Below are 144,179 nucleotides of genomic sequence, written 5' to 3'. Positions count from 1 at the left end.
AGTAAAGATAAGTGCCTATACTGTATAAAATCCAGTAATACATTGTCTCACCTTGCTTTGCACGTGGTTGGTTGCTCTCCATTATTGGCATTTTGCTGAAAATCAAAGCCACTAGAGGCCAATCTGCTGACAGCTTAAAGATTTACTGCTTTTCAGGGGTTCTGGGCTATAGCAAAATGGCAGCCTCCAGCAAGAACAAACAGGAGTAATAATGGAGGCAATTTATGGCACACACTCATTTTGATAGTATATCTATTAATGTGGAATATATGTTCCTTGCTAAAGAAAATTATGTTTATAAAGTTGTTGTGGGTAAAGTTCCACTCAAAGTTTTACCTATCAAACACATTTGCCACTGTTACCCTAAAATAATCAGTCAGTTGTCAGCGTCCAAGGGTTTTAATTCACCCAATTCTTAATTTGCATAATCCTTGGTGGCCTAAATGTTATATGTGTAGGGACCATGTCCTATGCTGTTGTGTCTCTAGTTACATTTAGTGTGTGTTATTGCTAAGTTGTAATCATGTTATTTGCATTTTCATTGCCCTTCAGGTTTTTCCTAAGCTCAAAGGGTGTTGATTGGTTTTCACTTGTTGCTGGAAGGAAACTCCAAAAAGCGGTGCAGGATGGTCAGCTCCTTGGGTTATACATATTTAGCTGGACCAGCCAATCCCCGATCGGCTTTATTTAGAGGTGTGGCTTAGGTAGATGATAAATGTTTTAGATCACCTTTCCAAAACTCTCCTTCCTCTGGGGTTTTTCCCTGGGAGGATGATTGTACAAGGGGTTGCTATATAAGCCTTGTTCCAGCCAGGGGCAATTTATGAAAGCTCAAGGACTAAGGCTGGGTGGGGAAAGAGATCATGTTAAAGCGGGGTTCCACCCTAAAGTGGAACCTCCGCTGATAGGATCCCTCCCCCCCTCCAGTGTCACAATTGGCACCATTCAGGGGGGAGGGGGGTGGAGATACCTGTCAAAGACAGGTATTTACACCCACTTCCGGGCATAGACTCCCGTGGGATTCTACGCCATTTCCTGTCCTGCCGCGCTGTCTGCTGGGACACACACGGGTCTCAGAGACAGCGCAGAGAATTCCTATTGCGCTGCGCGACTTGCGCATGCGCAGTAGGAAACCGGGAAGTGAAGCCGATTCGCTTCACTTCCTGATTCCCTCACCTAGAATGGTGGCGGCAGCAGCTGAGGGCCGATCGATCGCTGGAACCCGGGACAGGTGAGTGTCCATTTATTAAAAGTCAGCAGCTGTAGTATTTATAGTTGCTGGCTTTTAATATTTTTTTTGGTGGAATCCCTCTTTAAATAGTGTCACAGAATAACTAGGTAGAAGCTGCTGTCTGGACAAGAGGAGTCATTACCCATAGACTCAGGTATCTTTGACTGCCTCCAGAAACAAAACAAAAAAGTTCAAAGTCCACTGCAACTAAAGAATGGCTTTGGCTACCTTACAGGCTCATAGATCTAGATAGTTGTTTGCCTATTTCCATCATTTACCAGGAGGCTGCCCTCAAAGTGTCTTTTGCTAGCTTAAAATATCTGTCCTCCATTCCGTTCTTTTTTTGGGGGGGGGGGGGGTGGTTTTTCTGCACCCCTTAACCACTTCAATACCAGGCACTTTTACCCCTTCCTGTCCAGGACAATTTTGAGCTTTCAGTGCTGTCGCACTTTGAATGACAATTGCGCGTTCATACAACACTGTACCTAAACTAAATTTTTATCATTTTCTTCCAATAGAACTTTCTTTTTCTTATTTGATCACCTTTTGTTAAACAAACTAAAAAAGACCGTAATTTTTTGAAAAAAATACGTTTTCTTTGTTCCTGTTATAAAATGTTGTTTTCTCCTTCACTGACAGGCACTGATGAGTCGGCACTGATGGGAACTGATGAGTTGGCACTGATAAGGTGGCACTGATGGGCACTGATGAGAAGGAACTGATGTAGAATTGATTGGCACTGATAGGTGGCACTGATATGCAGCACTGATGGGCACCAATAGGTGGCACTGATATGCAGCACTGATGAGCACTGACAGGCGGCACTGATGGGCACTGACAGGCGGCACTGATGGGCACTGACAGGTGGCACTGATGGGCACTGACAGGTGGCACTGATGGGTACTGACAGGTGGCACTGATGGGCACTGACCGACAGCACTGATTGACACTGCTATGCGGCAATGATTGGCACTGACAGGTGGCATTGATGGACACTAATAGATGGCACTGATGGGCAGCACTGATTGGGCAGGTACTAACAGGTATTAATGCTGGACATTGATTGGCACTGTGATGGACACTGATTGGCACTGTGGTTGGCTCTGATTGGCACTGTGATGGGCACTGATTGGCACTGTAGTGGGCACTGGCAGACTTTATTATTGGGGCACTACTGGGCATTTATTGGCACATTTGATGGGGCTGTGCTGATAATCAATGTGCTGATTGTCAGCACAGACCCCCCTCTCTGACAGGGAGAGCCACCGATCGGCTCTCCCTGTCAGCGCAAACCGAGGAATGACGATTACCGGCACTTCCTGGTTCTCACGATGATCAGCTGTGATTGGTCACAGCTGATCACGTGGTAAGAAGCCTCTGTCAAATACCTCTGAGCCCAAAGTAGAGCTGTAAAACCCTGGAAAGGGATCACCCAGGAGAAGGGAGAGACACCTCGGTTTATGCCGGTGGAACGGAGGGTCCGGAGGGTAAGTGTTTTGGAGGGGACCTGAGTCTTCAGGAGATGGAAGGAACCCCAGGAGGGATGGTTGAATCCCTGGAAGTTGAAAGTCATGGTACTACAATACCCAGCAGTGAATCAGCAAAAATCAGCAAAGGACTTGTGGTGAATCCAGAGACAGCCTCTACTGGGCAGGTGCCGTATGTTAACCTTTTGTATGGTGATGTTAATAATGAACTAAGTGCATCTCAATCAGAGTTAATAGTGGATCGGGACTTAAGAGAACATTTGAAAGCACTTCCTACAAAAAAAAACTTTCAATTACTTATAACCACTGTTGAATCATCCTGCAAACAGGCTGTGGAGGGGTTAAGGGAGGAAATAGGATTGGAAAGAACACACTGCTGACAAGAGCAAGAAGGGTGCTGCTCACCCCTATAAATCAGAAAAATAAAACAAATTCCCCCACCAACGGGATTTTTAGGCAGCAATAAACAATAAGCGTAGCATACTATATAAAAAAGATTATTTTATTGTATGGTAAAAACATGAGCTTCACCCAGGTATTTAAAATAAAAAATATAGATAGAACCAAGCTTGTATATACAAAAATTACAATGACATCAATGGGCATACACTAAGCAGACCTAACTATAAATATACTGTATAAAATTAGTAACAGCAAAAGTAAATTTTTTATAGTTCTAACGCGTTTCAACCACTAGGGTCTTCTTCAGAGATAGTCTGTTGATAGAGAGACAAGATACAACTTAATAAATCTATTGAATAGTATTAGTATTAAACATATTCTAAGTTTGTTAGTGTAGTTACCCAGTATAGTATTGCCGAGAGGTTCATATAAATTATAGTGCTTAATGGTGGAGTTTACCCAGGTTCATGCTTAGACGTCCCTCACAAGTTAAGGAAGGTATATGGTCCATACATCTCGCCACAGAATCCAGCAGTGGGGTGAGGGTCGGAAGCCCAGAGGCGCGGCTCACGAGCGGTCACACGACAAAAACCCTATGCCCCACAAAGGTTGTAGGAAGTAGGTGCAAACGTAGGCAGCCTGCCTGTATGGTAAGTCACGCCTGTGATGGAAATCCCAGCATAATCGGAATTAGACATATATATTTTTATATTTGTTTTTTATATTCTATATTTTATATATAGGCCCACATGTGTGGTATGAAGATATCATATATATGATTTGTGTGCATATAAAGGGAATATCCCCAGATATCTGTATTCACATCCAAAAAAAAAAAAAAAAAGGGGGGAAAGGGGAAGGGAAGGGGGGGAAAGAAAAACAAAACTCAAAAACCAAACACACACTAAAAAGGAGGAACAAAACAACAAACGTAACTCAAGTCAAAAGAAGACAAGCGTGAAATGACATGTGGTAGAGATAGTGTGTGTGATGACAACCCGATATTGGGTGACTAGAGTGAGTGAGTGAGTGAATGGTGTGCAGGGGAAGTGAGTAGTGAGGTGAAAGGTGTGAGTGTTGGTGTGATGAAAAGAATTTAAGGGATAACATATTAGGAAATCAGGGTGACAATGGGAAGAGTGCATTGGGGTGCTGGTGACGGATAAAAATAAAAATGAAATTGCATGGAATGCTAATGTTGGACTAGTGAGAGGTGACAAAAAAAAAAAAAAAAAGATTACAATAACTATTCAGATGTGGTAAACCATGTTTATACTGAGAGTAATAACAGTTACCTGGATAGCTAGGCTGGACAAAAGATTCCCAAAGTGGAAAAGGAGAGACAGTAGCTGGGAAACTATCCCGGGAAAAGTGCCAGATACGGTCAATGACTCCTAGTCCATAGGGGCACCCCCATCTAAAAATGAATAGAATGATAAGGCGAGCTAGCTGTTAAAAAAGCTAGTTTGAGAAAATTATTTAAATAAAATGGGGGCATGTCAGCCAGGTTAGCAAATAGTCAAACTTACCAACCAGGGATTCAGAGATACGAGAGTCCTTGTTTGTGTACAGGAACTGATGTTTACTGCCAAGTGTGCTGTGTTATATAGTGCCCCGGGATTGCATCACAGGCAATGGCCGCCCACCCATTGGCTGGTACTGCCTATTATTGCTTGGCCGCCTAAACAGGTCGACCACGTGTGACCGCCCCGGCGTCCCGGAAGGTCGTAAAGCGACCCCGAAACGACGTCACTTCCGACGCAAATGCACGACGCGATTGCGTCACGTCCGTCCGTACGAAGGGTCAGACGAACGTGAGGCACGTCCGGAAGTGTTCAGGGACGCCGCCGACAAGGAAATACGTGTCTCCAATGGCTGGGTGGGACCAGCCCGCACCAGTCATATAGGGAGACATCTGTGGAGAGAGCCCTGCATGTGCACAGACAGGGGTCCCTCCTGCCCTTGTCGGGGAGTCGCTCAAAAGAGGCAAACAACCCCCCACACACCACCTCCTCCACATAAAAGCGGAAGGGCATTGGAGGCAATGTGCAGAGGGACCGTAAATGTGGGGGACAAGCATAGACATGTCAATGTGGGGATATGCCGCTACTGTCCAATACTTCCCCTAACCCCCAGAGCAGGGATGGGGTAAGGGTGTGTGGGTAAAAGACGGGAGGGGAAAAAAATAAAAAAAAAAAAAAAAAAAAGGGGAGAAAAAGGGGGGGGGGGGGAAGGGACAGGCGACCGATCCCAACACACCATTAGCTAAAAAAGCCATTTGCTTAACCAAAGAGAAGAATAAAATAAAATCTTTTTCAGATTATTACATATACACATATAGCATGCATGTCCCGATGTGCAAACGCACGTCTTTATTCAAGGACAGACAAAGTAAATATATAGCTAAGTGAATGTATAAAAACAGCAAAAATGAAGTGATAACATAATTATACAATCAATCACAGAAGAATATGGTGTTCTGTTGCGAACACTATACCATGGTACCCTGTTTAGTTGTAATCATAGTAATTAGAGACTATCAACAATTTATAAGAGGGGCATGGTCAGGGGATGTTCCTAGACACTTACTAAAGAGTTAGAGAAGAGAAAAAGAGGGAGCATAAAGGAGAACGGGCTCACAGGATAAGGGGGCAGGTACACCCGGTCTCTACTGTGTCCTCCCTGAGGAGAACCCCTTTAGGAAGGGAGCAAAAGGGAGGAAATAGGGGCACTGGGACACAGAGTAGAGGAAATGGAAATGGGCCAGGATGATATTAGACAAGGAGTGGCTGATCTCCAAGATATGACAAAACATCATGAGGAAGTTACATAGTTACATAGTTAGTCAGGTTGAAAAAAGACACAAGTCCATCCAGTTCAACCACAAAAAAAAAAAAAAATTAATAATATCATACAATCCCATATACCAAATTCTATACCCACAGTTGATCCAGAGGAAGGCAAAAAACCCCAGCAGAGCATGATCCAATTTGCTAAAGCAGGGGAAAAATTCCTTCCTGATCCCCCAAGAGGCAATCGGATTTTCCCCGGATCAACTTTATCTATAAATGTTAGTACCCAGTTATATTATGTACACTTAGGAAATAGTCCAGGCTCTTCTTAAAGCAATCCACTGAGCTGGCCAGAACCACCTCTGCAGGGAGTCTATTCCACATTTTCACAGCTCTTACTGTGAAGAAACCTTTCCGTATTTGGAGATGAAATCTCTTTTCCTCTAGACGTAAAGAGCACCCCCTTGTCCTCTTTGTTGACTGTAAAGTGAATAACTCGACACCAAGTTCACTATATGGACCCCTTATATGTTGATCATATCCCCCCTTAATCTCCTCTTATCAAGAGTGAATACATTCAGTTCCTCTAATCTTTCCTCATAGCTGAGTTCCTCCATGCCTCTTATCAGTTTGGTTGCCCTTTTCTGCACTTTCTCCAGTTCCCCGATATTCTTTTTGAGAAGTGGTGCCCAAAACTGAACTGCATATTCCAGATGAGGTCTTACTAATGATTTGAACAGGGGCAAAATGATATATCTCTCTCTGGAGTCCATACCTCTCTTAATACAGGAAAGGACTTTGCTTGCTTTGGAAACCGCAGCTTGGCATTGCATGATATTATTGAGCTTATGATCTACCAAAACCCCCAGATCTTTCTCCACTATGGATTCCCCCAGTTGTACTCCCCCTAGCATGTATGATGCATGCATATTCTTAGCCCCCAAGTGCATAACTTTACATTTCTCAACATTAAACCTCATCTGCCACATAGTCGCCCATCTAGACAGAGCATTGAGGTTGGCTTGTAAATTGGAGACATCCTGTAAGGACGTTATTCCACTGCATAGCTTGGTGTCATCTGCAAAGACGGAAATGTTACTTTTGATCCCAGACCCAATATAATTTATAAAGATATTAAAAAGTAAGGGTCCCAGCACTGAACCTTGGGGTACACCACTGACCTTAGACCATTCACAGTAAGAATCATTAACCACAACTCTCTGAATTCTGTTGAAGAAGTGTTGAATTCTCTGTTAGATCAAATGGATAATCAAGAAAATAGAGATCGTAGGCAAACTGCAGTATACGTATAAGGGGCCTGCTTCTGATAAAACAACATTTTTAATAATTGCTTCCAAAGGTGACCAGTCTGTTCCAGTTCATTCTGGTACCATCTCCATTGGATAAGATTGAAAAAGACAGAGTCCATCGTGCCCTCGCCCCTACCCCCCCAAATGCAGAAAAATCTAGAGATGTCATTTGTAAACTACATATCCAGATATCCAGATGACTTGCAACACTTCACAGAGGTGCTGCCCCCTGGTGTACTTTCCGGATTGGAACTTGAATAACCACAAACCATCACTACAACAGCCAGAACAATGGCAACAAGTGCCAGTTAAAGGTCGATGGACAATTGATGTGGATGTGGATAAGACAGGACTATAATCCGGTCATAGAAAGATATGCCTGAGTAGGGGTGTAAAGTGAAAAAGGAAGAGGAAAGAAGCAGATTGCCAAGAGTTGACTTGGGGCTCGATGTTTTGGGTGGGGGAGAGAGGATGTTTTTTTCCCTCTGTTCTTTCTTAATCCCCCACCACCCTCCCCCTTTTTTATCCCTTTTATTTCCCCCTTCTTTTTTTGGGGGGGCGATGTTGTTTTTCCCTAAGTTCTCTCTTAGTCCCCCACCACCCTCCCCTATTTTTTTTACCCCCTCCCCTCTTTTTTCTACCTCTCCCCTTCCCCTCAAAATAATTTTTTGTTTTCTCCCCTTTGGTGGGCATTTTTGAGGCAAAACGCTGAAATACCGCAAAAAAAAAAAAGTTATATAAGAAAATGAATGGAAGCCCGGGGTTCACAAGGTACTCAATTTTTTATTTATCTTTTCCCCAATAGGTCGGTCCCAAGACAAGGGACTTTATTTTCTGCCAAAAGGTGGAAGGGGGGGCTCTGGGCACAGGTGGTGCACCTCTCACTCTTGCTTTAGGGGGATGGGCCACAGATAGTGGCATAGTTATAGTTTTTCAGAAAAATAATTACTTGGGGTACCCCCCAAATATCCATACCAGACCCTTCAGGTCTGGTATGGATATTAAGGGGAACTCCACGCCCAATTAAAAAAAAAATGGTGTGGAGTTCCCCCCAAAAATCTATACCAGACCCTTTATACGAGCACGCAGGCCGCAGGAAAAGAGGGGGGAGGAGAGAGCGCCCCCCCTCCGGAACCATACCAGGCCACATGCCCTCAATATTGGGAGGATGCTTTGGGGGTCTGTGACCCCTCAAAGCACCATGTCCCCATGTTGATGGGGGCAAGGGCCTCATCCCCACAACTCTGGCCGGTGGTTGTCGGGGTCTGCTGGCGGGGGGCTTATCAGAATCTGGAAGCCCCCTTTAACAAGGGGACCCCCAGATCCCAGCCCCCCCTGTTTTAAATGGTAAGGGGGTAAAAAAAGTACCCCTACCATTTCACAAAGAAAGTGTAAAAAATTGTTAAAAAACACACACACACACACCATTGGGAAAAGTCCTTTATTAAAAAAATAAATAAAAACAAGTGGAGAAGTCATACTCTGGCATGGTTTGGCAGGGTAAGCGTGCTTAAAATTTGTGTAATTCCCAGGCTTATTTACATTTTACATACTGTACCCATAACACTCCCACAGATATTCTAAAAACAAATACGAAGGGCTTTTATGACATGCCCCCTGGATTCCGGTCTCTTATAGGGGCTTGTCGGAATATGCATCACCATTGACGAAGACCACACTATCTATTTGGGATAGAATGAACAGTACTGAAAAGTTTGCCTCCCCAGTATGCCCTATAACACCATTGGAAGGATTTCCCTGGTTTTCCCCAGGGGAAGAGAAAGGTAGTTTAGATCGCTTGGAAATGGACAGGAAGGGTAATTGCACTGGCGTTGCTTCCATTGGTGGATTTGGTTTGAATACTGGAGGAAGTACCAATGACTGTATGGAAATACCGTCAACTGACAGACTTGTTCAATAAGTGGAAGCACCAGATAGGGCCAGTGAACCGGCTTACTATTTTTGAGGAATGATGTGTTAACTTATCGGGTCATATGTTGTCTCAAATGTATAGGCTGGTTCTGAGAGCACAAAATATGACAACTCCCTATTTCTTTCGAGAATGGGAAAGAGAACTGGGCTATAATTTTACATCAGAGCAAATTAAAAAGCTGATGGGAGCGACACACCATACTTCAATAAGTTCCCATATACAGGAGATATCTTACAAGTTCCTGACAAGATGGTATCATACACTGGCTCGTTTGGCTCAGATATATCCATCGGCGGATGTTAACTGCTGGAGTGGATGTAACCAAAGGGGTACATTTCTGCATTTATGGTGGCATTGCCCAAATATTAAAGTTTTCTGGGAGGAGATAGTCCTTTGGATTAAGAAAATGACTGTCAGGAAAGGCTGGCTGGGGACAGTGATCCGTCACCTGTCTGTGCGCGCCTGCGGGTGCCTGGTGCGTCTGCGCGCGCCTGCGGGTGCCTGGTGCGCACGTTCGCGGTCGCACTGGTGCGCGAGTTCACGTGCGCACACGCGCACGGTTACTGGCGCCAGGTGGGCTATTTAAACCCAGTTCTCCCTTCAGATCTTGCTGCTTGATCTACAGCGTTCCTGAGACTATTACCTGAATCTGATCTGTTTGTGTATTGACCCGGCCTGACCTGTGACCTTCCCTGCCTTCTGCCTGCCTCTGACCTCCAGCTTGTCTACGACTCTGCTCCTGTCTCATCCTCTGGTCCATCCGCACTCATCCGTTACCGACCTGGCCTGTTCCACGTTCCTGCCTCTGCCTGCTGCATCTGTTCCTGTACTGACTGTCTGGTTTGACCCGGCTTGCCCGACTCTTCTGCGTGCCTGCCCCTGAGTGATCCACCTGTTCCTGTTGGTCTCCTGCTGTCTACTGGTTCCTGTCCGCTGCCACTGGGGCCGCTTGTCCAGCTACAGTTCCTGAAGTCAGCCTGATCCATCCTCCGGCTTTTGATCCTGCCAGGCATTCGTGCTACCTTTGACTCCCGTGCCTCCTGTCACCACCATCAGGGGCCGCGAGTCGGGACGCAAGAGAGGTCTCCTTCTGCATTCCGGGCTCACCACTAGGTATGTGACAATGACACTTAGACCTATAGAATTCTCTCCATTACATTTTCTTTTTCATGGAATGCCATCATCTGTTAGGTTTTATAAGAGAAGCGTTACCCACATTTGCTAAAGGCAGCCAAATATCGATACCTAGATTTTGGAAACAATCTGGATAATGGATTGGAAAAGGGAGGTAGAAAAAATAATGGAAGCAGAGAGATGGATACATACAGTTAAAGACCAACAGAATACATTTAAAGATACATGAGTAGGATGGCTGTATTACTCCTCAGAAATAGGGGCAGACTAAACCCTTTTGGAGGCAATGCTGCGTTATGGATCGGATAGTCTGTGGGAAGCATCTGGTGGGGTGAAATTAGGAGGCGGGTTTTTTTTTTTGTGTAGTTTCTTTTTCCTCCTCTGGGAGGCACAGTGGAGAGATGATTGATGTAATTAAATGAAGAGAATACGTTATAATAGTAAATTATGCATGGGACAGGCAACATGCAATGGAATCATATAAAGATGGGTAGATTGAAATGAAAGGTCGAGAGATATAAAAATAAAATAGTAGAGTGAGATTATATTGAATTAAAACACTAAACATAATAGGACACGAAAATAGTAATTCGAAAATATACACTTTTTTTTAAATGTATTTATTTATTTTTATTGTCTTAAGTATACTTTAAATAATGTTTTGCACAAATTGAGTTTTGGGTATGGGTAGGTAAGTGGGTGGGCCTTTTCTTTTTCTGTCTCTTTCTTTTCTCTTTTCTGAAGAGGACATGATCAAGGACCTGGTGTGTTTTCATGGGGTGGGGGGGGGGGGGGGTTAGTGGGGTGTATGTTAATGAAAAGATTTATATAGATATATTGTGCAATGTGTGTTTTTATGTTATATGTTGGAATTCGTCTTAATAAAGAATAAATGATTATTAAAAAAAAAACAGTACCTCAATATATGCGTCCAGACTGGTAAGAAAGGTTTATAACTCATATCAATGATAAATGAATTACTTTAATAAACAAATATCCACTTACATAGTAGACTGTGTCTATACATTCCTTGAAGCCATTTAAGCCAGTGGTGGAGTATAGCCCTTCCTCTCACTATGGCCAGCAGTAGGGATGGATAGAGAAGCATGCTTTAGGGAAGCATAGGCTGGGAGAGCTGAGCTGAATAACCACCAACCATAATACTTTGCAGTATGGATTCCAGTTTAGGTATGGCATCAGGTGGTCTTCAAGGCAATACATTGTAAGGGACTGCCTCCTTTTCAAGATATGAACAATAATCCTTTCATCAAAACGTGTTGCTGTGGCACCCACAAAATACTTGCATAATCTGGAAGTCTATACTTATGTTTTTCCTACACCGAGGAGTAGATGGAGACCCAAAATGCCAGTCATCTGCTCAGGGGTAAGGAGTTATACATATGTTTTTTTTTCTCCTAATGCAATAAAAAATGGGATTGTTATATACAGCTTACCTGTAAAATCCTTTTCTTGAGAGTACATCACGGGACACAGGAGCTTCATTACATAGTGGGTTATATAGGCACCTCTGGTGATTGGACACTGTTTGACCCCAATTAAGGAGAATTTCTCCCCTATATAACCCCTCCCATATGGGAGGCACCTCAGTTTTGTAGCAAAGCAATAAGAAACCACGTAAAACCCAAGAGGGGCGGGAGCCCTGTGTCCCGTGATGTAATCTCAAGAAAATGATTTTACAGGTAAGCTGTATATAAAAATCCCATTTTCTTGATCATCCATCACGGGACACAGGAGCTTCATTACATAGTGGGATGTCCCAAAGCAATGCTCAGATTAAGGGGAGGGAGACACAGATCATAATTATAGACCGCCAGGGACCGGAGGACCTAAACTGCAGCCTGCAGTACACTGCACCCGAAGGCGATATCCTCTTGCCCTCTGACATCCATCTGATAGAATCTGGTGAATGTGTGGACTGATGACCAAGTTGCAGCCTTACAGATCTGAGCCAGGGAGGCCTGGTGATGCACTGCCCAAGAAGCACTTACAGCCCTCATTGAGTGCGCTTTCACTTGAAAAGGAGGAATCTTCCCCTTTACACTATAGGCCTGAGAAATAACCTGTCTAATCCACCTTGAGAGAGTGGATATTGACACCGCCTGGCCCTTCCTAGGGCCTTCTGGCAAAATAAACAAGCAATCAGTTTTCCTTATCTGAGCAGTTGCTTGAAGATATATACTGATTGCTCTAACCACATACAAAATGTGCAAAGATTCTTCTTCTGCGGACTGTGGGTCCGGGAAAAAAGGATGGTAGGATTACGTCTTCATTCAAATGGAATCCCAAAACCACCTTAGGTAAAAAGGACCTGTTGGGACGCATGACCACCCGGTCCTTATGAATAATTAGATACGGCTCCTTGCTGGAGAGAGCTGCTAGCTCTGATACTCTTTTAGCCATGGATATGGCTACCAAGAATACAAATGTTTTAGTCAGGAGAACTAATGAAGCCAGATGCAAAGGTTCAAATGGTTGCCCCTGCAAAGCCGAGAGAACCAAATTCAGAACCCATGGGTATACCGGAGGTTTGATTGGCGGTCTTAACCGCATGGCCCCCTGGATGAAAGCCCGCACCAGGGAATGCGATGCAACTGGCTTCTGAAAAAACACTGACAAAGCCGAAATCTGCACCTTGATAGTGCTTATGGCCAAATTCATTTCTAGGCCTGACTGGAGAAAGGCCAAGATCCTGCTAATGACATACTTTCTAGGATGCCATTTCCTGAGTTCACACCAGGAAACATATGCCCTCCAGATTTTGTAATAAATAAGCCTGGAGGCCGGCTTTCTGGCATTTTCCAGAGTAGAAAGGACTGGCCCCGAAAGGCCACGGTCTCTCAGAATGTGGGTCTCAGCAGCCAAACCGTCAAATTCAGACTGTGTAAAGCAGGATGGTAAATTGGACCCTGTGAGAGCAGATCTGGCCGGAGAGGGAGGATCCATGGCCTACCTACTGCCAACTTCATGATCTCTGCGTACCACGGTCGCCTGGGCCAAGCCGGGGGCCACCAAAAGGACCGATTCTTTCTCCCTCTTGACTCTTCCCAGGAACCGCGACAGAAGCGGGCTCGGGGGGAAGGCATAGATCAGATTGTACTGACCCCAGGGAACTGTCAGAGCATCTGACCCCTGAGCAAGTGCATCTCTTGTCCTTGACACAAAATTGTCCAGTTTCCTGTTGAACCTGGATGCAAACAGATCTACGTCTGGAGTACCCCCCCTGTGACATATGTTCCGAAACACGTCGGGGTGCAGAGCCCATTCTCCTGGGCACAACTGCTAGCGGCTCAGAAAATCTGCCTGCCAATTTTCCACTCCTGGAATGAAGACTGCAGAAAGACATGAAAGATGCTTTTCTGCCCAGACAAGTATGCGATTCACCTCTTTTTGGGCCACCAGACTCCTGGTACCGCCCTGGTGATTGATATAAGCCACTTCTGTAGCATTGTCGGACTGAACCCGAACAGGGAGACCTCGTAGTCTGTAAGACCACTTTATGAGAGCCATATAAACTGCCCGGATCTCCAAGACATTTATGGACAATAGCCTCTCAATCGCAGACCATTTTCCCTGCGAGCACGTCTCCTCCAACACTGCTCCCCAGCCCTTCAGCAAATTCTTAGTTTCTAACCACCAGATGAGACTCTTGCGTGTCCCTGGGGATAGACACATAGGAAGATCCAAGGATTGAGGCTTCCTGTTCCAAGCCGCAAGGATGCATCTTTGCAGAGGCCTTGAGTGGAACTGGGCAAATGGGACGGCCTCGAAGGAGGCGACCATTTTCCCTAACAGTCTCATGCATAATCGAATGGGGGATGATCTCCTGCCCAGAATTAGGCGCACCAGATCCCCAATGGCCAAGGCTTTTGGCCTTGGAAGAAACACCTTGCCCTGAGCGGTGTCGATGACCATACCCAGGTATTCCAACCTGGTGGCAGACTTTTCTAGGTTTATAATCCAACCTAGGCGTTCCAGGTGTTCTAGCGTTCTGGTAACGCTGTGGTTCAGGAACGCTACTGTTTTCTCCATGAGAAGTAAATCATCTAGATAAGCCATGACAGCTATACCCCGAGCTCTTAGGTTTGCCAAGAGAGGGTCCAGAATCTTCGTGAAGACTTGAGGGGCCGTAGCAAGCCCAAGCGGCAAGGCCACAAATTGAAAATGGCGCCGCACTACCGCGAACCTTAGAAATGTTTGGTGTGCGGGAAAAATTGGCACATGAAGATATGCATCATTGATGTCTATTGATGCTATAAACTCTCCCCCTTGCAGGGAGGAGACTACAGTGCGGATTGACTGCATTCGGAAGGACCGGAAGCGTAAAAACCGGTTCAGATCCTTCAGATCTAGGATAGGTCTGACACTTCCATTTGGCTTCGGAACGATGAAGAGATTCGAGTAAAATCCTGAACCCTGTTCTTTTGGGTCCACTTCTACTATCACCCCCTGGGATAGTAAGTGATCCAAGGCCAGAAATAGCATTTTTTGCTTTACTGGATCCCTGGGGATCCTTGTCCTTAGGAAACGAGAAGGTGGAATCTCCTGAAACTCTAGCCTGTAGCCCAGAGATACCGAAGAGATCACCCACTTGTCCCGGATCTCTTCCCGTCAGGCTCCTGCAAACTGCAGGAGCCTTCCCCCTACTCGGCCGAGCAGGGGCGCCCCTTCACAATGAAGCTTTTGGGCTCTGCTTGGCAGGCTTTCGCCCCCAAGTCTTTTTCTGCCCCTGTGCTCGGCCCTGAGCCTTTCCTGTAGAGGAGAGCTGAGAAGGCCGTCGCCACTGCTTAGAGCTAGATGCTCCGGGAGAGAGAGCACGCCTAAATGAAGGACGCTTGCTCCTTTTGACTGGAAGGAGAGTAGATTTACCTCCTGAGATTTTTTGGACGAATTTGTCTAATTCTTCTCCAAACAAACGTTCCCCATTAAACGGGAACCCAATCAAATGCTTCTTGCATGACAGCTCAGCTGCCCAATTCTTTAGCCATAGGGGCCTTCGCATGTGTACCAACATGAGAGACAAACGTGATGCTTGTTGGACAGAATCCAAAATCGCATCAATCATGAAACACAGAATATGAGGCAATTATGCATAATTTTCTACTTCCTCACTGGGAAGGAGCCCAAGCATCTGCTTAACCTGTTCCTTGAGGAACTGACACAACCCCACGGCTGCGACTGTAGGTTGCACTGCAGCGCTAGCCATGGAAAAGGAGGCTTTTAATAAGGTTTCCAGATTTTTATCAGTTGGATCTTTAAATACCTGAGCATTATCCAAGGGACAAGTCAGGTTTTTATTCACCCAAGAAACAGCCGCATCAACAGATGGGACCCCCCACTTCTTGGTGAAACTTTCCTCCAGATGATAATGCATAGAAAACCTTTTAGGAGGAGCAAACAGTTTATCGGGATGTCCCCAATCCTCATACAACAATTCTTCCATTAAAGGATGAATTGGGAAGGAATAGGCAGTCTGTGGGGCTTTCCTGACTCCCAGGGAAGAAACAGAGGATGTAGCGACTTCAGCAGCAGGCATTCTGAATGTGGTACGCACCAATTCAGTATAATACTGCACCTGTTTTCTGAGTGCCTGGGAGGAGGGGACTCTCTCCTCTTCCTCTGATTCATCCGACTGCTCAAGATCCCTGTCCCAAGGGATCTCTCCTCATTTTCAGAAGAATCATCTGAGAGAGGAATTTCAGCAGAGGGAGGGGATCTACCCCTTTTCCTGCTATCTTTCAGGGAAGCAGAAATAAAATTCATTATTCTCCCTTCAAAACCCTCCAATGTAGCCCTAAGTGAGTCCTCAGTGACATAAACCGGGGCTGGGACATTAGGAGAGGCTGCGAAACCTGACAGGGGCACTGACTCGTCTTGAGAGGCTGGCTCCAGTCTTGCAGGGGGGGATGGTAACTTACAGGCACTTTTAGAACCTCTGAACCTAGGCAGTGATTTACCAGTGCCTTTGCTACCTCCCCCTGAGACCCTCTTACGAGGAGACATAGTCCTAAGCTACAAAGCAGAGGTACTAGTACAAGTGCAATCACTGTTGTGCTTAAAGTCTCACAATAAATATATATGCTTAAACTGCACAACCTGATGCTGAGTAGGTGTCTAAGGTTTGCCTGGATCCAATCCCCAGGGATGCTTACTGCCCACAGCTCCTGTGTCTCCAATTATAGCCCCCTGACGCTCTGGGCTTTTTAAATCTGCTGCCTGGCGCCTGCGCAGTACAGGCACTTTTAGAACCCCTGGACCTAGGCGGTGATTTACCAGTGCCTTTGCTACCTCCCCCTGAGACACTCTTATGAGGAGACATAGTCCTAAGCTACAAAGCAGAGGTACTAGTACAAGTACAATCACTGTTGTGCTTAAAGTCTCACAATAAATATATATGCTTAAACTGCACAACCTGATGCTGAGTAGGTGTCTAAGGTTTGCCTGGATCCAATCCCCACAGATGCTTACTGCCCACAGCTCCTGTGTCTCCAATTACAGCCCCCTGACGCTCTGGGCTTTTTAAATCTGCTGCCTGGCACCTGCGCAGTACAGCGCCGTGCACACTGACATGCACGGCTCACAACCACACTCCTCCCTCCTCCATTAGGTTGGGAACGCGCCCGGCGCGTGCGTACGCGCACGCGCGTGTGCATGAGGACCGCGGGATCCAGGGGGGAAAGGAGAACTCCACCAGAGCTGCGTGGGACCCCCAGACTACGTGGGACCCCTGTGTTACCTTGTTGTGGCAGGGACTGCAGTGGAGACGTGAGACAGCTGGAGAACCAGGCTTCACTGAGCGTGTGTACTGAAAGGCATGTAAGTATGCATCAGGCTGCTCTTACTCCCTCTAGTGGTGGAAACCAGGTAAGACATACCACTACACAAAATGAAGAAATCCATCATATAATTATATATATATGATTAACTTCCCTACCTGTCCTCGCCGCAGGAATTGCTGAAACAAACAAATTCCAGCCTTCACCCATCCCGGCGGGCAGTGTTAGCCAACCTTTAGGTTTATCTGGGGCTCTTTCTCGGAAGAGCCTCCTACCTGGACCATGTAAAAGACTCTGCCAGAAACTTTTGTGCACTCTGTGTAAACAGTACACCAAGTCTGGTTTTCCCAGAGCCCAGTCTTCCAATAGGAGAGGACTTACAGGCCAAACCTCGTTTCTTCGGTTGACGAGGCCCGGGTACCATACCATCTTGGGAGTCAAATATTGGCCCGAGGTATGGATCTGGTTTGTTGTAGCCCTTAGGCCCCCGCAGGTACCTGCACAGAGCTAAAGTTTTACGTGACCAACCACCATAGACACTGGTGAAAAAACTGAGGTGCCTCCTATATGGGAGGGGTTATATAGGGGAGGAATTCTCCTTAATTGGGGTCAACCAGTGTCCAATTACCAGAGGTGCCTATATAACCCACTATGTAATGACGCTCCTGTGTCCCGTGATGTATGATCAGGAAAGGTAGATTTAGTATTGAAATTCTGCAAATAACCAGAAACGCAATGGAAATTAAAATTAAGAAGTGTAGTTTTCCTTTAAAATATTCAGTACCATATTGTGAAATCAAGAGATACACATGAGCAATTATATACAAAGTTTGGCCCTGCCTCTACAAACCTCAATTGCTCCTTTGATGTGATAAGTGGGTGTGGCTCCACTGACCAAAAAAAAAAGGAGCACAAACTGGCTTGACTAATAAAAAAAAGTCAGGATTTGCAGGGGCAACCATTTGAACCTTTGCATCTGGCTTCATTAGTTCTCCTGACTAAAACATTTGTATTCTTGGTAGCCATATCCATGGCTAGAAGAGTATCAGAGCTAGCAGCTCTCTCCAGCAAGGAGCCGTATCTAATTATTCATAAGGACCGGGTGGTCATGCGTCCCAACAGGTCCTTTTTACCTAAGGTGGTTTCGGGATTCCATTTGAATGAAGACGTAATCCTACCATCCTTTTTTCCCGGACCCACAGTCCGCAGAAGAAGAATCTTTGCACATTTTGGATGTGGTTAGAGCAATCAGTATATATCTTCAAGCAACTGCTCAGATAAGGAAAACTGATTGCTTGTTTATTTTGCCAGAAGGCCCTAGGAAGGGCCAGGCGGTGTCAATATCCACTCTCTCAAGGTGGATTAGACAGGTTATTTCTCAGGCCTATAGTGTAAAGGGGAAGATTCCTCCTTTTCAAGTGAAAGCGCACTCAACGAGGGCTGTAAGTGCTTCTTGGGCAGTGCATCACCAGGCCTCCCTGGCTCAGATCTGTAAGGCTGCAACTTGGTCATCAGTCCACACATTCACCAGATTCTATCAGATGGATGTCAGAGGGCAAGAGGATATCGCCTTCGAGTGCAGTGTACTGCAGGCTGCAGTTTAGGTCCTCTGGTCCCTGGCGGTCTATAATTATGATCTGTGTCTCCCTCCCCTTAATCTGAGCATTGCTTTGGGACATCCCACTATGTAATGAAGCTCCTGTGTCCCGTGATGGATGATCAAGAATTTTTTTTTTTATATACAGCTTACCTGTAAAATCATTTTCTTGAGAGTACATCACAGGACACAGGGCTCCCGCCCCTCTTGGGTTTTACGTGGTTTCTTATTGCTTTGCTACAAAACTGAGGTGCCTCCCATATGGGAGGGGTTATATAGGAGAGGAATTCTCCTTAATTGGGGTCAACCAGTGTCCAATTACCAGAGGTGCCTATATAACCCACTATGTAATGACGCTCCTGTGTCCCGTGATGTATGATCAAGAAAGGTAGATTTAGTATTGAAATTCTGCAAATAACCAGAAACGCAATGGAAATTAAAATTAAGAAGTGTAGTTTTCCTTTAAAATATTCAGTACCATATTGTGAAATCAAGAGATACACATGAGCAATTATATACAAAGTTTGGCCCTGCCTCTACAAACCTCAATTGATCCTTTGATGTGATAAGTGGGTATGGCTCCACTGACCAAAAAAAAAGGAGCACAAACTGGCTTGACTAATAAAAAAAAGTCAGGATTTGCTTATAACTTTTGCTGTTGAATCCCCCAACTGTTTTAACTGTTTTTCATTGACGAAAATGTCTACTTATGCACTTTTTATCAAAGGTTTAGTTCAAATGGCCCATATTTCTGAAAGGCTTTCTTTAAAACTAATATTTATGAGTCTTTTTTTTTTATTTCCTACTGCAGTTTATGCATGCAATTGTAGCTTTTAGCAGATTTTTTTTCCTAGAAATATTCTTTCTTGTTTGTGGACTTAAATATCAAATGATCTCCAGGCAAGCATCTCTCGGAAACATTTCATTTCTCGCGTATTATGGAATTTTTTTAAATGCTAACTACAAACTGAATGAGCGAGTTTTCCATTCAAGAAGCCACTACTTTGAAAATTCAAGGTGTAGTTACAGATAAGGATTCTAAATGGGAAAAGAGAGGCAGATGTGACTCCCAGATCTGACTATTTCACTTCTTGAAAACTGACTTATCAGAAATATTTTTTCCCTAGTAATTGGAGTGACGGTAGAAGAGCTTGCGTACCATGTAGAACCTAATAAAGTAAATCTATTCTCATTACATTTTATATTCAATTCTTTCTTTCTTTTGTTTTGATAAAATGTACACTTTTTTTTACAACCAAATATACAATTTTGGCCTTAGAAACGATAATAAACAGGATTGCATTCATTAAAACAGAACTCCAGTTAAAAAGTAGCCAAGTAGTATTAAAAATAAAAACATATTTTGCTGCAATACTTACAGTGATTGTAAACCCTTACATGCTGTATATCTAATGGAGTGGCTGACCTCAGGTGTTATACAGAGATGAAACAAATCCTACTACATAACTTGTACATGTTTATCTGCAGTCTCCTCTTCTTTACATCCATTCAAAGTGTTGAATTATAAAGCTTGTCTGAGAGTTCAGAAAAAAGGGAGCAAAGAGCTGAAATTATACACTGCAGAGCTTAGTGAGGATAACTCTGAGAGCTTATTGGAGAGAAGGGACACACCCATTCACACAGCAAACAGAAATAGAGCTGAAGCTGTCAAACAGCTAAAGGTCCCTCGCCTGTCACACTTTTTCTCTTGGCGTCAGGAAACCTTGTCAGAAGTGACTAAGGATGAGCCAAACACCCCCCGGTTCGGTTCGTACTAGAACTGCGAACAGACCTAAACTTTGTGTGAACTTTAGAACCCTATTAATGTCTATGGGACTCGAACGTTCAAAATCAAAAATGCTAATTTTAAAGGCTTATATGCAAGTTATTGTCCTAAAAGGTGTTTGCGGACCTGGGTCCTGCCCCAGGGGACATGGGACATGTATGAATGCAAAAAAAAGTTCTTAGTATTTATTTTTATTGTATTACTGGTTGTTTGACACTTAATAGGGCGCTGTAAAGCCCCCTTCTTAACCACTTAACAACCGGCCCATAAACGATTGACGGCTACAGGGCAGTTGTTTAACTCTGAGAAGCCGTCATATGATGTCCTCCCAGAATTCTGCTCTCGCGCGCCCCCTGAGGCATGCACTCGAGAGCATCCATGACTGCCGGGTCCATAGGACCCGGCGCATCACGGATCATGGTAAACGGCCACTAATTGGGGCCGTTTACCACATGATCACTCCGTCAAATGATGGAGCGATCCCTTGTAAACAAACCAGCATCATGTTATGACGCTGGTTCCTCCCTCCCCTCTCTGTACCGATCGGTACAGCAGAGGGGGAAGAGATCAGTGTCAGCAGCGCTGTGGGCTGGATCTGCAGTGCCCACTGTTCTGCTCACCGAAAATTAACCCCTCAATTCCCTGCCAATACTCTGCAATACCCTGCAATACTCTGCAATACCAAGCAATACTCTGCAATACCCAATACCCTGCCAATACTCTGCAATCACCTGCAATATTCTGCAATACCAAATACCCTGCCAATACTCTGCAATACCCAGAAATCCTCTGCAATACCCAATACTCTGCAATACCCTGCAATACTCTGCAATACCCTGCCAATACTCTGCAATACCCTGCCAATACTCTGCAATACCCTGCAATACTCTGCAATACCCTGCCAATACTCTGCAATACCCAATACCTTGCCAATACTCTGCAATACCCTGCAATACTCTGTAATACCCAATACCCTGCCAATACTCTGCAATACTCTGCAATACCCAATACCCTGCCAATACTCTGCAGTACCCTGCAATACTCTGAAATACCCAATACCCTGCCAATACTCTGCAATACCCTGCCAATACTCTGCAATACCCTGCCAATACTCTGCAATACCCAATACCTTGCCAATACTCTGCAATACCCTGCAATACTCTGCAATACCCAGCAATAATCTGCAATACTCTGCAATACCCAGCCAATACTCTGCCATTTTTATTTTTTTATTTCAGGCTTCCCAGCCTAGAGGTGAGATGTGGGGTCTTATTGACCCCATATCTCACTGTAAAGAGGACCTTTCATGCCATATTCCTATTACAAGGGATGTTTACATTCCTTGTAATAGGAATAAAAGTGATCAAAAAATGTATTTTTGGGGAAAAAAATGTCAAACTAAAATAAATAAAGTAAAATGAACAATAAAAATAAAAATTGAAAGCGCCCTGGTCCCCATGTGCTCGCATGCAGAAGCGAACACATACGTAAGTCCCCGCTCACATATGAAACCGGTGTTCAAACCACACATGTGAGGTATTGCTGCGAACGTTAGTGAGAGCAATAATTTTGGCCCTAGACCTCGTCTTTAACTCAAAACATGTAACCAGTAAAAAAATTTAAAGCGTCGCCTATGGGGATTTTTAAGTAGCGACGTTTGGCGCCATTCCACAAGCGTGTGCAATTTTTAAGAGTGACATGTTAGCTATCTGTTTACTCAGCGTAACTTCATCTTTCACATTATGCAAAAACATTGGGCTAACTTTACTATTTTTTTTTTTTTTTTTTTTAAGCACAAAACTTTCTTTCCAAAAAAACGTTCAAAAAATTGCAGTGCAAATACTGTGCGTGATAAAAAGTTGCAACAACCACCATTGTATTCTCCAGAGTCTTTGCTAAAAAAAATATAATGTTTTGGGGTTCTATGTAATTTTCTAGCAAATAAATGATGATTTTTACATGTAGGAGAGAAATGTCAGATGGTGCTCCCTGCATGTTGGGCCTCTGTATGTGGCCACGCTGTGTAAAAGTCTCACACATGTGGTATCGCCATACTCGGCAGTAATAGCAGAATGTGTTTTAGGGTGTAATTTGTGGTATGCATATGCTGTGTGTGAAAAATAACCTGATAATATGACAAGTTTGTGAAAAAAAAGGAAAAAAAATCTTGATTTGCAAAGAATTATAGGAAAAAATTACAACTTCAAAAAACTCATCATGCCTCTTACTAAATACCTTGGAATGTCTTTTTCCAAAAAGGGGTCATTTGGGGGGGGGGGGGGGGTATTTGTACTTTTATGGCATGTTAGGGTCTCAAGAAATGAGATAGGCCATCAGTCCTTCAGGTGTGATCAATTTTCAGATATTGGCACCATAGCTTGTGGACTCTATAACTTTCACAAAGACCAAATCATTTATTATAATTTTTACCAAAGATATGTAGTGGTATACATTTTGGCCAAAATTTATGAAGAAAAATTACTAATCTGCTAAATTTTATAACGGAAACGAAGAAAAATTCATTTTCCTGGTGCCTCCATGGCAGCATACCTGTGACAAGCTCCGCCTTGGCTCCTCCCTCAGGACTAGTGAATATTATAAAAGAAAAGGTTAGTACAGCCCCCACATTCTCCTTTTTTTCCTCATACCTCATGGCAGTGAATCCTGGTCGGCGTCCTTACCTTCTGCATTCGGCAGCTTCCGTCCGGGTTCAAGCCTCTCCCGGACGCAGTTCCTTCTCTTGGGCAGCTAAATGCGCTTATAAGGTTGGAAGTCCCTTCTGTAGGATCTTTTGGGACAAGCAGTTTGTCTCTTAAGTAAGAGCTTTATCTGCAGTTTGGGCGTTCAGGCTTTAGCTCACGGCAGCAGAGGTGGCAGCTTTTTTTTTCTCTTCTTTTTTTCTCCTTTCTGTCTTTTCCTTCCCTTCTGTCCTCCTTTTTCTTTCCTTTTCTCTTTATCTGAGGCTTGTAATTCATCTCTTGCCCCTCCTTTCTTCTTCCCTCTCTCTTTTCCTCCTCCCCAGCTCTCTGGTCGCGTTCCCCTGGCTCCCATACTTCTTAGAGACCCCCCTCCCTTTCCCCCTCGCTTCTGTCATCTCTTAGGCTTACTAGGGGCCGCGCACGGCGAGCGCCGGGTTTCTTATCCTCTGTCGGCGTTCCCCGCCGTCTTCTGCGCATGCGCCGGCGGGTCGTATGCCTCGTCGGTTCGTTCCACCGCTCTGCGCATGCGCGGTGGTTTCGGAGGCTCCGGCGGCCATTTTACTGAGGGCGAAGTGTCCACTTTGCCCTAAGAGCGTCAGGGGTGGGGCACAGGCGTGCCTCCACTCCTCCTCCTCCTATTTATTTCCCTAGTAGCCTCAGTGGGATGCCTGTGGCTGTCAGGAGAACTGCGCTCTGGAGTTCCAGGCTATACCCATTTCTTCCAAAGGTAGGCAAATGACTTAATGCTTGTAGGTGCATGTGTCTATGTATGTGTATGTATATGTGTGTGTATATGGGTATATATATATATATATATATATATATATATATATATATATATATATATATATATATATATAATCTATCGTACTAAATAATGTAGATGGATAATTTATATGTTAATAAATGTAAAATAATACATTTAATTGATCATTTGTGGTTCCAAAAAAAAAAAAAAAAAAAAAACAGCAGCAGTAAGAGGGGAGAAAGTTGTTATTTATGCAGGTAAACTCCCCTTTTTTTTCCTCGTAAGTTAGGGCACGACCAGTTGACTCTTCTCCTCTGACTCTTTCCTAGCCGTTACCTCTGCTAAGCCACCTAACATGAGTCTTTCGCCACCCGCTCAAGATCCTACTCTACTCCCAAGGTAAGGACCTACGTCCAGGTAAGTTTAAAAAAAAAAAAGAGTGCACTGAGGATGGTACTTTTTGTATTTCAGTCCTGTACGCCAGAAGATGCCTAAGAGGACCTCAAGGCGATATGAAGATGACGACAACTCTAGTCCCAGCAGAGACAGGTCGCAGAGACATGGGAATTACAGAAGTGGCAGGAAAGCTTCGGCCAAGAAACGCCGTCATTCGCGCTCCCCGAGACCTAGACCCACTAGATGTCAGGCCTGCGGAGGCACCCCACTTCCGGACAAACTGATTTGTCGAAATTGCCTTAGAGACTATGCAGCGGACAGAGAGTCTGAGGGCCTGCAAGTGGCGGATCTCCTTAAAAAGGCAGTAAAGGACTCCCTGGCGGAATTGGTTGCCACAATGCCGACGCAACAACCAGCATCCCCTCCTCAGGAGACGATGGCTGAGGCCTCCATTCCCGGGCCATCCACAAGTGGAATTTTTCATCCATTGCCTGCTTCTTCCTCTAAGCATCAAGATGAGATGGCCATTTCAGAGGAATCTTCTGATGACCTAGATGCCTCTGGCTTTGCCTTCGCCATGGTCCAGCCTTATGTACAAGCGGTTAAACAAGCGATCGGCTGGGAAGAGTCCAATACGGAGGTTAAGAAGTCGAAATCATACTTCCCCTTTCTCAAGCGCCAGATCTCCTTCTTCCCTCTTATGGAAGAAATCAAGGAAGTGATCGAGGAAGAATGGGGGAGGACAGAAAAGAGATTTTCCACCAATCGCTTGGGAAAATTATATCCTCTCTCTGAGGCGGATTCCACAATGCTGGAGGGCTCTCCAGTAGTTGATGCCGCAGTGGTAAGGCTGGCAAAGAATGTCACTTTGCCCCTGGAAGATTCAACTTCCTTCAAGGACCCTCTGGACAGAAGGATGGACCTTGACCTTAAGAAGGCTTATCAGATGGCAGGCAATGCCTGTAAACCTGCAATAGCCCTGACATCAGTGTCTAACGCATTACGCGTCTGGACGGATAATATAGAGTCGGAAATCCAACAGGACATCCCAAAGGAAGATATAATCAAGGCCTTAGATGAGCTGAAGCTCTCAGCAGACTTCATTGGGGAAGCCGCCATTGACTCAATTCGTTGCTCCGCAAGGGCAATGCTTCATTCAGTAATGGCCAAACGGGCCCTGTGGCTAAAACCGTGGGCAGCGGACATTGCCTCGAAGCAGTACTGGTGCAAGATACCTTTTGACGGTAAAGCCTTGTTTGGGGAAAGCTGGACAAGGCCACCTCTCGGGTCACTGGCTGAAAATCAGGCCTACTTCCCCAAGACAGGCGATCCAGACATTTCAGGTCATTTGCACCCAGGTTCCAATACTCCAAAAATAAGGACTACCAACAGTCCAGGCAAGGGAAAGGCTTCAGGCACAATTGGAAGAGTACACAGTCTACGTTTCTCAAGACCCGGAGACAGAGGCCAGTGCCTACCCCACAGGATTCAACGAAATCCTTTTGACGCCAGGCCAGCCCAAGTGATCCCTGTAGGGGCCAGGTTAAAACAGTTCTCAAAGATTTGGGAACAAAAGTGCAGGGATCCTTGGGTAGTTGCCACGGTCAAACACGATCATTTCTGGTCTTTTCTAGACAAACCTCCCAAGGACTTTTTCTCCCCGACAAGGGTATCAAGGTCCCCTCAAAAAGCGGAAGCGTTAAAGCGATTTCTTCTCTCCCTGCAGGAGCAATGAGCAGTAGTTCCAGCGCCTCCATCCGAGAGATTTTCGGGTTTGTACTCCACCCTGTTTCTAGTCCCCAAGAGAAACAGAGGGTGGAGACCCGTGATAGACCTAAAGAGACTAAATCGCTATATTTTTCTAGAAAAATTCAGACGATTATTCGTGTAGTCCAACCAGGGGACTGGATGTTGTCAATAGACCTGCAGGATGCTTACCTGCATATACCCATACTCCCTCCATTCCAGAAGCATCTGAGATTCACGGTGGGGCAGGTACATCTCCAATTTCAGAGCCTTCCATTTGGCCTCTGCACGTCACCAAGAGTCTTCACAAAGACCCTGATTGCCATCATAGCCCCTCTGAGAGAATTGGGGCATCGGGTATATCACTACCTGGATGACCTTCTACTCCTGGCGAAGGACCCAGCCCAGTTAGTGGAGCACAGGAGCATCCTATTGACAACACTAACGGAATTCGGATGGAAGATAAACCAGGAGAAAAGTCACCTTTCTCCAACCCAGGAGATGGTCTATTTGGGAGCTCTGTTCAACACAAGGAACGGAACAGTGTCTCTCCCACCGCAGAAGGCATCTTCCATTATTCAACAAATGAAGAAAGTGAGCACGAGATCCTACCTGACAGCCTCAAACTGCTTGAGCCTGATAGGTCGGATGTCGTCATGTATCCCTATGGTCCCCTGGGCCCACTGGCATTTGAGACATTTTCAGCTGGAGTTCCTAAGACTGTGGAACAGATGATATCTATCCCAACCCATACACCTGACGACCCTGATGCTCAGGAGTCTACATTGGTGGATGAAGAAACAGACGCTTCTTAAATCTCGCCCGCTAGGGCATGTCGACTGGATCATAATTACTACCGATGCCAGTGCAGCTGATTGGGGAGCACATTCCAACCAGATCTCAGTACAAGGAAGATGGTCCTTCCATGCAGCAGGCATGGTGTCGAATGTCCTGGAGCTCAGAGCAGCCTACCTTGCACTACTAGCCCTAGAGTTCGAGATTTCGGGGAAACCAGTTCTCCTCAGGATGGACAACAGGGCCGCGTTATCCTATGTGCACCGACAAGGGGGGACGCGTAGCAGGTCCCTCCTGAACGAGGTGGAACCCATATTCCTCTGGGCGGAAAGGAATTTGAAGGACCTAAGGGCAGTCTATCTGCCCGGTCATCTCAATTTGAGGGCAGACAGCCTTTCCCGCAGGTTCGCAGATACCAACGAGTGGTCCCTACACCCGGAAATCTTCAACTGGATAGTGAACCAGTGGGGTCCCTTCGAGCTAGACCTCTTTGTGACAGCATTCAACACCAAACTTCCAAGTTTTATCTTGAGGTTTCCGCACCCCCAGGCGGAGGCAAGAGATGCCCTCTTAGGCCCTTGGGCATGCAATCGGGCCTATGCCTTCCCTCCGCGGCCCCTCATTCAGATATTCCTGTCAAGACTTGCGAGGGAAACATCAACGGTGATAGCGGTCCTACCATATTGGCCAAGAAGGCCTTGGTTCCCCACGGCAATGGATCTGAGCACCCGACCTCCAGTCAAGGTTCCAATAATACCTCTCCCCCTGTCGCAAGGATGTCACACCCATCCAGATCCCCGCAGGCTGGACCTTCACATCTGGCAGCTGAAAGGAAGAGGTTCCAATCCCTACGGTGCTCCGACAAAGTGATCGCAACCCTGCTCAAAGCAAGAAAACCATCCACGAACGACATATACGATAAAGTGTGGAACAAGTTCAGGGCCTTCATGCTTGACAGAAGCTGTGATCCAGGTTCCCCATCCTCCTCTCAAATTCTTGAGTTCTTGCAGACAGGCCTGGACCTAGGTCTTGCATTAGGTACATTAAAGGTGCAGGTTTCAGCGATCTCAGCAGCAACCAGTAGAAGATGGACAGAGGATCCATTGTTAATCCAGTTCTTCAAAGCTGTCAGAAAGATCCGACCACCAACCAAACAATCTTTTCCCACGTGGGACCTTGCCGTCATCCTGGATTCCTTGGCCAATCCACCCTTTGCCCCTTTGGACTCGGCATCGCTCTGGAATCTAACCTTCAAGTTAGCCTTCCTGATAGCTATAACCTCTGGCAGACGAGTTTCGGAGCTCCAAGCTTTAGGGGCAGAGCACGATCACATTATATTTTACCCAGACAGAGTGGAACTCAGAACAGTACGAGGGTTTATTCCCAAGGTCGCATCATCCTTGAACATGTCGGAACCTTGGGCACTCCCAACATTTTCAGAACAGGACTCCGGTTCTCTTCATGAGCTAGACATCGCCTCCACTTTGAAATGCTATCTGCAGGCCACAGCTTCATTACGGGCTTCCATCAGACTGTTCATAATTCCCTGTGGTAAAAACAAAGGAAAGGAGGCATCAGCTAGAACGATTGCCTCATGGATCGTTAAACTCATCCACAAGGTGTACAGGACGAAGGGATTGGAGCCCCCTTCGGCAGTCAGGGCGCACTCCACCAGAGCGGTTTCTGCTTCTTGGGCGGCAAGAGCGAATGTGTCGATCAAAACTATTTGTCGGGCAGCGACTTGGTCGTCCCAACATACATTTCTGAAACATTACAGGGTGGACCCAGGAGCTCTCTCTTCGGTGGAGTTTGGCAGACAGGCAGTCACTTTGGCCTTCGCTTCTTCTAAATAATAATTTCTTTAAAATAAACCTCTAAGCATCATCCCACCCTTCTCAGCTAGTTATTTGTCACAGGTATGCTGCCATGGAGGCACCAGGAAAACAGAAAATTGTACCATACTTACCGTAATTTTCTTTTCCTGGTGCCTATCCATGGCAGCATACAATCCCACCCTCGGTATTCTATATTACGGAGAATGTGGGGGCTGTACTAACCTTTTCTTTTATCATATTCACTAGTCCTGAGGGAGGAGCCAAGGCGGAGCTTGTCACAGGTATGCTGCCATGGATAGGCACCAGGAAAAGAAAATTACGGTAAGTATGGTACAATTTTCTTTTTTTTTTACTGAATTTTCGGACTTTTTTCTTTTATAGCACAAAAAATAAAAAACCCAGTGGTGATTAAATACCACCAAAAGAAAGCTCTATTTGTGTGAAAAAAAAGGACAAAAATGTCATATGGGTACAGTGTTGCATGACTGAGTAAGGCCGCGTACACACGCGGGGACTGTCTGCCGAAACTAAGTTCGTCAAACAGTCCGCTCAAACTTTTGAATGAACGAACACGCCCACACACGGCACTTTTTGAGCGGACAAATACGGCAAACTTTGTTCGTCGTACTAAGTCCGCGCAACTTTTGAAATGAACGGACTCGCCCACACACGAGGCAACAGTCCGCTCATTTCGAGCACATGTGCAGGTAGGCGGGGCCCGCGACGGAGACGTCGCGGGCTCCGCCGCCTGGAATGTACTTAAAGGGGAACCCCAACGCCGAAAAAAATCGGCGTGGGGGTCCCCCCAAAGTCCACAACAGACCCTTGTCCGAGCACGCTACCCGGCCGGCCAGGAAAGGGGGGCGAGCGAGCGCGCCCCCCCTCCCGAGCCGTACCAGGCCGCGTGCCCTCAACATGGGGGGTGCCTTGGGGAAGGGGGGGCCGCGCGGCCCCCCCACCCCAAAGCACCTTGTCCCCATGTTGATGAGGACAAGGGCCTCTTCCCGACAACCCTGGTCGTTGGTTGTCGGGGTCTGCGGGTGGGGGGCTTATCGGAATCCGGGAGCCCCCTTTAATAAGGGGGCCCCCGGATACCGGCCCCCCACCCTATGTGAATGAGTATGGGGTACAATGTACCCCTACCCATTCACCTGTAAAATAAAAGTACCCAAAAAAAAAACACAACACACGAGATAAAATATTTTATTGCACAGCTCCGGGGGTCTTCCGTCTTCGGGGGTCTTCTCGACGGACTCCTCCGCTATCTTCTTGTAGCTCTTTTGCTAGCGGAGGAGTCCGGCTTTCTTCCTCCCTGCCGCCGGCCTCTTCTCCCGACTTCGGGGGTCTTGTCCCCCTCTTCGGTTCTTCTGCCGGGCCACCGCGCCTTCTTATAGCTCTTTTGCAGGCGGTGGCCCGGTCTTCTGTCGCCGCCGCCTTCCGTTCTTCTGCCGGGCCACCGCGCCTTCTTATAGCTCTTTTAGAGGCGGTGGCCCGGTCTTCTGTCACCGCTGTCGCCTTCCGGTCGCCTTCCGGTCGCCTTCCGTTCTTCTTCTTGTTCTTCTTGTTCTTCTTCTTCTTCTCCAGGAGATGTTGACACGTCGCTCTCTCCGGCCGGAATGCCAGAGCCGCGCTGTGCGGCCACTTATATAGTGACAATGGGGCGGTCACATGGTATATGTCACATGGGTTAGTCACATGGTGACCCCGCCCCCTTACGATGTCATAGTCCCCATGTGACATCAACCCATGTGACCAACCCATGTGACATATACCATGTGACACCGCCCCATTGTCACTATATAAGTGGCCGCACAGCGCGGCTCTGGCATTCTGGCCGGAGAGAGCGACGTGTCAACATCTCCTGGAGAAGAAGAAGAAGAACAAGAAGAAGAACGGAAGGCGACCGGAAGGCGACAGCGGCGACAGAAGACCGGGCCACCGCCTCTAAAAGAGCTATAAGAAGGCGCAGTGGCCCGGCAGAAGAACGGAAGGCGGCGGCGACAGAAGACCGGGCCACCGCCTGCAAAAGAGCTATAAGAAGGCGCGGTGGCCCGGCAGAAGAACCGAAGAGGGGGACAAGACCCCCGAAGTCGGGAGAAGAGGCCGGCGGCGCGGAGGAAGAAAGCCGGACTCCTCCGCTAGCAAAAGAGCTACAAGAAGATAGCGGAGGAGTCCGTCGAGAAGACCCCCGAAGACGGAAGACCCCCGGAGCTGTGCAATAAAATATTTTATCTCGTGTGTTGTTTTTTTTTTGGGTACTTTTATTTTACAGGTGAATGGGTAGGGGTACATTGTACCCCATACTCATTCACATAGGGTGGGGGGCCGGTATCCGGGGGCCCCCTTATTAAAGGGGGCTCCCGGATTCCGATAAGCCCCCCGCCCGCAGACCCCGACAACCAACGGCCAGGGTTGTCGGGAAGAGGCCCTTGTCCTCATCAACATGGGGACAAGGTGCTTTGGGGTGGGGGGGCCGCGCGGCCCCCCCTTCCCCAAGGCACCCCCCATGTTGAGGGCACGCGGCCTGGTACGGCTCGGGAGGGGGGGCGCGCTCGCTCGCCCCCCTTTCCTGGCCGGCCGGGTAGTGTGCTCGGACAAGGGTCTGTTGTGGACTTTGGGGGGACCCCCACGCCGATTTTTTTCGGCGTTGGGGTTCCCCTTTAAGTCCATACCAGGCGGCGGGGCCCGCGACGTCTCCCTCGCGGGCCCCGCCTACCTGCACATGCGCTCGAAATGAGCAGACTTTCCTCCGAGCGGGAACAGTTTGCTCATTTCGAAAGTGGCCTACACACGGGCGGACTGTCCGCTCAAACCAAGTTTCAGCGGACAGTTTTTCGGAATTTCCGAAAAACTTTGTTCGTCAAACTGTCCGCTGAAACTGTCCGCTGAAGCCCCACACACGAGCGGACTGTCCGCTGAAACACTGTTCAGCGGACAAAGTTGAGCGAACAGTCCGCCCGTGTGTACGCGGCCTAATTCTCATTCAAAATGTGAGACCCCAAAAGCTGAAAATTGCTCTGGTTATTAAGGGTGTTTAAGTGCCCAGTGGTCAAGTGGTTAATTATACTTTGAAAAATGTTTTGCACAAATTGAGTTTTGGGTATGGGTAGGTAAGTGGGTGGGCTTTTTCTTTTTCTGTCTCTTTTTTTTCTCTCTTCTAAAGAGTACTTGATCAAGGACTTGGTGTGTTTTCATGGAGTGGGGGGGGGGGGGGGTTAGTGGGTTGTATGTTAATGAAGATTTATATAGATATATTGTGCAATGTGTATTTTTATGATTTTATGGAGAAAGCCTGGCTTCCCCAGTGATGTACGGGTGACCCTGCCCCCCTCTGATGTAACGCAGGTCTCCGTTACATTAGAGGGGGTGGGGTCACCCGCACGTCATTGGGGAAGCCCGGCTTTCCCCTTGTGTCAGAGGGAGGCGGGGTCAGGTAACGGGTGGCCCCCTCCTCCTCAGCTAAGACATGTCAGGCTGCCGGGATTCCCGAAGTGTCTTCGGTGGAGACAGGATGGATGCGCTGGACCATCGGGAGAGATCACTCATCACTGGACCCTGGAGAAGAGATCAGATCACCCATTGCTGGACCCCAGAGAAGAGATCACCCATCGCTGGATAGCAAGAGTGGATTACCACTGCTGGAATCTTTTTTTTATTTTTTATTTTTTTTTAATAAAGGACTTTTCCCAACGGTGTGTGTGTGTGTTTTAACAATTTTTTACACTTTCTTTGTGAAATGGTAGGGGTACTTTTGTATCCCCTTACCATTTCAAAGAGGGGGCGGGATCTGGGGTCCCCTTGTTAAAGGGGGCTTCCAGATTATGATAAGCCCCCGCCTGCAGACCCCCACAACCACCTGCCAGGCTTTTGGGGATGAGGCCCTTGTCCCCATCAACATGGGGACATGGTGCTTTGAGGGGTCACAGACCCCCAAAGCATCCTCCCAATGTTGAGGGCATGTGACCAGGTATGGTTCAAGAGGGGGGAGCGCTCTCTCGTCCCCCTCTCTTTTCCTGTGGCCTGCCAGGTTGCGTGCTTGGAGAAAGGGTCTGGTATGGATTTTTGGGGGGAACTCCATGCCATTTTTTTGTTTAAATTTGGCGTGGGGTTCCCCTTAAAATCCATTTGGGGGGAACCCCACATCATTTTTTTTTAAATTTGACGTGAGGTTCCCCTTAATATCAATACCAGACCTGAAGGGCCTGGTAATTGAATTTGGGGGGAACCCCACGCTTTTTTTTTTTATCAATGACTTTCAATGACTGTTCTCTGTATTGCGGGGAGCCAACAATTCATTATTGTGTGCTTTTAAATGACTTTTTTTCCTGCAGAAATTATCCCTAATTATTATCCCTATTAGATGCCATAATTCCACAAAATGCATAGAAGCGATGGGCTTCGCTAAAAGAGTAGAGTAAGAAGTTATAGAAGTAGATATTTGCGGCCCGTGAGTTTGATCACTGGTACGGTCCTACAATGTGGACATGACAGAATTGAAGTCTCCGCCTACCAAGTGAAGAGCCCCAGGGGCAGTCAGTAACCATGTCAAAATGTCTTGAAAAAAGAAATCAGGAGAGTTAGGAGTGTATATGTTAGTGATAGCTATGTCTTTAGTGGCTAAAGCCATATGCAGTGTCATTTTGAGGCCAGTCGAATCAGTCTGTATATCTTGAATAGTATGTCTCAGACTTTTTTGGAGCAATATAGCCACTCCAGGCTTTTGCTGGTGAGCCGTATAGATCACCAACCCATAGTTTGCAAAGACGGGTTAAATCATCAGGTTAAATTGCCTGCAGACAGGTGTGTTTCTTGCATAAGCGCCACATCTGCCCAGAGACAAAGAGTCTAAGCCCTTGTACACACGGTCGGAGAATCTGTCGGAATGAGTCTTATCGAACCGTGTCGTCAGATAATCCGACTGTGTGTGGTATGCATCGGACTGATTCCGTCCGAATCTCCGTCCGACCCAATTTTCCAACATGTTGGAAATATTTCCCGACCAACTGGGCCGGACGGACCTAATCCGATCATGTGTAGAGCATTTTCATCGGACCAAGTGCCACGCATGCTCAGATCAAATTCCTACATCAAAGCTATTAGCTACTAGCCTGAATGTAGTCCCATCGTAACTAAATTACGTCATCACGTTCTGAAAGATCGGATTTTTCACCAACTTGGCCCGACCGTGTGTATGCAACAGTTTCGGACACAATCCGTCGGACTAAATCCGACGGGCAAAATCCGACGGATTTGGTTGGCAAAATCTCCGACCGTGTGTACGTGGGCTTAGGATTAACATGCGCTTACTTGGAGAGCAAAGCCCTTTAATTTTCCAGGAAACAATCTTTAGGTGATTCCCATCCATTTAAGAAGCCATGTCTGGTGTAAAAGAAAGTAGAGGGTTGGAGGCTTAGAATAAAGCTTCCCTTCGGACATTGCACCTTCCATCTGAGAGTCACCAAAGCATCGTATGTCCCCTGAGGCCAAAGGTACAAAACAGGTAGATATGATCATCAAATAATCAGAACTTAAACAGCAAAAGAACAAAAAAAAATTATGTGAAGAAGCCACCCAACATACAGTGTGAACTTCTCCTGCAACTCCTGATGGTTGCTTGCTTCTCTCCTAGGGGTGAAGAGTGAGCTTGGGGGGGGGGGGGTGGTAAGGAGTATAGAGGAGGGATAGGGAGAGGGGTAGGGAGCAGGAAGTGACCCGTTTAAAGTGGGGTGAAGGAATAGGCTCATGAGAGGGAGAATGTGGCTCAGGGATCAACCATAGAGGAAGCAAGGAGCTGGCTAACTGCATTAATCTGTAAGGTAACCATGCATATGTTTAGCATTTTGCATTAGTGGTAAAATAAACATTCAACTAGCAGCCATAAACAAATAGTGCAATGGTTTAGCCCATAAAATGCAACAGAGAGAAAGAGATAATACTACCCATCTCCTGTGTGATTCCATTTATAGAAATTTGCAGGGGTCGTTCAGCAATTTCCGTAGCAGTCATCCTGGTGAGTAACGCGACTACATTTGTATGGAGGCTTATTTGGACTGCTTTGTTGTTTAGGTAGAGCGGAGGAAGCATTAGCGGATTTTGAAGAAGAGCCATCAGCAGAGTTGGTGTGTTCCATTTCCGTGCCAGAGGTATTGTTGATGTAACGTTCTGCATCTTCTGGGAAGGTAAAAGTAGGCTGTTCTCCTGCGTGTGATTGAATATGTAAGACTTCCGGATAGGCTAGGGTGAATTTAACTTGATTGTTGTATAGTGTCAAGCAGACTGGAGAGAATGTCTTACGTTTTCATCACTTTCATTGAATAGTCTATGAAGAGCAGTAGTTTTGTGCTATCAATGGACAGACAACCTGAACTGAGAAATTTCTAATGGCATTTTTGTCAGCATAATTGAGATATCTGACAATGACATGTCGAGGTTTGGTGTTATATTCTGTATACTGACAAATGTGATGAGCACGTTCGATGGAGGAAATGTGAAGACCCAGTTGCTCAGGGATCATTTTTGCACAGAGATTCATGAGCTGGGCATTGGAGACTGATTCTGGCAATCCCATTATGAGCAGATTCTTCCTTCTTGAATGATTTTCCAAATCATCCAGTTTATCCCATATGTCCCCATTAGAAGTAGAGATGCTTGCTAGCATAGCAGAGTTAGCCATGGTCTCATCTTCCAGTGAAGAAATCCGTTCTTCCACAAGTGAGAGCCTCTGAGCCTGTGCCTGGAGCTCAATGTGAAGCTGCTCCAGTCCCCTTTGCACTGCAGCATCCACTGTGGTGGTTAGAATAGGGACAAGGAGGGTGACTACTGCCTGTGCCATGCCTGCAGAAGAGGCAGGATCTGTGTCCGTTGTTCTTGGCATCGTAGGAGACTGCAGTGTCTCTGGTGCACAGGGAGTGGCCACCATTTTGGCTGCGTCTGCGGCTGTGTCTACCACAGGTTGTAGCATGGAGGATACAGAGCGGGAGGACGATCACTCCACAAAGTGGTCCATGGGGTCCCACTAGGTAGCAGAGATAGAGGGGGGTCATCCTGAAGCGGCAGCAGGCTTTATGTGACGGTTATGTGAGGAGTGCAGTGGAAGCTGTTTCTGCTCACCACCTCCCCATGTAGCGCCGGAACCAGAAGTTCCAGTTACTTTTTAATTTCACTATTGTTTGTGCCATAATTACCTAATGAAAGTCAAGAACACTATCCTAGACTTCTTCACTAAGAGCCTGATGCCCCCATTCCTCTGTGCAGTCCTTGGGATAAAGGATTTTTTTACCAACTCGTTATATTAGTCTTGATTATTTAAATAAAACTAGTATAAATATTTAACCATTTTAACAACATGTTATTTAGTTGTCATATGTTTTTCTCAAACATAATACTGTTTTTATATATTTCACTGTACATAGCAGTAGGCTGATTTACTAAAACTGGAGAGTGCAAAATCTAGTGCAGCTGTGCATGGTAGCTGTGATAAACCCAACTAGCACAGAGTCTTTTGGAGGGGACTAGGGACAAGCCTTCTGTCCACTGATTATGGCCCATGGAGGAGATCTGAGATTTTGTCTGATTCTCACAATCAGAGTGTGGAAAAGAGCTCAGTTCATCGTCTGAGAGCAGATCATTCTCTAATGATGGACAATGCGATGAATGCTGAGAGCAGGGCTTGGATTAATTCTCTGAATAAAACAATAAAGCTTCCCTTCTGGAGTGGATGGGAAGGTGTAGTAATCATCTTTTATAGGGTAATGGTCAGAGGAAATATGGTGGCCCTCCTGCAGACTAGGTTGGAGAAGCTCCTCCACTTGGGACAGAACTATTTATCAACAATATCTTTTAAGAAATCTAGGAAGATAAATTAATTCTACTTTTTCAGACTGCTGGAACATTGTATGAGTTTTGATTTTTGATGACTTTTGTAGTGGACAGATTACTCAAGTGAAAGCCAATCACCTGACAGACACCATGTGTAATCTACTTTGTGTATCTGTGGGCTCACTGCTGGATTGTCTGGTGTGGACATTCCCAAATGAATCAAAGTTTGGTTGCCTGGCCTTTGATTTGGTTACTGTTAATTAGATCACTGTTAGCTGTCAGTTGCTAGCTGTTGATTAGCTTACTGTTTATGTTTATGTTAGCTGTTCATTAGCTGTACTGATATTACTGTATAAAGTTTACATTGTTTAGGAGAATATGATCAAGCTCTTATCTGATTTTGTGTGGTATAAATTCTGTGTGAACTTACAATAAAGAGTTCCAGTTTGCACCTAAGCTAGTGTTGTCTAGTTCTTGAGTGCAGTTCTCAACTATAATACCTGGTTCCAGAATGGAGGAAGCTGTATCTTGGCAGATGCACCCGGGCATTTAGCCAATTAGCTTCTAACTTCACCTTGTTCAATTAGACTTTGACCAAAAAAACAAAAACGGAAGCGGATTGGCTACCATTCACAGCTGCACAATATTTTGCAGTTTTCCTTTTCAAATTAATTTATTGTTTTGAATAAAATAAAGGAGAACAATCTGAATTTTACAAAGGTTGTGGTTCATATTCAAAGGGTAACAAACTAATTACTTCAATTGGAAAGGGAAAAATTAAAATTCAAACGCAATATCACACTATATAAGCATCAAAAGTTAAATGTCAAAAATGTAATATAATTGAAAAGAAAGAAAAAAGGTACATTATTGACTGTAAGTCTGGTTAAAAATAAGGTGATTGTCAGACTAGCACTTACCTGGTGAGTCCGCTTGGGCAGAGGGTGGTCTCCCGTACGTGTCTGACTTACAACCCCTGATAGAGCAGACAGGTGGCTGAGTGCGGAGTGGTAAGAGAGCCTGTGGTATGGCTCCAGGAGCAGGAACTTGCAGGAAACTTCCAGCAGCAGGTGCGTAGGTAGGACACAGGCAAACTGGGTACGGAGCAGGAGCTGAGCAGGCAGGTCCGGGTTCAGGCAGGGTTTGGCAACAGGCGGGCAGCAGAGGTACAGAAGGAGCAGGCAGGAGAGAGGTCAAACAGGCCGAGGTCAGGTGCAGGCAGAGGTCAGAGGTGTCCAAGGAGAGCCGGGTCGTCAGGAGATCTGGAAACAGGAACGCAGAATACGGACAACGGAACAGGAACCAATGAGCTGTTGATCAGGCAGCACCTGAATGGTCTAAGCAGCAGGCCTAAATAGGGCGATTGGTGGCAAGCGCCGCGCACGTGCGCGCATGTGCGTGCACCTGGGCGCCAGCAGACACACCAGCGCCGCCCACAACAGCGCGCACCGGCGCGCGCACCGGCGCGCGCCGACGCGCACCGACACCAGCAGGGGCACACACCGACGCGCACCAGCACCCACAGGAGCGCGCAACACCGCGCACACAGGAACACGCACCCCAGCACGCACCGCAGGACATCGGCGCACACCAACACGGGCAGCACCGTGACCATCCAGGTAACGACCCTGACAGTGCCCTCTCCTTCAGGGCAGACTCCGGCTGCCCAGGTAAGCCGATCTGGAAACCTGGCGGTTCTTGAAGGCCCGCAAAAGTTCTTGAGCATGTAGATTGCCCTCAGACTCCCAGGAGTTGTCTTCAGGGCCATACCCCTTCCATTTGATGAGGTACTGGGTTACATTACCCTTCTTCCTACAATCAAGGATTGCTTCGACCTCAAACTCTTCTTAATTGTCCACTATAACAGGTTCGGGTAGGCCAGTAGTGCGGTCAGCAAAGGGATTTGGAGTAACGGGTTTCAGTAAGGTCACGTGAAAGACCGGGTGCACTCTAAAAGAGTCAGGTAGGTTAAGTTCATAGGCAACTTCATTTATCTTCCTCTTTACTGTGAAAGGGCCCATGAATTTAGGGCCTAACTTCCTGGAGGGACAGGCCATCTTTAGGTTAGCTGTGGCTAACCATACTTGGTTGCCGGGCGCCAGAACAAGTTCTCCACGTCTCTTCTTGTCAAACGCCCGTTTATAGCATTCCTGGGACCGGGCCATAGTCTCCTTTAGGAGTTTGTTGTTATTAGAGAAGAAGTCCAATGTCTCGGAAACTGCCGGAACAGAGCATTCTGGGACTGAGCTGGGTAAAAAAGCTGGGTGGAAGCCGCAATTGGCAAAGAACGGTGTTTGGTTGATGGCGGAATGCAAGGAGTTGTTATATGCGAACTCCGCCATAGGTAGTAACGAGACCCAGTCATCTTGCGAGAAAGAAGAAAAACAGCGGATGTACTGCTCCAGGGACTGATTGGTTCTTTCCGTTTGTCCATTTGTCTGGGGTGATAAGCGGAAGAAAAGGCCAATTCAATTTCAAGAGACCCGCAGAGCGCTTTCCAAAACCTTGAAGTGAATTGGACACCTCGATCAGAAACAATACTTGCCGGGACCCCATGCAGCCTTACAATTTCTTTGACAAAGATCTTGGCCGTCTCCATTGCTGAGGGGGTGCCCTTCATCAGGAGGAAGTGGGCCATTTTGGACAGCCTATCTACAACAACAAAGATAGTAGAGAACCCCTCGGATAGGGGAAGTTCCATCAGCAGCAGGTGCGTAGGTAGGACACAGGCAAACTGGGTACGGAGCAGGAGCTGAGCAGGCAGGTCCGGGTTCAGGCAGGGTTTGGCAACAGGCGGGCAGCAGAGGTACAGAAGGAGCAGGCAGGAGAGAGGTCAAACAGGCCGAAGTCAGGTGCAGGCAGAGGTCAGAGGTGTCCAAGGAGAGCCGGGTCGTCAGGAGATCTGGAAACAGGAACGCAGAATACGGACAACGGAACAGGAACCGAGGAGCTGTTGATCAGGCAGCACCTGAATGGTCTAAGCAGCAGGCCTAAATAGACCGATTGGCGCATAGGCGCGCGCACCCGGGCGCCAGCAGACACACCAGTGCCACCCGAAGTGCCCACAACAGCGCGCACCGGCACGCGCCAGCGCGCACCGGCACCAGCAGGGGCACGCAAGGGCACACACCGACGCACACCAGCGCCCACAGGAGCATGCAACACCGCGCGCACAGAAACACGCACCCCAGCACGCACCGCAGGACATCGGCGCACACCAACACGGGCAGCACCGCGACCATCCAGGTAATGACCCTGACAGTGATTAACCCCAGCCAACGCCCTCCTCAATGCAAGTCTACCCAAGACTTCTAAAAACAACCGCAAAAAAATCCACTTAATTTTACTGGGAGCCAAGCTGACTATAGCCAAAGCCTGGAAACAACCCACGGTTTCCATTGCAGCCCCTAAACGTAAAATATCTTGGATCATGTCCCAAGAGAAGCTAACTGGCATCCTCCTAAACACCACGGCTCAGTTTGAAGCAATGTGGGAACCCTGGGCTCGACATATGGGTATCTCCCTCATACCAGGAGTACAACCATAAATATTATCGGCCAGCTCTAGGCCTTCAAATCTTCTCTGGTTGTTAGGATCTTTCTGCTTTTCCCCCCACTTCTCCCCTCTAATCTTCTTCTACGCTCCTCCTCTCCCCTCCCCAATATGGCCCTCAATGACAGCCAGAGTGACCCTCCGACTTAAGCGCTATTTGACCTATTTATCAGAGGACACACCCAGTGGAGTTATCTAGCTAAGCTCCCGAAGTCTTAAACTTTGTGTTTGACTCCAGGCTAGAATATTGAGAATTAGGGATGAGCTCGGTGTTCGAGTCAAATGCATGGCAAAGCCAGAACTTTGTGGGCCATTTGCGCCATATTCGTGGTGCTCACGCCCCACAACGGCATTGCAGTGCATTGCTGGCTGATGATTGGCCAAGCATGCACTGTGACCCGCATGCTTGGCCAATCACAGCGCTGGCAGCGAGGAGAGCCATAATTGGCCACAGGCAGGATGCTTCCCTTCAAGACTGCCTATGCTGATGCTGAGTGGCTATCCTGTTATGCTAATTTGTTGATAAAAAAATCAAAACAAGTCCTCTGATATGTGGGACATAATTCCATATATGCTCAAAATACAACATCTGGGAAAACTGAGTGCCTTATTATAGGTATAGTTGGAATTCGTTTTTAATCTGTACAGAACAGAATAATTCAGATTGGGGAAGTCATACGTTTCACATAGAGCAGGAAAGAAGATGCGGATACAAATTTATATAAATTAAATAGATTAACTGCATTCCACGCCTTAAAGGAATTAGGGGAAATCCAAGCAGGGTAAAAGGCAGGGTTTTTATTTAAAAAAATAAGTGGTATATTGGCCGATTGAAGGCCAAGAGTGGTTTTGAAACTATCCCAGATGGATACAGAGTGTTTCGAGGTAGGATTATTGATAGAGGTACGATCAACTGGACGTAACCATAACATATTGGCTACTGAGGCTCACAGTCGACAGACTCAATTGCTACTAGACATGTGCAATTTCGTTTTTTAATGAATTTTGACAAATTCGTTAATTCCGAATTTCCAAATTTTTTGATTTCAGAAATTTCAGAATTTCAAAATTTCAAAATTTGCGAAATTATGAATTTACGAAATTTCCAAAATTACTAATTTCAGAATTTGGAATTTTTGGATTTTCGAATTTTCCGAATTTCCGAATTTTCGAATTTCGGATTTTCGGAATTCCGAATTTTCGGAATTCCGAATTTTCGGAAAATTCAGAAATTCAAAAATTTGAAAATCAGAAAAAAAGAAAGAAAATCTGTTTAATTATAAATAATAACTAACTATTAAATTATAGGTATTGGAATTCCCTTTCAAATGTGTCTGTTAGTGAACGTAACGAGTATGAATTTATCCGAAGTTACGAATTATCTGAAATAACGAATACCACATCTAACCAAATGGAACGTAGTGATCTAATAATAATAATAAAACCTTTTTATTATTATTAATTATTATTATTAATAATGTATTATTAATTGGCTCCATTCCATTTGTTTAGATGCGGCATTCGTTATTTCAGATAATTTGTAACTTAGGATAAATTTGTACTCGTTAATTTAATAGTTAATTATTAATTAAACTGATTTTCTTTCTTTTTTTCAGATGTTCTAATTTTTGGACTTTGAATTCCCATATTCCAAAAATTCTGAAATATGGAGTTCCAAAAATCCGAAAATTTGGAATTCCAAAAATCCACCCACCCACACCCACCCACAGGAGCGCGCAACACCGCGCACACAGGAACACGCACCCCAGCACGCACCGCAGGACATCGGCGCACACCAACACGGGCAGCACCGTGACCATCCAGGTAACGACCCTGACAGTGCCCTCTCCTTCAGGGCAGACTCCGGCTGCCCAGGTAAGCCGATCTGGAAACCTGGCGGTTCTTGAAGGCCCGCAAAAGTTCTTGAGCATGTAGATTGCCCTCAGACTCCCAGGAGTTGTCTTCAGGGCCATACCCCTTCCATTTGATGAGGTACTGGGTTACATTACCCTTCTTCCTACAATCAAGGATTGCTTCGACCTCAAACTCTTCTTAATTGTCCACTATAACAGGTTCGGGTAGGCCAGTAGTGCGGTCAGCAAAGGGATTTGGAGTAACGGGTTTCAGTAAGGTCACGTGAAAGACCGGGTGCACTCTAAAAGAGTCAGGTAGGTTAAGTTCATAGGCAACTTCATTTATCTTCCTCTTTACTGTGAAAGGGCCCATGAATTTAGGGCCTAACTTCCTGGAGGGACAGGCCATCTTTAGGTTAGCTGTGGCTAACCATACTTGGTTGCCGGGCGCCAGAACAAGTTCTCCACGTCTCTTCTTGTCAAACGCCCGTTTATAGCATTCCTGGGACCGGGCCATAGTCTCCTTTAGGAGTTTGTTGTTATTAGAGAAGAAGTCCAATGTCTCGGAAACTGCCGGAACAGAGCATTCTGGGACTGAGCTGGGTAAAAAAGCTGGGTGGAAGCCGCAATTGGCAAAGAACGGTGTTTGGTTGATGGCGGAATGCAAGGAGTTGTTATATGCGAACTCCGCCATAGGTAGTAACGAGACCCAGTCATCTTGCGAGAAAGAAGAAAAACAGCGGATGTACTGCTCCAGGGACTGATTGGTTCTTTCCGTTTGTCCATTTGTCTGGGGTGATAAGCGGAAGAAAAGGCCAATTCAATTTCAAGAGACCCGCAGAGCGCTTTCCAAAACCTTGAAGTGAATTGGACACCTCGATCAGAAACAATACTTGCCGGGACCCCATGCAGCCTTACAATTTCTTTGACAAAGATCTTGGCCGTCTCCATTGCTGAGGGGGTGCCCTTCATCAGGAGGAAGTGGGCCATTTTGGACAGCCTATCTACAACAACAAAGATAGTAGAGAACCCCTCGGATAGGGGAAGTTCCATCAGCAGCAGGTGCGTAGGTAGGACACAGGCAAACTGGGTACGGAGCAGGAGCTGAGCAGGCAGGTCCGGGTTCAGGCAGGGTTTGGCAACAGGCGGGCAGCAGAGGTACAGAAGGAGCAGGCAGGAGAGAGGTCAAACAGGCCGAAGTCAGGTGCAGGCAGAGGTCAGAGGTGTCCAAGGAGAGCCGGGTCGTCAGGAGATCTGGAAACAGGAACGCAGAATACGGACAACGGAACAGGAACCGAGGAGCTGTTGATCAGGCAGCACCTGAATGGTCTAAGCAGCAGGCCTAAATAGACCGATTGGCGCATAGGCGCGCGCACCCGGGCGCCAGCAGACACACCAGTGCCACCCGAAGTGCCCACAACAGCGCGCACCGGCACGCGCCAGCGCGCACCGGCACCAGCAGGGGCACGCAAGGGCACACACCGACGCACACCAGCGCCCACAGGAGCATGCAACACCGCGCGCACAGAAACACGCACCCCAGCACGCACCGCAGGACATCGGCGCACACCAACACGGGCAGCACCGCGACCATCCAGGTAATGACCCTGACAGTGATTAACCCCAGCCAACGCCCTCCTCAATGCAAGTCTACCCAAGACTTCTAAAAACAACCGCAAAAAAATCCACTTAATTTTACTGGGAGCCAAGCTGACTATAGCCAAAGCCTGGAAACAACCCACGGTTTCCATTGCAGCCCCTAAACGTAAAATATCTTGGATCATGTCCCAAGAGAAGCTAACTGGCATCCTCCTAAACACCACGGCTCAGTTTGAAGCAATGTGGGAACCCTGGGCTCGACATATGGGTATCTCCCTCATACCAGGAGTACAACCATAAATATTATCGGCCAGCTCTAGGCCTTCAAATCTTCTCTGGTTGTTAGGATCTTTCTGCTTTTCCCCCCACTTCTCCCCTCTAATCTTCTTCTACGCTCCTCCTCTCCCCTCCCCAATATGGCCCTCAATGACAGCCAGAGTGACCCTCCGACTTAAGCGCTATTTGACCTATTTATCAGAGGACACACCCAGTGGAGTTATCTAGCTAAGCTCCCGAAGTCTTAAACTTTGTGTTTGACTCCAGGCTAGAATATTGAGAATTAGGGATGAGCTCGGTGTTCGAGTCAAATGCATGGCAAAGCCAGAACTTTGTGGGCCATTTGCGCCATATTCGTGGTGCTCACGCCCCACAACGGCATTGCAGTGCATTGCTGGCTGATGATTGGCCAAGCATGCACTGTGACCCGCATGCTTGGCCAATCACAGCGCTGGCAGCGAGGAGAGCCATAATTGGCCACAGGCAGGATGCTTCCCTTCAAGACTGCCTATGCTGATGCTGAGTGGCTATCCTGTTATGCTGACTGACTATCCTCTTCCTCCTCAATGATCTTGCTGATAGCTTGGAAGAACATTTTTGGTTCTGGGCGCCTCCACCAGTGGTTAAGGCCCAATTTTTCAACCCCTGTTTAACAGGGGTGTGTAATTAAAATTTTTGATGAAATACTTTGCAGCAAGGCTCATTCCTGCACTCCACCTAGCGTATCTGTGAGGGGTTGCAGTGTCGTGGTACCAGCACCAGTGCCTAAGGCCCAATTTTTCAGCCCATGTTTAACGGGGCATGTAATTACAATTTTTGATGCAATACTTTGCAGCAGGGCTCATTCCTGCTCTCAAACTAGAGTTTATGTGAGGTGTTGCAGTGTTGTGGCACCAGTGCCTAAGGCCCAATTTTTCAGCCCCTGTTTAACAGGTGCATGTAATTACAATTCTTGATATAATATTTCACAGCAGGGACCATTCCAGCACCCACCAAAAGTAACTATGAGGACTTACAGTGTTGTGGCACCAGCACCACAAGCACCAAAGGCCCAATTTGTCTACCACTGTTCAACAATGGCATGTAATTACAATTGTTGATATTATAGCCCACAGCAGGGCATTCCAGAGCCCACCAAGAGTCACTTTGAGGGCTTACAGTGTTGTGGCAACACCAACACCTTAGGCCCAAATTTCTGCAGAGCATATAGGGCAGGCCCCTTCTTTCAAACATCCAACTTACAAACGTCTTCTACTTGCAAACGGAAGGAGACAACAGGAAGTAAGATGAAAAAAGACGGATGGCCAAAAAAATTATACAGGGGTGATAACCCTTCCCTATGTTTTCCAAAAAGCTTCAAAATAGATTTTTTGACCGGAGCTACACTTTAAAAATGTACCAGTTCAAAATTACACACAGATTATACTTAACACAACAAACCTACACAGTCCCTGTCTTGTTTGCACCGCCTGTATACTGCTGTTCTGAGTATATAGGGCCTGGGGACCCCATGCCTTTCCTTTTTTTAATTTGGGTACAGGGTTCCCCTTAATATCCGTACAAGACCCAAAGGGTCTGGTAATGGGCAGGGGGGGCTACCCATGCCATTTTTCTCAATGATTTTCATCCGTATTGCCAGAACCAGACATTACATTAAAACCGCAAGCAGTTTTAAATGACATTTTTCCAGTAGAAATGTCATTTTGTGCAGGGACTGTTCTAAACATGGGAAACACGTGCCACTTCACAGGCATACTATAGAAACCCCCAGGCACAATATTTAAAGGAATTTTTCACTTTTTTTCACTTTAAGCATCATTAAAATCAGTGCTCCCGAAAAAACAGCTGTTTTTAAAACCTTTTTTTTGCATTGATACATGTCCCCTGGGGCAGGAGCCGGGTCCCCAAACCCCTTTTAGGACAATAACTTGCATATTATCCTTTAAAATGAGCACTTTTGATTTTGAATGTTCGAGTCCCATAGACTTTAATGCGGTTCTAAAATACATAAGAATTTTCTGTCCGTTTGCAAGTTTCTGGGGCGAACTGAACCAGGAGGTGTTCGGCTCATCCCTATTGAGAATGTACAGTTATAGGAGCTTGGGGAGGAACCACCAAGCAGAGTATGTTCCCTTTAGGGGTGCCAGAGGAGGCTCCCAGGGTCCCTGGATTACTGTGAAAAAGTGCTGACACAGAAGCTAATTTCTCTGCCTTACTGAAACAGTTATTGTTCTATAATGTTTTTGGGTTTTGCTACATCTCTAAAGCCGCGTACACACGGGCGGACTGTCTGGCCAACTAAGTCCGTCAGACAATCCGACAGACAGTCCGTCCTACTTTTGAATGAACGGACTTGACCACACACGATGAACAGACAGTCCGCTGAAAGCTTGCGCGATGACGTGTACAGCACGTACGACGGGACTAGAAATACGACGTCCAATACACTGCAATGCAACCTTCGGCCGTGTAAATCCTTTCTGAGCATGCGCCATACTTAGTCCGTCCAACTTGCCTACTCACGAGCGGACTGTCCACTGAAACCAAAGTTGGACGGACAATATTACGGAAATTCCGAAAGACTTAGTCCGCCAGACTGTCCGCTGAAAAAGTCCGCTGAAGCCCACACACGAGCGGACTGTCCGCTGAAATGTGTTTCAGCGGACTAAGTTGGATGGACAGTCCTCTCGTGTGTACGCGGCCTTACATGTACTAATAAAATAAAATATTTTTGAAAGGAAAAAACAAAACAAAAACAAAACAAAAAAAAGTGATTAACAACCCTGTGAGTACCACATAATAACTGATAAAAGGGAAAGGGTCATGAAAAAAAAGACAATACAAGAAGTAAATAAAAGAGAAAAAATACAGGGGGAATAAAGGGTAAATTTGATAGAGGTAGTGTGTTTTCAACTGACATGGCAGTAAAGTGTCAGGAGGTAAAAAATGTTTAACCCAAGGTAACCAATTTTTTTCAAATTTGCAGATCCGATCACTCTCAGTTGCTTCCATTTTAGCATGAACAAGGGCTCTGTTGGTTCTGTGAATGATTTCGGCTACAATCAGTTTGAATTTTCCAAGCCTTAGCTATGTTTTGTTTTGGGGCTGTTATGAGCTGTAAAAGAAGGTAAAATTGATTCTGTGTAATTCTGTCTGGTTTTAGATTCAAAAGAGCGCTAGGAGGATTAAGTTGTATAGAAGTTTTGAACACTTTCGAAGCTTAATCAAAAACTGCCTTCCAAATTTTTTGAGCTATTGGACAATCCCACCATATATGGAGTTGGATGTCAGGATCTGAACAGCTGCACAAAACAAGCTGCAGGGTAATCAGGAGCATATATCCCTATCCTAGCTGGAACTAAATACCAACAAGAAAGCACCTTATATTTTGTTTCCACAGCAACAATATTAGAGGAAGCAGATTTAGTGGCTAACCATATATTGGACCATTAAGTATCATGGAAGGAGCGATTTAGATCTTGTTACCATTTAAAAAGACAGGAAGAGGGGGCTAGTATCAAAACTAGCTAATTTGTTGATAAAAAAATCAAAACAAGTCCTCTGATATGTGGGACATAATTCCATATATGCTCAAAATACAACATCTGGGAAAACTGAGTGCCTTATTATAGGTATAGTTGGAATTCGTTTTTAATCTGTACAGAACAGAATAATTCAGATTGGGGAAGTCATACGTTTCACATAGAGCAGGAAAGAAGATGCGGATACAAATTTATATAAATTAAATAGATTAACTGCATTCCACGCCTTAAAGGAATTAGGGGAAATCCAAGCAGGGTAAAAGGCAGGGTTTTTATTTAAAAAAATAAGTGGTATATTGGCCGATTGAAGGCCAAGAGTGGTTTTGAAACTATCCCAGATGGATACAGAGTGTTTCGAGGTAGGATTATTGATAGAGGTACGATCAACTGGACGTAACCATAACATATTGGCTACTGAGGCTCACAGTCGACAGACTCAATTGCTACTAGACATGTGCAATTTCGTTTTTTAATGAATTTTGACAAATTCGTTAATTCCGAATTTCCAAATTTTTTGATTTCAGAAATTTCAGAATTTCAAAATTTCAAAATTTGCGAAATTATGAATTTACGAAATTTCCAAAATTACTAATTTCAGAATTTGGAATTTTTGGATTTTCGAATTTTCCGAATTTCCGAATTTTCGAATTTCGGATTTTCGGAATTCCGAATTTTCGGAATTCCGAATTTTCGGAAAATTCAGAAATTCAAAAATTTGAAAATCAGAAAAAAAGAAAGAAAATCTGTTTAATTATAAATAATAACTAACTATTAAATTATAGGTATTGGAATTCCCTTTCAAATGTGTCTGTTAGTGAACGTAACGAGTATGAATTTATCCGAAGTTACGAATTATCTGAAATAACGAATACCACATCTAACCAAATGGAACGTAGTGATCTAATAATAATAATAAAACCTTTTTATTATTATTAATTATTATTATTAATAATGTATTATTAATTGGCTCCATTCCATTTGTTTAGATGCGGCATTCGTTATTTCAGATAATTTGTAACTTAGGATAAATTTGTACTCGTTAATTTAATAGTTAATTATTAATTAAACTGATTTTCTTTCTTTTTTTCAGATGTTCTAATTTTTGGACTTTGAATTCCCATATTCCAAAAATTCTGAAATATGGAGTTCCAAAAATCCGAAAATTTGGAATTCCAAAAATCCAAAAATTTGGAATTCCAAAAATCCAAAAATTTGGAATTCCAATAATCGGAAAATTCGAAATTTGTAAATCTATAAATTTCAGAAATCCGAAAATTTGAAAATTTGGAATTTCGGAAATTCAGAAATATGAAAATTGGAAATTCGTAAATTCAAAAATTTGACAATTCGGAATTCGGAAATCGGAAATTCGGAAATCTGAAAATTGGAAATTCGGAAATTCAAAAATTCGGAAATTCGGAAATCCAAAAAATCGCAATGTGAATATTACCGAAATTTCCAAATTCCGAATTTTTGAATTTTTGAATTTCCAATTTTCAGATTTCCGAATTTCCGAAAAAAGCAAATAAAGAATGAAACAAAAACGAAAATGAACTACATTTTTGTCAGTGCACGTCTAATTGCTACCCATTGCAGAACTTCCTTACTGCATGGTATTTAGGTAAATGTGCAAGGTGAGCTGCATGATAATAGGCAGAAAAATTGGGGAGACCTAAGCCTCCATGTTGTTGTGGAAGACAAAGAGTGGATTTAGAGGTACGAGGTTTATCTGTGCCCCAGATAAAGGAGATAATTCTATGCTGAATAAGTTATTAGAAGTGGGATGGTACTGAAATGGGCAGGACTCTAAGAAGGTATAAGAATTTGGGTAAAATAGCCATCTTGATTGCATTAATTTTGCCTATTAAAGATAAGGAGATAGAGGACCATTGTGTTAACAATTTGGTAACCTGTTTCAGTAACGGAGGGAAATTAGCTGAATATAAATTGGTTATTTTAGCAGTAAGTTGTATTCCTAGATATGGCAGTCAATGTGGTATCCATGCAAAGGGGAGCAAGTTTTTAGCAAGCTGAAGTTCATGAGGCGATAGAGAGATGTTGAGTGCAGTGGATTTTTCGTAATTAACTGTCAGAACTGAAATGTGTGAAACATGGTCTAAGATAGAAAGGAGATTAGGTCCTGTGATATGGAGAATGGGGAGAGGTCATAAAGAGTAAGATATCATTAGCAAAAATGCAGACTTTATGAAGATATCTGACTAATTTAATACCTTTAATGTTTGGGTCCGATCTAATTAATTGGGCAAGCAGCTCAATGATGAGAGCAAAAAAAAAACGGGGAAAGAGGGCATCCTTTGCGGGTGCCACTTCCAATAAGGAAAAGGTCACATTTAAAACCAGCATATTTGATATATGCTTTGGTTTATCCTATAGGGAAGAAATCCACTTCAAGAAATGGTGTCCAAAGCCCCATTTTTGAAGTGGGAACTGAAGATAGGACCATGAGACTGTGTCAAAAGCCTTTCTAATATCGAGGGAAAGAAAACATGCTGGTAAACATCTAGATTTGGCTGCATGAGCAAGTAATGAAGCTCTGCGAACATTGTCACTTACTTGGCATAGGGGGATAAACCCAACTTGATCACGATGAATAAGTTCACCTATCACCTGATTTAAATGAGTTGCTAGTATTTTAAGTTTTATGTCAAGATTAAGGAATGAAATAGGATGATATTTTGTCCAGATTTAGATTTAGGTAACATAAAGATTAAAGCGATTAAAGATTCTGAATGAAAAGAGTGTCCCTTTAGAAACAAATTAAAGGCTTCAGTCAGGACAGAAGATAACATATCAGAAAACTTCTTGTAATAAGAAGCTGAAAACCCATCGTGGCCAGGATTCTTATTAGGTTTTAAAGCTTTGATAGCCATACTAACTTCCGCTGCAGAAATTGGGCACTCAAGTCTTTCACAATGAGTATGGGAAAGTGTTGGAAGTGTGATATGGGAAAAAAGGGAATCAGCAGCAGCTGTGTAATCAAAGTTATAGTTTGAAGAGTATAATATAGCAAGCTTTGAGTGAAAGGTGTGTCAAATTTTGACAGGATTACTTGTATAATTATCTTGATTTAGCTTAAGTCGCACTGATGTTGTGAGTTTATGCAGTAAACGCAAGGTTCATGTTAATAGGGTATCAGGTTTATTTGCCATGAGATAATAGAGGTGTTGCGAGTCAGTAAGAAACAAGTCAAACTCTATATAGACCCTATCAAGTTTAGCTTTAGTGAAGGGGAAGGGAGAGTTTTGAAATCAGTTTCTAATTTTTGGTGGAGCAGTTTGCGCTCATGTTTGAGAAATTATGTCAGATAAGGGCACCCCGGATTACAGGTTTATGGGCTTTACAAAGAGTGAGTAAAAAAAATATCTGCAGAAGTGTTATTAGTGAGATAGTCAGTGAGAGTGAGCTTGATCTCTAATGAGTGCAAGGGGTGAGTTAAAATTAAATCATTTATACACCAGGATGTATCTTGTGCTTTTTAGACAGGGGAAGAGATGATACTGTATTACAAACTGAACTATGATCAGACCAGGTAAAGGGTATAATGACTGAGGAAAAGACTGCTGGTGTCATACCTATATTTAGAAAAATATGATCAATCCTAGAGAATAATTTATGTGGATGAGAGAGAGAGGCTTGGAGCGCTGCCCCTCCTCCCTAGTTCCCCCTTATGGCTCTTGCTATTCGGATTTGCTAGCACACCATCATGGGTTTGCTCCGCCCATGTAGACTTTCCAGTTCTAGAGGTCCTATGGGGTTCCTAGCATTGTTAGAAAGAGGGCGGTGTGATGATGCATGGATGTCTCTCCCACACTGATTGGTCTCTCTTTTCTTAGTGTCAGCAGAGCATGTCAGGTCTCTTCTTTCTTAGTGTCAGCAGAGTATGTCAGTGTTTAGAAATTGGATAGCCTGTATTGGATGGGCTTTGCCGCCACAACAGCTGATATGTGTTTTGATGTAATTGTATTAAAGAGCAATATATATATATATATATATATATATATATATATATATATATATATATCATGGAGTCTTGACAGCAGGTTTATGTCCCAGTTGATGCACTATGGTTATGGGTACATAGCCTGTCTGCCAGATATACCACATTTTTTTTATCAATTATTCTGCCTATGCATAATTTCTCTTGATGGCTTGTACCTTCATGAATTATGTTTTTTTATAATTTAACATTTCTAATAACATTTTTTGTACTGGAGTGATCTACTCTATGTGGAGGCATTTTTTTCTATTTTTTCTCAAGGCTTTACATTTAATTTGCTAATTTGTTCATTTTGCCATTTTTACAAGATCATCCTGTGATGTGTCATTATCTTGCTGAGGTTTATTATTCTGCTTTATTTGTTTCATTGGCTAGAATTGAATACATGCGCAAACAGTGCCAAGGCCACAGACATTAAAATATTTCCTTTTTGAAATTCTTAATTTCCTTCATTGATTTGGTTATGTTAAATTTTCTTGAAAAAAATTATAAATATTTTTTTATAGTTAAAGTGTATCTTTTTGGGGGATGTATTTGGGTCAGTTTGGTTTATTGCATTTAGTGTTCTTTGTATCTCCATTTGTATTCCTTTTTTATATATTTGATAATTTTTGTGCAGTCGCTTAAAATATTTTATTTTAATTATTGTTTATTTTTACGCTGGCTGTTCTTTTGCTTTCTGCAAAAAACACAAACAAAAAGGTTAATGGGGGACTTTTTTTCCACAAAATCATGTCCAGGATAGCTGGAAGTAGCTTTGTCTCACGACGGGAGACACTTAAAGCCTATTGTACTCTTAAATCCACCAAACACCACCTAACCTTTACCTACCCCATTGACTTCAGTACATTGTGCCAAAATGGTGAAATTTTGCTGAGATTTTTGCTCAGGCTTCTGGAAAATTAAAACTTATGATTTTGCCCATCTTTACTGCTCAAGACTATAAAAATGCTTTGGCAAGTTTACCAAAGCATCTTAATATAAACCTGAGTCTTGTTTTAAACCTGGCTCAGGATGGACTACTATTAATAACCACTATTATTAATATCATTGGTGTAGAAATCTTCCTTAGCTTTATTTTATTATATCTCATGGCTAATGAAAGCTCTTTTGCAGATACAACTGCTCAGTGGGTAAAATGAAGATTATCTATTGCAAGGAACAGCAGATTCAATCACCGAATACAGTGCTGAAACATGCCTTGCTTATTAACAAAATATATTCTGCAAGGAGGTTGTTTCTCTAAAACCTTTGCCCCATGCACATAAAAAAATATTTATTTTGCTCTGCCATGCCTTGTAAGTGTAGGTAACTGAATAAAGAAACTTTGAAATTACCTTAGCCTTGGGATAATGTGTACCTGGTATAAATCTTTAGAATTGCAAGCTGTTTCTATATTCCATTTTCCATGCTACTGGGTATATAATATTACACATTTCCTATGCTTGCCCATCCACATTTAATTTTCTTCAGCTGATTAAGGTAATAAGTAAAATAACTATGCTGTAACTGCTAATTATATTTAAAATGTGTTCATTCTTTAAAAACGATACAGTTTCAACAGCTTCCAGCTTGACATAAGTTCCCTTAATGTTTGTGTGCATTTGGATTTTGAAACATCTTAGAACGGGCACTCTGTTGTCAGAAGAACATTTTTGAACTGCATCCCGGAACATTTGCCTCCCACTGAAAATAAAGGGGTTGATTTACTATAGGCAAATAGGCTGTTCACTTTGCAAGTACAGTTGCATCTTTTTTACTTTCCTTGCATGTGATTGGGTATTATTTCCAAAGTGAAGCTTCAACATGATACTAAGCTCTGGGGAAAATTCCCTCGCAGAGTGCAACTTCACTTGCAAGGTGAACATTGCCTTTAGTAAATCAACTCCAAAACATCCCCTTCTTCACCATCAGTGCCTCAATGCACCACAAAGCAATGTTAATCTTAAAGGAGCTATTTTTTTTTAATGAAGAATAGCCTCCCCTTCTCTAAATACAAAGGTGGGAGAGGTCTTTAAAATATTTGTCCCACAGAAGGTCATCTTACTCAAAAGCCTAGATTTAAATTTGAAGAAGCAATAAATCAGAACTTCCAACTGTGGTTGGGCAAAAATAACATTCTAAAACTCCTTTGGATTGATAGGACTTTGAGTTTATAAACACCAAGCTAGCGTATTGGGAGAGGGGGGGATTTGTTGGACCCTTTTGAAACACATGTTCAGTACCAAAAGAAAAATAGGCTGGGTAGAGTATTAATTTCTTCTTGTAAATGCAGATCACAAGAATCCAAATAAGAACAGCTGTATCTCAAGCAACAGTTTGGCCTCTTGCACATGGGATCCATGATGCCTGGGATTACTGATCTAAATGCAGCCCATTGTTTTTAATGGGCTTGTACTGGTCTTTTACTGGTATTTTTATGTACATATGTGCAAATACATACAAATATGCCTGTATACCAGACTCCCTTAATTAAACAAACTAGGGAAGTTATTATGTGTGTGCACGAGTAGGAATATACAGCTTATTCTCCCTTTTTTCTGCCAGGAATATCAAATTTTTATACATCACTACTGTGTGCAAGTATCCCTAGGCCCCATTCACACGGGCGGAATCCGGCCAAGCGAATACACCTGCTCAGCAGGGCATCTCTCCACTGATCCCTGCTGAGCAGGCGAAAGACAGGTCCATGTCCGCTCTGCTATTGCAGAGCAGAAACAGACACAGCCCGCTGTTCACTATGGGGCAGTCCATTTCCATGTGATTGTCATCTACTCCGATCCCCTGGATTGATGGCTAACATATACCCATTCATCTGGTTTTAGCAGACCGGATCAGATTGAATGCAGGTGGGTGACAGCAGACACATGTCCGCTGACATCTGCCGCCCCATAGAGAACAATGGGTGGTCCGATCGGTTCAAAAACAGACAGACGGGCCCGATAGGTCCACTGGTGTCAAAGGACTGGTACAGCTGTGCATGCTAGCCAATCAGCTTCTAACTTCAGTTTGTTCAATTAAGCTTTGACAAAAAAAAATCTGGAAGCTGATTCTGTGCAGAGCAGCACCAAATTTAGCACGCCTCGATTTAAGTAAATCAACCCCTTAGTATTAAAGGAAAACGTAAAGCTTTCTAGCATTCTGTGTCACTTTAATTTTGTTTTGTTTTTTGTGTTTATTTTTTGTAAGTTTATATGTATTTACCCTTTTTTTTGTTTTTTCACACACATTAAATCCACATTTGTGGCTTGAAAATCATTTAAAACCCCCGTAATATTATATATTTTCCAAAAGGAGGGGCCTTGTAGAATAGAAAGATGGAAATTGCATTTTTATATTTATTTTTTTATCAGTTTTGAAATGGGTATAAAGTAACAACATCGATGCTGACAAAGACATGCACCTATGTTGTACATATTCAGCCAAAGGAATAGATAAGACAAGGTCTCTGCAATTTAACATACACAGAAGGAATGCATTAAATAGACAATTGACAAATTATCAAGCTGATGAAGACAAATGAAATGAGAGACCTAATCAGAGACTGTTCACAGGAATAAGTGAAAAATATTTAGTAAAGCCCAAATAATTTGAGTATAATTGGTTGAGAAACTATGAAAATCTATCTAAACCAAAAGTGTTATGTGCCATTTCTAATAAAGGTATATCTGGAACTTAGCAGTACCTGTAGACATAACAGATTGCAGATGAGTATATGGCACTGAAGTCAGAGTACATCATGCCTAAACACATAAGAACCACTGCTCAACGTCAAGTAGGAGAAGTGTCAGCAAATAGAGATTCCACCTGCCACTTATCACAATTGGTTTTCTTCTTTTTTTTTTAGTTTTTTACTTATAAAGATAGTGATGAGCTGAACATAACTGGGTTCGGTCTGAGCCAGGATCGGCAAACATTACTAAAGTTTGGCTGTCAAAACATTTTCCCTATTTTCTCAGGTAATAAGCATTTTAACCACTTGCCGACTGTGCTATAGCTGATTGATGGCTACAGCACAGCTGGCTAAATCTGGGAGGCTGTCAGATGATGGCCTCCTATGCTCATGCTTCTCACAAGCCCCCTGAGGTGTCCATGATTGCTGGGTCCTCAGGACCCTGCACATCATGGATTGGGGTAAAGAGCCAATCACAGCAGCCCTTAACTGTGTGATTGCTTCCTCCAATGATGGAGCAATCACTTTAACAACAAACCAGGATTGTGCCTGGTTTCCCTATGCTGCAGTGTTTCACTTTCCTCTTCTCACATGCCATATGAGTGTGCTCATCAGTGCCACTACAGTTCCGTCATGTACCTGGGTGTATTTGAACGGGGATGTTCCTGGTCCCACAGCTGCAGTCTTACTTGTTGTGCCACAGAAGAGCTCTGGAGTTATTGCTATGTTCTCTCAGTTTGATGCACTACCTTGGACTCACTAGCCCCACCTGCTGCCAGCTGTGGACAATCTACAATCAAAGCAGCCCATAAATAGCAGCACTTCCTATATCTCAGTGCCTGTTTGTGTGGACTAGCTCCCTGGGTGTTGTAACTGCTTTGTGACTCTGAATATCGTATATAAACTTCTGCCTGAATTCCTGACTACTGTAGCCTGCTGATTTTGTACTTCACCGCTAGCTCGTGTATGACCTTTGCCTGCCTGACCATTCTCTGGATTTCAATTGTGTACCGCTTTGCCTGATCTGTTTCCAACCTGATCTGCCTAACTAAGTTTTCGCCTGAATCCTCAGTACACAAGCTCCACTTCGGAAACTACTTATCACTAGACATGTGCATTCGTTTTCGTCCGAATGCATTTTCGTCCGAATTTCAGCTATTTTCGTTTTCGTTTTGACAAACGATAACGAAAGCACAAAATCCGAAAAACGAAAGATCCGACATAAATAAATGCTTTATTTTCGTTCGTTTTCATTGTTACAACAGTTCGATATAGAATAGGAGATTGGGTCCTGCCCCAGGGGACATGTATCAATGCAAAAAAAAGTTTTAAAAACGGCCGTTTTTTCGGGAGCAGTGATTTTAATAATGATTAAAGTGAAACAATAAAAGTGTAATATTCCTTTAAATTTCGTAGGGGGGGGTTGTCTATAGTATGCCTGTGAAGGGGCGCATGTTTCCCGTGCTTAGAATTGTCCCTGCACAAAGTGTCATTTATGCAGGAAAAAAAGTCCTTTAAAATCACTCGCAGCTATAATGACCCGCACCCCTCTGATGTAACACAGGCAGGTTTCCGTTACATCAGAGGGGGGGTGGGGTCACCCATACGTCACGGGGAACCCCGGGTTTCCCCTTGCGTCAGAGGGGGGCGGGGTCAGGTGACGGGTGGCCCCGCCCTCCGTATATAAGAAACGTCTGCCGCCGGAATGCCTGTAGTGTCTCCGTGGAGGAGACAGAAGAAGGATGGATCGCTGCGCTGGATGAGATGAGACATCGCTGGAGAGATGACCGTCCGTCGCTGGATAGCAAGAGTGGATTACCGCCGCTGGAATCTTTTTTTTATTTTTTTATTTTTAATAAAGGAATTTTTCAAAAGTGTGTTTGTTTTATTTAACCATTTTTTACATTTTCTTTGTGAAATGGTAGGGGTACTTTTGTACCCCCTTACCATTTCAAACAGGGGGGGGCCGGGATCTGGGGGTCCCCTTGTTAAAGGGGGCTTCCAGATTCTGATAAGCCCCCCGCCCGCAGACCTCCACAACCACCGGCCAGGGTTGTGGGGATGAGGCCCTTGTCCTCATCAACATGGGGACAAGGTGCTTTGAGGGGTCACAGACCCCCAAAGCATCCTCCCAATGTTGAGGGTATGTGGCCTGGTACGGTTCAGGAGGGAGGGGGGCCGCTCTCTCGTCCCCCCCTCTTTTCCTGCGGCCTGCCAGGTTGCGTGCTCGGATAAAGGGTCTGGTATGGATTTTTAGGGGGAACCCCACGTCAATTTTTTTTTTAATTTGACGCGGGGTTCCCCTTAATATCCATACCAGACCTGAAGGGTCTGGTTATGGATATTTAGGGGGAACCCCACGTCAAATTTTTTCTTAAATTTGAGGCAGGGTTCCCCTTAATATCCATACCAGACCTGAAGGGCCTGGTAATTGAATTTGGGGGACCCCCACGCTTTTTTATTTATTTATTTTTTTTTTTTTTTTATCAATGACTTTCAATGAGTGTTCTCTGTATTACGGAGCCGACAATTCATTATAGCTGCGAGTGATTTTAAAGGACTTTTTTTCCTGCATAAATTACACTTTGTGCAGGGACAATTCTAAGCATGGGAAACATGCGCCCCTTCACAGGCATACTATAGACAACCCCCCCCCCCCCCCCCACGAAATTTAAAGGAATATTACACTTTTATTGTTTCACTTTAATCATTATTAAAATCACTGCTCCCGAAAAAACGGCCGTTTTTAAAACTTTTTTTTGCATTGATACATGTCCCCTGGGGCAGGACCCGGGTCCCCAAACACTTTTTAGGACAGTAACTTGCAAATTAGCCTTTAAAATTAGCACTTTAGATTTTGAACGTTGGAGTCCCATAGACTTTAATAGGGTTCTGAAGTATGCTATATAGTTAGCTCCGTCAAATCTTCTTTATACATTGACAGACACCATAAGCCTTCCAAGACAGATTCGAACGTAATTCATGTGGATTTTCGGACGAATGCAATTTTTTAACGAAAAACAAAATAAATAAAAACGACTTTCGGGAGTAACTAAATAAATTAAGTTTTCGGACGAAAACGAAATTCCGAAACGAAATACCGTATTTTACTCTGCACATGTCTACTTATCACATGTACCTTACAAGTTCCTTATTAGTGCTCATCAGTGCCCAATAGTGCACATAAGTGCCCATCAGTGAGGCTCATCAGTGCCATCCTATCAGTGGATCCTCATCAACGCTCGTCAGTATTGTAAAAATGTGTAAGAAATGCATAAAATATGCGCTTTTAATTTTCTTTCCACATTTTCCAAAAACTTCTGAAAAAAATACATGTTCAAAAGACCCATAATGCCTCATTCAATATACGTAGGGGTGTTTTCTTTCCAAAATTGGGTCATTTTGTTGGTGTTTCCATTGTCCTGGTACTCCAGGACCTTCGAAAGTGTAATAGATAGTTAGGAAATTAGATGTGTAATTCACAGTGCCTTGAAAAAGCCCCTTGAAATTTTCCACATTATGTCATGTTACAATCAAAAACATGTTTGTGATAGACCAACACAAAGTGGCACATAATTATGATGTGGAAGGAAATGATAAATGGTGAGTTCCATGCGCGGAGCCTAACCGAGCCAACATTAAGGATTACAGCTCCGCTCCAGGGACGAACACACCGGAGAACCAAGAGCAGCATCGGCTCCTTGAATGATGCCTATGATGATGAAGTCTATAGTCCCCCAGAACCCTCCACTACCACAGCCATGGTCCTAGGGGGTTTCAAAGCCAAGTACAATGCTGGAAACATCAGGGATGCTCTCTGCCAAGATGGTGCCACCAGCCTCCTCACAGCCCTGCACACCGCGATCTGCCAGACCACAGCCACTCAGCCTGAAGACACAAGCAATCACCGGTGAGTCTGATTCTGACACTGCCAGCTCTCAATCAGTGATACAGTGCAGCATGTTTAAGCAGTTTGAACAAATTTTACAAAAAGCACTTAAACCGACATCAGACCATATCACTGACAAACTGACGCACAAGATCAGAGAGCTGGGATAGAGAACTGCTGAGCTGGAGGTGAGAGTGGATGAGTTGGAGAACCATACACAGATTTACACTACTGAGCTGGAAAATATTAAGGAGGAGAACTTAGTGTTACAGTCTTGCTTAGAAGACCAAGAGAATAGGGACCACCATTCTAACCTGCGAATTAGGGGGATCACTGAGACAATCCTGGATGTGCAGGCCATCCTGATAGCCTTGTTTCAGGAACTACAACCTGCCATCCCAGTGAAGAGATTGGAGATGGAAAAGGTACAGAGCCCTAGTCCCACACAAACCCAATGGCTCACACCGGGACATTATATGTATACACTATATATATATATATATATATATACACTATATATATTGGAAGTGCAGTCACTCTAAATCTAAGGGGTAGACCTGAAATGAGTGGAAGTCCTGCCTATTTTTATCATCCAATCTAAAATGCTGTTTTTTTATTTCCCTTGCATATCCCCTCGGATCTACAGCGACTGCACTTTCAAGTGCACTTGCAGTGCAAAGTGGATTTTCCTTTAGTAAACAACCCCCATTGTTTTGCCTGATTTACTAAGCTCAGTAGGCATTTACTTTGCAAAGTTTGCACTTCTTTAGTAAATCAATCCCATTAAATTATATTAAAAATTAAATTAAACAATGTTCTACAGTATGATGTAAATATATCTATATTACTTTTTTTTTTCATTTCTAAAGTAAAAAGCCAATATGGAAAATGCAGGTGAGAAAGGTGATAATGAGAGTGGCACAAAGGTCATGCCCTATAAATTCCGTTATCCTAGCCATTTGTTACCACTGAGAACTATGGCATTTACTTAATTAAATTTTCCTGCAATATAAGATGTATTCTTGTAGCTTCTCTTGAGGATGTCATTTCTGAAGGTAGTTTAGGGGAAGAAGAATGCTTAACCTTCATGATTCAGTTTTAAATAGCAGCAGGATTTTCAAGAGCATAATGTCTGCTTGAGCTGGGAATTTGCACTGTCACAGCCACAATTTAATACACTCTATGGTGTCCTCTTATTAAAATGTGAAATAGTACATCACCAGTGTATCACAGCTCAAACTGCACGTTTTTACAAAACATTTTAAAGTTAAACTAACAAGCTGTTGACATTATAAGAAAAAAAGTAAAAAAAAAAAAACTGTTATTTGAAGTATATACTTCAAATGCTTTAGACCAATCCATTCTTGAGCATTGAATGAAAGCATGTGTGTTGCATAATGGCAGCCAATTTATTTTGAATGGGCTGCCAGTGCACAAGATTGGACCAAAGGATAGACAGGCAGCTTTTTCCTGATGCACTACACAACAATGTATGGTTTTACATTTACATGCATTGGGGTGCTCTGCAATGCATGCGCTTGCCTTAGTGCTTTGGTTGCCATTCAACGAACCCCAATGCCTGAGTCACTAAATCACAAATAAGTTTTGCAATCCTAAAGGACCACTAAACCTTTAAGTGATTGTAAAGTCTTGTTTTTTTTTTCTATTAAAATAACAAACAAGTTATACTTACCTACTTTGTGTAGTCCAGATCCTCCTCCTCTCTGGTCCCTGGCTGGAGCTCCTGGCGCCTCCCTCCTGTTGAGTGTCCCCACAGCAAGCAGCTTGCTATGGGTGTACCCAAGCTGAGCTGCAGCTCCGTGTATCCATTCAGACACGGAGCTGCGGTTTCGCCCCACCCTCTCTCTCGCCTGATTGGCTAACTGATTTTGATTGACAGCAGCGAAAAAATGGATGGGTTACTGCCAGGAGAGCCCAGTTGATAAGATGAAATGGAACCATACACCGGTGGACACCAGAGATTGTATATACAGAAAATAACCTGTATAAAGATGCAGCAAAATGCATATGTAAATCAACAGTTTAACAACAACTATAATCAGGATTCCGTCTGGTGGACTCTTACCGGTCATAGCAGGGACTGTCAGTATTCCTCCGGGTCCCATCGGTCTGGTTAGGGGAGGGAAAACCCGCCATAAGTACCCCCCAACCCCGCCCGCCGACCCAACCCAACCCATCCATTATTTCATCTTTTGAGATGGTTTTTTAAACTGCCTGCCTCCGGGTCATCTAAAAACTAAATTTTTCATATTTTATGAGTCCTTCTCATGGGGATTGGGTAATTATGTTTACCTTGGTGGTAATAGGGTTCACCTCACAGTTCACTAGCCATCACTGTTTGTTTGGTCAATGGCTAAACATTGTTTGTTTAGCCTCCCACACCTGGATGGAACCTATTTTCTGTGGTTTTTGTTTACACAAGTGGCACTGTTTGTACACATTTTTCAGGTGCAATCCCTTGGTGTTTGGGCAATCACTTTAGTCAATTTTTACCTCTACTCACATCTACTTCCCTGTCTTTTTGCCCCTTTTTCTCCCCCCACACCCTCATTATTTATTTACTTTTTTCCTCCCCCTTTCGCCCTCCCTCTCCTCTTTTTCCTCCCCCTCCCTGTCATTATTCTTCTTTTTTTCTCTCTCCTTTTTCTTCTCCATCCCTTTTTACTTTCTCTTTTTTCTCTAGGTTCTTTCCTTTTCCTGTTTATTCCCCATCCACCACTAACCTTTATTCCCCCTCTTCTCTTTCTTTTTTTGTTTTTTGGCTTCTTTTTATTTTTATTTTCAATTGTGGGTTTATCCTGACACATCACTATTTATTACTGTGTTCTTGTCACTTTGCCAGTCTGGTCTGGACTTAACACCTCACTTTCACCTTTTCTTCCCCTGACCACATGAGGCAAGTTTTTACACTGTTTAACTCCCTACATCCTTATACAGATATCGGTCGATTTGTTGTTGGGGGTTTTAAGTGCCCCCCCCCAGTCGCCGGGGGAGGCTTCTTCCAGTGGGCTAGTGCGCCCTGTGGTTTAGGTGTCGGGGTAAGAGTCTAATATGTAATTATTGGTTTTGTAATTTTGTGTTTTTTCCTCCTTTCTGGTTTTTGTACTAATATTATGGTCTATATACATTTTTATTTGTGATATATATTTCCTAGATGTATTTCCTGAAGAAGCTGAAAAGTGAAACTAGTTGAAATACTTCATATCCCACATCAATCCTTGATTGTGAATTGATTTTATGTTTCAATAAAGTTTGTATGTTTTTTATAACATATGTTTTTTTGTTATTCTTTTCTATACTTTTTATGTGTATCGTGGTAGTCCCATAGCTCACTCCGTTCTCTGGTATATCTGGTTGGGGATCAGACCATCCAAACTTTTCTTCATTTTATATTTGATGTTGTCCAAGCTAAACAAGGTCATGTATGCAGTATTAACATATGTATTATGCATGTCTTTTTGGTAAGCAAAATTAAAACATTTTAAAGTGTACTTACTTACTTACTTACATTTTAAAGTGTACTTACTTTTTAAACTTTAAAATGTATTTAACTTTTTTTCAACTGTAGATTGTTAGACTTCATTGGCAGGTAATGGAGGAACTGTCTTATCTATTTTCAACAAAGACCAGAAATCTCTCTCCAGGAACACGTTAAAAAACATCTGCCACTTTAAGAACCAGTGGATGGAATTTTGCTAGCTTTAGCTCTCAGCTGTCACTGACAATCAGGGGAAAATCAGATTGTTTTCCATGTGAAATCTACTGTCACCTCTGAATTAGTGATCACATGCATCCTGGAGACTTTATTGATAAGAATGAAAGCTGTCAGCCTGCAGATGAATACTGCCACCTTCAGACTGTGGTATTATTCTGCAGTGCCATCTATTTAATAGAGCAACTGTCAGATATAGCTGCACTATTAAAAACAAAAATAGAAAAAAATGTAATGCTTCTCAATATTTTATGTATGTATCAGCCCATACAAAACAGGGCAGGGTATTTTTTTAAAATAAAAATTGTACCAAATAAAAGCTTTATATGTTCTTAAAGTGGGGTACCCCCTACAAAAATACTGCAGCTGCTGACTTTTAATAATCGGACACTTACCTGTCCCAGGGTCCAGCGATGCGGGGGAACGAAGCCCCCCCTCGTTCCCGCTCCACTCGCGGCGCCCGTCATGCGTACTGTGGGCACCCGGTTGTGGCTTCTCAGCCACACACGGCTGTGGCTTCACAGCCGGGCACCCACTATGCATGCACGAGCGGCACAGGGCGCGGTGATATGCCGTACAGTCTCCTGGGACACGTGACAGGGGAAGTGATGTCACCAGCCCGGGCAAGGAAGAAGGCAGACTACGAGGGACCCCCTAGCAACAGGTATTTAGAGGTGAGTAAAACATTTTTTTTTTTCCAATTTTTAAAAAAAAATTTAAAGAATTTTAAACAACTTTTTATTTTTTGGTGGCAACATCACTTTAACCACTTCAGGCCCAGTAAGTTTTACCCCCTTAATGACCAGGCCATTTTTTCCAATACGACACTGCTTAATTTAACTGACAATTGCGCAGTTGTGCGTCGTTGTACCAAAATAAAATGTATGTCCTTTTTTTCTCACAAATAGAGCTTTCTTTTGGTGGAATTTGATCACCTCTATGGTTTTTATTTTTTGTGCTCCAAACAAAAAAAGAGTGACAATTTTGAATTAAAAAAAATATATATTTTGTACTTTCTGCTATAAAACATGCTCAATAATTTTTTTTTTTTAAATCTAATTTCTTCATCAATTTAGGCCAATGTGTATTCTGCTACATATTTTTGGTAAAAAAAATCCCAATAAATGTATATTCATTGGTTTGCGCAAAAGTTATTGCGTCTTTATTATTTTTTTCACTAGTAATGGTGGTGATTAGCGATTTTTAGTGGGACTGCAACATTCCGGTTGACAAATTGCACACCTAACTGACACTTTCAACACTTTTTTGGGAACAGGTGACATTATTACAGTGATCGGTGCTATAAATATGCACTGTCACCTTACTAATGACACTGACAGGGAATGGGTTAACACCAGGGGCGATCAAAGGGTTAAGTGTGTCCCTAGGGGGTGCTTGCTAACTGTGTGGGGGTTGCTCTGACTAAATGAAAACAGAGATCGGTGTTCCTGCTTAGCAGGAACACTGATCTCTATCTTTTTCTCTGTCAGAATGGCCATCTGCCTTGTTTATATAGGTAGATCGCCGTTCTACCTCTCTGGGAAATGATCGCGTGTGGCCAACAGGCATTGGGTCCACCGGACCAGCTAATTGTCATCCCCTGTGTTTAATCAGCGCACTATTATACCTCTGGTGATGCACGCACGCCCCCAGTGTCTACCGCCCTAAATAACGTACAGGTGCGTTGTTTCGTGCAATAGAGCCTTCTGGAGTACATCTGTGGTAGGTGGTATCATTGATCCCTGGTCATGAAAGAGTCAATCAGAGCACCAATGTTTGCTTTTTTTGTTTTGAGTAGCCTCATTACTAACAAAAGGGAGTGGGGTGGATTGTTGTACTACAGCTATATCTAGAGGAGTGCTGGAAAAGCTGGCTGTATCCCCGTATGCACTTCAATTTTTGTTTTTCAGTTTTGACTGGAGAATACCTGAAAATACTGGCACCAATATTGACACTATGCGTGGAAGTAAAAATGTTATATTACATTTACAGTTTCATAGAGACAAGTGGTAGACTATAGTTTTGATTTTTTACATTTTATACACGCAAATGAATGTATTTTTATGGCTGCCTGCATTCATCAGCAGTATTACTGTTCATATTTATGCTTCTACACAGGCTTGGCCTGGGATGGTTTTCTAGAGAGGTTTATCAAGCAGTGGATTGTTAAGTTATTATCACATCTGCGGAATAATGATACACTTGATTGATTGCCTCGTTTGTGAAATAGTTTATATACTGACACATCAGTGCAAGCTGCAGCTCATTGACCGCTAAGAGAATTTAAAATATGGTTTATGGAAAAAAATGGGCATAAGCTATTTCATATTTCATCCCTCATTGACTCTTGGAGGTCAAAAACAGCAAGACCTATGGCGGGTCTAATGCAGGTAATGTTTGCGGGCTTCTGCTACAAATGCAGAACGCTGCACTATGGAAACTCGCAGAGCTGACTTTATACTATATTGACACCAGGTCTGAATGCAGTAGCCCACAGATTGTAAATCTATGCCATAATAAGAGCAATTCACTATAGTAAATATATAAATGAGAAAGTTCAAGCTTAGTAAAAACCTTTATTTAGTCCATTAACATATTCAGTGAACCAAGGCTGCATTTACTGTATTTTTAAAATTAACCTGTCATGAGAGAATCAAGGGCTAGGTCGTTGCTGCCCTTATTCTGAAAATTCAGCTTTTTAGGCTGATGCTTAGAGACTTGAATATTTTTTGTTTCTACATCCCATGAAATACCACACTGGCCTTAATGGGCTCATTTGACAGATGGTGCCTCATGTCAGACTGTGCTGCAGCATGTGTCCAGCTCTGTCTGGCTGCAATAGTAGAATTTAGGAGCAGCTTAACCACCTGTTTTTATCATTATTTATTTATTTCAGGTACTTATTAGGGACGAGCGCGATGTTCGACTCGAACGTAAGTTCGAGCTGAACATCAGGTGTTCGCCTGTTCGCCGAACAGTGAAAATTATGCGGTATTCGCGGCAAATTCAAAAGCCTCAGAACACTGTTAAAGGCTTATATGCAATTTATTGTCATAAAAAGTATTTGGGGACCCGGGTCCTGTCCCAGGGGACATGTATCAAGGCAAAAAAAAAGTTTTAAAAATTGCCATTTTTTCAGGAGCAGTGATTTTAACAATGCTTAAAGTGAAACAATAAAAATGATATATTCCTTTATATATCATGCCTGGGGGGTGTCTATAGTATGTCTGTAAAGTGGCGCAGTTTTCCCCTGTTTAGAACAGTGCCACAGAAAAGTTACATTTCTAAAGGAAAAAAGTAATTTAAAACTGATCGTGGCTGTAATGAATTGTCGGGTCCCGTCAATATAGATAAAGTTTATTGAGCTGAAATGGCATGGGTCCCCCCCCCCCAGTCCATTACCAGGCTCTTTGGGTCTGGTATGAATATTAAGGGGAACCCTGAACCAAAAATTTAAAAAAACTGCATGGGGTCCCCCCAAAATCTATACCAGGCCCTTCGGGTCTTGTATAAATATTAAGGGGAACCCTGCGGCAAATTTATTTTAAAAAATGGCGTAGGGCCCCCCAAAATACACACCAAACCCTTCAGATCTGGTATGGATTTTAAGGGGAAACCTGTGCCAAAATAAAAAAAGTGGTGTAGGGATCCCCCCAAAATCAATACCAAACCCTTATCCGAGCACGCAACCTGGCAGGCCGCAGGAAAAGAGGGGGGACAAGAGAGTCTTTACATGTTCGTCCAAATTTTTTGCCTGTTCTTTTGCATGCTCTTGCGTGAACCAAACCGGGAGATGTTCGGCTTATCTTTCATACCCATATATCCCCATCAATTTTCGCAGCGCTTTACATATTTATTATGCAGTCACATCAGTCCCTGCCCTCAAGGAGCTTACAATCTAAGGATATGCATATGTAATGTATCTAAGCATATGCATGGTGTCTTTTAAATAGGAGGGGAGGGATTCAATGTGATCTTAGGTAGTCATCCACTAGAGACTTTGCATTCTGAGTCAAACAATAACCAATTCATATATACAATAAATAATTCATATACACAATGAATAACATAATACAAGAAACACATTAATAAAAAATGATATGCAAACATAAAGTCCAAATTCAAATTAGATGTGATTAAAGTGCTCCGTGGTCATTAACTTCGATAGAAAGTGCTCCAGTGCAAAAAAAGTCCTCCTAAAAGCGTTTGTTAACACAAAAAAATGAAATAAAGATCCTGTTCCTTTAAAGCATGTTATAAAGCACAGTGCTTTTGCTGTGTCATTTGGCCACGTGTATCACCTGAAATACCTGGCTGATCCTGCCATTTTCTACCCTCCCCTCTGTGTACTGACCACGATATATCAGGGCTACTGAGCCCTGACACTGTTGTCAGTGTACGTGCCTCCATCATAAGCTGCTATCTGCAGCTCTCCTGTGTCTCCTCCTCCCCCTGCCCTCCCTGTCATCTCTCACTATCGCTGATCTCCTCCTCTCCCCACTGCTTAAAAATTAACTGTTCCATGTATTATCCCCTCTGTCACATAACAAAACGGTGTCCTAGTGCCTGTGCTTTATTAAAAAATATATATTTCTACCTGTTTTAACATTGTCTTCCATTGATAATATGACTGCAGGTTGTCTGCTCCTCTCCTCTCTGGCTGACATCAGCAGGAGAATCTCGGCCCTGCCCACTGGAGATATCACACAGGGAGAGCTGAGAGCCTGGAGTCATCTTATCACTGAAAGATACTGTTAAAACAGGTAGAATTATTATTTTTTTAATAAAGCACAGGCACTAGGATGCAGCTTTTTATCTGACAGAGGGGATGATATAAAGATGAGATAGTGGTTTAACAATCATTTTAAGCTAATAAGGCCTATAATCAAACAGGAATGATCTTGAATCACAGAGATCAAAAGGGCTTGTTTAACCTCTTCCCGACCAGCCGCCGTCATAGCTGTACGTCTGGTCTTCAAGACGCTGTAGCAGGCACGTGCTCAGCTCGTCCCTGGAGCCGATGCGCATGCCCGGCAGGTGCAATGACCTCTGGGCATCCACAATCACTCGTGACAGAGCGAGAACCGGGTCTGTGTGTGTAAACACACAAATCTTGGTTCTGTCAGGGGAGAGGAAACAGATCGTGTGTTCCTAGTATATAGGAACAACGATCTCTTTTCTCCTCTAGTCAGCCACATTCCCCCCAAAATTAGAACATATCCATCTAGGGAACACATTTAACCCCTTGATCACCCCTCTAGTGTTAACCCCTTCCATGCCAGTGACATTTATACAGTAATCAGTGGCTATTTTTAGCTCTAATCGCTGTATAAATGTCACTGGCCCCAAAAAAGTGTGAAAAGTGTCTGATGTGTCTATCGCAATGTTGCAGTCCTGATAAAAATCGCAGATCACTGCCATTACTGTGCCGTATAGCAAAAAATGGTCTGGTCGAGAAGTGGGTAAATTCTTCCATGCCTGAAGTGGTTAATCCAAGATCGAGAGTAACACTGCTAAACCCTTGGATGGTTAAATCATCTCCTCTGTGGAGAATACCGGTATATTCTTCGAGTGGGGCAATGACTGTCACTACCTCCATGCCAAATGCCTCTCACCAACATATGTGGGAAGCACAAATAGAAAGAAGCCTCATGGTGTAGTATATGAAAAACCATCTTTATAGATGGCATTTACATGTAAACAGATGATTTCACACCATAAAACAGTAAAAAACGCTGAGCCGCGGTGATCAGCCAATACGCAGCTGTGTGATGAAGTCACGTTCTAACTCTGCCCGACACATTTCCCCACTACTGGCTTCCACTTGGATTGGAGATGAATGACTGTGTTTCAATCTACATATGAAATTTATGATCATTAGTATTTGCTTGGTATAATTAGTTAATCATACACTTGATTCTAATCCTACAAAATCTCCTTCTTTGTGCAAGTGCACAAAATGTACAAGTGTAAGAACTGATACAGGTTTGAAGCCAAAGGGTTGATTAATACCAACTATTAACACCAAATATTGATTTTTTTCAGATTTTTTTTTCTGTTGGCTCAATTTGTGTTTTTGTAAATTGATAAACATAAACAATTTATATATATATATATATATATATATATATATATATATATATATATATATATATATATATATATATATATATATATATTGTAAGCATTCTTACGTTAGAGGTTTTCTTCACACCTGCCTAAAACTTTTGATTTAAGGCTGTATAAATTTATTTACAAAAAAAAGCATCACTCACATTTATATTGCCTGTGTCCAGTTTGAAGTGCAAGATAATTTCTGTAAACAAAGAACCAAGGACCCTGTAGGGACATGCACTAGATGTTGATAAGCCTCGCAAGCAATAGCTCTAGTCTAGACCCGCTTGTTGGACCTCCCAGCCAGAGTCCTCTATGCCTGCACTTTACACACTACAGAGACAGGGCATATCATTACAGGGAGGGGTGGGCAGTGACATGTTTCAAGGGCTCTGCCCATTTTCTCAAGCCAGATTAAGGGAAATAGTCTTCTAGAGATTTGTTACCAGACATGTATGCCCATTGTTTGATTTTCCCACTACTGCTGCTCTGGTGATTTTCCCTCACTTGACAGTGACAGTGGTCATCAGAAAAATAGAGAACAAGTCCCCATCTCTAGATTTTCCTTAACTTGACAGTGACACTGGTCATCAGACATATAGAGAACAAGTCCCCCCTATGAGGACACAAACAGCAATAAAAAAACGACAGAGGTTCTAACCTTTCTTTACTCTACACATAAGAAAAAAGGTTTTTGGTTTAAGTTGTTCTTTATTGCCCAGATTGTTTTGCAATATCCCTTGAACTAATGGTGCTTCTTTTTTAGGCTGACAAATATAAAAACAATAGCAGGTAACAAGCAATACCAAGTTAGTCAAACAGGGATATATGCCTCTGAATGCACTTTTCCATGAAAATTACTTTGGAACTTCGTGGTTGATAATTGAAAATGAGTGTCAAAAATTACATTCAGATCTCTATATCTCCCATGACAGCAAAAATTACACCTTGAGCCCTTTAAAGACACCTAATTTCCTCCATCGCACAACAAAAGGTAACCCAACTCTGGAATGCCTTAAGATTCATCTGGTAAAAAAAAAAAAAAACTGTTTGGAAAATAATCCAACAATTTTCTATATCTCTTGGGAACTCTGTAGATGAGTTCCCTGTGTTTGAGTTAGAAGGTCTGCCCACCTGTTGTGGCCACTATGAGGGGTACTACTCTAACAGCTAAAGTTTTAATTTTTATTTTCATATTATTGAGATTTTCAAACACACCGAGGCAAGCTGGGACACTTAAAAATCCCAGATGGGCAGAAATAGAGTTTAAAATGATATCATGGAAATTGGAAGCAGGAAGACAATGGGTTAATTTACTGAAATTAGAGAGTGCAAAATCTAGCGCAGCTGAGAATTGTAGCCAATCTTCTAGTTCTAGCGATAGTAAATCATGGACTTTCAAAAAAAAATAATCCCCTGCAAGGCAAATGCATAATGTGCTGTTCATGAAATACTTACATCAGAATGAAGCCCTGCAGTGGTGCGCTGTCACTGCTAACAGAGCTGCCATCTTGTCCAGGTCTCCCTTCCAGGCTCGCTGACTCCCATCCCAGTCATGTGAATACCTAATGACGTGACTTCAGCACATGTGCATGGGAGTCATGGTCTGCGGCAGAGAGCTCTGAAGGGACAGCGCGGATATGCAGTCTTTTCAGAGTATATGCGTCGGTGACATCCCCGGCTGCATCCAGTGTAAATAACTCCTAAACACAAGATGAGGAAATATTCACTGTACCTACAGGTATGACTTTTATAGGCTTACCTGTAGGTACAAGTTCAAAAGAAGAGTCTACTACCGCTGTAAGCATTGACAAAAAATAAATAAAAAATACCTGGAAGCTGACTAGTTTCTGTGCAGCTCCAGCTTTTGCACTCTCCAGTATTAGTAAATCATCCCCAATCAGTTGCATCAGGTTTTATTTTTATTTTTTTGGGTGGATGTTCATTTATTGCTGATGAAAGCAATGGGATCAAACTGAACTACAATGTAGCTTGTAACTACTATATACATATTTCCATAAAACTTCATCCAGCATCATTTTAGCCATCAAACCTTATATTTAGCTCTTAACTGTTTTTGGTTTTTGGAATGCTAACATTGCCCATGTAATTGTAGCCCAAAGGTATAGACACTTTTAATACTTATTATGAAAGTACTATTTTATTCACCATCTTCAGCTGTAGAGCAATCCAACATTTTCTCATATTAATCACAAATGGCCTTACAAGCAGAAGCAAACAAGACTAGTATTTAATAAGAATTACTGAACAACATTATCCAATAAAAGGCTGTTCCCCTGACAATGGAGTGGTATAGTTATCCCTTCTCAGAAAAGATATTTAATGTAAGCTTTTACAGCTGAGTTTGCTGTGGCTTGTTACATGAGCATTTTCTTCCCTGGTAGTGCTGTAGGGATTTTAGGATGATTTGACAATTATAAATGAGATAAAACCGAAAGGCCCTTTAGCAGGATTGTTAGCATATCATTACAGCTCTAAACAAGCCTGCCAAAGGGGAAAAAGAGTATTATAGTCTGCACAAATAATACACAGGAACAAATTGCATTTCAGATATATGTATGAATTATTTCCTACGCATAGTACAGCGTGGCATTGACACCGCAATAATTGTAGTAAATGGACACGTCACCATATTTCTCTATGCAGTATCTATGTTTATTAAAACACGTTTTTGCCTGACAAAATAAAATATGTACTTTACGTCTATCAAAAGCCACATTGGTTGTTTGTTTGTTTTTTTGGATAGAGTAGGAAAGGGCTGACTCCACTGACAGTTTTTTTATGTCTCATTGAAGGGATTTCCCTTTAACACCTGTTCTGCAGACTCAGTGAGGGGATAGCTTTTTTAATGTGAGGAAAATCCCCTCTTAGCCCTTGTACACACGGTCAGACATTCCGACTGAAAATGTCCGATCGGACCGTGTTTTCGGATACTCTGACCGTGTGTGGGCTCCATCTGACTGTTTCCGTCTGAATATCCGTCTGACAACGTTTTAGAGCTGGGCTATAAAATTTTCCGACAACATGGTCTGATGGGCCTTAGTCCTATCATTTGTAGAGAATTCCGATCGTACAAAGTGCCACGCATGCTCAGATCAAATTCCTACACCAAAGCTATAGACTTCTAGCCTGAACGTAGTCCCGTCGTAACGAAATAACGTTACCACGTTCTGAACGATCGGATTTTCCGACAACTTTGTCCGACCGTTTGTATGCAACACAAGTTTCGGACAAAATCCGTCGGACAAAATCCGTCAGATTTTGTTGTCGGAATGTCCTTGTGTGTACAAGGGCTTAGATAGTTTTTAAGGGAATACATGTACCCAATAGAAGATTTCCCATCTTTTCCTGTTTTGGTGGCAAATTATTTTTGCATTTACCCTAACAGGCATTCTCAGTAGCATTGGTGACAAATCCATTTAGGGAGAGTGACATTCCCATAACAGGGACATATTTAAAACCTTAGTGGATCTGGACAATAAGAGAATCCCTCTAATGGGGGTGCAGTAAAACCCTGACAGGTAATGCCTCATCAATCTATCCAAATCTAAAAAAAAAAGTATTTCCTTAATTTATATCTAAAGTTTTAGCTTGTAAAATAGCTTATGAAGGGCTAGACCCACTGCCATGATTGCACTGCTTTTTTTTGGCGACAACTCAAGACATTAGCCATCACCATTTGTCCTGGTGACCATTGTCACATAGACTTAAAGTGATGGGAAATCCAAAATGTTAGTGCTGTGACTGGAACAGGAAACAAGGGGGACTCTTTTGAAGAGAACATCTTTTTGTTGAGAACTGTCTAAGTAGTCACATTTACCTACAATTGTTCTATTTATTGAACATATTTGCCACTTATTTAAGATGCATCCTTAGTTCAGAACTTAGAAGCTACTTGGATAACTGGTGGAACATCTGAAAAGCTTTTTTAAAAGTGGCTTCCAGATTCCAAAAAGCTCCCTGCTTGCAAACCTCTACATCCACGGCACAATGACCCTTGTCCTCATGCTACTTGGCATGGTAACCTCCATGTTAAGGGAATGTGGCCTAGTATGTCCCAAAAAGGGGATGCCCACTCACCCCTCCTTTTCTGGCCTGCCACGTTGCATGCTCAGATTGGGGTCTAGTATGGATTTTGGGAGGACTTCACCCTTTTTTTGTGAAGGTTTTGCCCTTAAAATTCATACCAAATTCAAATGGTCTTGTATGAAATTTGGGAGCACCCCATAAAAAACAACTTGTGGTCCCCTGTACATTTCTTCAAGGATAAGGGTCTGGTATGTATTTTTAAGCAAAGACCGACACTACTGTCTTTCTTTTGTGTGTGGTGTTTCCCAATAATATCTATATCAGACCCTCATCAAGGATAAGCGTCTGGTATAAATGAAGGGAAGCTCCTGTCAATGTGTTTACAAACAGAAATAAGAAGACATGTGCAGTTCCTTTCATTCCAAATTGAAATTCGGATGCATTTTTCATTTTCAGAAATTCGGATGTATCTGAATTTCCGAATTACAATAGTACCAAATTTAAACAAATCCGAACTAACGAAAAAAAATCAGACGAAATGCAAATTTGAATTAATTTGAATTGTATTAGAATCAATTTCAAATAGTTTATGTATTCAAAATTCAAATTTATTCTATTTGAAATTAAAATTTCAGAAAATGGTTGAATTTGTTCTATTTTATTCTATTCTTTTTTTATTCTGTTTTATTATATTCTATCCTATTCATTTATATTCTAATCTATTATATTCTGCTCTTTTATTTTCAATTTTGTTTATTTTTCTATTATATTCTATTCTTTTAATTTCTGTTATATTCTTTTCTATTATATATTTTTTTCTATTCCATTCCTTTATTTTCTATTTTATTCTGTTTGGAAATTAGAAAATAAATTGAAAAGTTTTCAAATTCGAAAAGTTTTTGAATTTTGAAAGCTATTCAAATTCAAAAACTATTTCAAATGTATTCAAAAAAAAGTTTGTACTAGAATTTGGAAAATTTAAATCGATTTGAATATGAATAATACAAAACAAATTCTAAAAACAAATTAAATGGAATAAAGTGATTGTAAATCTTTGTGTTTTACTTTTTAAAATAACAAACATGTCATTCTTGCCTTCACTTTGCAGATCGTTTTACACAGAGTGCCCCAATCCTCCTCTTCTGAGGTCCCTCAGTGGCTTTTGTGGCTCCTCCTCGCATAAGATAACCCGCTAGGAGAAGCGCTCTCCCAGGGGGTTACTGTGCAGGCGCACTCCAGAGTCCAGTATTTGGATCCATAGACACGAATGCCAGACTCTGCCCTGCCCCTCTGCGCCCACGTCATTGGATTTGATTGACAGCAGGGGGCGTCAATGGCTGCGCTGCTATAAATCTATCCAATCAAGAGCCAGGACTCTGTGCAGAGAGGAAGAGTGCAGAGAGGGAGAAGGAATGAAGGGGCTCAGTTGCATAGAGTGCATTAAGGTGACTGTGCTAAGGATTATGTGTGTTTGTTAGACCCTTTCATGTGGCACAGTATATTAAAACATATTTTGTGGGTACAAGGACTGTGGCATATGTTAGTATGTACACAGTAAGTAGGTTCCAGATTTAATCCTTTCCCATTGTGCAATTTCCCAATCGTCCGAATTTCCGAAATTGATTCGCATTTCCGAAATTCAAATTGAAATTCAAATCAAATTTTACATCAAATTCCATTCGAATTCGAACTGTAAACATAGTTCTGAAATCAAAGACAGTGTGTTATTAGAGTCCATTTTGAAAAGTAAATTTTTGAGGGTAAAAAAAGATATATCATCTGTATGTTGTGGTCATTGAGTTACCTATCTAATAGTACCTATCTAATAGTTTTTTTAAACTATTGACGCTCCCTGCTGATACCACTGCTTATGGAAGAGAAGTCCACATCCTTACCGCTCTGACAGTAAAGAACCCTCTATGGAGTTTATGGTTAAACTTTAGTGTCCAACTTTAGTGTCTTTTTAACCTCCTCGTGCCCGCCCTATAGCTGAATGACGGCCATAGAGCAGGCGCTTTCGTCCAGGAGGCCATCCCTGGACGTCCTGATGTTTACTTCCGCAATGCGCGCCGCCGCAGGCACGCATCAGGGAAGTTCTGTGTTTGCTGTGTCCCCCGGAGACAGGCAAACACAGATCGCTGTAAACGGCCAATCACAGCGGCCGTTTACAGCACGATTGGCGTGTCCAATGTGAGATGATCTCATATGTAAACATATGAGATCATCTCGCAGCGCTGCTCTCCCTCCTCACACAGACAGCGTGTGAGGAGGGAGAGATGAACGGCTGCAGCGGCCGTAAGTGTGAAAAAAATATAAAAAATGTAAAAAGTGCCATCCGCCCCAGTGCCATCCTCCCCCAGTGCCATGCTCCCCCAGTGCCCTGCTCCCCCAGTGCCATCCACCCCAGTGCCATCCTGCCCCAGTGCCATCCGCCCCAGTGTCATCCACCCCAGTGCCATCCACCCCAGTGCCACCTGTTAGTGCTATCTGTCCCCAGTGCCACCTGTTAGTGCTATCTGTCCCCAGTGCCACCTGTTGTCAGTGCCATCTGTCATCAGTGCCACGTATAAGTGCCACCTGTCATCAGTGCCACGTGTCATCAGTGCCACATAGTGCCATCTGTCATCAGTGCCACATATCAGTGCCATCTGTCATCAGTGCCACATATCAGTGCCATTTGTCATCAGTGCCACCTGTCAGTGTCTCAAATGCCATCTGTTGTCAGTGCCACGTGTCATCAATGCCACTTATCAGTGCCATCTGTCATCAGTGTCACGCGTCATCGGTGCCACCTATTAGTGCCATCTGTCATCGGTGCCATGTATTAGTGCCACGTATTAGTGCCATCTGTCATCAGTGCCACATATTAGTGCCATCTGTCATCAGTGCCACGTATTAGTGCCATGTGACATCAGTGCCACGTATAAGTGCCACGTGTCATCAGTGCCACGTATAAGTGCCATCTGTCATCAGTGCCACATATTAGTGTCATCTGTCATCAGTGCCACGTGTCATCAGTGCCACGTGTCATCAGTGCCACGTATAAGTGTCATTATTGCCACGTATCAGTGCCATCTGTCATCAGTGCCACGTGTCATTGTCCTGGTGCTCCAGGGCCTTCAAAAGTGTAATAGGTAGTCAACAAGTTAGATGTGTAATTTATGCTTCTAGAATATGTGATGGCGCTCCCTGCATGTTGGGCCTCTCTATGTGGCCAGGCTGTGAAAAAGTCCCACACATGTGGTATTGTAATACTCTGGAGGAGTAGCAGAATTTTTTGGGGGTGTCATTTGTGGTATACACATGCCACGTGAGAGAAATAACCTATTACAATGACAATTTTGTGGAAAAAAATAAAAAAAATGAAAAATCTTAATTTTGCAAAGAATTGTGGGAAAAAAATGACAACATTAAAAAGCTCACCATGCCTCTTAATAAATACCTTGGAAAGTCTACTTTCCAAAAAGGGGTCATTTGGGAGGTATTTGTACTTTCCTGGCTTGTTCGGGTCACAAGAAGTGAGATAGGCCACCGGTACATCAGATGTGATCAATTTTGTGCGATTCGCACCACAGCTTGTAGACTCTCTAACTTTCACAAAGACCAAATAATATCCACTAATTTGGGTTATTTTTACCAAAGATATATAGCAGTATAAATTGTGGCCAAAATGTATGAAGAAAAATTAATAATTTGCATACTTTTGTCACAGAAACAAAGAAATATGCGTTTTTTTTTCAAAAATGTTGGTCTTTTTTCATTTAAAGCGCAAAAAATAAAAACCCCAGAGGTGATCAAATACCACCAAAAGAAAGCTCTATTTGTGGGAAAAAAAAGGACAAAAAATTCATTTGGGTACAGTGTCGCATGACTGAATAATTGTCATTCAAAGTGTGAGAGCACTGAAAGCTTAAAATTGGTCTGGGCAGGAAGGGTGTTTAAGTGCCCAGTAAGCAAGTGGTTAAATTCCCTTCACAAATTAATTTTTTCCATGCTAGGGTCACCAGTGCGGTAATTGATAACATATCCTCTCTCAAGTGTCTCCTCTCCAGAGAGAATAAGTTCAGTGCGTGTAGTCTTTCCTCATAGTTGAAATACTCCAAGATTAGCTTTGTTGTCCTTCTCTGGACTCTCTCCAATTCCAGCACATCCTTCCTCAGGACAGGAACTCATACTGGAAACTTACTGCAGGTGCGGCCAGACCAGAGTCCTATAGAGTGGGAGAATTATCATGTTATCTCTGGAGTGAACCCCCTTTTTAATGCATGCCAAAATTCTGTTGTTCTACCCGGTAACTTGCGTTCATATTTTTTGCATCCAAATGCATTACTTTACATTTTTCAACATTAAACCTCATTTTCCATGTAGTTGCCCACTCCATTATTTTGTTTAGGTCCTCTTGCAAGTTTTCCACATCATGCATAGAAGTTATTGCCCCGCTTAGCTTTGTATCATCAGCAAATACAGAGATTGAGCTGTTTATCCCATCCTCCAAATCATTTATGAATACATTAAATAGGATTGGTCCCATTTATCACCACTCTTTAGACTCACCCCTGTAGCCCGTTTTCAATGCAGGTACGCAACCTATGGTCCATACCGACAAACCTCAGTTTGTACAGTAAATGCTTGTGGGGAACTGTATCAAATGCCTTTACAAAATCTAGATACAGATTGTTAAGCCAAAGATGATTTAAAAAGTTTATTGTAATAATTTGATGTAGATTTTTATTTTTGTTTGTTCACTTTCCGCATTGGAATTGAAAAAAAAACAAAATTTTTGATTTTAAAATTTATCGTTTTCAACGTTTCAAATTGAAAAGAAAATCTGTAAATTCGAATTTTTTTTGAAAAAGGCATAAAAAGAATTCCGAATATGAATACCGACCAAATTTAATTCAACTAAATAACTAACTTACTGAATGAAATGAAACTATATTTTTTTGTCCTGCACATGTCTAATACAGGAACTATATGCCCCCCCCCCCCCCAAGTCCATGCAGTTCAAACTGCTTTGGGCTTGGCTCCTGTGCCGTTTGGGCCAATAGTAGAGACCACTGACTGTGGTGGCTACATCACTGCACCCCCCCCATCCCATAGTGCTGAGAGCTACAATGGGGTGTTAAAAATTATAGTTGGCTGCATCAGAAAATGAGAGACTCTGTGTTGCACAGCCGGAGGTGTCCACAGAGCTATTTCCAAAGGACAATATACACAGTTGCCCTGCATGTCCAACATGGAGTTGTAATGTAGAAAAAGAAATGGAGTCAGAACCCCATATTAGTAAACATCTAAAAAAAAACATCTAAACTGGAGTTCTGCTTTAATATTGTTAACTTCAGTTCAGCAATGTTTTTCTTTCCCCTAGCTGATGACAATCTTTCATTCTCGTTTATTTCATTTTGGGTCCCTGTGTTTTGCTGTTAGGCACAGGCTGCAAATACTGTACAGTTTGTGTTCATTTATCAAAATCTCTTTATCAGAAAAAATGACTTCGAGGGAGTGTGTTGACTTTAGTGATCACTGCCTGGGGACATAATACGCTGACCATATTAATTTGAGGCTTGTTCCGGGCAAGGTCATAGATAGAAAGATAAAAACAGAAAACACAGTAGGCCGGGAACTGAAGTGCTTTTCTCAGAGAAGCAAAGTTTACATTTAAAAGAGTTTATAAATGTAGATGAAATGCTCTTTTTCAACATTAATTCTTCTGACTAATAATTTATAGAACAGATAAATGGAAACTATAGTGTATTTTAAATAACTGAGCCTTTTATGTGTGATTTAAAGTGTTATTAATCCCCAAAAAATTTATTATATCACAGCTTACTAATTATTAGATACGATGGCTTCATTCATTTTCTTATTTACAGCTTTCTTTCTTTTATTTTCTCCTGGTGATCTGACCAATAAGTCTCTTATTTTTTCAACAGAACAAGTTGTCTTGCAAATGTATCAGTTAAGAGTGTTGAGACAATCCATTTACTACTGCTTACAATAATCAGTTTGTATTTATTTATGTGAAATCTTTATCCCAAAAGAAAAAAACTGTTGCTTTAACTGCTTGTATAACTGCAGTTGGCTTCAATTTGTTAGTGTATCTCAATCTCCTAGTAGGTCTAACACTTCCCTCTCCCAGAATGATAGTGCTGCTGTCCAAAGGTGCCCCTGTGCTCCTTCATGCAGAGTGGAAGTATGCCAATACAGGGGGAGTATTACTGCCCAGATGATTGACCACAGAGGAAAAAAAAGCCTAAAAAAAATGCAAATGCAGTCGCTATATCTAATGATTAATTTAAAAAGGAGGTATTCCTGCGCCAAAAGGAAGATTCCTAACTAATATACAGCTGCACACACTGAAGGGAAATATCTGAACCCACAGTAGCAAATTATAAAACAGGATAGTGGTGCGCTGAGCTAAACGTACAAATAGTAGCTGCAATAATGTGCAAAAAAAATCTTAAACAGAACAATAAGGTATAACAATATATAGAAGCAAGCAAGGCTAATTTCGATGTATAGATAGTCAGTGAAGTGTGAAAACTGGTTGGCAAATAAACCAGAAAGGAGAATTCCAAAAAAAGAAGAAAAAAAATATTTTTAGGCCTGCGTGCTGGAAAATTTCTAATTATATAAAGTGAAAATCACAAAGTGTCAACAGTGCATAAGTAGAGTGAATACACATTAAAATAAATAGTCAATAGTAAATTCATAAAGTTAATTCAATATTCAAAAGCAGCATAGAACATATTCAAAGTGCAACGTGCATTTATAAATAAGTGTCCAATATCCAAAAGTGCTTGGTGTCTGTAAACGTTGATCAGCAGAGGGCGCTATGGGTGATGGGTGTCCCATGCAATACTACGTGGTAAGTATATATTGAGGAAGCTAATGATGTAGCAGGGTGGAGGGGGAAGCTGTAACATTCTCTTAGCAGGCAACAGACTTTAGACGTGCAGGGGTCTTTGCAATTGGTTTGAGCGAGAAGACTGAGCTCTGCTGGGATACTTGCATAAAGCAATTTATAGAGTCATCATTAATATAAAGTAGCTCCCTATATGAAGGGTAGCCTCACTGAAGCACAGCCATTTACATTTATATAATTAAAAAAAGGCCTTGTCAGCCAAAGTCACATTTGGATATCTTATTGTACTTTTTCGACTATTGGGTGATTAGAATCGGGACATTCCACCTGTTGTGAGCTACATATTCTAATACAAAAACAAGTGCTGCTTCAGGAGTCAAACAAGCTGTAAAAAGTATATATTTCCAAAGGGATGGTCCATGGGATGGCTTTAGGGATCTGACACCATACCCTTATGGGTGAAGGCCCTCTCTCTTGGTTATATCATGTGGTCCAACGATCATAAAAGGTAAAACACCTCCACATAGTGTAAAACCACCAACAAGAAATGTTACTAAAAGTACAGAACACTTACATCAAGTATGAAGTTACAGAGCTCATCAAATCCTCCCACACATATGGTCACAGAAGCAATATTATTATTATTATTATTATACATGATTTATTTAGCGCCAACAGTTTACGCAGCACATTACAATGTAGCGGGGGGACAGCACAATCACAGTACAGTTTAATACATAAGGGATAGGAGGGCCCTGCTCGTAGAGCTTACATTCTAAAGGGAGGGGGTGGTGGTACAAAAGGTAATAGATGAGGGGAATGATTTGATGGGGGTGGCAATATGGTACACAGCAGCTAGCTGCCATAACCTTGGTATCCTCTTCTTCAGGGAGTGGTCCACTTTCAGATAAAAGTGGTCTCTGCAGCGGATTCGCCGCAAGATAACTTTTATCGCCGGCGGTAGAGGGGCCCTCCGCCACTTACCGGAGCCATCGGCAGTGGCGGAGGCGATTGGGTCCTGCGTCCTGTTAGATATGGAGATGAGTGAGGGGAAGATGGCCCCCACCCATCCATACCATTGCTGGGCGGAGGCGCCTATAGCTCTTAAAGAGGCTTTTTTTTTAACAACATTTTTTTTTATTGGATTTTAGTGTAAATATGAGATCTGAGGTCTTCTTGACCCCCAAATCTCATATTCAAGAAGTCCTGTCATGCTTTTTTTCTATTACAAGGGATGTTTACATTCCCTGTAATAGGAATAAAAATGACACAATTTTTATAAATAAAAAAATAAAAGGTAAAATATATAACAATTTTTTTTTTTAAATGCGCCCTGTCCTGCCGAGCTCTCATGCAGAAGTGAACACATATGTGAGCAGCGTCCACATATGAAAACAGTGTTCAAACCACACATGTGAGGTATCACCGCAATCATTCTAGCCCTGGAACTCCCCTGTAACTCTAAACATGCAACCTGTAGAATTTTTTAAACATCGCCTATGGAGATTTTTAAGGGTAAAAGTTTGTCGCCATTCCATAAGCGGGTGCAATTTTGAAGCGTGATATGTTGGGTATCAATTTACTCAGTGTAACATTATCTTTCATAATATAAAAAAAATGAGCTAACTTTACTGTTGTCTTATTTTTTTTATTCAAAAATTTTTATTTTTCCCCAAAAAAGTACGCTTGTAAGACCGCTGCACAAATATGGTGTGGCATAAAGTATTGCAACGACCGCCATTTTATTCTCTAGGGTGTTAGAAAAAAAATATATATACAAATTTTTGGGGGTTCTAAATCATCTTCTAGCAAAAAAAAAAAAAATGTTTTTAACTTGTACAGACCAAATTTCAGAAATAGGCTTGGTTCTTAAGTGGTTAAAGGCAGTCTTGATCCCTCTGCTGGCTTGTATAAGTTTTTGTTGGACAATTTTTAAGCATTATGCCAAGGCACCCCTGAAGCAACCTGAAGGCACCCAGGGTGCCTAAGAACCCCGGTTGAAAAAGGCTGAAGTAAATATTATAGTCTAAAAAATACATCAGTAAGAATATTGTTCAGTTCCCACCAGTCTATTCAGTAAGATCCTTGAACTAAGTGAAAATTGTGTTTGTTATAACGAAGGGTGAACAAGGTATATGGCAAGCCATAGGGACACCTTTATTTGCTAGTTGAGTACAAATTACATTATTTGGCACTGAACTGGAGTGCATACCAGATTTCATATTAGTCTTTAATGTTGTAATAATTGGTCATGATTTTTGACTTTTTGATATGGTTTTGTACTAATAAAACTTTTTTTTTAAATCTATGGTTTTATAATATTCTATGTTATCATCATTGTAGGATCTGGAAAGTCCAGATAAAAGCTTTTCATGTGTTGCTGTGCCTATTGATTTAGTTAATGATGACTTTTCAGATTCCCTGATGAAGTCGATTAAGATGAAACCCAGATAGGGATAGGCAGTTTGGTTGGCTGGTGATATTAGTCAGTACAGAGGTCATATTTCTGTGTCGTTACAGCACACATTGGCTGGATAAGCTGGTACCTGTGGTTCGCAAACTAGCAAAGTGTCATAACTTCTCTTCATCTTACAAGCATTTTTATTTGTACCATCTAAACTGTATTTGTACATCTATTTGGAGTTTCTATTTTTAAGTAGCAGCTAAGCATTCTTTATGCGGAACATTAGAACCTGTTTGGTTATAATACGGAAAGTGTGCATGTGGTTTCTTTCAAGCTGTGCTGCATCTGTTCTGTGCTGCGGTGATCAAACATCTCTGTGAGCATCTGCAAGCACAGAGGTGTGAAATAATATTCATTGCCAATCTAAAGAGAGCTACTATTGAGGTCATCAATAACATACTGAGTGACAACGACAGTTCTTTTGCTGACATGTCTTACTGAGGTTCAATGAGTTATTAGAATATTAAAAGACATACAGTTTTTTTTTTTTCTGTTTACATGTTACATTGCATGTAATAATGAATACCGACTTTATGAACGGTCCCTAAAACTTCCTATAAATTATATTTGAATGAAGGGCCTTTTCTACCATCAGGAATTTGCTTCTTCTGCGGGTCGAATGCACTTGTGAAATTGTCAAATCAGACACACCCGTATTCTCAGTAAGCTCCACCCATTGATGCAGTAAGCCTATCCAATCTATTCAGAATTTTAAAGGCTAAGTTCACCTTATCCGGAAAATAGTCTATGTAGTCAAGGGGCCCCGGTAGGCATTAAATTGTTCAGCTTTGTAAAATGTTCGTTTATTTTATTGTCATACCTGTAGGCCATTTAGGACCCCCCCGGAAGGCCCCCTAAAAATTCACAATTAGCAACCCCCACATCCTGCCTTGTTTATAGGATGTGAAAACCATTGGATGCTCATACCCAGCATTACTGGAGCAAAAGCCAACAATTGTTTTTCTCCTAGCAATAAGACAGAATGTGGAGGTTGCTAAATGGGAGTTTTTTGCAGCCAGGCTTCCAGGCATGACAATAAAATCAATGGACATTTTGGGGCCCCTTGACTGCATAGGCTATTTTCTGGTGAATCTAGCCCTTACATCTGTTACTCAAAAGCCTTCAAAACTATGGGGTCAATTTATTAAAGACAAATCCACTCTGCACTGCAAGTGCAGTCGCTGTAGATCTGAGGGGGAGATCTGAAATGAGGGAAAACTCTGCTGATTTCTATCATCCAATCATGTGCAAGCAAAAATGCTTTTTTGTTATTTAGTTTTTTCTATTTTCCTAGCATGTCCCTCTCAGATCTACAGCGACTGCACTTCCAAGTGCACTTGTAGTGAACAGTGGATTTGGCTTTAGTAAATAAACTCCTGCAGTGTCTCATGATACTGTTAATCCACAAATGTACCTGAAACTTTACACAGGTATGTCACTCTGTACCTATCAGTGTTTGCCATCCAGTGTCTAAATTGTCAGGGGGTACCTATTTTTAGGCACAGATGAGTACTTATTTTTGACAGATACCCACTCTCATTGCTGTTTTGCTTGTCTAAGCAAAATCGACACCACAGGAGGATGCGGGACCACCCTGCAAGAACATTATGTCTTGCACATGTCCTGTGACAACCGGCTTCCTATATCCAAGATAGCGGTGCAAGGGATCCAAAGACAGAAGAAGAACCAGCCTGGGTGAGGGTAGTGCTGGATCTCTGGACTGGTAAGTGCCTGCTTATTAAAAGTCAGCAGCTACAGTATTTGCAGCTGTGGATATAATTTTTTTTTAAATACAATGTTCTCAGAAGTTCCTCTTTAACCGCTTGCCGATTGCCCGCCATAATTTAACGGCAGCAGAATGGCTCCACTGCGCAAATCGGCATAGCTGTACGGTGGGTGCTTTAAGGGATATAGGGGGAGTGCGTACGCCTCCGCGTAACTTAGGAGCCGATGTGCAACCTGGGGGCCACGATGTCCAGCGTGAGGAGACAGATTTGTTGTTCCTAATGCTTAGGAACAATGATCGGTCTCCTCCCCCAGTCAGTCCTATCTCTCCATAGTTAGAGCACACACTGAGGGAACACATTTAACCCCTTGATCGCCCCTAGTATTAACCCTTTCCTACCAGTGAGATGTATACAGTAATTAGTGGCTATTTTTAGCTCTGATCTCTGCATGAATGTCACTGGTCCCAAAATAGTGTCAAAAGTGTCTGATCTGTCCGCCACAATGTCGCAGTCCCGAAAAAAATCACTGATTGTCACCATTACTAGTAAAAAAAAAATAATAATAATAAAAATGCCATAAATCTATCCCCTATTTTGTAGACGCTATAACTTTTAAGCAAACCAATCAATATACTCTTATTGTGATATCTTTTACCAAAAATATGTAGAAGAATACATATTGTTCTAAACCATGGGTCTTCAAACTATGGCCCTCCAGTTGTTCAGGAACTACAATTCCCATCATGCCTAGTCATGTCTGTGAATGTCAGAGTTTTACAATGCCTCATGGGATGTGTAGTTTCACAACAGCTGGAGGGCCGTAGTTTGAGGATCTCTGTTCTAAACTGATAAAGATGTTTTTTTTTTTATTTGGGAAATTTATTATAGCAAATAAAATAAATAAAATAAAATATATATATATATATTTTTTTTTTTTTCAAAATTGACACTCCTCTTTTGTTTATAGCACAAAAAATAAAAACCACAGAGGTGATCAAATACCACCAAAAGAAAGCTCTATTTGTGGGGGAAAAAGGACATACATTTTGTTTGTTAAAGCGACGCAGTGCTGTATCGCAATAAATGGCCTTGTCAGGAAGGGGGTAGATTCTTGTGGGGCTGAAGTGGTTAAGGGTACTTACACACTGTATTGGTGTATGAACATCAGACATATAGTTATATAGTTACATAGTAGGTGAGGTTGAAAAAAGACACAAGTCCATCAAGTCCAACCTTTAGGGAAAAGTTTTATCCCTATTGTGGGGTCACCAGTATGGTATTTGTATAATGAAATCATTATCCCTCTCAAGCGTCTCTTCTCCAGAGAGAATAAGTTCAGTGCTCACAACCTTTCTTCATAACTAATATCCTCCAGAGCCTTTATTGGCTTTGTTGCTATTCTTTGTGCTCGCTCCATTTTCAGTACATCCTTCCTGAGGACTGGTGCCCAGAACTGGACAGCATACTGCAGGTGCATCTTGTAGAGCGGGAGTCCGGCAGACATTCCTAGCAGAAAAACATGAGGATGGGCTGTATAACGTCTGCGTGTATTTGCACGCATACGTATAAAACTTCTTCTAGATTTATTTTAAGAGAGTATGCGCATATGTGTGCAACAATACTGAACGGCAATGTCAATTTCTGTATTTTTTTCATTGATCCATAGGAAGGGCCTGTGTGGACAGTCACATTAAAAACAATGGGCTGCATTTATATCAGTACAAACAAAATGCCTGTATGCATAAAAACACTGGTAAATATTAATGAATCGGATGCATTCCAGATATCCACAAGCAGACAGGAAGTAAAGTATATTCCTGGATAGGTTTTAAGAGGTTACTGGTTAGTGATAGTCAGTACAACTAAATTTGTGCTTTTAGGGAATAGTGTTATGCTTGGACGATGTAATTCAGAGTAAAACCAACACAGTTCTAGATTAGGTTGGATTTACAAACACTCAAACTGCAAATGTCCTTGTCTACAAAATCAAGTTTTTCTTTAGTGGTTCACAAAATGCAGTTGTATGCAAGTCAGTAGATGTCAACATAACTGTAACTGCTATAGTATAAAAGTATTACTAAGTGTTACATAATTAAAGTGATAAATGTGTACTCTAGCTAAAAATAATTGTTTGCAGGTGTATTTTTTTTTTTTTTTTTTTTATCAAAGACCATGCCAAGCACTTCACAGTTTGGCACAGACACCTCTGTCTAAATGTTCAACCTGTAATCATCCTCATCTGTCAAGACTGATAGCTCCTATTAAAATTGATTGCTACTGTTCTGGAAAACAATTTCTTTTCTTGTTTTCTTTCTTTTTTTTTAAGTTGCAGCATATTGTGAAATGTATAAATAAGTTACATGCATTTTTCACACTGAAGGCCTTTCTATAAATGTTGATCATGTAAAATTTAAAAGCAATAAGCAATGAAAAGTATGATTAATTGTATAAGTAAGTGACCAACCAGGTAGAGAAGCCACAGAGGTAATGGACTGGGGGGGGGGGGGGGGGGCATGCTCCTTTTTTCAATGAGTTTTATCTATATTGCCAAGACCTGACAATACATTACAGCAGTGATCAGTTTTAAATGAAAATTTTTCCTTTAGAAATGTCATTTTGCTGTGGTACTGTTCCAGACATGGGAAAAATGTGCAACTTTACAGGCATACTATAGACACTCCCCAGTCATGATATCTAAAGGAATATTTCATTTTTATTGTTTCACTTTAAGAATTAAAAAAAGCACTGCTCCCCAAAAAAGTCGGTTTAACCACTTTCCGCCCACCATATAGCAAAATGACGGTGGTAAAGTTTTCTGCAGCTGTCTTTTATCAGTGTAGGGACTGAGGGACAGTCTTCAAATCACTAGCTACTAGATCCACAAAGGTCCTTTTAAGCACTGGTATAGGTGTACAATATATAGGGTTGTGGTGCACTGCTGCTGACTGCTGTGCTGCTGATTGCTGCCCGATTCTGCAGCTGTCTCTTATCAGTGTAGGGACTGTGGGACAGTCTGCAAATCACTAGCTACTAGGTCCACAAAGGTCCTTTTAAGGACTGGTATAGGTGTACAGTATATAGGGTTGTACACGTATAATATACTTTCTTCCAAATATAGAAAGAATATTATACTTGACTGCTGCCCGATTCTGCAGCTGTCTTTTATCAGTGTAGGGACTCAGGGACAGTCGGCAAATCACTAGCTATTAGGTCCACAAAGGTCCTTTTAAGGACTAGTATAGGTGTACAATATATAGGGTTGTGGTGCACTGCTGCTGACTGCTGTGCTGCTGATTGCTGCCCGATTCTGCAGCTGTCTTTTATCAGTGTAGGGACTGAGGGACAGTCTGCAAATCACTAGCTACTAGGTCCACAAAGGTCCTTTTAAGGACTGATATAGGTGTACAATATATAGGGTTGTGGTGCACTGCTGCTGATTGCTGTGCTGCTGATTGCTGCCTGATTCTGCAGCTGTCTTTTATCAGTGTAGGGACTGAGGGACAGTCTGCAAATCACTAGCTACTAAGTCCACAAAGGTCCTTTTAAGGACTGGTATAGGTGTACAGTATATTGTACAGGAACTGTTGGCTTGCCCCTCATCCAGTGTCCTGTCCAAAAGGACGTTTAGCACAGCAGGGGGGATCGTGCCTGATAAGTGCACTCGCCTAGCTCACAACAGTGTTGACTACCTGACATTTATAAAAATGAATGAGGCATGGATCTCAGAGGAATTTAACACATGTGACCAGTAGACCATGTATATGCATAACTCTATAAACAATTTATTTAATCGAGCACACGGACATTTTTTCTACCTTTGGCTCACTTCCTTGTACAAAAAAAGCACACCTTACTATATGCCCGTACCCTCCTATTTGATGAGGTTGAGCGATGTCATATTTTTGGGTCCCACAGCGAGTTGCTGGTATCAGTGCTGCTGTCAGTGCTCTCTATCTCTGTGCTGGTGTCAGTGCTCTCTCTCTATCTTGGTGCTGGTGTGGTGTCAGTGCTCTCTATGACGGTGCTGGTGTCAGTGCTCTCTATCTCGGTGCTGGTGTCAGTGCTCTCTATCACGGTGCTGCCATGGTGTTAGTGCTCTCTATTTCAGTGCTGGTGTGGTCTCAGTGCTCTCTATCTCGGTGCTGGTGTGGTCTCAGTGCTCTCCATCTTGGTATTGGTGTGGTCCCAGTGCTCTCTATCACGGTGCTGGTGTCAGTGCTCTCTATCACGGTGCTGGTGTCGGTGCTCTCTATCACTGTGCTGGTGTGGTCTCAGTGCTCTCTATCACATTGCTGATGTGGTGTCAGTGCTCTCTATCTCGTTGCTGGTGTGGTCTCAGTGCTCTCTATCTCAGTGCTGGTGTGGTCTCAGTGCTCTCTATCATGGTGCTGGTGTCAGTGCTCTCTATCACGGTACTGGTGTGGTGTCAGTGCTCTCTATCTCGGTGCTGGTCTCAGTGCTCTCTATCACGGTGCTGGTGTGGTGTCAGTGCTCTCTAACTCGGTGCTGGTGTCAGTGCTCTCTATCATAGTGCTGGTGTGGTGTCAGTGTTCTCTATCTCGGTGCTGGTGTCAGTGCTCTCTATCACGGTGCTGGTGTCAGTGCTCTCTATCACGGTGCTGGTGTCAGTGCTCTCTATCATGGTGCTGGTGTCAGTGTTCTCTATCACGGTGCTGGTGTCAGTGCTCTCTATCACGGTGCTTGTGTGGTATCAGTGCTCTCTATCTCGCTGCTGGTGTCAGTGCTCTCTATCTCGCTGCTGGTGTCAGTGCTCTCTATATCGATGCTGGTGTCAGTGCTCTCTATCATGGTGCTGGTGTCAGTGCTCTCTATCACGGTGCTGGTGTCAGTGCTCTCTATCATGGTGTTGCTGTGGTCTCAGTGCTCTCTATCACGGTGCTGGTGTGGTGTCAGTGCTCTCTATCCCGGTGCTGGTGTCAGTGCTCTCTATCACGGTGCTGGTGTCAGTGCTCTCTATCACGGTGCTGGTGATCATCTCCTGCACCCTCTTCATAGCCTGCGCCCTAACCTTTCCTCTCCTCCATGGCCTTCATGTGCTCCTGAATTGTCAAAATTTCACAGATAAAAAAAGAATGCTTGTCATTGTCGATCCCAGATTCACTTAATACTTTTGTTATGTCAGTGTCCATGTGGTGGGACTATGTGTGCACAGCTAGTAAGTATTTTATGCCTGAAAATATGACCTGTAGGTTTTTAAGGTTCGCCTGCCATTAAAGTCAATAGGGCCCGCCGCTAACTTTGCGGTTCGTGGACTTTTGGCCGCGTTCGCGGTTCGTGTTCACGAAACGTCCCATCGGAAGTTCGTCCATCACTACCCAACAGTGCTCACTGGAATATTCAGAAGTTTAGAAATACTTCTATTACCAATGCCATCAGTTTGTTTTGCAACAATAAGCTCTTTGCTTTTACCCATCATGAGATGTTTCTTGTGTGACACCTTGGTAACGAGACACCTTTTTATAGGCCATCAGTTGAAACTGAACCAGCTGAGATTAATTTGCACTTTCCTTTCTAATTACTGATAGATTTCATCTGGTGTCTTGGCTCTCCATGCTTTTTTGCACCTCCCTTTCTTCATGTGTTCAATACTCGTCCGTGTGTCATTCCATTTTATTACATATAACTTCATTTCTGAACTTATTTGTTTTGGTTTCTTTCTATGTATAGATTGCATGGGTTGTTACCCCGACATGCAGTGAACAATTCATATCAATGGCACCTTTAGAAATATATTTACCTAGACAAAAGGTGACGTGTTCAATAGTTATTTTACCTGCTGTATGTATATATATATATATATATATATATATATATATATATATATATATATATATATATATATATATATATAGCACTGACCCCTGAAGGAGCTGCTGGTTTTATTTGGGCTTACCGTTACCTCACCTGCTTGCTTCTCCGTCTTGGGGTTCCAGTGGTAGATGGGCCAAAGAATGTGGAAACTGACACTGAATCCCCTTTTGGGTTATTTATTTAGAGCAAAAAAAAGTCTCTTAACCCCCCTGACGGTCTTCCCGAGTCTGGCTCGGGGTGGAATTTTTGTACCATTAGATGTAACCCCGAGCCAGACTCGGGACAGCATCACTGGATCCAGGAGGAGGTTTACTTACCTTCTCCCTCTGATCCAGCGTTGTCTCCCTGCTGTACGAGCGAGCTGTGCCTCACTCGATCTATCACGGAGCCGATCTCCGTGCCCTGCGAGCGTTGCGACGCACGGGGACGGAGAACGGCGCCAAATTCAAAAAGTGAAACAGACAGTATACATACAGTATAATGTAATCTTACAGATTACATTGCTGTATGTAAATATTTCACATCCCCTTTGTCCCTAGTGGTCTGTCCAGTGCCCTGCATGCAGTTTTATATAATAAAAACTAGGTATATAGATTAATAAGAATGCGGCGCTACCTAAAAGTGCTAACACTTATAAATAAATAATAATCCCAAAATCAATATAAATCAAATAATATCAATTAAATGAAACATGGATATAATAAGAAATGAATCAATGTAAATCATCCAAATTAAGATACGCGTGCACGCAATAAATGTGCAACAATTAGTGAATAAAAGTCCGTGAAAAATTATCAATCCAGTGATTAAATAGAAATAATTTGCATAGATAATCCAAATGTAAACAAGCATATAAAAAATATATATATATATATATAAAAAATATATAAAAATATATAAAGTGAAAATCCGTGAAAAAAACAAATGTAGTGACTATTTAAATAATCAATATACACACGTGTTTGTCCATAAATAAAGTGCACTGATGACTGGTAAAATTGCAAAAAATATATAAATAAAGTTCATGCAAAAAAGTGTGAAGAATCAATTCCCAAGAGTGGCAAATCACTGCAAACTTCAGTGCTTAATGGGTGCACCAACTATTTTCCCCAGCCTCTCACCTCCAATAGCTGGTAAACAGGCACTGTGTAAAAGGGTAACTGCTGGCTTCTTAATCATTCAGTCACACTGCTCCACCGCTGTTTGTATTTCACTGTAAGGTTATATATTATATGCCCTCCCAATAGCTCCAGGATATCCAAGCCATATAAAATGGAAAAACACAGAGGGCTTTCATGTGTAGTATCTTCGCTATTTTATTGAAATAAAATAGCGAAGATACTACACATGAAAGCCCTCTGTGTTTTTCCATTTTATATGGCTTGGATATCCTGGAGCTATTGGGAGGGCATATAATATATAACCTTACAGTGAAATACAAACAGCGGTGGAGCAGTGTGACTAAATGATTAAGAAGCCAGCAGTTACCCTTTTACACAGTGCCTGTTTACCAGCTATTGGAGGTGAGAGGCTGGGGAAAATAGTTGGTGCACCCATTAAGCACTGAAGTTTGCAGTGATTTGCCACTCTTGGGAATTGATTCTTCACACTTTTTTGCATGAACTTTATTTATATATTTTTTGCAATTTTACCAGTCATCAGTGCACTTTATTTATGGACAAACACGTGTGTATATTGATTATTTAAATAGTCACTACATTTGTTTTTTTCACGGATTTTCACTTTATATATTTTTATATATTTTTTATATATATATATATATATTTTTTTTTTATATGCTTGTTTACATTTGGATTATCTATGCAAATTATTTCTATTTAATCACTGGATTGATAATTTTTCACGGACTTTTATTCACTAATTGTTGCACATTTATTGCGTGCACGCGTATCTTAATTTGGATGATTTACATTGATTCATTTCTTATTATATCCATGTTTCATTTAATTGATATTATTTGATTTATATTGATTTTGGGATTATTATTTATTTATAAGTTTTAGCACTTTTAGGTAGCGCCGCATTCTTATTAATCTATATACCTATTTTTTAGTGCAGAGATCACTGTTTTTATGCTGGCTGCTTCCTATGCGCATCAATTTTGAATTTTTTATGACATATTAGGTGGAGCGCACTAGTTTACTCCTTACACATATAATAAAAACTGTTCTTTATGCCTGGAAACTGGAGATTGTCCATAGCAACCAAACTGTCATTTTACATCAAAAATGGTTTTAGACCAGCTAGAAAACAGCGATAATAAATTGTAATCACTTGCAGAATTGAGCGATAGTGATTTGTGGGGAGATCCGTCATCAAGTACTGAAAAGTAATGACAGTGACAATCCTACAACTGAGCAAATTTCAGTGTTTTTGATTTGATTACATTATTGAATAATTTTTATTATTGTTATATTATTATTTGGTACAATTATTTATAGTTATTTATTATATTATAATTTATGATTTCATTTTTCAAACTTTATCATACCCGGGATGTCTGCTAGACTCTGGTTTGGACAGATTTAAGAGAGTTATTCCTAAGAATTAAAGGACTACAATATAAAACGCCAAATTTTCATGCAAAATAATGGTACCACTTTTAGCACCTAAAATCCGAAATAATCGTACCGCCAGGGAGGTTAATAGAGGGTTGAGGGTTAGGAGTGAGTTCAGGCACTTAGATTGCAAGATGGAAGCCTTGAGAGAAAATCCGGAGAATAAAAACTGTTTCACAACTGGATTTAACAACCCCCGGATAGACCTCTCTCACTAGGCCTAGCAGCCTGTGGGGTGCTCAAAAAAGTCTCTGCCACAGACTTGTGAGATACACTTGAGCGTTACTGAGGGATGTGGATAAATTTAAAGAACTGACATACGGTACCAGTTTCTCTCAGCCGATCCGACGATACCATATGAGTGTTGATCCAGGTTACATCCTTCAACTAAGCCTCCAGGTTCCTTCAGAGAAACCAGCCCTGCGCACGGTCTTCTCCTGAAAGAGTCGTCCCCTGGGGTTCTTCAGTTGCTGGGCCTCTCCCTTCAGATGAGACGACACTGGACCATCCTTGGATCAGTAGGCCCCAAAATTTGCTCGGGCGTGTCCCTGCATTTGCGTCGCTTTGGGCCAGCCGGCCCCGAGACTCAGGATGCATAGTTCCGCACCCCAGGGCAGGAGGGCCATGGGGCTGGGTCAGGAGGACCACCAAAACCAAACAGGCAGAAGATCATTCCCCACCAACGTGGTGTCGGTACCTTAAATACCACCCCCCAGAATGCACAGCAGGAAAACACTCCCACTGGGCTGGTTCCGAGAGATAAGTGGCATTCAATGCACCCAGCTAGACTGCGTTTCTACTCTTGCCGGCTGTGACAGCGACACTTGCGGTCAAGGAGAACCCAGTGCAACCCAGCTGGACTGGTACTGAAACCAGAAATTTTGAGAAATAGTCCCGAAGCCCAACTGTGACTTCAGGCAACTTAACTTTTCAAAAACAACAGCACCTGCTCGTCAGGAGTCAGCACTACATATATAGTTATATATTTATATATATATTATATATTATATACACACACAGTATCTCACAAAAATCAGTATATCCCTCACATTTTTGTAAATATTTTATTATATCTTTTCATGTGACAACACTGAAGAAATTACACTTTGCAAACTGGTTATGGGCTTTCTTGTGCATCATCTTTAGAAGAGGCTTCCTTCTGGTAGACATGGGCGCCGTCAATAAATTAGTTTCGTTCTGTTCCATTACGGTTCATATTAAAATGAATTCGTATTTTGTATTTCGTGTCCGAAATTCCGCTTTAATTCGTACGAAATACAAATTGTCGTTAGGTTCGTTAACTTGTACGAACGTTCGTTACAATGAATTTAAAGACCAAAATATACCTCAATATGACAGTCGATGCTGATGGAAGTTTGGTTTTTATCCGAAATACGAAATTCCGTTGAAGAATTTCCTATCCGAAATACGAATTTTCGTTAGATGAGGGGCTCCCACCATCCCTGTGCTGTGCTGACTTCCTCCTGGGGATTCGTAAACAAAAGTTCGTATTTCGTACAAAATTCGGACGCATGGCAATTCATATTTCGGATCCTCCCAAACATGTAAGTTTAGGGAAATTCGTACGAATTTGAGATTCGTACGAAACGAATTGCACATGTCTACCTTCTGGGACAATAGCCATGCAGACAACCTTGATGCTGTCAGAAACCATGAATCAGACTGAGACAGAAGTACAATTAAAGTCCCCTGAGGACCAAATACCTGCAGAGGGTCAACAAATCACCCGTGCCGCTAAGGACAAAACGAATCAAATGTCGGCAGCGGCAAAATTGGAGCGCTATGCCCATTCTGGCCCAGCCTCACCCAGCAATTCAAGCTCTCAGCAGGGAAATTTACATAATAAAGACATCAAAAACTCTTCTACTGATAGAAGGAGTCAAGGCCAGTGTCTAGCCAACCCCATTTTACCAGCTGCTAAACCGGGGGGCAGTAGGGGAGGGGGAGGAGGAAAACTTCCAATAGCAACAATAAATTTGGAAACAACGCTAAGTAGCTCCCATGCATTGATCCCGAGCAATGTGGATGAGGAACCCACATTAAGAGACATCTTGAACGCAATTAAGGAATGTAAAAACTCGATATCCAACTTTGATGAACAGCTAAGATATATAAAGGAGGAACTATTGTCCATGAGACAGGAATTGAATAGGACTATACTAAGAACTACCGAGCTCGAGGAACGCATGGGTGCGATGGAGGATGAGTTGAGGCCTATGAGGCTGGAAATTGATTCATTTAAAAAAGCAGCTATTATACAAGCGGATAAACTTGACGAGATGGAGAATAGGAATTGACGAAACAATATCAGGGTGCTAGGTCTCCCTGAACACTGTGAGGGGACTAATTTGATAGGTTTTCTTGAGGGGTGGTTCCAAGAACTCTTCGGGGAGGCAACATTTACCCCGATATTCGCAATAGAACGGGCACATCGTACCCCGGGAAAAACCCGCCATATGGGGGAGCGCCCTAGGCCTATAATGCTCAAGATTCTTAATTACCAGGATAAAGTGTCCCTACTGCGAGAGGCCAGAATGAGGGGAGACATTAGGTTTAAGGGAGTTAGGGTTTCTTTGTATCCTGATTTTTCTCCTGATCTTCAGAAAAGAAGAGCTGAATTTATACCAGTCAAAAGAGAAATGGTTAAATATAAGTTAGAATATGCACTCCTCTATCCAGCCCGCTTAAGGGTGATTGCACTAGGAAAGACGTTCTTTTTCAACACGCCAAAGGAAGCATCCCAATGGTTAGATGAAAGTAAAAAAGACTTATAAATACACGTTACAGGGCAGTTAGATGGTTTTCAAGGGATTCGGGGGTATATATTTTTTTTGGGGGGGGGGGGGTGGATAGGAATAAGGGGTAAATTTGTTGAAAAATGTTTCTTTTTTTTACATTGGTATTATGCACAATATGGGTGGGGGGCAGGGGTTGAGTAGTAAGGGTGTGTGGAGTACAAGTGGATATTTGTAGTGGGGGACAAAGGGTTCCTATGAGTGGGCAAAGATTGGGGGTGAGAGCACCCAGTAGGATTGGCATGAGTGAGTGGTGGGAGTGTTGTAAGAAGGCCACAAATGTACCCCTGGGGGTAGCCCTAAGAGGCGAGGGGGGTGGGAGAGGGAGTTGGGCAAAAGGGGAGGTGGGAGAATTGAGGTGGGAAGGAGGGGAAAGGGAATAATAACAAAAACAACACAAGGACACATAAATTTGGGTGGGAGAATTGGGAAGGGAGGGTGGGGTAAGGGAATGACAATAAAAGTAATACAAGGATACACAAATTTGGGTAAGGGAATGATAACAAAAATAATACAAAGATACACAAATTTGGAGATGCACTACTTAGAAGGGGATGGGAGAAAATATTATGCACTATATAGAGTACATGTATGTAAAGTTAAGGGAAAAAAAGGGGAAGGCTTTTTTTTTTTTGTTACAAATATATTTATACACTTTCTTCACCGTTTTTACTGTCCTTTCCAAAACTGCCCAATTTATAGGTTGTTAAGCAGTGATGCAGGGGAAAAGAATTAGGATAGTATCGTGGAATGTGCGGGGCCTGGGAGATCCGACCAAAAGAAAAGTGGTCTTGTCAGCTTTAGAGGGTAAAGTACCCGGATTATTATGCCTCCAGGAGACTCACTTAACGGGTGATACGATTCGGTGTCTACAAGGTCGGAAATTCCAGACCCAGTTTCATTCCATATTCTCAACCTATGCAAGAGGGGTTAGCATCCTTGTTGATAGGGCGGTTCGGTTCTCTTGCTATAATAGCTGTATAGATGTAGAGGGTAGGTACATTTTTTTATATTGTCAAATTGAAAACAATCCCTACGTGATAGCCAACATATATGTCCCTCCTCCATCTAAATTGGAGATCTTATACGAGCTATTAGCCTTTGTAATAGATAAACCTGATATCCCTGTGATAGCAGTAGGGGACTTTAACGAAGTCTTGGATAAATCCTTGGACAGGTTCCCAACTGGAAATACATCAACGGTGAAAGATGCAACGAGGTTAGCTCGTTTCCTACATGAAGCTGGCCTATGCGATGCATGGCGCACTCGGTACCCGGGGGGGGCGACGATATTCTTGTTACTCCGCAACATTCTCCACACTATCAAGACTTGACATGGCTCTGGTGAATAGTAGTGCGATGTTACGAGTGGACGAGGTAGAATATGGCCCGAGAGGAGTCTCGGACCATTCCCCCCTAATATTGACACTCTGTGTAGGTAAGAAACAACATTCTGACCAATGGAAAATGGACCCCGTATGGTTGGAACTAATGAAGGATACGGATCGGGTGACAACCATGTTAAAAGAGTTCATTAATGTTAATATGGGCACAGCATCAATGGGGGCCATTTGGGACTCTTTAAAGGCCTTTTTAAGAGGTCTTTTTATTCAACAAATCGCTAGAAGCAGGGCCGAGATGAAAAAACAGGAAGAGGAAGCCACCAAGGCGGTATTAGAGACAGAAAGACAGTATATTACAAATCCGAATCCTATTACACAGAAGGTTTGGCTTGATAAACAGCAAGAATTTAAGACACTCATTAGGCATAAGACGGACAATAGACGTATATTGCAGAAACAAGCAAATTTTGGGGAGGGAGAGAGAGTGGGGCGAATGCTGTCATTTCTGGTTAAAGTAAATACGGCCCCCTCAGCGATAATATCAATTAGAACCCTAGAGGGAGAGACTACTTCTGAACCATCCATTATCAATAACACATTTTATCATTACTATAGCTCATTATATAAATCCCAAGGGGGGAGTGAAGGGGGAGCTATGGCGGCCTTTCTGGGGAATCTGAATATGCCAACAGTAACAGCAGAAGACTTAGCAGAATTGGAGGCCCCAATTACTATCGAGGAATTCCAAAGAGCGGTGGCAGAGATGCCTAACTTAAAAGCACCAGGACCCGATGGATTACCAATCGAGGTCTATAAGAGATATGGGGAGGTCCTGTTGCCACAATTATTGGAGACACTGAAGCAGTCCTTGCAGAGTGGAGCCTTGCCTTCCTCGATGTTGGAAGCCACAATAGTGGTTATCCCTAAAGAGGATAAGGACCCTATGGACCCGGCCTCATATCGCCCGATCTCGCTTTTGGGATCAGATATTAAAATATTAGCAAAGGTGCTCGCAACACGCCTAAAAAGAAGTGTCCATAAGCTCATTCACCCCGACCGGGTTTTATCCCGAATAGATCTACTAGTATCAATATCCGTAGACTGTTTCTGAATACCCAGATCCCGGTAGATAATGGAAGCTCCAGAGCAGTTTTGACTCTGGATGCAGCCAAAGCATTTGACAGCCTCGAATGGGAATATCTATTTAAAGTGCTTATCAGATTTGGGTTTGGACCAAACTTTCTTAAATGGATAAAATTGCTTTATACAGACCCAAGAGCGAAAATTAAAATTAATAATGAGCTCTCTGAGACTTTCCTATTGGAACGAGGCACGAGGCAGGGGTGCCCCCTCTCCCCCTTATTGTTTGTTTTGGCGGTGGAGCCATTGGCCATCGCTATTAGGGCTAGCCCTGATATACAGGGATTTAGGAGAGGACAGGTAGAGGAAAAAATTGCATTATTTGCCGATGACATTTTGCTTTTCCTGGGGGATGCTCAAGCCTCATTGAAAGTGGCAATGAAGATGATTAGAGAATTTGGTCTCATATCAGGATTAACCATTAATTGGGATAAATCCGCTCTGTTGCCACTGGAATGGGGGTTTATTTGCGCTCCCCAGGATATTCTGAATTTGAAACAGGTTGAGAAGTTTAAATATTTAGGGGTGTGGATTACTAGGGACGTAAATTCTTACCTGGAAGACAATCTATCTCCTCTCCTAGTAAAACTAAAACAAAAGGCCGATATTTGGAGTTGCCTCCCCCTCTCGATGGCAGGCCGCTGCAATTTGGTTAAGATGGTATGGCTCCCTCAAATTCTGTACTTCCTTCATAACTCACCAGTATGGATTGGGGAAGGATGGTTTAAGAAAATAGAATCCTTATTTAGACTTCTTATATGGAAAAAGGGTCCATCGAGGATTAGCTTACGGACTTTGCAGCTGCCGTTGGAAGAAGGGGGGTTGGCGATCCCATATCCTAGACTTTATTACTTAGCGGCCCAGCTGCAGCATTTAGCTGGAGCAATAGCAATAAATGAAGCTAATCCCTGCCACAAGCTATTAATGCTAGGATGTCCACACAATACGCTTGTGGAGGCGTTAGAGGCAAATTCATTCAATGTGCATTGCCCAACAACTACTCAGGTTACTAAACTCTGGAAAACAGTTAAGGCCCTACTGGGATATCAGAAGATATCCGTGTTGGCTCCCCTATGGGATAATAGAAACTTAGATGAGCTATTTAAAGTTGAAAGATGTAAGGAATGGGAAACTCAAGGGATACATAAGGTAGCGCAAATTGTTCAGGGTGCAGCTATTAGGTCATTTGCTGACTTAAGATCTGAATTCTCTTTATCAAACCGCTCATTTTACAAATATCTCCAGGTCAGACACGCAATTCAGGCCCAATTTAGATTGCAGGAGATACAGTTGATCCAGATCCCGGTGATATCTCAAATCATGTCTCGAGATACGCTTAAAGGCTTGATTACATTCATCTATACTAGGTTGGGGGATAAATTGTTAGATCGAAGCGGTATGATTAAAAGTAAAAGGAAATGGGAGAGGGACGTGGGACCGATGTCCGCACCCGACTGGGAGTGGATAATGGATCAGGGAACCAAGGTTTCTATTTCTCCGGCACAGAAAGCCTGCCAACTTTTCTTTCTTCACCGGGTATATCATACACCTAGGAAAATGTTTAAAATGGGGTGGAGAGACAATGATCAGTGTCCTAGATGTGGTCGGGTTGGAGACTTCATCCATATGTTCTGGAGGTGCCCGAAGCTTTTTAGATACTGGACACGGGTAATAGAGCATGTGAATGAGATCTTTAGCTTGACACTTGATGCAACAGCGAGGACCTGCTTGTTAGCTATACCGGAGGGATATAAAATCCCTAAAAACTTATTTACACCAGTTACTAGATGCCTTTTTCAGGCAAGGAGGCTAATTGCTCAAAATTGGCAGTCACATTCTAGTCCATTACCTGAAACATGGCTGACGAATATAAGGAAGATAATTAGTAATGAAAGGGTTTTTTTACACTAAACAGGGTAATAGTAAGAAGTTTGAAAGGATATGGAGCTATGGATTGATGAAATTAGGGATCCCCTTATAGGTAGTCGAGAAAAATCGTGTGTCTCGCAGTCTGTATATTCCTTTTTTCCTTTTTTTTTCTTTTTTTTCTCCACCATGTTGTTTAGTGTGTTTTTTTTTCTATATGCGATGAGGGGTGGGGGTGGGTTTGAGAGGAGGGGGGGTGGGGTAGGGGAGAAGCGGGTAGATTAAAACACCTAGGTGTAGAACAAGAGAAATAACCATGTGGTTAGACTAAGAAGAGCCGTAGGCAGAGAGACTCGATATCTTGGCTGTTTACTTGTGAATCAATTTTATTTAATAGAACACATTTGAATAAATAAGCCACAATGATGTGTAATGTGGGAGGAGACATAGATGAACCTAAAAGTGAATCGAGTCTCCCGAATAAACTCACTGAGGTGGCAAAAAAAAAAAAAAAAAAAAAAAAGAAGTACAATTAAATCACACTTGTTTATTAATAAAAATAAAAAGGTAAATAGAAAAAGCGTAGTCAAGCATAGCCAGAGTCCAGTAACCAGATCGGGTAGTCAGCCAGGCCAGAATCCAAGTAGAGCAACAGCAAGCAGGATAAGGAGCCAGAAGGGATGTCAGAAAGCCAGTCTTTAAACAAATCTTAGGAGATGGTTTTCCTAGTGATGTGACCAAGGTGAAGGCAGAGGTGAATTGAACTGGAAGGCTTTAAGTAGGCAGGTCAGACGAGCATCATCAGGAACAGCTGGTAACTGTGGAGAGAGAAGAGAGCTGGCTATTAGCCGACAGCTGAGCGGCCAGACCAGAGAAGGAAGGGCTAAGCCAGGCCTGACAGATGCAGTGTGCGGTGTATGGTTTGAGCACTGACAGGCTGACCCCCCCACCTCTTCAACCTCTGCATCAATGCTGGTAGCACTCATAAGTCTATTTCCAAAAGACAACATCTGGATATGATGCTGAGCATTTGCACTCAACCTCTTTGGTCGACCATTGCGAGGCCTGTTCTGAGTGGAACCTGTCCTGTTAAAGTGGTTGCAAAAAAAGAAATAAACCTGCAAGACAAAGGCATAATGAGTTAGTATGCATAGCATACTAGCTCATTATGAATTACTAACCTGAGATCAAAGCCCCTGCAGCCGTCATCGTACACTGCTCTGACGGCCAACATCGCTTCCGGAGTTGCTTCCAGGTACAGTGGGCTCCGGCGCAGTGATTGGCCGGAGCCACAATGACGTCACTCCCGTGCATGCGTGTGGGAGCAGCCGGTAATGGCACACTCACTGAAACAAGTACGTGCCATTGCTTCAGTTTGCTTCAGTGAGCATTTGCCAATGACGTAGACACATGCAAATACAGGGGATATCTCCTAAACTGTTCAGGTTTAGGAGATATCCAGGGTAGCTACAGGAAAGCCTTATTATAGGCTTACTTGTAGCAAAAAGGTGTTGTAAGGGTTAACAGTCACTTTAAACTGCAGTATGGTCTTGGCCACCGTGCTGCAGCTCAGTTTCAAGTTCTTGGCAATCTTCTTATAGCCTAGGCCATCTTTATGTAGAGCAATACATTTTTCAGATCCTCAGAGTTCTTTGCCATGAGGTGCCATTTTGAACTTCCAGTGACCAGTATGAGAGAGTGAGAGCGATAACACCAAATATAACACACCCGCTCCCCATTCACACCTGAGACTTTGTAAAACGAATGAGTCACATAACACTGGTGAGGGAAAATGGCTAATTGGGCCCAATTTGGACATTTTCACTTAGGGATGTACTCACTTTTGTTGCCAGCGGTTTAGACATTAATGGCTGTGTGTTGAGTTATTTTGAGGGGACAACAAATTTACACTTTTATACAAGCTGTACACTCACTACTTTACATTGTAGAAAAGTGTCATTTCTTCAGTGTTGTCACAAAAGATATAATACAATATTTACAATATGTGAGGGGTGTACTCACTTGTGTGAGATACTGTATATACTGTATACACACTACACTACTGAGTAAAAGTTTTAGGCAGGTGTGAAAAAAATCATGTAAATTAAGAATGCTTTCAGAAATAGGAGTGTTAATAGTTTATTTTAATCAATTAACAAAATGGAAAGTAAATGGACAGAGGAGAAATTCAAATCAAATCAATATTTGGTGTGACCACCCTTTGCCTTCAAAACAGAATCATTTCTTCTAGATACACTTGCACACAGTCTTTGAAGGAACTCGGCAGGTAGGTTGTTGCAAACATCTTGGAGAACTAACCACTCATTTTCTGTAGATGTAGGCTCTCTTAAAATGTTCTGTCTCTTTATGTAATCCAAGACAGACTTAGTGATGTTGGGATCATGGCTCTGTGGGGGCCAAACCATCACTTCCAGGACTTCTTGTTCTTCTTTATGTTAAAGATCATTCTAAATGACATTGCCTGTATGTTTGAGGTTGTTGTCCTGCTTCAGAATAAATTTGCAGCTGATCACATCTCCCTGATGGTAAGGCATTGATGGATAAGTACCTGCTTGTATTTCTCAGCACTGAAGACAACAGTTATCCTGACTAAATCTCCAACTCCATTTTCATAAATGCAGCACCAAACTTGCAATGAACTTCCACCATGATTCACTGTTGCCTGCAGACAGCCATTATTGTCCCTCTCTCCAGCCCTTCAGTGAACAAACAGCCTCCTACTAAAGCCAAATATTTAAAAGTTTGACAGAGCACCTGGCATTTTTCTGAACCCCTTTTCCTATGTTTTTGTGGATAGCTTAGCCTTGTTTCCATGTTGAAGGTAGGGCTATTTGGCTGCAATTCTTCCATGAAAACAACTTCTGGTCAGATTTCTCCAGACAGTAGATAGTTGTACATGGGTACCACTGGTTTCCACCAGTGCTGATGGTACTGCTGGACATCTTGCAATGTTGAAGTAAGGTAGCCATGTTACATCTGCTGCATTAAGTTCCCTTGGCCAACCACTGCATCTACAGTCCTTAATGCTGCCTGTTTTTTTATGCTTCTTCAAAAGAGTTCAACAGCACATCTTGAAAACTCCAATCTGCTTTTAAAACTTTTACCTGGGGGAGACCTTGCTGATGCAGTATAACTACCCTGTGTCTTGTTGTCGTGCTCATTCTTAACATGGTATATGACCTGTGACATGACACTGTCTTCCTCAACCTCCCCTGCATATCAGAGTTTGTCTGTTCCTCACCCAGTTTTAAGTCTAGTACACAGCTGTCTCTGTTTCAGTCAATGATTCTGTTTTTAACTAGTCTGTTTTAGCACCTACTTGGATACATAAAAGCTTCTAACACTATAAGAATTTCACTAAACAAGTACAATAAACTATCTTCTAATGTCCTGTACACATGACCGGACTTTCCGGCAGAAAAGGTCAGACGGAATCATTCTGTTGGACATTCTGATCGTGTGTGGGCTTCATCTGACTTTTTCTTTCTAAAATTCTGACGGACCTAGAAATAGAACATGTTTCAAATCTTTCTTCCGGAACCAGTTCCTATCGAGAAAACCGCTCGTCTGTATACTGTTCCGACGGACCAAAAATGACGCAAGGGCAGCTATTAGCTACTGGCTATTGAACTTCCTTTTTTTAGTCCCATCGTACGTCATTGCGTTCTAAATGATCGAACTTTGGTGTGATCGTGTGTATGCAAGTCCATTTTCGTGTGTACGTGGCATTCGATTTATAGAAGATTACATTGTATTTTGATTTAACCTTTGTTACAGTATTATGCTAAAAAGAATGTAATGATCGTTGCATGTACTTTCTTGGATAAAAAGTTGTCTTATTATCAAGTTGTTTATTATTATTCCTATGAAGTTTAAAGCGGGGTTCCACCCTAAAGTGGAACTTCCGCTGATCGGAACCCTCCCCCCCTCCGGTGTCACAATTGGCACCTTTCAGGGGGGTGCAGATACCTGTCAAAGACAGGTATTTACACCCACTTCCGGGCATAGACTCCCACGGGAGTCTATGCCTCTTCCTGTCCCTGTGCGCTGTCTGCTGGGACACACACGGGTCCCAGAGACAGCGTGGACAATTCCTATTGTGCTGCGCGACTCGCGCATGCGCAGTAGGGAACCGGGAAGTGAAGCCTCAATGCTTCACTTCCTGATTCCCTCACCTAGAATGGTGACTGCAGCAGCCAAGAGCCGAGCGATCGATCGGCCTCGGCTGCCGGCATCGCTGGACCCCGGGACAGGTGAGTGTCCATTTATTAAAAGTCAGCAGCTGCAGTATTTGTAGCTGCTGGCTTTTAATATTTTTTTCCCCAGTGCAATCCCGCTTTAAGTGATCAATGTAGTACCCAATTGGAAATGGATCAGTGTACATGAGGTGAGTCACGTGCTTCTGGAAATGCATAGATACTGGTTATCTTTTTTCAGCTTCTGACTCTAAATAGAATGAGGATTTGGGTGGGGGTTGGTTGATTGAGCAAAACATATCTATATCTAATATTTATATGAGATTGTGGGGCTCTGGAGTGTTGTGTCAGAACATGGAAGACTGGGATTTCTTTTGTTCTATGGGTTTTGTAATCTCTTATCAGGATCCGGAGTCTGAAGGCTTCAAAGAGTCTTGGGTGGGATGAAGCCTTCAGATCTTGCTCTAAGCCTTCAGATCTTGTTTGAAACCTGCAGATTGTGTGAGTGTGCAGGTGTGCACACTCAGTATAAGAAAGGCCTGACTATAGATCAGGGCTCCCATTGGGAGACAAGTGTGTGTGCCATCCAGGTGACAGGCATACTCCCATTAGGTGACAGGTGCAGGCTCCCGTTAGAAGTGCTCCACTGAAGAGACAGCACTCCATAAGAGATTCCATGTCTATCAGACTGAGAGGATCAAAGCAGCTAAACAAGTCTGGAAAACTGGGAGAGCTGGAATGACTAAGTGAGTCCAGGAGACTGAGAAATCTGGAAGTCTGAGAAAGCCTGGAGTGCCAGGAGATCCCCTATTGAGAAGCCAAGAGTGGGCCCATATTTCAGGGTGCTGTAACTACATGCTGAGTGAGCCAGGAGTACCCATATTGTCAGGGGAGCTGGGTGAGTGACCAGTGGAAAGAGCAGCTTCTGTAGAGGGAGGCAGGTGGCTCAGGATTTCATGTTATCTGTTTTGCTGGCAAAAATCCATTGCTTGAGAAACTGTTTCAAACGTTTCTATAATTTTTTTAATAGAAGTGGGCTGGCATGCCTTAAAACCACTGAGCTGCTTCTACCACTGAGCTGACTTCCCCAAAATCACAAAGGATAAAAAGATTATCAACATCTTATCATCATTATCATCATCTTCTGCTGAATACATTCGACTAGTTCATTTTTCCTTTCTTACATTTGTCACATTTTATCCTTTTCAAGGTTTACAATTCTTGAGACTTTGTGATAAATTGACATGGAAATTTACTTATTTGAAATCTCAGTTCATGTGGTGCAATTTGCAAATTAACAACATCATTTTTAAAGATCTCCTTCAGGTCTTTCTACGTGCTGATATTTTACTTTCCATGGTTAGAAGCCCTGCAGAAATGTAAACATTTGTGCCAAATGAAAAGTTCCCTGTAATGTTGTCCATAAAGAAAAGCAAAATAAAATAAAAAAGAAATAGCTACTAGGAGTGTACTTAGCTTTTTTGTGAATAAACTTTAGTCACTTCATACCTTATCCTGTCTTTATTTAAACGTAGATGTTTATTGGCTACCATGCACAGCTGCACCAGATTTTGCACTATCCAGTTTTAGTAAATCAACCCCTAAGTTCAGCTTGTTCAATTAAGCTTTGATAAAAAAAAAAAAAAAAAACTGGAAGCTGATTAGTTTCTATGCAGAGCCGCAGATTTTGTACTCTCCAGTTTTAGGCTGGCTGTTAATGTAGGAAGACACCAAATGAGCTACAGAATCCATAGTATCACCTTGCCCCCAGCCCGCAAATTGCTGCAAATGAGATGCCAAAAACTACATTTTGGAATGCAGAACTGCAAGCCTTACCATATTGCAAGGTATACAAACTAATACAAGCCTTTTTTCTTTTTCCATTTAAGATCACAAAACTGTGAACCAATATGTTTAAACAATTTATTAGAGATCCACATTAGGGAGTTATGGAAGATGCAGGGCTCAAATCATCACATTTTACAGGAAAAGTGGTGATTTAAATATAAATCCAGCTGCCAATACATACATATATACATATATATATATACACACACACAGTATCTCATAAAAGGGAGTACACGTCTCACATTTTTTGTAAATATTTTATAATATCTTTTCATATGACAACACTGAAAAAATTATACTTTGCTACAATTTAAAGTAGTTAGTGTACAGCTTGTATAACAGTGTAAATTTTCTCTCCCCTCAAAATAACTAAACACACAGCCATTATTGTCTAAGCCGTTGGCAACAAAAGTGAGTACACCCCTAAGTGAAAATATGGTATGGTTGGGGATATGCCTAAATAGGACATAGAGGAGGATACCCATTGAAATGGAATTTTGGATTGTAGTTCTTTTTTTATGGGAAACGCATGTTTATAAAACATTGGATTTTGACTTGTTAACTTTGTAAAAGGAGCATGCGTTAAATTTGTTAAGAATGCTGCACACCGCTGGAAGGGAAGAAGCCGGTTCCCTGAGAGTAAGGATGATATCATTCGTAAATAGGGTGATCTTATGATTTTGATCTGCTACCTGTATGCCTTGAATTGATATGTTATTACAAATTGTTTGGGCCAGAGGTTCCATCATGAGTGTGATTATTATAGGGGAGAAAGGACACCCTTGCCTAGTAGCTTTGGTGATTTTAAAGGGTTTAGAGAGGATACCATCTGTGAATACTCGGGCTGAGGGAGACGAGTACAGGGCTAGTATGGCTTTTAATATGTTGCCTTGAAATCATATTTAGTTAGCGTTTTTGTTAGTTAGGCCCAATGTATCCGGTCGAATGCCTTTTCAGCATCTAACGCTACAAAGATCACCGGAGATTTAGTAGAATTAGAAAGGTGTATAAAATTTATAATTTTTCGAGTGGCATCGGGTGCCTGTCTGCCCAAAGTGAAGCCTACCTGATCTGGGTGGATAATGTTTGGCAAAAGTGGTACTAGACTCTGGGCCACCAATTTATCTTGAGATTGGTGTTTAGTGATGAAATTGAGCGAAAGTTTTGTAGTGACACCAGCTTCTTCCCTGGTTTAGATAGCATAATTATATTAGCTGATAACATTTCGGAGGGAAATTCGCCCGAGGACACAGCTGTCAGAATGTTTATACTGAAATAATAAAAATGTATTGTAATTATGAAAATATGCAAATCTTTGATTTAGGAGATTTACAATTTTCTACCAATACCAACAAGAAATCCAAGTTCATTTATCTGTGCTAGTTTGAAGACAAATGATATTACTTAAAAATATATATTTATTAACCAAAAATTCAGTGAAAAATAATATCAGGTATGTTTTGTGATAAAACAAATAAATGGATATACAGTACTTCTACATATCAGATAAATGATGAAACAGATAATATTCACAGTTAAGCTCGTATTACAAATTATCACATTTCAATACTTAAATGATACTTGTATATTATTAAGACTTGATAACTCTTAGTGAATAGCTTCCCGAATATTCACAGGTTAGTGTAAACAATCTTGTTTACCTTAAACACAGTGTTATCTCTTCTCAAAACAAACAGACCTTCTTAACTTACACTCATAAATGCACAAACAAAATCGGGCACAGCTTGGTAATTTAATCAAGACTTATTGTTAAATTTAGAGTGAATTTATTTTACACATATCTTGATAATAAAACCATTGTAACATATTGGTTTTAGCTTTATAAAGACAGACAAAACTGACAAAACTGTATGTGTCTTATTAATATTTGGAATATAATTATTTCATACCACAGTTAAAAATAATACAACTTCAATTTACTTTGCAATATATTTAAATGGTCTTAGTAATGTACATGCACAACAATTCAATTACCAAAAAGGTATAATATGGGAAGGTTAATACTTTACCAGAACTTTAAGAAGTCTGTCTCCTTACAACCTCCCTACATTTCTCTGTCTTTCAGTGAGGTATAGACAGTTCCCTAGAGATCTTTCCTTCAGTCTCTATAGAGATGGAACCGTCCAGCCATCCTCCTTTCTCTCTCTCCCATCAGACCTCAGATTCCTCTCTGCTATGAGTAACACATTTTTATCCCACTCCAAAAGTGGGTGTATGCCTCATTATTATGTAATGGATAATGTCATATGTCAATAGCGTTTCCACATTACCATGACAACCATGACCAACGCCATTTTGAATAATTACCAATTTCAGCCTCTATGGGGCAGTGTTGGATCAGAAATTACTTTTAATTTGATTGACATAACCTTCTGACCTTGGCTTAGCAAGACACTATTAATTGTCTAATGGTTGAAATCAAGTGTCACTATCCCCAGACACTGTGGCGCTTCTTAAATATATGGGTTGAGAAAGTTACCCCACATCATTAACTGTGGTTGTAAATGCCATGAAAGTGAAGTCATTATTCTAACGATAGCTTAAGAGTTATTCATGAATATTGCCATTAAATAGGATACCATATTTGCAACCTTATAATAATAATGTATATATGTAGTGAACAGGTTTATATGTGACTAATTAATACAGATACATTGTAGACATATTATAAAAAAAATATTATTTAACATACACAATATAATAGCTTCATTTGTGATTAAGCCCTCTTGTTTTGTGGTTCAATTCTGGAAATACCAATTTAGGTATGTGATCTGTGTAAGTCTGTACCAACTCCTCTTATCTTGTTTATTTTACTAAATGTCTAACTCTTTGAATTATAACCTGGGGAGTTTGGCAAAGATAGACTTATGCTGCGTACACACGATCAAACAAGTGGGTGGAAAAGTCCGGCAAACTGAAGTCCGCCGGACAATCCCCCCGTGTGTAGCCTCCGGCATACTTTTTTGACCCGAAAGTACGGCGGACTTATAAAGTAGTTTTGCACTCCAATCTTCCCCGCCGGACTCGCATTTCGGCGGACAATCTGGCCGTGTGTATGCCAGTCGGCCGTACTTTTGAAATGAACAGACTTTTCCCGGAGAAAAGTCCGCTCATTTTGAGCGGGTCTCCAGGTAGGCGGGGCCCACGAAGGACACGTCGCTGGCCCCGGCACCTGGTATGGACTTAAAGGGGAACCCCAACGCCGAAAAAAATCGGTGTGGGGGTCCCCCCAAAGTCCACAACAGACCCTTGTCCGAGCACGCTACCCGGCCGGCCAGGAAAGGAGGGGCGAGCGAGCGCCCCCCCTCCTGAGCCGTACCAGGCCGCGTGCCCTCAACATGGGGGGTGCCTTGGGGAAGGGGGGGCGCGGCCCCCCTCACCCCAAAGCACCTTGTCCCCATGTTGATGAGGACAAGGGCCTCTTCCAGACAACCCTTGCCGTTGGTTGTCGGGGTCTGCGGGCGAGGGGCTTATCGGAATCCGGGAGCCCCCTTTAATAAGGGGCCCCCGGATACCGGCCCCCCACCCTATGTGAATGAGTATGGGGTACAATGTACCCCTACCCATTCACCTGTAAAATAAAGTACAAAAAAACACAACACACAAGATAAAATAATTTATTGTACAGCTCTGGGGGTCTTCCGTCTTCGGGGGTCTTCTTGCCCGGACTCCTCCGCTATCTTCTTATAGCTCTTTTGCTAGCGGAGGAGCCCGGCATTCTTCTTCGTTGCTGCGGCCTCTTCTTCCGACTTCGGGGGTCTTGTCCCCCTCTTCGGTTCTTCTGCTGGGCCACCGCGCCTTCTTATAGCTCTTTTACAGGCGTTGGCCTGGTTTTCTGTAGCCGCTGCCGCCGCCGCCTTCTGTTCTTCTTCTTCTTCTTCTACTCCTGGAGATGTTGACTCGAAGCTCTCTCCGGCCGCAATGCCAGGGACGTGCTGCGTGGGGACTTATATAGGGACAAGGGGCGGGGTCATCGGTTGATGTCACATGGGTTGATGTCACATGGTGACCCCGCCCCCTTACGATGTCACAGTCCCGGAGGATGCTGGGACTGTCGACGCGTGACATCAACCCATGTGACATCAACCCATGTGACATCAACCCATGTGACATCAATCGATGACCCCGCCCCTTGTCCCTATATAAGTCCCCGCGCAGCGCGTCCCTGGCATTGCAGCCGGAGAGAGCTTTGAGTCAACATCTCCAGGAGAAGAAGAAGAAGAAGAAGAACGGAAGGCGGCGGCGGCGGCAACAGAAGACCGGGCCACCGCCTGTAAAAGAGCTATAAGAAGGAGCAGTGGCCTGGCAGAAGAACCGAAGAGGGGGACAAGACCCCCGAAGTCGGATGAAGCCGATAAGCCCCTCGCCCGCAGACCCCGATAACCAACGGCCAGGGTTGTCAGGAAGAGGCCCTTGTTCGCATCAACATGGGGACAAGGTGCTTTGGGTGGGGGGGCCGCGCGCCCCTCCTTTCCTGGCCGGCCGGGTAGCGTGCTCAGACAAGGGTCTGTTGTGGACTTGGGGGGACCCCCACGCCTGATTTTTTTTCGGCGTTGGGGTTCCCCTTTAAGTCCATACCAGGTGGCGAGGCCAGCGGCGTCTCCTTTGCGGGCCCCGCCTACCTGGAGACGCGTTCGAAATGAGCGGACTTTCCTCTGCGTGTGTGGGCGAGTCCGTTCAGTAGGGCGGATAGTACGGCGGACTTAGTGCGCCGTATTAGTCCGCTGAAAAAGGGCCGTGTGTGGGCAAGTAGCCCGTTCGGAAAGTACAGCGCACAGTCTGGCGGGAAGTCCGCCAGCAGTCTGGCGGGAAGTCCGCCAGACTAAGTCCATCGGGAAGTCCGCCAGACTAAGTCCGTCGGGAAGTCCGCCAGACTAAGTCCGTCGGATAGACGGCTACGTGTGTACGCGGCTTTAGATAGACAGACTCTTTGTCAGACAGAAAAACAATGTCTATTCATTAAAGACAGTGAACTCAAATTACCCTCTAAAAAGAAATACAAGATGGCTTTGGGTTTGCTCAAAGCCTCCATTAAAATATACATAATATAAAGGCCTATATATACATATGAATATAAATTCTTTTAACCTCAAATGTTCTGACACAGCAATGAATATGTGACATAGGTAAGGAGTCAGAGTTTTGGAAAATTTGTCAGAGAACCCATTTGGACCTGGGGCTTGCTGTTTGGAAGAGAGGGATGAGGGATGCCAAAAGTCCGCCGGACATTTGGGAAAAAAAAACAGAGCCCACACACGGGTGGATTGTCCGGCGGACTCTGGTCTGCCGGACCAAGTCTGCCGGATAGTCTGATCGTGTGTACGCGGCATTAGAGGTTTGTAAGCTGTTGTGTCCTGTGGCATTTCGCCCACGAGCTAATCTTGATTAGGACACCTCTTATAAAGTCTTTGTGACAAGCCCATACTGTAAATGGATTGCTGACTGAATGTTTGTTCAGGTGAAAGAAGTCTTTCAGTTAGTTTTGAATCTGGTTGTTGATGTCAGGAAGTGACATTAGGTATGGGTCTTTGCACCAATTATTAAAGGTCATGTTTTCTTGCTCTTCCCCCAGAATTACTGAGATAAGTGCATGGTCTGACCATGTTGTGGTGTGGATTTCTGACTTAATGGCATCTTGTAGTAACTGTTTATCTCCTAGAAATAAATCTATTCTGGAGTAGGTTCAAGTGTGGCTTTGAAAAGAAAGTAAAGTCTGTCTCTGAGGCATGCTGACATCTCCAGATGTCATAGAGCTCATTTGAGTGCAGGAAGGTTAGAGGCGTCGATGTTCTGTTTTTTTGGGGTTTAGATCCTTTCACATCTGTAGTAGCATCTGGAACTAGGTTAAAGTCACCGCAGAAAATGATTTTGCCTTTTTTAAAATTTTGTCACTTTTTTCCATATCCTGTTAAGGAATGAGATTTGCCTGTATTTGGGACGTAGAGGTTTACCATTGTGTAAACAGTTTTATTTATTTTGCAGACTAGTATTATAAATCTTCCTTGTGTATCTGTATGAAGATTCAGTAGTTTGAAGGCTACTGTGTCTTTGACAGATATTAGTACTCTTTTGGTTTTGGTAGGTGCATTCACCATGAATAAGTGTGGAAATTTTTTGTGTGAGATGGAAGGTGCTTATGTTTGGCTAAAGTGTGTCTCCTGAACACAAAGCACATCGCATTGAAGCGTATGGGTGTCTGACCATAGACCGTGCCTTTTCCCTGGATGGTTCAGGCCCTTGACATTCAGGGATGTGATTTTGAAAGGTATGATGATTCTGTGGGGGAGTCATGTATTGGGAGAGCTAGGTTGGCAGTATTGGTGTGTATAGGATGTAGTGAAGAAGAGTAACTTACTGTTTGATAGTTCTTTGGCTTAGCTCAATACAGGCTTAGAACGATATCCAGAAAATGACACAGGATGGCAGGTTCACTGATGAGATGATAGACGAGCCTTCAACGTAAATACTCAGCCATACAAAACAGGTACCCAGAAAGGAAGAAGAAAGGGGGACCGATAGTGAAGTATGCTAAGAAAGCAAATCTATTGCACTTAAAGGGTATACTTACAAAAGTAAGCTAAAAACAAGCATTGGAATTGTAATAAGATGCAGCAAACACCATTAGGAGCGTTCCTACAAGATCGGAAGTGATGTCAGTGCCGGAAGTGAGTCACGTCAATGCATTTCTCCCTCCCACAGGGCGTCATCAAAGGACCTAAATTCTGATTGGAACTGACTGCCTTAAATCACAAGTGAGAGAAGTATTATTATTATTATTTTGTCATTTTGTCAACACTGAAGACATTACACTTTGCTACAATGTAAAGTAGTGAGTGTACAGCTTGTATAACAGTGTAAATTTGCTGTCCCCTCAAAATAACTCAACACACAGCCATTCATGTCTAAACCGCTGACAACAAAAGTGAGTACACTCCCCAAGTGAAAATGTCCATATTGGGTCCAATGGTTCAATATTTTGTGTGACTATCATTATTTTCCAGCACTGCCTTAACCCTCTTGGGCATGGAGTTCACCAACACTTTACAGGTTGCCGCTGGAGCCCTCCTCCATGCCTCCATGACAACATCCCGGAGCTGGTGGATGTTAGAGACCTTGCGCTCCTCCATCTTCCATTTGAGGGTGCCCCACAGATGCTCAATAGGGTTTAGGTCTGGAGACATGCTTGGCCAGTCCTTCACCTTTACCCTCAGCTTCTTTAGCAAGGCAGTGGTCATCTTGGATGTGTGTTTGAGGTGTTATCATCTTGGAATACTGCCCTGCGGCCCAGTCTCCGAAGGGAGGGGATCATGCTCTGCTTCAGTATGTCACAGTACATGTTGGCATTCATGGTTCTCTCAATGAACTGTAGCTCCCTAGTGCCGGCAGCACTCATGCAGCCCCAGACCATGACACTCCCACTACCATGCTTGACTGTAGGCAAGACACACTTGTTTTTTTACTCTTCACCTGGATCCTACCACACAAACACTTGACACCATCTAAACCAAATAAGTTAATTTTGGTCTCATCAGACCACTGTACATGGTTCCAGTAATCCATGTCCTTAGTCTGTTTGTCTTCAGCAAACAGTTTACAAGCTTTTTCGTGCCTCATCTTTAGAAGAGGCTTCCTTCTGGGATGACAGCCATGCAGACCAAATTTTATGCAGTGTGTGGCGTATGGTCTGAGCACTGACAGGCTGACCACCCCACCCCTTCAACCTCTACAGCAATGCTGGCAGCACTCATACCCTCTATTTCCCAAAGACAACCTCTGGATATGACGTTTAGCATGTGCACTCAGCTTGTTTGGTCGACCATGGCAAAGCCTGTTCTGAGTGGAACCTGTCCTGTTAAACCGTTGTATAGCCTTGGCCACTGTTCTGCAGCTCAGTTTCAGGGTCTTGGCAAACTTCTTACAGCCTAGGACATCTTTATGTAGAGCAACAATTCTTTTTTTGAGATCCTCAGAGAGTTCTTTGCCATGAGGGGCCATGTTGAATTCCAGTGACCAGTATGAGAGCATGGGAGCGATAACACCAAATTTAACACACCCGCTCCCCGTTCACACCTGCGACCTTGTAACACTAACGAGTCCCATGACACCAGGGAGGGAAAATGGCTAACTGGGCCCAATGTGGAAATTTTCACTTAGGGGTGTACTGACTTTTTTTTCCAGTGGTTTAAACTTTAATCACTGTGTGATGAGTTATTTTGAGGGGACAGCAAATTTACACTGTTATACAAGCTGTAGTTCATAGCAGGAATATTTATTTCTCTCTCGTTCAAAGATTTGTATTGAAAGATCAACATATGGTAACAAGTATAATGTATCAATTAAAGGTATTTTAGTAGTTACATGTAAAATAAAGAAGCAGATTATGGAATTGTATTAATATAACACACAGATGGTAAAATGTATGTTAGATAAGTTCCCTATTTATCAAATGATACAGAGTTTTCAGACTGTTTCAATATTAGCTTACATTAATATTTAGAGGACCATTATCAGTTAATGAAGGAAAATTAGGTCTATATGTATCAAATTACTAAGTGTGATATTTTAAATATATTCCATATCACCTGTTGCTGTTAGGTACCTTATGAAATGATAATAAGAGAGAAATAAGGAAGAGGAAAAAGAAAGAAAATAAGGGTAAGGAAAGGTGGGGGGGGGCAGAGGGCATCGGGTGTTCCGGAGGCATAATCTGTTCTTATAATTGTATCATTGTTGCATATAAAAATGTTAGTTACCAATGCCATGACTGGAGTACCCGGTGGTCAACGTTTACAGGTAAACAGTGTGTGATCCATGGTTTCCATAGACCTTCATATCCTTTCAGATTTCCTTTTTTAGGGCTTCCATTTTTGCATACAACAATGACCGATTCATTCTGGGATTGGTTTCTGTTATGTTTAGTAAGGGAGTTTTCCATGATTTGGTTATTGTCTGTCTATTTCACGGCTGTCATAAGTTGTATGAATAGCTTGAATTGTTTATGAGTCATGTAATCAGGTTTTATATTTAAAAGTGCAATTTCTGAATCTAGTATTATTGTTATTTCAAACATTTCTGAAGCGAGTAAAAAAAATCAGGCGCAAATTTAGCTATTGTAGCAGGAACCAAATACCAGCATGAGCCTACCATGTAGGTGGTTTCGATAACTATCACATTAGGAGAAAAGATTTGATATTGGACCAGATTGCAGACCATTCTGTTTTATCTATAGTTCGATCAAGATGTTTTTCCCATTTCACCACATAAGATGGTAATTTAACATCTGATCTAACAAGCAAATGTGGAGTATATTGTTAATATGAGACCTCTGGCATGAGGGTCTTTCATGCATATATTTTCAAACTTAGTAAAATCATCTACAGAGTTGTCAATGCTTATGAAAAGAATACAAATTTCTTAATTTGAAGGTAACAAAATATTTCTGATTGGGGGAGCCCAAAAGACTTTCATAAGTCTGGGAAGGGAGGAATATTTATTTCTCATTCCCTCACACAGATACATCTCTCTGGAAAACCATATAATAATCAATTAATAATCTCAGTCTATAGTTCTATAAACATAAAAAAGAGAGTATCTGTCAGGAAGACCCTCCTCACGGACGTCCGAGCGGCGAAAGTCGCAGAAGATCCTTTGCCCAGTTTCAGGAGCGTTACCGCGATCAGCGGTGCGCGCGTGCACGTGCGCGCGGGTGCGCGCACGCGGGTGCGCGCGCGGCCGTTTGATGCAAATTGGCGCCAATAGCGCTATTTAAACTGGAGCCATGCTTCACTGCCTTGCTGCCTGATCAACAGCATTCCTGTGCTTCCTGGTAATCCGTATCTGAACCTGAACCTGAACCTGTACCTGTATCCCGATCCGTATCGAACCCGGCTTGTTCCCGACTCTGCTGTTTGCTGCCTGCCCCCCGACTTTGGCTTTGTACCCGACTACTCTTCTGGATTCCGTTTCTGTACCTGATCTGCCCGCCTGTGCCTGACCTGGACTGTTACACCATCCGTCAACTGTAAGTTGCTTGCTGTTGTACTACAGGACACCTCCCAGTCCTCCGCAATATTTGGCTGTACTCCCTCTGCGTTTGTAGCCTTCTACCTCTGGCTGCAGACTACTGGACTCTTCCACTTCCGCTTATTCCTTTGCATCTGCATCCGTTGTTGGACTACAATACCCCTCCGTTGTTTGTCATTTCCTGCAATCACTTGTATGCCGTTGCTGGACTACAGTAATCCTTCTGCTGTCTGCTGAACCTTACCTCACCTTTTGCTGCATTCTGACACCGGACTACAATACACCTCCTCCTTCAACGGTCTGCTGCCTCTACCACCTGCTATCCAGTCAGGCACTTGTGCCCCTCTGTGCTCCTGAGCCCCTGTCATCACTACCAGGGTCTCTCGAGTCAGAGGTCTACGAGAGGCCACTCCCTGCACTCCGGGCTCTGCTTAAAGGTACGTGACAGTATCCAATAGGGAGAATTTTTGTGTTTCTCTTCTCTGTGTGTTTCGCTGACAATATCTGCTTCTTTAGGAGAGAGGGAAAAGCAGCAAATCTACAATGAAACAAGAGATTACAAACAATACATTGCACTTCCACAATTAAGAAGAAATACACACGGGGGCGTGGCCTGCACCGGAGCTGTATGGCAGCATAAGACCGGAGCTCCGGAGACACGGTCGAAACAGCGGCTCAAATCTACTGACAGACACCCCGTTTTGGCCCCCAAACCTGGCGTTCCACCTCGGGCACCACTGAGGATCATGCCCAACAAACGAAAAGAGACAGGGCCCCAAGGCTTTATTGCATCCGGTGGCGTTCTTCTCACGTAAGTTGTCTGAAGCGGAAAGGAATTATGATGTCGGGGACAGGGAGCTACTCGCTATCAAAGCTGCACTTGAGGAATGGCGCTATCTCCTGGAGGGAGCAGCCCATCCCATTCTGGTATACACTGACCACAAGAACTTAGAGTATTTGAAGACTGCTAAGAGGCTGAAGCCACGTCAGGCCAGATGGGCACTTTTCTTTACAAGATTTTCCTTCCACATTACCTATAGGCCCGGATCGAAAAACACCAAACCCGACGCGCTATCCCGGATGTTCAGCGAACCCGAAGTTCTTCAACCCACAGACACCATCCTTGCGCCCGGAAATTTCCTTATGCTCCAGGAAGATCTTCTATCCCAACTTAAGCAGGCTTCATCTTCAGCTTCACATCCCTCAAACACCACCTTACTCTCTAGCAATGACTTGTTATGGCATGAAAATAAGATCTACGTGCCCCAACAACTACGGGTTGCTGTTCTTAAGTCTTGCCATGACCACAAACTGGCCGGTCATTTTGGGGTACACAAGACCGCCGAACTTCTCCAACGCACCTTCTGGTGGCCTCAGCTGCTAAGAGACTGTAAACTTTATGTAGAATCTTGCATTATCTGTACCCAGAACAAGAGTAGCAAGGCCAAAGCCTGGGGGTTGCTGAAGCCACTCCCCATCCCGGAAAGACCTTGGAAAATGATTTCCATAGACTTTATTGTAGAACTACCACCGTCAGAAGGCTTTACCACTATCCTTGTGGTGGTCGACAGATTGTCCAAGATGGCTCACTTTCTGCCCATGAAGGGTACACCTTCTGCCCCTGAGACCGCAAGGATCTTCATTAAGGAGATTGTAAGACTCCACGGTATACCTGCGAACATTGTTTATCGATCGTGGGGTACAATTTACATCAAAATTTTGGAGAGCTTTATGTAAGTCCTTGAAAATTGATCTTTCGTTCTCTTCTGCCTATCATCCCCAGACCAACGGCCAGACCGAACGAACAAACCAGACCCTTGAGCAATATTTGCGTTGTTATTCTTCTTTTTCGCAAGACGATTGGGTATCCCTTTTACCACTTGCCGAGTTTGCCTACAATAACTCTGTTCATTCTGCAACTAATCAATCTCCCTTCTTTGCGAACTATGGTTTTCACCCTCACTTCTTATCAGCCAATATCCCAGAATGCACGGTTCCAGCAGCTCAAGAAACTTTGAACTTTTTCTGCACCAATAACAAGTTGCTTCAAGAAACGATGGCAAGAACCCAAGAGCGCAACAAAGCAGTTTTTGACAGAAAGAGGAGAGGGGAGCTCGATCTAAAACCCGGAGATTTGGTTTGGTTATCTACTCTGAATCTAAAATTAACATGCCCATCTAGAAAACTGGGCCCAAAATTTGTGGGTCCTTTCCCAATCACCAGGAAAATTAATAATGTGGCTTATGAACTGAAATTACCAGAATCGCTGTGTATTCACCCAGTGTTTCATGTGTCCCTCTTAAGACCTTCAATCCAGGATCCCTTCACTGATCGGAACGTGGGCCCTCCTGAACCTGTGCTTATTAATGGTGAAGAAGAGTTTGAAGTAGAAGCAATTTTGGATTGCAGAAAGAGACGCAACCAGGTCCAGTATCTGGTGAAGTGGAAGGGGTATGGTCCAGAAGAGAACTCCTGGGAACCAGAGACTGGCATCCACGCCAAGAGGTTGGTTCTGGCATTTAAAAGATCTCACCCAGGTAAGATGTCCCAGTTGGGCAGCCGGAGGCTGCCCATTGGGGGGGGGGCAATGTCAGGAAGACCCTCCTCACGGACGTCTGAGCGGCGAAAGTCGCAGAAGATCTTTTGCCCAGTTTCAGGAGCGTTACCGCGATCAGCGGTGCGCGCGTGCGCGTGCACGTGTGCGTGCGCGCGGGAGCGCGCGCGGCCGTTTGACGCAAATTGGCGCCAATAGCGCTATTTAAACTGGAGCCGTGCTTCACTGCCTTGCTGCCTGATCAACAGCGTTCCTGTGCTTCCTGGTAATCCGTATCTGAACCTGAACCTGAACCTGTACCTGTATCCCGATCCGTATCGAACCCGGCTTGTTCCCGACTCTGCTGTTTGCTGCCTGCCCCCCGACTTTGGCTTTGTACCCGACTACTCTTCTGGATTCCGTTTCTGTACCTGATCTGCCCGCCTGTGCCTGACCTGGACTGTTACACCATCCGTCAACTGTAAGTTGCTTGCTGTTGTACTACAGGACACCTCCCAGTCCTCCGCAATATTTGGCTGTACTCCCTCTGCGTTTGTAGCCTTCTACCTCTGGCTGCAGACTACTGGACTCTTCCACTTCCGCTTATTCCATTGCATCTGCATCCGTTGTTGGACTACAATACCCCTCCGTTGTTTGTCATTTCCTGCAATCACTTGTATGCCGTTGCTGGACTACAGGAATCCTTCTGCTGTCTGCTAAACCTTACCTCACCTTTGCCTGCATTCTGACACCGGACTACAATACACCTCCTCCTTCAACGGTCTGCTGCCTCTACCACCTGCTATCCAGTCAGGCACTTGTGCCCCTCTGTGCTCCTGAGCCCCTGTCATCACTACCAGGGTCTCTCGAGTCAGAGGTCTACGAGAGGCCACTCCCTGCACTCCGGGCTCTGCTTAAAGGTACGTGACAGTATCCAATAGGGAGAATTTTTGTGTTTCTCTTCTCTGTGTGTTTCGCTGACAATATCTGCTTCTTTAGGAGAGAGGGAAAAGCAGCAAATCTACAATGAAACAAGAGATTACAAACAATACATTGCACTTCCACAATTAAGAAGAAATACACACGGGGGCGTGGCCTGCACCGGAGCTGTATGGCAGCATAAGACCGGAGCTCCGGAGACACGGTCGAAACAGCGGCTCAAATCTACTGACAGACACCCCGTTTTGGCCCCCAAACCTGGCGTTCCACCTCGGGCACCACTGAGGATCATGCCCAACAAACGAAAAGGCTCGTCCAAGCCACAACGCCTGATGGATGACTTTACCAGGCTGCGGAATGGAGGTAGGCAACATGGCGCTGACGCCACAACCACTCCTTCTCACACTCCTCGGTTTAATCAACTGAATGCTGACACCTCACCTTCCATAGATGAACCGCAAGACAGCTCACACTCCCTCCACACTCTCCCTCCGGAAGCCCGGTTAAGGCTAAGATGAGGATGGATGGCGCTGGATTTAGCCCAGCCATGAGCCCTGTATCAGACTCAGGGGAGGACACTAGGAAACTCCTGGAATCCATTACTAAATTTCCCACGATGAACCAGCCTGTGCTGGACACGGTCCTTAAAGACATGCTTGTCTCTCTGAGAAGCACCCTGCAATCGGACATGATGAACTGTATGGATAAGCTAAGCGGGGAGGTGAGAGCAGTGAAGCACGGGGTGGATCACATTGAGAGGAAGATGGGGGAGTATGCATCCACCATTAATGATTTGGTGGATGCTAATGAGGAGCGAGAAGGAGACTCAGCATTGGTTTAAAAGTAAATTAGCGGACATGGAAGACAGATCCAGGAGGAACAACCTCAAAATACGGGGGATCCCCGAATCGGTCACACCTTCAGACCTGAGATCCTATGCCAAAGCCCTGTTCACCTCCCTCCTACCTGAAGCACCTGATATAGAGTTTACTATTGACAGAATACACCATTTGCCTAAACCTTCTCATCTTTCAGAAAACATCCCCAGGGATGTGATCTTACGCTTGCACTTTTTTCACATAAAAGAGCAATTGATGTCAATAGTGCGCAACCGTGAACAGCTCCTACCCCAATACAGAGACCTACAATTCTATGCGGACTTGTCTCAACATACCCTGCAAAAGCGTAGGAACTTGAACACTATAACGAAAGCACTGAGGAACCACCGTATCCTTTTATAGATGGGGCTACCCGACCAAACTCGTTATTACAAAACAAGATAAACTCTTTGTGGTAGATTCCTTGGAAAAAGGGTTGTTACTACTTAAAGAATGGCAAATCATCCCTGAACCGTCTGAAAACATTGTCGCCACCTCCAGCAAACTGGAACATATCCAGGACTGGAAAACTGTTACGCAGAGGAACACCAGGTCCCACCATTAACTATCAGTTATCTCCCTCTGGGCCATGGGAGCTTCAACTTGTCCACTTAAGGGTCCCCGGACCAAATAATGGGCTTGAACTTACCCCCAGCCTACCTGAGCAGCGTATAGCTGCACCCGGGTGTATACCCCTTAGAACCACTTAGGTGTCGTTCTGCTGATGGCTCCTTGCTATACAGTAACACGGTCACGGTATTATCCATCGGCAAGCACGCCTCTGTTTTTGTTCAACTTTTTATGTTTTCATCTGTTTCGTTTGTCTTTTATTTCCTTTGCCCTCAGTCTGGTGTCAGGCCGCATACACACGAGAGGATTGTCCGTCCAACTTAGTCCGCTGAAACGTGTTTCAGCGGACAGTCCGCTCGTGTGTGGGCTTCAGCGGACTTTTTCAGCGGACAGTCTGGCGGACTAAGTCTTTCGGAATTTCCGTAATACAGTCCGTCCAACTTTGGTTTCAGCGGACAGTCCGCTCGTGAGTAGGCTAGTTGGACGGACTAAGTATGGCGCATGCTCAGAAAGGATTTACACGGCCGAAGGTTGCATTGCAGTGTATTGGACGTCGTATTTCTAGTCCCGTCGTATGTGCTGTACACGTCATCGCGCAAGCTTTCAGTGGACTGTCTGTTCATCGTGTGTGGTCAAGTCCGTTCATTCAAAAGTAGGACGGACTGTCTGTCGGATTGTCTGACGGACTTAGTTGGACGGACAATCCTCTCGTGTGTACGCGGCCTCACAGTCGGACACGATCTGCCGCAAGATCTCTCACACAAGATCCTATGAAGTTATGGGATGGAATCAAAGCCCTGCCTCTCGGACTAGTCCTGCAATCACAGTGAGTAAATGGGATTTTCTTGTGGCAGGGGCACGTTTACCATTTTTGGAGTGGGTATGTGTTGTGCTGCTCACACTGAGGCAACTACACCAACGACTTCATAGCACACTACTACTCCTATGGCTATAAACTTTTTGTCGGTTAATGTTAAGGGCCTCAACCACCCGGTAAAACAGAAATCTCTGTGGGCTGAAGCCTTACAAAACAGGAGTGACGTCCTGTGCGCCCAGGAAAGCCACTTTTGCGAGGTGTCGGTTCCACCGTGCAGTAATAGGCAATATCCACATGTTTTTACAGCTAATTCCACATCCAAAACTAGAGGGGTGCTGACTGCGATTCGGGACACTGTTGCATTTACTTTACAAGAAGAACACAAGGACCCCAATGGTCGATTCCACATACTCATTTGCGACATTAACCAAATAACGTATACTATTGTCAATGTGTATGCCCCTAATTCACGACAGCTTCTTTCTTCCATAAGCTCATGAAAAGGATCAACAGTATTAAAAGGGGTGTCTTGATAATGTGTGGCGACTTTAATGTGGTGCCTGACCCCACGGTGGATTCCACAGCAAGGACGATCCGCACAAGTTTATCCTTACTTGAAACACTACATGGGGAGGAGTTGTTCGATGTGTGGCGTTGTCTACACCCTGAAGGAAGGGACTACACGTTTTTTTCGGCGACACATCGAACTTACTCCAGGATCAACTTGTTCTTGGTAGACCAAAGGACTCTGTACAGAATCGTCTCTTCTGATATTAATGATATCACGTGGTCTGACCACGCTTCTATAAAATTTTCATTGACTGACACCTCCATGGTGGACTCCACCCCGGTTTGGAGAGCTAATTCCTTTCTTATGCAACAACCGGAGCATAGGCTGCGCATGGAGAAACTTTTGAAAGAGTTTTTTGCCTTAAATGAACCATCGGTGTGCAATCAATTCCCTTGTGGAACTCCCACAAGGCATATATGAGGGGAATTCTTATCCAAATGGGGGCGAGGGCGAGAAGGCAGCTGCAAAGAAAGATCCGCGACATCACATCTAAAATTAATGACCTAGAATTGAAAAACAAACACCAACCATCCCCCTCCAATTCCAAGATGTTAACCCAACTAAGATGTGATCTTATTGGGGGATTTTGAGAAGCATACCAAACGACTTAAAATGAAATACTACGCACATGGTAATAGAGCAGGGAAACTATTAGCACACCAAATCAAAGGGCATAGACACAAAACCAAAATCCCATTCCTCCTGCACCCCACCGCTAAACTGAAAATGCAACACCCACAAGACATAGCAGAAGCATTTAGCCAATACTACAGCACCCTCTATAACCTTAAAGAAGACAGAGATACACCACAACCCACCACTGATATGATCAATGACTTTCAGCTGAAAATCTCACTACCAACACTAACATCACAACAAATAGAATCCCTGAACACACCGTTTACTATAGAAGAAATATGTGAAGCAATTGATACACTTCCAATTAACAAATCCCCAGGTCCGGATGGCTTTGTGGGGGAATATTACCGCATTTTTAAAGACACCTTGGCACCTTATCTGGGTAAAATTTTCAACGATGCCGCTGCCTCTTCGTCCTTCTCCCCTGAAATGCTTGAGGCCTTAATTGTGACATTGCCGAAGCCAGGGAAAGACCCAAATACACCTGCAAATTTCAGACCTATTTCTTTATTAACCATTTGAGATCCGCGCTATAGCCAAATGACGGCTACAGCGCGGATCTCCTTTTCCTGCACGCCCCCCTGCTCTGTGATCGGTGAGTCCATGAGACTCGCCTGATCACCTATCCGTGCAAGGGGTCGATCCCGACCCCTTATCACGTGATCAGCTGTCAGCCAATGACAGCTGATCATGTGATATAACGGAGCCGGTAATCGGCTATTATTCCTCCTCGCGCTGACAGCGCGAGGAGAAAAAAAAAAGCTGATCACCGGCGGCCGTGATCGGGACATCAGTCCCGATCACGGCCAGCCCTGCTAGTGCCCACCTGCCCCCTGCAGTGCCACATGTATTAAAAGTAAGTGCCCCCCGTCAGTGCCACCCAGCAGTGCCCACAGTGCCACCCAGCAGTGCCCACAGTGCCACCCAGCAGTGCCACCCACAGTGCCACCCACAGTGCCACCCAGCAGTGCCCACAATCTGCCTCAAAGGTGCTGCACCCCAGTGCCACATATCCGTGCCCATCAGTGTCATCTACCAGTGCCCAGCAGTGCCGCCCATCAGTGCCCAGCAGTGCCACCTATCAGAGCCACCTATCAGTGCCACCTATCAGTGCCCATCAGTCCCATCTATCAGTGGTACCTATCAGTGCCCATCCGTGCCACCCATCCGTGCCACCCATCCGTGCCATCTTTGCCTATCAGTGCCGCCTTATCTGTGCCCATCGGTGCCGCCTTATCTGTGCCTATTAGTGCTGCCTTAACTATGCCTATCAGTGCCCACCAGTGCAGCCTATCAGTGCCCACCAATGCAGCCCATCAGTGCCCACCAGTACAGCCTATCAGTGCCGCCTAATCAGCGCACTTCAATGAAGGAGAAAAATGACCCGTTTGCAAAATTTTATAACAAACTATTAAACAGGATTTATTTTTTTTGCATCTTTTTTTGTTTGTTTAGCAAAAAATAAAACCCTGAGCTGTAATTAAATACCACCAAAAGAAAGCTCTATTTGTGGGAAAAAAATGATAAAAATTGTCATTCAAAGTGCATCAGCGCTGAAAGCTGAAAATTGGTCTGGGACTGAGGGGGGTTTAAGTGCCCAGTAAGCAAGTGGTTAAACACTGATCTGAAATTATACGCTAAACTGATAGCGAATCGCCTGATAGATGTTCTGCCACTTCTAATAGACCCAGAGCAGACTGGTTTCACTAGGGGGCGTCAAACTTCAGACGCCACCAGGTGACTGACAAACATTGTTCATCTGGCTGGGGCCGGGAGGAGGCCTTCTCTGCTGCTGGCATTGGACGCGGAGAAGGCCTTCGACCGGGTACATTGGGGTTTGGGGTTACATTGGGGTTACCGTATATACTCGAGTATAGGCCGACCCGAATATAAGCCGAGGCCCCCAATTTACCCCCAAAAAACTGGAAAACTTATTGACTCGTGTATAAGCCGAGGGTGAGACATGGCTGTCCATCCCTGTGTGTGTGTCCGTCCATCCCTGTGTGTCCATCCATCCCTGTGTGTGTATCCATCCATCCATCCATCCATCCCTGTGTGAATGTGTGTGTGTGTGTGTATTCATCCATCCATCCATCCCTGTGTGTGTGTGTGTGTGTGTGTGTATCCATCCATCCATCCATCCCTGTGTGTGTGTGTGTGTGTGTGTGTGTGTGTGTATCCATCCATCCATCCATCCCTGTGTGTGTGTGTGTGTATCCATCCATCCATCCATCCCTGTGTGTGTGTGTGTGTGTGTGTGTGTCCGTGCAGCCTTGTGTGTGTGTGTGTGTGTGTGTGTGTGTGTGTGTGTGTGTGTGTGTGTGTGTGTGTGTGTGTCCGTGCAGCCTTGTGTGTGTGTCCAGCCTACCTGTGTCCCAAGCCTCCGTCCCGAGCCGCCGTCGTCCCGAGCCTCCTCCGACCCGTGCCGTGCCTCCTCCGTCCCGTGCCTCCTCCGTCCCGTGCCGTGCCTCCTCCTTCCCGTGCCTCCTCCGTCCCGTGCCGTGCCTCCTCCGTCCCGTGCCTCCTCCGTCCCGTGCCGTGCCGATGGATCGCCGCTCTTCTCGGCGGCCATTCTACAATTCAAAATTCCGCCTCCGCCTGTGATAGGCGGAACACTCAATTTCCCAGCAGCCTGTGTTCCGCCTATCACGGACATCCTCTCATACTCGTCCGTAGTATGAGAATGAGCGGATGTCCGTGATAGGTGGAACACTGACTGCTGGGAAATTCAGTGTTCCGCCTATCACAGGCGGAGGCGGAGAAGGAGGCGCGGCTTTTAAATTTTAATGTCCGCCGTCTGTCTGCTCGATACGCTGATCGAGCAGTCAGACAGCGGTGACTCGAGTATAAGCCGAGGGGGCACTTTCAGCCTCAAAAAAGAGGCTGAAAATCTCGGCTTATACTCGAGTATATACGGTACATGGAGATGGTCTTGCGGAGATATGGCTTTCAGGGATATATGCTGCAGGCAATATTGGCCCTATACTCTACACCGTCTGCCCGAATGTACACCTCGGGCATTCTTTCCAAGCCGTTCCAAATAACTAATGGCACCCGCCAGGGGGGCCCGCTTTCCCCTTTAATTTTTAACCTTATACTGGAGCCCTTGGCCACCCTTATTAGAGGGCATCCTGACATTACTGGCTTCCATACCCACAAATCTGAACATGTCATCAGCCTATTTGCAGACGATATTATTCTAATGCTTACGAACCCTGAAACTTCCCTGGCTTCGGTACATGCAGTCCTACAAATGTTTAATAAAATATCTTATTACAAGGTGAATGAAAGCAAATCTTATGTACTGGGAATGGGCATACCCCCAGGCTTACAGAGTGAGCTCAGTTCACGGTTTCCATACGCCTGGAGCAAAAATAGGGTCGAATACCTAGGGATCTTCCTGACTGCCTCAACTAAAGAACTCTTCTCGGCCAACTATACGCCCTTTTTTAATTCTCTCGGTTCTTGCGCAACTGAGATCGTGGTTTCCAAATTCACCCAGAACGAAATGGCAGGAACTGGAGGAATTTCAGATTTCAGGCACCAACACCTATAATTACTTAATGGCTAGCACTATCAAACAGATGCCTGATGTTTCCCTAGCCCCAACAATCTGTGCGTCCTTACAGGCCTGGAAACTTTTACTTGATACTCCTCACACCAACACTCCCTTGTCCTCAATTCAGTTACCTCTTGCGTGCCTAGCGGAGATCATACCTGATCTCCAGGTGACGCATTGGGTCAGGAAGGGAATTAATAGCATTACTGAACTAATCATAGGACCCTCTATGAAAACGTTCAGGTCGCTACAAATCGAATTTAACCTTAAAGACTCTGACCTTTATAGGTATACCCAAATACAACACTTTCTCAAGGATAACTCCCCTATCTCGATTCAGCTACCGTGGAGGATCTTCCTCTACTTAAATAATACAAACCACCAACATTAAAGGAATTTCCCTATTCTACAACTCATGTGAACGATAAATTATTGTTCACCAAAAGCTATAATATTATGGCCTGGGAACGTGATTGGGGATCCCAATACTCATCAGATAAATGGCAACAGGCACTCCAATTTACGTACTCTGCCACCATGTGCATCAACCTATGGGAACTGACTCAAAAAATACTCCTGAGGTGGTATTTAACCCCATACAGAGTGTCCAAGTTTGATAACCAACCATCCCCGCTGTGTTGGAGGCAGTGCGGATGTGTAGGCACGCTCTTTCACATTCTGTGGGAATGCACTAGCATTCAAACACTCTGGGATAAAGTGTTCTGTACGATTGAGAACATATTACAGCTACAAATACCCACACATCCTGGTATGGCCATTCTCTCACTTGACTTAGATACACTACCCAAAAGAGCAAGAGTAATAGCTACACACATCTTACTGAGCACTAGGCTGGTGATCATGAGACACTGGAGGGATCAAAATCCCCCTGATATGGGAGAAATATTAGCTACCACTAATATCCATGCTACGTATGAAATTCTGTTTGCCTCATCCCAAGGAAAATATCCGATGGCACAAGCACAATGGAAACCGTAGACTGACTGGTACAGACCAGAGCAACATCCCTAAAAGGGCTTTTGATTACTTGGGCAATAGATGTGAATTGCATACCAACAACGGACACGAAAGACTGTGTACTTTTATTTTAATTTCTCTTTTCTTTTTTTCTGCGTTTTTCTTTTATCTCTTGTTTTTGCAAATCTGTATTGAATTTGGTACAAATTATACTGCATTTGCTCCCACATTCGATACAAGGTTGAAGATACTGAAGGTTATCGGTGACAAGGTCTTACACAACCAATAGAACACTAAAAGCAACCGGAGGGGTGGGGGGTTCTCTTGGCCTTACACAGTGTGATCCCAGTTGGGGTGTGGGGTCGGGGGACACCCAGCTCTTCCACTATATAAGCATTGAAGGTGGGGTTAATATTATTCTACCCTGATTGAAGTTTCACCAAGGTTTGAACTGTATCAGATAGATCTAATATGGACGTCTAGGTTGTTTGAACGTGAACAAATGCTGTTTATTTGTTAAGATGCACTGTTTATACTCTGTCTATGGAGAAAACTTGCATATCTTTTAAATACCTTAATAAAAATGTTATTGTTAAAAAAAAAAAAAAAGAAGAAATACATACTGTATATTTGCTATTACATTGTACCAACCAATTAGAGGTGCTCACTACAGCTAAGGATGGAATTTTGCAGACAAACGAAAGTCCATTATTCATGGGTCCCCTGGAGAACGAGCATAAGAGTATACAGAAGGAGAAAGTCAGGGGAGGAGAAAGTGCATGCAACCATATCTACTACTTCTCCCCCCACCTGAAGAAAATGGATATTGTCTGTTAAATGCATAAATTTTGAGAAACACAGAAATTCGCCTTTTGATTGATTGATTATTATATGGGTTTCCAGATACAGTAAGATCATTAATTTATTAATTGATTATTATATGGGTTTCCAGAGAAATATATCTGTGTGAGGGAATAAGAGATAAATACAACTGTGATAGCCAGCAGTTCATGATTTTCATTAACAAAGAAAACCCTTAGATTTTCCTAGCAGACTTCAGCCTTACCTTCACCAGGTTTTGTCACGTTTTTGGGGTTGTGTCCAATATGTGCAAAGAGAGATCACACAAATGCTTGTAAGTAAAACATTTATCAAAAGTAATGACAGCTACAGATAAAGAAAATATGACAATAATACTTAACTGCTTCCTGCCTGCCGCCTTGTGGATTGATGTCCGCAGTGTGGCTCCATATATGTTGTCCAGCAGGGCCTGGTAGGGAATTTAGGGCGACCCCCATTCATTTTTTTTTAAATTTTGGTTCAGGGTTCCCTTGTGGGGAAATCCCCATGCCGTTTTTATCAATGAACTTTTATGTGTTTTGCCGACCGACAATTCATTGAAGCTGCGAGTAGTTTTAAATGACTTCTTTTCCTTTAGAAATGTCAGACATGGGAAAAATGCACCCCTTTACAGGCATACTATAGACACCTCCCAGGTACAAAATTTAAAGGAATATTTAATTTTTATTGTTTCACTTTAAGCATTATTAAAATCACTGCTCCCGAAAAAGCAGCTGTTTTAAAACTTTTTTTTTAAATTGATACATGTCCTCTGGGGCAGGACCCAGGTCCCCAAATACTTTTTATGACAATACCATGCATATAAGCCTTTAAAATTAGCACTTTTGATTATTCATGTTCGTGTCCCATAGACTTTAACGGTGTTCGCATGTTCAAACTAATTTTTTGCCTGTTCGCATGTTCTGGTGCAAACCGAACGGGGGGTGTTCGGCTCATCTCTAATGGACATACACCAACCTACAGCTGTCCAGGGAATTTAGGACTAAAAGTACATAGTTTCAGTACTCCAAGCTCAATGATTGTACTCCAAGGTCAATCATTAATGTTAAGCCAGAGGGTTAACATGATTTCCAAGGAATTAGGAGCTCAGCCCTTTCAGCACAGAAATTTCTCTTATGACATGCTCTTTTTAACTATTCGTGCAGAATTTAAAAATAGAGAAAACCCACTATCCAACCTTTTTGAAAAGAGGACACATTTCTGTATAGAATAGCTGTTACTTGTCTGAATAAAAATCCTACTCAGAACTCTTAACTCTTTTAAATAAAGTTGTTCATGCATTTATTACATTGACCATTATTATTATTATTCTATACCACTCAGGCATCTTTATTAAATCCATTTACTAGTCTGCATGATATGTGCATTGTAGATTGTTGTGACAGGTAAATTGCTTGCCGGTTTTACTTGAAAGACACATATATAAATAGCAAATGTGCCGCAATAGCTAGAGATATCATAAATAAATCACAGGAAAAAGACATGCAGCATGATAATGATATACCTGTTGTAAATTGTAAAGATAAACGTTAACATTTGCCCCCGACAGCATCGCTAGACTAAGACATGTGATAGCATCCGTTTGAAAGGAGTTTTTGAAAAGATTAAATTCTCTGTATGTTAATGGTGTTCTGCTATTTTTGTCTATATCAACCAAATGTGATGACCATATATAATAACACCTATTTTATTCTACAAAAACTACAACCTTTTTTAGAATGGTACTGCTCTGGTATCGTACTCCTCTGTGGATGTACAGTATCTCACAAAAGTGAGTACAACCCTCACATTTTTGTAAATATTTTATTATATCTTTTCATGTGACAACACTGAAGAAATTGCACTTTGCTACAACGTAAAATAGTGAGTGTACAGCTTGCATAATCATTTAAATTTGCTGCCCCCTTAAAATAACTCAACACACAGCCATTAATGTCTAAACCGCTGGCAACAAAAGTGAGTACCCCCCTAAGTGAAAATGTCCAAATTGGACTCAAAGTTTCAATATTTTGTGTGGCCACCATTATTTTCCAGCACTGCTTTAACCCTCTTGGTGTTCACCAGAGCTTAACAGGTTGCCACTGGAGTTCTCTTCCACTTCTCCATGACAACATCACAGATCTGGTGGATGTTAAAAACCTTGTGCTCCTCCACCTTCCATTTGAGGATGCCCTACAGATGCTCAATAGGGTTTAGGTCTGAAGACATACTTGGCCAGTCCATCACCTTTACCCTCAGCTGCTTTAGCTAGGCAGTGCTCGTCTTGTAGGTATGTTTGGGTTCTTTATCATGTTGGAATACTGCCCTGTGGCCCAGTCTCCGAAGGGAGGGGATCATGCTCTGCTTCAGTATGTCATAGTACATGTTGTCATTCATAGTTCCCTCTATGAACTGTACCTCCCCAGTGCCGGCAGCACTCATGCAGCCCCAGACCATGACACTCCTACCACCATGCTTGACAGTAGGCAAGACACTTGTTTTTTTACTCTTCACCTGGATCCCGCGACACACACTTGACACCATCTAAACCAAATAATTTCATTTTGATCTCATCAGACCAATGGACATGGTTCTAGTAATCCTGTTTGTCTTCAGCAAACTGTTTGCAAGCTTTTTTGTACATCATCTTTAGAAGAGGCTTCTTTTTGGGATGACAGCCATGCAGACCACATTTGATGCAGTGTGCAGCGTATGGTCTGAGCACTGACAGGCTGACCGCCCCCCCCCTTCAACCTCTACAGCAATGCTGGCAGCACTAATGCGTCTATTTCCCAAAGTCAACCTCTGGATATGAGGCTGAGCATGTGTACTCAACTTCTTTGGTCGACCATGGCAAAGCCTTTTCTGAGTGGAACCTGTCTTGCTAAACCACTGTATGGTCTTGGCCACCATGCTGTAGCTCAGTTTCAGAGTCTTGGAAATCTTCCTATAGCCTAAGCCAGGGGTGTCCAAACTTTTTTCAAAGAGGGCCGGATTTGATGAAGTGAACATACGTGAGGGCCGACCATTTTGCTTGACATTCTTTGAACCGTTAAAATTCGGTCTAAGTGTGTTAGTTCGAGCTCTAATACACTGCCCAACAAGAATTATGTTGCCTTTGTGGCTGTGTGTGGGAAGAGATGAGCTTGGGCGTATTATTTGGATATTAATTGGCATATTAATTGGCGTATAACACGCACCTTCACTTTAAGAGGGAAGTTTCAGGAAAAAATGTTTTAATTTTAAATAAAGAACTGTGAAGCAAAATAATGGTCAGTGCCCATAAATGCAGCCTAATCAGTGCCCATCTGCAGACCCACCATTGTCATGAATGTAGCCTCACCATTGCTAGGAACGCAGCACCATAGCCAGGAACGCAGCAGCATAGCCAGGAACGACTCACCACAGCCAGGAATGCCCCCACCATTGCCAGGAATGCACCATCATAGCCAGGAATGCACAACTATTGCCAGGAACGCAGCACCATTGTCAGGAACGCAGCACTATTGTCTGGAATGCACTGACGAGCGCCAAAGGAGAATCTCCTGTTTACACAGTGGCCTCTTTAATAGAAAGTCCCACCTCCTTTGATGGACAGAACAATTGTCCAATGGCAGCGCTGGAGACAGGACTTCCTATTACAGAGGCTGCCCATAAACAGGAAATTCTCCTGTGTACGGCGCTCCGTCCCGCCTCCTCCCTGTCCCTTCCGAAGCATATACATCTTTTGTGGCCCCGGCACTGGGAGATCGTCGGGGCCACAAAAGATATTTATGTCCAAATAACCAGGTGGGCCATTCAAAACCAGGCCGCTATTGGCCCGCGGGCTGGACTTTGGACATGCCTGGCCTAAGCCATCTTTATATAGAGCAGAAATTATTTTTTTCAGATCCTCAGAGAGTTCTTTGTCAAGAGTAGGGATGGCCTTGCGGTTCGCCGGTGGTCAGTTTGCCGCAAACTTTGCTCATTCGCGATTCGCCAAACCGGTGGACTTCTGTGTTTACATTGTGAAAGAACTTTGACCCATGATAACACATCCATCATGGGGTACAGGACAGCCAATTGAGACATTTCAGCACATAGATAATTGGACATACCCCCTACCTTATAAATAGATCTGATCTGGGGGCCATTTTACATTCTGTCTTTTATCAGTGTAGGGACAGGACGCTGTGTGGAGCAGGAACAGTCAGTCTATCACTAGCTATTACTATTAGGTCCACAAAGGGCCTTTTAAGGACTGGTATAGGTGTACAGTATATAGGGTTGTAATACACTTATAATATACTTTCTTTCAAATATAGAAAGCATATTATAGTGCACTGCAGTGCTGACCGATTCTGCAGCTGTCTTTTCTGTGTAGGGAGGGACAGTTTGGTGTTTGGAGCAGGGGCAGTCCAGGTGTAACAGGGACAGTCTGCAATTCACTAGCTACTAGCTAGCTACTATTAGGTCCACAAAGGTCCTTTTAAGGACTGGTATAGGTGTACAGTATATAGGGTTGTAATACACTTAGAATATACTTTCTTTCAAGTTTATTATGGTGCATTGCTGCTGACTGCTGTGCTGCTGAGTGCTTGCTGACCGATTCTGCAGCTGTCTTTTATCAGTGTAGGGAGGGACAGTTTGGTGTTTGAAGCAGGGCCAGTCTGCAAATCACTAGCCACTAGGTCCACAAAGGTCCTTTTAAGGACTGGTATAGGTGTACAGTATATAGGTTTGTACACGTATAATATACTTTCTTTCAAATATAGAAAGCATATTATACTTGACTGCTGAGCTGAGTGCTGACCGATTCTGCAGCTGTCTTTTATCAGTGTAGGGACTGAGGGACAGTTTGGTGTTAGGAGCAGGGACAGTCTGCAAATCACTAGCTACTAGGTCCACAAAGGTCCTTTTATAGGTGTACTGTATACAGGGTTGTACACGTATAATATACTTTTTTTCAAATATAGAAAGCACATTATAGTGCACTGCAGTGCTGTGCTGCTGACCGATTCTGCAGCTGTCGTTTCTCAGTGTAGGGAGGGACAGTTTGGTTTTTGGAGCAGGGACAGTCTGCAATTCAGTAGCTACTAGCTAGCTACTATTAGGTCCACAAAGGTCCTTTTAAGGACTGGTATAGATGTACTATTTGGTGTGCAGTATACAGTGGTGTAATATACGTATAAAATACTTGCACACATAGAAAGCATAGTATAGTGCATTTCCCCTGTGCAGCATTGTGACTGCTGAGAGGTTCTGCCGCAATACTACAAAGAGTGACAAACACAATAAAAAAAAAATATTATAACTGGTGTGATAGACCAGTGGCCCCCAAAAACGACAGATTGAAGCGGGGTGTTATATACCTTCTTCCACATACATACTGCACTTCTCTAGAGACTTTTGTCACAGGGTCATTTAAAAAATGTCAGGCAGAGGAAGAGGCAGGCCCTTCTGCAGGGGTGGTAGGGGTAGGGCGGGAGCAACAGGTTTGAACCAAAGTGGCAAATTGCAGAAGGGGCGTTCGATTATGTCAAAGGACGCATCAAACTTGGTTGAGTGGCTCACTCAGCCTTACTCTTCTGCACCCTCCTCATCCTCTCCATCTGCACCCTCTTCACTCTCTGCTGTGTGCACCCCCAAAGACACTACCACCAACACCACCACCACCATATACCCTCCACTTGAGTCACAGGAATTATTTTCTGATCCATCACAAGACATTTCCGATGCGCAGCCATTCTTGGCATTAGATCAGGCATTAGATGAGTTAGCAACAACCGCTACTCAGCAGTCTGACGACAGTACCCAGATCAGCCCAAGGAGGTTGGTCCCCGCTGTTGCTGCCTACTCCGAGATCTCTAATTATAGCGGTGGGGAAGGTAATGTCGATGATGACATTTCTAGTGATGTCACGTGGGTGCCCACAAGAGAGGAAGAGGAGTGGAGTTAAGAAGGAGATATGGACCAGCAGATAAGGTGGAGAAGCATGCGGAACTTAGATTGCACAGGAGGGACAAACCAGACTGCTAATGTATCAGGAGCGAGGCATCAACCATGTACGGTCACATCTGGCGCACCCAGGATGCCAGCACATGGCTCCACAGTGTGGACTTTTTTTAACGTGTCCGCTGCTGACAATAGTGGTGTCATCTGCAATCTTTGCAGTCAACGCATAAGTCGCGGTAAGCCCAACACTCACCTAGGGATGACCGCCTTAAGAATGCACATGAGCTTCCATCACCGAGCCCAGTGGGAGCAATGGAACACACAAAGCCACACTCCAGGCTCTCACCACCCAGCCTCGTCTTCTACTTCTCCTCTCTCCTCACAATTGTCCTCCGCTCCACCTTCCATTATGCCGTCCTCACATTTTTCTGGAAAAAGGCATGCTTCCGTGGGCCAAATGTTCGAGCGTAAAAAAATGATGACGCCGGATAACCCTCTTGCCCAACGGTTGACGGCTGGCTTGTCAGAACTGATAGCCTGCCAACTACTGCCATATAAACTGGTGGACTCGGAGGCCTTTCGAAAATTTGTGGCCATTAGAACATCACAATGGAAGGTCCCAGGAAGGAAGTATTTCTCACAGAAGGGCATCCCAGAGCTATATGGCCATGTTCAGCGGCAAGTGAATGTATCTCTGGCACACAGTGTCGGTGCCAAGATACATCTGACCACAGACACGTGGTCTAGCAAACATGGGCAGGGAAGGTATACAACTTTTACTGTCCACTGGGTGAACCTTCTAACGGCCGTCAAGCATGTAACCCATGGCACCCATGTAGATTTGGTTTTACCGCCATGGATTGCATGCAGGCCTGCCTCTTCTTCTCCTCCTCCTACTCCATCCTCCTTCCTCTCCTCCTCGGCTGATTCCTCCTTTTCCGCTGCTAGCGTCTCTTTCGCTGCGCCTCCCAAGATCCCCAGAACCTATTGGACATGCCAGGTGAGACGTTGCCATGCCGTGCTGCGTCTGTTGTGCCTGGAAGCCAAGAGCCACACTGGCCCTGCACTCCTTTTAGCTTTGCGTTCACAGGCAGATCAGTGGCTAACACCACTTGATTTGACAGTTGGTAAAGTGGTGTGTGACAACGGTGCCAATCTGCTTAGCGCATTGAAACAGGGCAAAATTGCGCACGTGCCATGCATGGCACATGTCTTAAACTTGGTCGTGCAGTGATTTGTTGTCAAATACCCTGGGGTCCAGGACATCTTGCGGCAGGCAAGGAAAATCTTGGCCCATTTCAGAAGATCTTACATGGCCATGGCTCGCGCTGCTGTCATTCAGCGGCGACACAATCTGCCAGTCAGATGTCTTATTTGCAATTGCCGACGCGATGGAACTCAACCTTCTATATGTTTGATAGGCTGCTCCAGCAGAAACGTGCAGTTAACGACTACCTATACGAACTCTGCGGAAGAACAGGTTCTGGGGAGCTTGTTTTTTTTTCACCGCGCCAGTGGCTGCTCATGCGTGCCGCATGCAGACTTCTGCGGCCATTTGATGAGATCACCAAACTGGTCAGTCGCAGCCGTGGCACCATCAGTGACATGGTACCTTATGCCTTCTTTATGGAGCGTGCATTGCGTTGTGTCATTGATCAAGCCATGGAGGAGCAGGAAGATGAGGAAGTCGCAATGCTGGATGAATTCCCAGGGGGGGCTACTCTATCTGAGACAAGTCAACAACAGGAGTCTGAAGAGGAGTCATGAGGAGGATGGTGCCAGGGCGGATGAGGAGGAGCAAGAACAGCATGCTTTAAACCTTTCTGGGATCCTTGTTGTTGTGCGTGGATGGGGAGAGGAGAACGAGGAGGTCAACATTATCCTGGATGATGAGCAGAAGCCAGGCCACCACACCGCTTCCAGTTTAGTGCAAATGAAGGCCTTCATGCTCCAGTGTTTTAACAGGGACCCCCATATAAAAAGTATAAAGGTCAAGGACCAGTACTGGGTGGCAACGTACTTAGACCCCCGGTACAAACACAAAATGGTGAAAATGTTACCACCGTCACAGAGGGCTGTGAGAATGGAGCACTTACAGGCCTTGCTTCGAGAAATGCTGCATTCTGCTTTCGCGTGCGCTGGCAAAGGAGGAATTCCCACTCCCAGAGAAAAAATTGCAGGTACCAATCCAACAGTGCCTGCAAGAAGAGGGCGGTTTGAAGATGTGTTGGTGACTTCTGATATGAGGTCATTCTTTCAGCCGACCCATCGACTGGTCTCATCCAGATCCAGCATCAGGGATCGCCTAGACCGTCAGGTGTCCGACTACATCGGGTTAACGGCCGATGTGGACTCTCTGAGAAGTGATGAACCCCTGGACTACTGGGTGGGCAGGATTGACCTCTGGCCAGAGCTTGCCCAATTTGCAATGGAACTGTTGGCTTGCCCCTCGTCTAGTGTCCTGTCCGAAAGGACATTCAGTGCAGCAGGGGGGATCGTGACCGATAAGCGGACTCGCCTAGCTCACGATAATGTTGACTACCTCACATTTATAAAAATGAATGAGGCATGGATCTCGGAGGAATTCAACACATGTGACCAGTAGACCATGTATATGCATAACTCTATGAACAATTTATTTAATCGAGCACATGGACCTTTTTTCTACCTTTGGCTCACTTCCTTGTACAAAAAAAGCACACTGTACTATATGCCCGTACCCTCCTGTTTGAAGAGGTTGAGCGGTGTCATATTTTTGGGTCCCGCAGTGAGTTGCTGGTATCAGTGCTGCTGTCAGTGCTCTCTATCTCTGTGCTGGTGTCAGTGCTCTCTCTCTATCTCGGTGCTGGTATCAGTGCTCTCTCTCTATCTCGGTGCTGGTGTGGTGTCAGTGCTTTCTATCTCGGTGCTGGTGTCAGTGCTCTCTATCTCGGTGCTGGTGTCAGTGCTCAGTCTCTATCGCGGTGCTGGTGTCAGCGTTCTATCTCAATGCTGGTGTTAGTGAGGGAGATAGCAGCGGAGAAGCCAATCAGCAGGCAGTGCCAGTACCATGGCTGAGGATCATCACTGGACTGGCACCTCCGGACCACCGCAGTGGAGCCCTGCATAGGTGGGGGTAAGGGCCGGGCAGAGGGAGGGGCTCAAGCACAGGGACACTGGCACAGGACTGCGCTGCCCTGACTGTGGCACTGATAATCTACTGCACCCCTTTATAGCCTGCCCTGACCTTGCCTCTCCTCCATGGCCTTCATGCGCTCCTGAATTGCCAAAATTTCACAGATAAAAAAAGAATGCTTGTCGTTGTCGATCCCAGATTCACTTAATACTTTTGTTATGTCAGTGTCCATGTTGTGTGCACAGCTAGTAAGTATTTTGTGGCTGAAAATATGACCTGGAGGTTTTTAAGGTTTGCCTGCCATTAAAGTCAATGGGGTCCGCCGCGAACTTTGCGGTTCGCAAACTTTTGGCCCCGTTCGCGGTTCGCATTCCCGAAACATCCCATCAGAAGTTAGTCCATCACTAGTCACGAGGTGCCATATTGAACTTCCAGTAACAAGTATGAGAGAGTGAGAGCGGTAACACCAAATTTAAAACACCTGCTCCTCATTCACACCTGAGACCTTGTAACGCTAATGAGCCACATGGCATCGGGGAGGGAAAATGGCTAATTGGGCCCAATCTGGACATTTTCACTTAGGGGTGTACTCACTTTTGTTGCCAGTGGTTTAGATATTAATGGCTGTGTGTTGAGTTATTTTGAGGGGACAGCAAATATACACTGTTATACAGGGCAGCACAGTGGTGTAGTGGTTAGCACTCTCACCTAGCAGTAAAAAGTGGTCGCTGGTTTGAATCCCAACCATGACACTACCTGCCTGGAGTGTGCATGTTCTCCCTGTGCCTGCGTGGGTTTCCTCTGGGTACTCTGGTTTCCTCCCACACTCCAAAGACATACTGTACAGGTAGGTTAATTGGCTTCTGTCCCAAGTTGGCCCTAGTATATGAATGGGGACCTTGTATTATTGGAAAAAATCTTGCTAAATGTCCATAGAGTGGCGCTAAATATTGGCTATGGCAACTGCTTATATGGTACTGCATTCGATTTCACAGGTGTATATGAATCCCTAAGCAAAAGTCTTCAGATAAAACAGCGCAAATGCGCAACGGTGTGCACAACAGATCATCTAATTTGTGTACTTTATGGATGGGCAAGCAGACACCGTATGCTACCATTCCCGATCAATCAGCAGAGGTACATGTCACCCGTAAAGGCATGTTATATAATATATGGTGTCAGTTATATAATATATGGTGCTGCTATGTGCTTTGCCACAGTGCGCTTTAAACTGCTTCCCTCTGGTTACCGGGACCTAACGCTCATTGTCACATCCTGGGTATGCGGGCCTGCAAGCCTCTCTGGGGGATGACGCCATAGCGTGGCGTCCAAACGGAACTGACGTCAACGCGTTTCACATAAAGGGGTGTTTAGCTTCGTCTGGACGTCCGATCGCCTGCTCTAAACAACGGTACCAGGATGATGCCCACAGCTTCGAATACGCACATCTGCGTACGCTTGGCGAGAACGGGTTAAGTTACCACAGCCACCGTTGCAGTCTAAGCCCTTGTACACACGGTCGGAGATTCCGACAACCAAATCCGTCGGATTTTGTCCGTCGGATTTTGTCCGATGGATTTTGTCCGAAACTGTTGTATACACACGATCGGACAAAGTTGTCGGAAAATCCGACGCGATGACGTTATTTCTTTACGACGGGACTATGTTCACGCTAGTAGCCAATGGCTTTGATGTAGGAATTTGATCTGAGCATGCGTGGCACTTTGTCCGATCGGAATTCTCTACACATGATCAGAGTATGTCCGATCGGAGCATTTTGTCTGAAAATTTTACCGACATGTTGGAAAACTTGGTTTGTCAGATATTCTGCCGGAAACAGTCCAATGTAGACCACACACAGTCGGAATATCCGGCAAAGCGGTCCGATCTGACACATTCCGTCGTAATCTCCGACCGTGTGTACAAGGGCTAAGAGAAGGGTAGAAACGGACATTTATACTCTTACTGAGTATCAACAAATATCTCAAGAGAATGAAACAGACACACAGTACATAAAGAAAATGAACATTAACCACTTCCTGACTACGCTGTAACACGACGATGTACGTCTGCAGAATGGCACAGGCAGGCAAATTGGCATACAGGTACCTCCATTTGAAATCGCCACCATGCCATCGCACGCGCACCTCTGGCAGCATGTGCGCGTGCCGGTTGGGACCCTGTGGGTCCTGCGGACTCGATCGCCGTGGGAATACTATGATTGGAGCAGAGATCAGTGTTCACTAACACACAGCCACGCCCCTCACAGTTAGTAAAACGCCCCTAGGACACACTTAATGCTACACTGCCACCCCCTGTTTAACCCCTTCACTGCCAATGTCATTTACAAAGGAATCAGTGCGTTTGTATAGCACTGATTGCTGTATAAATGACAATGGTCCCAAAAATGTGTCAAAGATGTCTGATGTGTCTGCCATAATGTCGCAGTCACAATAAAAATCACTGATCGCAGCCATTACTAGTAAAAAAAAATTATTAATAAAAATGCCATAAAACTATCCCCTATTTTGTAAACACTATAAATTTTGCACAAACCAATCAATAATCGCTTATTGCAATTTTTTTTACAAAAAATATGTAGAAGAATATGTGTCGGCCTAAACTGAGGAAAAAAATGTTTTATTATATATTTTTGGGGGATATTTATTATAGCAAAAAGTAAAAAATACTGTGTTTTTTTTTAAATCGCTCTTTTTTTGTTTCTATCTCAAAAAATAAAAACCACAGGGGTGATCAAATACCACCAAAAGAAAGCTCTATTTGTGGGGAAAAAAAGGAAATCAATTTTGTTTGGGAGCACGACCATGCAATTGTCAGTTAAAGCAATGCAGTGCCGAATCGCAAAAAGTGGTCTGGTCTTAAGCCAGCAAAATGGTCTGGTCTCAAAGTGGTTAAGGGACAAGTCATGTTTCCCCTTTACAAATATGTGTATATAGATTATAAATGCTTATTATGCTTGCAAGAAATGTATAATGTGTTTTGGTGACTCTTTAAAGATAAAAGTGTAGAATGGTCTCAAGGTTGCAAACAAAGGTGTTTTAGGTTTTTGCAGGAGGGATGTGTAGAGTGGGAGTGTTTTAATGAAAACACCCTACATTGTGGTAAGGCTTAAGTAAGTGAGTTTAAAAGTGTTTTTAACTGCTTGCTGACCGGCGGCTATCAAATGACGGGAAGGCGGCGCGGCTCTTGTGGCGGGAGGCCGTCATATGCCGGCCTCCCATTTAAACAGAGAATGCTCGTGATCGTGCTTGCGCATCCCTGTTCCTTCGGTGGCGGCATTTCACAGAGACACTACTCGCCACCAAAGGGGGGTGAATAGCCATTGGGTATGGCGGTTTACCACGTGATCGGCTGTGATGAAGTCACGGCTGATCACAGAGGGTTACACCCCCACTGTGCACGGCACGTGCGCGTGATCGCGAGCTCACGTCGGTGGCGGCTTGTTCCCGGGAACACTGCTGATCACTGACGCTGGTAAAACAGCCATTGGCCAGTTATTTACCCACGTGATCAGCTGTGATCATTTCACAGCCGATCACTAAATGTAAACAAACCGCGGTAACAAGATGTTACAGGGTTCTTCTCCACACAGACCGATCGTGTGTGAGGAGGAGATTGCGTTAACATCTCGTTACCACTTACAGTGTACACACCAATCACACTGATTGCCCCCCCAATAAAGAGGACCTGTCACCACCCATCACAGTATCTGTCACTCACAGTCCATCAGAGTACCTGTCACAGTCCATCTGAGTACCCGAGTACCTGTCACAGTCCATCAGAGTACCCGAGTACCTGTCACAGCCCATCAGCGTAACGGAGTACCTGTCACAGCCCATTAGAGTACCCGAGTACCTGCCACAGCCCATCAGAGTACCCGAGTACCTGTCACAGCCCATCTGAGTACCCGAGAACCTGTCACAGCCCATCAGAGTACCTGAGTACCTATCACAGCCCCTCAGAGTACCTGTCACAGCCCATCAGAATACCCGAGTACCTGTCACAGTCCACCAGAGTACTCGAGTGCCTGTCACAGCCCATCAGAGTACCCGAGTACCTGTCCCAGTCCATCTGAGTACCCGAGTACCTGTCACAGTTTATCTGAGTACCTGTCAAAGTCCATATGAGTACCTGAGTACCTGTCACAGTCCATATGAGTACCTGAGTACCTATAACTGCCCTTCAGAGTACCAGAATACCAGTCACCAGGCCACCAGAGAACCTGTCACCAGGCCATCAGAGTACCCGAGTACCTGTCACCAGCCCATCAGAGTCCCCGAGCACCTGTCACCAGCCCATCAGAGTACTCAAGTATCTGTCACCAGCCCATCAGAGTACCCGAGTACCTATTTGCAGCCCATGCCTCATAGAATATACATTGGGGTGTTTGCTTTCCAAAATGGGGTCATTTTGTGGGTAATTCCGTTGTCCTGGTACTCCTGGACTTTCAAAAGTGTGATGGGTAGGAATGAAATGAGATGTGACATTTATGCTCCTAGAATGCCTGAAGGTACTGCTTCAATGTTCGGCCTCTCTATGTGACCAGACTGTGTAAAAGTCCTACACATGTGTTATCGCCATACTTGGGAGGAATAGCAGAATGTGTTTTGGGGTGTAATTTTTGCTATATACATGCTATGTGTTAGAAATATCTTATAAATTGACAACTTTGTGTAAAAGAAAAAGCGTTTTCATTTTTTTCCACATTTTCCCAAAACTTCTGGAAAAAAATTAACCATTCAAAAGACTCACTATGCCTCATAGATTATACATTGAGGTGTTAGCTTTCCAAAATGGGGCCATTTTGTGGGCAATTCCATTGTCCTGGTGCTCCGGGCCTTCAAAATGTAATAGATGGTTGTGAAATGAGATGTGTCATTTTTGCTCGCAGAACGCCTGAAGGTGCCACTTCAATGTTGGTGTTCTGTATGTGGCCAGACTGCGTAAAAGTCTCACACATGTGGTATCGCCATACTCGGGAAGAGTAGCAGAATGTATTCTGGGGTGTAATTTGTTGTATGCATATGCTGTGTGTGAGAAATAATCTGATAATATGACATTTTTGTAGAAAAAATAAAAATAAAATCTTCATATTGCAAAGAATTGTGGGAAAAAATGACAACTTAAAAAAACTCACCATGCTACTTACTTAATACCTTGGAATGTCTACTTTCTAAAAAGGGGTCATTTGGGGGGGGTATTTGTATTTTTGTGACTTGTTAGTGTCTCAAGAAATTAGATGTACTGAAGGCCTGATCAGATATGATCAATTTTCAGTGATTGGCACCATGGTTTGTAGACTCTATAACTTTCACAAAGGCCAAATAATATACACTAATTTGGGTTATTTTTACCAAAGATATGTAGCAGTATAAATTTTGGCTAAAATTTATGAAGAAAAATTACTAATTAGCAAAATGTTATGACAGAAATAAAGAAAAAGGCATTTTTTTTTCAAGAAAACATGCTATATTGTATTATGGTAAAGGTAAGTTAAAACATTTAAAGGAAAAGTAAGAGAGGATTTATTAATTAAAATGAAAGGAGAGCAGCCAAAAAAACTGTTTGAAGGTCTTAGCCCACGTACACAAGGTCGGAGATTTTACCAACCAAATCCGTCGGATTTTGCCCGTCGGATTTAGTCCGACGGATTGTGTCCGAAACTGTTGCATACACACGGTCGGGCCAAGTTGGCGAAAAATCCGATCTTTCAGAACGTGATGACGTAATTTTGTTACGATGGGACTACATTCAGGCTAGTAGCCAATAGCTTTGATGTAGGAATTTGATCTGAGCATGCGTGGCACTTGGTTCGATGAAAATGCTCTACACATGATCGGATTAGGTCCGTCCGGCCCAGTTGGTCGGGAAATATTTCCAACATGTTGGAAAATTGGGTCGGACGGATATTCGGACGGAATCAGTCCGATGCATACCACACACAGTCGGATTATCTGACGACATGGTCCGATAAGACTCATTCCGACAGATTCTCCGACCGTGTGTACAAGGGCTTAGGATTGCAGTGGAAAAGTTAATGGAACTCACCATTCCTTGGTCAGGTAGAGCTCGCACCTGGAAATTTAGGAACACTGTGTCTGCTAATCCAGGGTCAGAGGGGGATGACTATGGTACATATATGTCTGATGAAAATTTTCAATCTAAAGGTCGACGCCATAGAGTTCACAGAAACAAAACACTCAGAAATGAAATGGATTTAAAAACGGGAAGTGACATTACAGAGCTTTGAGGTTTAAAGGGGACATAGAAATATTAAGGGGCAGAGCATACCATTCTGGGAAGTAGCTATGTTTGCTGTAGCTCCGTGGGCTTAATTTCCATACATTAAGGTGAATAATGAAATTATACTTAAACCAAGGGATAATCAGGAATTAAATGAAATCATCAAGGGCTGTCCAGCCACGATGAAAAAAGTTTTGACTGAGCTCCTGAAGAGCATGCGCTATGTTTTTTTTTAATTTTAAGGTTACACCTGAACTGCAGTTTGGTTTGGGTAAAATTCTTTACATTTGGACCTCAGCATCAGTCTGACTGGACTATGGGATGTTCAGCCTGGCCACAGGAGGGCACTGTCTCTTCTGGCAGGCATGGAACTACAGTCTGGTTGGGTGCTTTAAGATTACTCTCTCTCAGAGCCCGCCCAGTAGGAGTAGAGCTCTTGCTGTGTTTTCTGGGAGAGGGTACTTGGTTTGGGGTTCCGGTCCAGAAGGATGTGCTGACTTCATGGTCCTGTTCCTCCTGCCCAGCCCCCAGGAAGGCTATGGCCTGGGGTGCGGATTCACCCGACTTGTTGTCTCGGAGCTGGCTAGCCCGGGGCAAGGAAACTAAAGGAGGATTCTGAGGTGTTTGGGTGCTGTCTCCGGTTTGGGAGAGACCCATTGACTTCATAGCTATCCAGGGCAGGACTCTTCAGAAGAAAGTCATGTACGGGTTGGTTTCTTAGCAAGAGCCTGGAGGAGCTGAAGTACCTAAGAGAATCCGGTCTCGTTGATATCGCCAAGCTGGCTGAAAGATCCAGGTATTACATGAGTGTTCTACAAGTTTAGTTTTCCTATGTGTCCTACAACAACGTCTGTGGCAGAGACTTATTTTTGTATGTTCTACAGGTATCCTACAAGTTTTCTACAGCTTAGTTTCCCTATGTGTTCTGCAACAACGTCTGTGACAGAGACTTTGTTCCTGAGTTAAGCACCTTGTTGGCTGCTAGACCTTGTGAGAGAG

The sequence above is a fragment of the Lithobates pipiens genome, unplaced genomic scaffold (assembly GCF_037356315.1).
Source record: "Lithobates pipiens isolate NorthernLeopardFrog02 unplaced genomic scaffold, aLitPip1_a1.2 Scaffold_19, whole genome shotgun sequence".
Lineage (NCBI taxonomy): Eukaryota > Metazoa > Chordata > Amphibia > Anura > Ranidae > Lithobates > Lithobates pipiens.
The sequence above is the reverse complement of the archived record's forward strand: the minus strand, read 5'-3'. Positions refer to the sequence as shown.